This window comes from Molothrus ater, chromosome 13 (assembly GCF_012460135.2).
Source record: "Molothrus ater isolate BHLD 08-10-18 breed brown headed cowbird chromosome 13, BPBGC_Mater_1.1, whole genome shotgun sequence".
NCBI classification, from domain to species: Eukaryota; Metazoa; Chordata; class Aves; order Passeriformes; family Icteridae; genus Molothrus; species Molothrus ater.
In genome coordinates, this window is record NC_050490.2 from 7,195,243 (window position 1) to 7,316,980 (window position 121,738).

The 121,738-nt window shown below is 38.6% G+C and overlaps 3 protein-coding genes and 1 long non-coding RNA gene across 9 annotated transcripts; 2 read left to right on the forward strand and 2 right to left on the reverse strand.

Annotated features, from left to right (window-relative positions):
- The first annotated feature begins 10,304 nt into the window (after window positions 1-10,304).
- Window positions 10,305-50,358, forward strand: ZNF280D (zinc finger protein 280D). 4 transcript variants are annotated; one of them, XR_004980874.2, is made up of 18 exons: window positions 10,305-10,430; window positions 15,135-15,286; window positions 19,071-19,136; window positions 19,242-19,612; window positions 21,274-21,391; window positions 27,339-27,448; window positions 29,056-29,282; window positions 31,312-31,469; window positions 31,944-32,044; window positions 32,139-32,285; window positions 32,843-32,977; window positions 34,139-34,383; window positions 35,502-35,642; window positions 36,852-36,914; window positions 37,455-37,573; window positions 37,751-37,787; window positions 40,058-40,155; window positions 47,850-47,961. XR_004980874.2 is itself a non-coding variant. In XM_054516219.1 (18 exons), exons 2-18 carry the CDS (start codon window positions 15,218-15,220, stop codon window positions 48,484-48,486), a joined length of 2,778 nt encoding a protein of 925 aa, XP_054372194.1. In that variant the 5' UTR covers window positions 10,308-10,430; window positions 15,135-15,217; the 3' UTR covers window positions 48,487-50,358. The 4 variants fall into 4 exon arrangements, 3 of the variants coding, with proteins under 3 accessions (XP_054372194.1, XP_036245255.1, XP_036245258.1); XM_054516219.1 differs by lacking the exon at window positions 40,058-40,155 and adding an exon at window positions 16,993-17,026 and having other exon boundaries at window positions 10,308-10,430; window positions 47,850-50,358; XM_036389362.2 differs by lacking the exon at window positions 40,058-40,155 and having other exon boundaries at window positions 10,308-10,430; window positions 47,850-50,358.
- A 22,796-nt stretch (window positions 50,359-73,154) lies between these two features.
- Window positions 73,155-75,232, reverse strand: LOC118690694 (uncharacterized). Its single transcript, XR_004980886.2, has 2 exons — window positions 74,596-75,232; window positions 73,155-73,829 (listed from the first exon to the last, which is right to left on the reverse strand). It is a non-coding gene; the product is annotated as an uncharacterized LOC118690694 (long non-coding RNA).
- Window positions 74,459-95,443, forward strand: MNS1 (meiosis specific nuclear structural 1). Of its 2 annotated transcripts, XM_036389577.2 has the most exons (10): window positions 74,459-74,526; window positions 74,749-74,872; window positions 75,344-75,446; window positions 76,266-76,495; window positions 77,227-77,443; window positions 77,522-77,629; window positions 78,374-78,631; window positions 79,543-79,668; window positions 81,251-81,323; window positions 95,334-95,443. In XM_036389577.2, the coding sequence occupies exons 2-10, from the start codon at window positions 74,832-74,834 to the stop codon at window positions 95,441-95,443; spliced, it is 1,266 nt and encodes a 421-aa protein (XP_036245470.1). In that variant the 5' UTR covers window positions 74,459-74,526; window positions 74,749-74,831. The 2 variants fall into 2 exon arrangements, with proteins under 2 accessions (XP_036245470.1, XP_036245471.1); XM_036389578.2 differs by lacking the exons at window positions 74,459-74,526; window positions 75,344-75,446 and having other exon boundaries at window positions 74,789-74,872.
- TEX9 (testis expressed 9) lies at window positions 82,440-104,304 on the reverse strand. Of its 2 annotated transcripts, XM_036389579.2 has the most exons (12): window positions 104,234-104,304; window positions 104,061-104,146; window positions 103,182-103,245; window positions 101,956-102,026; window positions 98,074-98,122; window positions 97,017-97,102; window positions 95,397-95,575; window positions 91,575-91,657; window positions 89,087-89,260; window positions 85,162-85,296; window positions 84,558-84,692; window positions 82,440-82,923 (listed from the first exon to the last, which is right to left on the reverse strand). In XM_036389579.2, the coding sequence occupies exons 1-12, from the start codon at window positions 104,276-104,278 to the stop codon at window positions 82,846-82,848; spliced, it is 1,185 nt and encodes a 394-aa protein (XP_036245472.1). In that variant the 5' UTR covers window positions 104,279-104,304; the 3' UTR covers window positions 82,440-82,845. The 2 variants fall into 2 exon arrangements, with proteins under 2 accessions (XP_036245472.1, XP_036245473.1); XM_036389580.2 differs by lacking the exons at window positions 101,956-102,026; window positions 103,182-103,245; window positions 104,061-104,146; window positions 104,234-104,304 and adding an exon at window positions 99,560-99,703.
- Between the last annotated feature and the right edge of the window lie 17,434 nt (window positions 104,305-121,738).

Below are 121,738 nucleotides of genomic sequence, written 5' to 3' on the forward strand. Positions count from 1 at the left end.
AGGATTTTAATTTATGTTATCTGTTATCATTTTCTCGGTGTTGTCTAAAATTCATAAGAAATTGAACCAAAACAATAAATATCTGACCAAAGACACTGCAGAAGCCTTTCTAACTTCAAAACATTTTATTTTAACAAGCTACAGTAGAAATCAGTAAAGTTAAATAATTGTTATGCAAATCAGCACAATATTGTATTTCTGGATGGTGAGGAAGCTATGTTGGGTTAATGGATAAAAGAATATCTGGAGGTTGATGTTTAAAATGAGCCGCTTATCATGTGGGTACATTTTATTCCTCTCCAAAACAGTACCAAATTGGAAGTACCTTAGAAGAATTAGATGGCTATATGATTCCAGGAGAACAGTATCTCTGCCCCTATTACAGATCAATAGGAGGTTAATGTGAATGAATGAATCAATGAATGAATGTGGCTGCTCCTGCAAATCCTTTTCAATTAGCTGTTGAAATAAAAAACTCATCTGAGAAACTGCCCTAAAATAATAACACAAGTTTCCCATGCAAGCACATTGCCACTGAACAAGAGCATTCCTGTAGTTAAAGCCACTAGAGACAGTTTATAATTAATGCCAGATTTTTCACAGGTGCATTTTTTATATATTTTGTCAGGGTATTGGCATTTTGTCTGAAAGGTGCAACTTTGGTCCACACAGAATATACTGATAGAAGCAAGGTGTGATGTTAAATCTGCAAGTGAATTACACTTGGATAACTTCCAGAAAGATTATTTTATTTAAAAATTAACCTTTTGTCAATGTCAGAAAGTCTTCTCTACAATAATAGCTATGAACAGAAGGCTAAGTATCATTGCTTCATATATACCACTTCTTGATATTCTTCTTGGTAACTCATACTTCTCTTTCCTGAAAAGTAAAATGTTACCCTATCTTGAACCACCAAAGTGATGAGCTGTTTTTCACTGACTTGTACATGGCCTTTTAAAACACTGATTCTGGGGACTGGCAGACCTGGTGAGTAATTCTGGCTTACAGTACAGCATATGCACAGTGTTTACAGTGGTTTAGAAAACATGCCAAAATACTGCTTTTTAAAATTCTGTCATATTCACATAGGTATCTTGTTTATTGTAGAAGTTTAATATCTGTACTCCACCTGTCTAAACAAGCAGAGCAGTCGACTGATTCATGGTTAACGCTTCCCAAGGAACCTCTATACTAGAAGTGGGACACTGGAGAAAACAACTAGTCTGACATCTTTTGTTTGTGACAACAAAATTAACCACAAACCACAAATTGTTTAGGGCTTCAGTGTGTTGATAGATATTCAAGGTCTAGAAAAAATATTTTTTACTGCACACAGATTTGTACTAATACAGTAGCATAATTAAGGAAATCACCCTGCAAATGTCTCCTGCAGGCACATAGAAACCATTTGTTAGAAATCTGTGGCATGCAGAATATTATGATCAAGATCCCTTAAAGAATTCTGTGCAGATTCTGTTCACCTGTATTTTTTTCTCAGTATGGATTCTACTGCCATTGCACTGTTGTGATTTAATGCTGCTTTTTCATAAAATGTAAAGTTAATCTATGGCTGTTTTAACACCAGAATGGCATTTCTGCTGTCCTCAGCCAGAAGAATTTTCAGCCAGTGCCTATGCAATACTATCAATTGCAATGTCATATGAAATTCCAGTTTTTCTCTGTGAATCCTTACTCAGAGATCAAACATGCATCTGTCAAACTTTGTTCTCCTATAACTCTACTGTTTAAGATGTAGCTCCACAATATTTTATTGCTACAGGCTCTGATGCCATGCTGGCCTCTATTGCTATTAGCCCATGATGTGAGTCCACAACACACAACTTTACTGTAGCTGGGCTGAAATGTTACATTGGCCAGCCAGACACAGAATTTGAAGACAGAAATTAAAGGATATTTTTACAAATTTTATGCATTTATGCAACCCTGGAAACATGTATAGTAATAAGGCATATTGAGAGGAAATGGAGAACTATGGAGTGTTGAGATAAAGAAAACAGAGCAAAGATACTGAACTTGAAGTGAGGTCATGAATTCTCAGAAAAAGAAAGAGCTGTAATTTCTAGTTTGAAACTTAAAACCATTATTATTTTAAGAATACTTGTAGGACTCAGAAAAGTAATATTCATATATTCAGCAAAATAGTTCTGTTTGTGAAGAACAGCAAAGAAATGTTAGAGGTGACAGAATGACACACAGAGTGTCATTTGGACTTCAGCTGTCATTTGGGAGCCAGCTCAGACTCTGATGGCTCATGTGCCATCCATGCCCTCAGAGTTCAGGAGTTACTGGGATATAACAGTGCTTTCCTTTTCTTTCCTCAGGTCTGTGAGAATCACAACAAATGAAACTTGACTCTTGCATACAAACTGATGGAAGCCACATTTGTAGCATTTCTCAGACCTCTCCTGGAGAGAGCAAGGATCTCTTCATTTTAAGTCTCATCCTGGGTATCTTCTTTAACAAAAATTTGAAGTTCTTAATAACTTTAAAGGAGTATCTACTACTTTATCAAATTTGTCTCAAATCAGCCTATGTGCTCAAAACCTATTAACAGGACATGTGTGCTATGGTTGCACAAATCTCCTTTCCTTACTAAACTAGGCCAAATACCTCTAAGAAGCCAAATGAAAGTTCAATCTTTTAGAAATTACATGAAAAAAAAATTTCTTTTTGACAATCCTACCAAATTTAGTATCATGTTAATCCTACTATTCAAATATGCAGGAATAAATAAGAAATTATATTCTTTACATGCATTTTTGACTCTTTCTCTATGCTTCTACATGATAAGTAATTTTCAATCAAGCTGTTTAGAACACCTGAGATATTCCTCAGCAAATGATTGCCTTCTCTGAGCCCAGTCAATATTGACACCATGAGGCATGCATCACCATGCATTCAGATGCATTTTGCATTTTGATTGAAGAACAAACCACTCCAGGCTGTCAGACACACGTAGCCCAGGCAGGATGCATGCATTCTGCTTTGTACTTTGCCAAGGGAACTCTAAACTGGCAAAATTTTAGTTGAGGACCAAATATTCAAGAATCTGGAGATGATGGAGAGCCTTGATAATATCAACTCTATTTTAGAGTTGCTGCTTACAATTTTGTTTTGTAGGTTTTCTTGAAGAATACAAAAACTTCTAAAAACACTGCATGCCCAAAGAAGGGAGCCTGAAATAAAGATAAACAAGTTGACTGAATACTGAGGCAAAAAGGAAATAGCTGTGTAGATAAAGCTGTTGGACAGCTTTATAAATAGAAGTCAGTGGATCACAAAAAAAACCCAAACAAAACAGCACAACCTCTATTTTACTAAGGTTTTTAAAAATATATAATTCTACTATTTTAAAGTTATCATTCATGTGCTACAAAGGAAGTTTCTAAAACTGAAATATGTTTATATTCTAGAGACTGTTCTTAGTAGAGCCTGGCCAACTACAGCTGCTCAAAGACAGGCAACGATACAGTAGTGAAATGAAATAAAGTCTTTGAAAAGAGGGCAATACTTCTGCTGGTTCCTAAACTGCATAAAGAAGCATTAATGCAAAACCCCAGGACACAACTGGCTAGATTCATAAGCAAGAAATGGTGGAAGTGATGCCACCTTTCATCCTAAAGTCCAGTCACTAATGCATTCATCTGGGAGAAGGCACTAGGCAGAGAAGACCCGTGCCTGTTTGAGGAGACTTTCAGAAGGGATTTTGAAATAAACCTCCTTGTTTTGTTTCATCTAAGTCTACACTGAGTCAGAATGACTCAAGTCTGATATGTAAACCACACACTGGGGAGATGGGACATCCTAGACTTTTAATCTCTGTTCAGATAGACATTTAACATTCTTGAAGTGAAACAACTAAATCAGAGAAGAGTACCCCAAATACCCTGTGAAAATCTGGTTAGATCAGATCTGTGGGAAGTGTTGAGCCTACAAAAAATAAGACGTGTCCCCTTACAGACTGTAACTGATTGGCTACTGGATAAGACAGCAGTTCCTGTTGTTTTCTGTTTTGTTATCCTAATGTTTTCTTTCCTCTCAGTTTGGCAGTCAGTTTGATAAATAAAAATCAGTTATAGGCACAGACTTTCTCAGAATTAATGGACAAGTTTTGCAGATGTGATGATAATGCCAAGAAATTAGCTTCAGTTCTCGTTTTCTTAACAGAAACTCCTAAGCAAACACATTGTTACTTTTAAAGAACATAAAGAAATTTAACAATCTAAAGGTGTGTCACTTTCTTCTTACAGTGATTGATCCAGAGTTGCTGATACCTCAGCAGAAATTTTGAACAGTTTTGTGCTAAAGGAATATTACACGTAACAGATTTTCTGTCTTTATTTCTTATTATAAGTTTGGGGGTTTTGGATGACGAGAAAATTCTGCTTAGAAGCTTAGTAATGTGTTTCCATGTTTATTTGTCAGGTATTTTCAAATTCGTCCCAATGGCAACTCATTGTGATACAATGTGAGTTATTTTTATGATTTCAAAGTAGCAGCATTGTTTATCACTTCTGGTACTATCTGCAATAGTTTAAAAGCTGCATTGGAACATTGTACTTCTACAAGTTTGAACTCACTTTTTTGGAGTTGTCTTTTCTTTTTTCTTTTTTCTTTTTTCTTTTTTCTCTTTGCTCCTTTCTCCTTTCCTTTCCTTTCCTTTCCTTTCCTTTCCTTTCCTTTCCTTTCCTTTCCTTTCCTTTCCTTTCCTTTCCTTTCCTTTCCTTTCCTTTCCTTTCCTTTCCTTTCCTTTCCTTTCCTTTCCCCTTCCCCTTCCCCTTCCCCATTCTTTTTTAAGGAATTATCCTACGTTTTTCTGCTCAAAAGAATGTGGTTTGCTTCTGTAATCCTATACAAGCAATGGTTAATGTTTTGCATGAGTTAATTAATTTTTACAAATCACAACAAAAGGAAGCATCATAGAAGAAATTTTCACTTCCTGTTAACAAGGACACATGCTGTTGAATATCTGTTCACCATATTTTAATGAACTACAATATCTTGGCAAAATAACAGACAACACCCTTTCTTTCTCTGACAAGGCTTGTGAGAGAGGAAAACAATCTGGCTGTAGGATTGCACAATTGCTGTCAATAAAACAACTGCTCCAATAAATATATATTACTCACTTTTTCTTTTTAAAAAGCAGTAAATATGTCTGTAAACTTTACCCAGTAGTGTAATTTTTCAACAAGATGTCCAGGTCGTCTGTTGGGTTGCTGTTATGTCACCTTTCATGCTCTTTAAGACTTCTGTCAATATAAGACAGTCTGGAATCACCTCAGTGGAACAATGTTCTTTACTGCTGAATTACTTAATTGAGTAGAAGTGGATGCAGAGGCTAAACCAAAGAGCCATTTCCTTGGATTTTCTTTACCATGTGGATTACATACAGCAGTAGACATTTTGGATTTAATTTCTTTGAATAGGAAGGATAAAAATCCAATAAACAAGGTGTATACCCTGCGTCTCTGCTCTGAGAACTGGGTGAGCAGCTGCAGTAAGTAGATGTACATAGCATCATTTTCCCAAGATTAATTTCTTAAATAAAAACTAAATTATCTCAAATATTATTTCTTTATGTTAACCTACTGAACTTCTTTTAACCTGAAGCTGCCATGAAAAACTGCTTGGAAAAAAAAAAAAAAAAAGAAACATTTTTCTTTTGCTTCCAAATGAACAAACTGGATTTTTAATACTGATGGCTCTGTAGCCATTTTCACTCTGATACAGCTCATCCAACTCACACATTTCTTGTAACTTCAAGCAGCTTAGACTGTGTTTTCATCTGGTGAGTTAGGGTAATGTTGACAGGAGAAATATATACATGCTGATGAGACACTGGCTCTCCTAGATGATAATTTTTTATTATTATTCTCCATAATGATATGTTGGAAGTATTTAAAAAGGTAAATTATGGTTTGGGTTGAGGTTTCCTTCTTCATTTACAGAAGCCTAGTTCCAAAGACTGGAAGCTGATGCTTTCTTCAGGGTTGCATATTTGAGACTTTTCATATTGTCTTGAAAAGGACACCATAAACATGTTACATGTGCCTAACAAGCAGTACAAAATAATGTTATAAACACATTAGATCACCCCTCAGTGTTTATACTTGTGCCAAATTCCTGAAGGTATGATACTGTTAGAACAAACCACAGCAGACTAAATGCAATCAATTTTACAAGTGTACCTTATGGAATAAATGAGTAAAGCATACATGTGTTGAATAATGTTTGTGTTGCAGATGTTCATTTAGTATCTGTTTGTGCATTCATAGTTCCAGGCTTCCCATCTGAACATATCTATTCTAATGAAGCTTTGGCAGCAGCTTCAGTTGCAATGTCATACGGGTTGGTACTTGCTGTCTGTGTCTAGTGCCTCAAAGAATAACAAACAATATTAAACAAACCCAAACTTCAGTGCTAATGAGCAAGACATCCCCACTCTGCTCCAGGTGTTTTACTGACATACAAAATCAGGACTAGACAATTGCCCTCTGACTCCCAGATCACATTCAAATAGTGACTAGACACAACAGGGAGTTTAGGAGAGTTTAAAATAAAAATAGTAATAAAAAAATCATCATTAGATGTATTTGTCACAGAAATTTAGTAGTGCTTCCCCCAGTTTTTTTAACCTGCAACAAGCAATAGAAGCAGTTTGTATCACTGAAAGATATGGCAATCAATCAATTTCTCTGGCACAGATTGTGCTTTTTAAGGCAAAACCCAGAAACTGATGAGAGATTGCTATCAATACCTTTCTACAGGTGAAGGAATGTCTCTTTAGCAACTGAGTCCCAGGCCAGCAGACTGTAACAACAGATGAAGTAATTCAGACTAGTTAACTTTCAAGCTTAACTGCACTGCTACAGTCAACAGTGCATGAATGCTGCCCAACTGCATGAAATCCAATTGTTTTATCAGCTCCTATTAAGTTTTTCTTTAGAGTATATCATATGATTGCAGCTTTCCCTGTAATTCTTTTGTAATTATGGGGAGTATTTCCTATCCTTGATTAATTTGTGTTTTAGAGTTATGAAAGATTATTAATTCTCACTTGATAAACTCTGGTTTGCTCCTATGCCCTTGTGGGATGCTGTGAGACATTCACACCAATCTGTCCAAGGACTTAGGGCTTTGATGAACAGACAGAATGCAACTGTGCACCATTGGAATGCACAAATTTAATCACAAAAATGTACAGAGGGCATCGTGGTTTTGTTACTTTGCAATTTTTCAATATTTTACCTTGCAATCTTCATATTCTCTTTATGTTTATCTTGCTTTAGATGGAGCATAAATACCTGCAATGATTTCTCAGCAGGTAAATTAGTAGTTGAAAATGTGTGTTTCAAGTAAATGGACTATTTCCCAGTCACTTTGCTTCAAATAAGTTCAACTCTGGTTCCTATCCTTTAGCTATGTTTTCTGCCTAATATTAAGAATATTTTTTCTCTCTTTTTTCATCCTTCTTTGGCAGAAGGGCAAGTTTAGTAATTGTTTAACAACTAAACTGTAATAACCAAAGGATTTAATGACATAATCACTAAACAGCAATTATTTAATTACTAATGAGTTTTTTTTCTTCACTTCTCTAAGATTCCAAACTACTCTGTAAGCATCTCAAGGCTAAAGATACTAGTTAAAATGAATAGAATAGTTTCCAGAATAAACACAGTACTCATGTCTTTAGTGCTTAACCTCACAAGGAGAGGGACACTTCACTCATTCATCTAAAAAAATACATATATTTGAGAGGGAATTTACACAAAATAAACCATGTATTTCACCAGAAATATTTTCATATTTTACTAAACGATCATACTTTGGTGGGGGTTTTTTTGTCCTTTTTTTTGTGGGTTTTTTGTGGCTTTTTTTTTTGTTGTTGTTGTTGGGTTTTTGTTTGTTTTCTGTTTGTTTTAGTTTTGTGTTGTGTTTGGTTTTGTTTTTTTAACTTTTGGTTGGTTGCTTGGTTGGGTTTTTTTTTTTTTTTGTTCTTTTTGGACTTTTTAAATTAAGGGAATAATGGACATAAAACCTGAAAAAAAACCCAAATTCAAACTTGGGAGCATTCTAAGTTATTGGCCAGGGTGAGACAGCACTATAGACAAAAAGGCATGAGAAAACTGCATTACTTTTCATTGCACTATGTCACCTTTCGAATCAGAGATTTTCGTATGCAAATTCTGAGGCGAGGGAAACCGCAGCTCTTGGGGGTGCTGTGCTTCAGGGCAGTTTTCTCCAGCAACTGTGACTGCATTGCCCAGGTAAGGCTGTGTCCAGCGACATCCCACTGAAAGTAATGGCAATGTTTTACTCAATAAAGCTTTAGAAGAGTTGATCATGTATTTGACTGATATTTAACCCAGCGGGGAAATGAGAACACAGGTGCACAACGAACCTTCAGTCTGAACAGCATCGAGTATCTGTGCTGCTCCACTGACTGCAGCAGCACGCTGTGTGCTACATTCTCCGCTGCCTCTATTCGATGTCAACTGCGGGCACAGCTGTCCCTGGCTTTGTTCGGCCCCAGGGCTGTGGCGGGTTCCCGCTGCTGGCTGTCCGCAGGGAAAGGCCTGCCCGCCGCCCCGGGCTGCCCCGCGGCTCAGCGAGCGGGAACTGCGCCCGCGGTGCCGCTGAGGGGAACCGCGCTGGGCCCTGGGGCGCGCCCGGGACCGGGACGCGTTCTTCAAGAGCCCGTTCGGTGCTGGCGGCCCCGAGGGCAGCTGCAGTTGGAGCTGCAGGCTCAGCTCGCAGGAGAGCTCCGGCAGGAAGCCGTGAACTGCCGACCCTTTGCACAATAAAGGGCTCGAGGACCAGCGGCCCGGCCAGGTGAGGGACACACAGACAGGAGCCAACGACCCAGGAGTTTCATACCCTTAGACTGTGAGGGTATAAAAGCCCGGGATCCCTCCTGAGAGGTACCCTACTCGAGCTGCTATTTTATGATTTAGTTACTACACCACGATTAAACTATTTTAAGGCATTGCTAGGTAAAACCTGTGGCCGAGCTGGTAAGGAAATCTGGTCTGTGTCAGTGTGGGAGGTGCAGCTGCAAAAGGGCTTTGGTCCCAGCTCAAGGGGTGTGAATGTGACAGCCAAAGTGGTTCCTAGGTAGCGGAGCACACAATCTTAGAATGGTTTGGGTTGCAAGGGATCTTAAAGCTCATCTAGTTCCAAACCTCTTGCTGTGAGCAGGCACATGTAAAATGAGACCAATTGCTCAGAGCCTCATCCAACCTGGCCTTGAACATGTCCAGAGATGGGACAGACACAATTTCCTTGGGCAACCAGTTCCAGACCTTCACCACCCTCACAGTAAAGAATCTTTTCCTTAATATCCAATCCAAACCTACTCTCTTTCAATTTGAACCCATTCCCCCTGACCCTGTCACTGCATGCTCGGGGTAAATAGTTTGCCTCATTTGCCTCCTGCAAGTTACCTTCACCTACTGAAAGGTTGGAATTAGGTTACTATGAAAATCTTGTCTTTTTGAGGCTGAACAATCCCAAATCTCTAAAGCCTTTCCTCATAGAAGAGGTTTGCGTACCTCTGATCAAGTTGGTGGCCTTCTCTGGACTTGCTCCAACAGGTCCTTTCTGTGCTGGGACCCCAGAAAGAGATGCAGTACTGGAGGTGGAGCCTCACCACAGTGGAGGGGCAGAATCCTCTCCCTCCCATGCTGCCCACACTGCTTTGGATGCGGCCCAGGCCATGTTTGGCTTTCTGGGCTTTAAGTGAGCATTGACAGCTCATCTTAAGCCTTGAGTCCACCAGCATTTCCAAGTCCTTTTTGGCAGGGCTGCTCTCGATCTGTTCAGTCCCCAGCCTCTGTTGATACTGGCTGGTTTCCCTGACAGCATGGCAGTGGCCCTGTGTGCCCTCACCAAAGCAGAGAGCAGGCAGTGCGAGGCTGGGCTGGGGCTGCTGGGCACGAGGCCTGGCCTACCGCAGCAGTGCGGACCGGGTCATGAGGCCCAAAACCAGCAGCAGCTCCTGGTAGCAGGACTGTGAGGCGCGACACATGGCGGCGATGCTATACCAGGCTGTGATTCCCGGCGGTGTTGTGTTATACCAGGCTGTGAGGCCCGGCACATGGCGGCGGTGCCTATCGGGGTGTGAGGCCCAGCACATGGCGCAGGCCCCGCCCCGGCCCGGCCCGGCCCCGCCCCGATCGCGGGCACCGCGATGTGTCCGACCCGCGGTTCCCGTCAGGCAGCGCGCGGGGCTGCGGCCGCCCCCGCCTCCTGCCCGCGTTCCCTCGGCGGCGGCGGCGGCGCTGAGGTGGCGCCGCGCCCCGGTGAGGTGAGCGAGGCGCTTCAGCCGGCGCTGCCCCATCCCCCGCCTGCCCGGGCGGCAGGGAGTGGCTGTCCCGCCGCGGCCCCTACGGACGGGAAGCACGGTAAGGTCAGCCCGTTCCATGCCCCCGGCCCGCCCTGCCGCGCTCCCCGCGCGGCGGGAGCAGCGCTCGGAGGGGACGGACGCGGGGGGATTGTCGCCGGCGAGACCGGCGCCATCTTAGGTCGGAGCGTGGCCTGGCGTCCCCGAGCGGGGCCCCCGCGCTGTGAGGTCCCCCGCGAGCCGCCCGCGGGCCCCGCTGGCACCGTTCGGTTCTGCCCTCGAGGGCGGCCCGGGCAGGGCTCGCTCCGCCCGCAGTCGGCCGCGTGGGGCCCTCCCAAGGGCCCCGGGCGTTAACAGCAAGAGCGGCGCTGGCGGCGCGGCTCAGCTCGGCCTCCTCCCCGCCGGCCGTGGCTCTGCCGTTCGGGCCTCGCCCAAACCGGAGCCCCCGGCTCGAGCCGAGTGCCGGCGGTCACCGGCGCGGAACGCGGGGCGGTCCGGCTGCAGCGGCAGCTGTTCGCCTGCCCTCGGGACTCGGCTGCTGCCACGGCCTGGTACCACCGCGGCTCGGCGGCGTGAGCTGCTGGCGGGCTGGCACCGCCGATATTGCCCTTCCCTAGGCGGAGCTTGTGCCTTCTCATGGCACAGAGGGCAGCGCTGGCTCCTGAGGTTTGTGTTTAAGGGAAGTGGGTTTACGCTTTGGTTTTTTAACTATTTTCAGGTGCACTTTTACCTTGATCATTGTTTCTTTGCTACTAAACAAATGCAGCCCTCAATTAAAATCCAGTTGTTCCCAGTCCTGGTGGAGCTGTGGATTGTACACCCTTCATCAACTAATGCGGTGGAAAATTATGTGCCTGTATGGGACGTTATCTGAGAAATACATCATGTAGTCCATTGTGTGATCTGTGTTGTAAATAAGGTAACTTCTCTGGACGTTTGAAATGCAGGTATTAAAGTGGGGGGGAAATTATAATTTAGCTCTATGAGGAGTGGCTGAGGTCACTTGATCTAGAGAAGAGGAGGCTGAGGGGAGCCCTCATGGCAGTTCCCATGAGGGAAAGAGGAGGCACAGACACTGATCTCTGTGGTGACCAGTGACAGGACCCGAGGGAATGGTTTAAATGTGTAAGGGGAGATTTAGGTTAGATATTGGAAAAAGATTCTTCACCCAGGGAGTGGTTGAGTACTGGAAGAGGCTCCTCAGGGAAGTGGTTATAGCACCAAACCTTCCAGTTCCAGAAGAGTTTTGTCAATGCTCACAGGGACGTGATGGGATTCTTAGGGATGTCATGTGCAGGACTAAGGGTTGGACACTATGATCTTTGGGGAACCCTTCCAACTCAGAATATTCTGCCATTCTATATGAAATGGTGACAAGGCTAGTCTGACAAATTTCTGGTTAGTGTAAATGTCCTCACTCTTTGAGCTCACTACCCATTTCATTTTAATTATTTGACTTTAGGCCAATCCAAGGAAGTTTTGAGTATTGGAAGGCTCACTTGAGCTTAACGGTGGAACAGACAAATTCCCATTTGAAGTGGTAACAGGATTTTCAATAACTCTTAAGTCTTACTGTGGCTCTATCTACTGTAATTTTCTATAGTGCCAATTTCTGTCCATCCTTGTGGTGCTCTTCTACAGATCATTGTGCTGTTTTCACTACAGCTGTTATCCTCTTGATACATTTACTTAAATTAGATAATTTTTTGTTGTTTCTATGTGAGTGCTTTTAAATCCTAGCTTTAAAGAAAAAGAGGTTATAAATACAGTTGGCTTTTAATAAAGTTAGGTATTTTTAAATCTAACTGCCATGATAAAGATGGCTAAAATAGTGCTTTTAAAACAGTTATTTCATCAGAAGCTTATCGCTGTTTAGGGCAATGAGCTCTCATTTTGTAATCTGTCCTGTATCAGGTTTTTAGTTCATCACTTTTCTAGTAACTAAAATAGTGTTCCAGGGCTTGTGTTTTTTTGCAGGTTGTTGGTTATTTGTGCCTGCCTAATGAACTTCCATAGTTATGCTTAGTTTTAGATGGGCAGTTGCTTTTTAAAGCAATATCTTGATATAGTCTATAATGTTATTTTTAAAGTGTTTTAAAGAACTTGTTCACAATTTTGATGCTTTACCTTACAATACTAGTTTCAACACTTTCTTTGTGTCTATGCATACAGCATTGCATTGGAGCTTTGGACCTCTCAGTTCCATGGACTACCTTTAAGGAAATTTGTGTATAAACTTGAATATATGCTTATGCACATTAAAAAATTAGGAAGATAAAGTCTACTGTCAGTAGGTTTACTTTTTTTACACTGGTATCTGAACCACCACTGGGAAATATTTAAGCAGAGTGGGGGAAGGATTCACAGTTGGTTTTGTCTTCGAGAGCACTGCCAGCAGGATTCCTAGAATACATTTTGTGTGTTAATGTAGTTAAAAAAGCTAAAAATTTGGAAGCTATTTGTCCTCTAAACATGGATGTAGATGCTTCCTTTGGCAATGGAGACCACTTGCAGGAGCTGTTCCTGTACATCTCCTCTAATCCAATCAATTACCCCTTACTGCACTTTTGATTGTTCAGGCTACAGATTTTTGACTTCTCAGTTGTGCTGATAAAACTGTTACTAGGCCAGGTTATTTTTAACCTGCTCTGCTTCACACCATAGTTCTGTGTAAAGTTGGGTTGGCACAACTGAGGACACGGTGCAGGAGCAGGGCAGGAACTCATTAGGCCAGCCTTCTTCCCAGGAAAGAAGTCAGTGAAAGCTTGGCTTCAAATTATAACATTGCAATAAAAAAAATTAAAAGATGTGAAATTAATCATGATATTTGCCTTTTAAAAGATGCTCTGTATTTTGAGTCACCTTAAAGAGTATCTTAATGTGCATATCCTGATGCATAAAATGAAATATCCATAAGAGGTATCAGCAGTTGGTGTCACTTTCTAAAAGCCCATGGCTGTGTTATTAAATTTCTTTTAACTGTATTTAAGGAAAAAATTGGCTGTGTTACAGTGTAGATGAGGTTACATGTATCTTGTTAGGATTCTGCTAACATATATCATTGCTTGTGCCTATTTTATGTTTTTAGTAGAAATTGCATTGCATCCTCTGAGCACATTTTATAATTTATTCCTTTTTTCCCCTGAGGTCAAGTAATACTAAATTCTTAAAATACAAACACTGATCATTTATGTTGTCCGTCCTGTAAAAGAAGCCTCTGAAATAGTAATTTATTTTGCCTTAAAGCCTATTCAACTTTGCCTCAGTGTTATTAAAAAAAATGTTCTAAAGAATGCCCTACAGAGAAGAAAAAGTTTTAGAGTTAGGCTTGATTCTCTTTCCGAGACCTGGCGTGTGGCCTGTGTTGTCTCTATCAAGTGGAAATTCACTTCAGAATCTACCTTTTCCCCCATACAGTAATTTAGTTTAGTGTCCTGTTCTCTTTTCTAGCACCATGTCTGACTTCAGCACTCTCAGCTGATGGAGGAAGCAAGCGAGGAGTTCAGCTTTGTGTAGTGGGTCTGGCGCTGGCCAAAGGTGTAAATCCAGCAGACACAGAGCAGTCTGGGGATACAGGCATCATCAAGTCACCCCAGGGCATTTCTCTACTTTATTTCATCTCAGATCTTAACATGTGCTAACACCAGCAGCCCCATTCTCATACAAGTAGAGGATGATTGTCTGCTCCCCTGATAAGCTGTTACAGACTAATTATTTCTGATGTCTTATTAGATTATTGGTACTCCATGTAAAGAAACAGCAAAATTTCTTACTTATTTTGTTGTTCAGAAATACATTCAAGGTTATGTTAAAAGAATAAAAACTTTATTGGCCATCTCTGTTTATTTAAAAAACAAATAAAATCAATTGTGATAAGATAGGCTGATGTAAATTTGGTTAATTCCAAAAAGTACATGTTTTTCATGACTAGTTCTAGACATGACTTTTTTAATACAAGAAAACATCTACAGGCATGAGGGACTGCAGCTAATGAGATCTGTCCAAATTTTTATCATGTTTAATTGCTAATGGAAACAGCATGCAGTGCATTGTAGGTACAGCTTGGGGATTTTGCTGTTGTGGAGTTTTTGGTTTTTTTTTTTTTTGTTTAAAGTGCTTTTTATGGGTGGTTTGCTTGTTCATGTTGATGTTCTTTTGTGGGTATTTGGGAATTTTGTGTAGGTTTTGTTAGGGTTTAAAGAAAATGTGACCTTATGGGAAGCCTTGGCAAAGTCTTAGAAAATTTGGGAGGCTGTGAGTTTGGGCAGGGTTTTGTTTTGTTTGTGCTGGGCTTTTTAAGATGCAAAGAAAATTTGTAATCAGTAATCAAAAAAAAGTTGTAATCAATGTTTCACTAACTCAGTTATGTGCTTTGTAGAAGGCCCTTCATGTTTCTTGTGAATGACTTACCTGGAATTTTTAAAAAGATAAAAAAGATACCTTTCACTGTGGTGTCAGAGGCTTCCTCTGAAAGTCACTGGTGCTTTATACAAGAATAGCTTAAATTCTGTGGAGTATATCTTTGGTCTTTTCTCTTTAATAGCAAAGATGAGCATCCAAGTAATTGTCAGAATGGTGATGTGGCATCAGTCTTTGAAGATCTCCTGTGTCAGATCATGTTCAATCTGTAAAGAACATGGAGGGAGGGAGACCATTCTATGGGAATTATTGACAACTGCAGTATTCCTTATTGAGCAGTGAAGTATTTCATGAAAGTACTGAATGTTTTGGTGTGTGTGGTTTTTTTGTTTTTTTCACTGTCTAGTCTCAAGATGGCAGAATTATTTATGGAATGTGAAGAAGAGGAGCTAGAACCCTGGCAAAAGAGAGTGAGAGAAGTAGAAGAGGATGATGAGGACGATGATGATGAGCCAATCTTTGTTGGGGAAATCTCCAGCTCAAAGCCAGCCACTACATGTAAGACAACACTTTTCCATAATTTAAAACAGAACTTTCAAAGTATAGAAAGTTAAACTTAGTTTGGAAGTATAGAATTCTTAATAGTATGACTTAAAACATTCCACACCTTAAAGCTGTACGACTCTGTCTTACTGAAAATCAGAATTCTTAAGAAATTCTGTCTTAAATTAAACCAGTCCCAGGTTATGCACAGCTCTGGTTACTTCTAACCTTGAATCTCTGAGGTCAAAATAAGGACATTTGAAGGTTTTAGCATTAGTGACAGAGTTTAAAAGCTCCTATATACAGTGCTGAAATAATGCATGCAATTGCTTACATAGTATAGTTAAAATTTAGTTATATATTTGGGAGTGTCTCCCTCATAAAAGAATGTGCATGAATTGAAGTCTTCCTGTTACACTCTTTTTTTTTTTTTCTCCACCTCTCATTTCATATGTTGGTGAACATCATTCTGACAAAACCAAGATGACTTTCTTCAGTGTCTATAATAGAAGCACAATCTGGAAAGTGACTAATATGAAAATACTGAAAGCCTGTCTGTGAAGTACAAGATTTTTATTGATAAATTTACCCATCCTTTGTGAAATGGAGTTTTTTCATCAAGTTCCTTAGTTTTGTCCCAAATGCAGGTAGTGCAGGGAGTAAGGTTAGGTGGTTGTGATGACAGGAGATGTTTCAGAATTCCGTGTTTGTCCTATGCTTGGGGTTTGGCAGGTAAGTAAAGAATAACATTTTTTCTTGTTATTTTAATTAACTTTAGTAATGAAACTTTTTTTTGTGTATCCATCCTGTAGTCAATTTTTAAGAGCTGTGACCTAAGGTCTCCCTAGCAGTCACATACCCAGGACTTGGCCTGGTGAGGTTTACTCCTCACAGTTTCTGCCTTATCTCTACTAATGCTTGTAGCTCAGATTTCCATAGTAGTTTTCTGAAGGTGTAAAATTTGCAGCAAAGGATCTCAAGACAAAATGTTACATGAGGCTGTTTGTCACACTGCTGCGTGGATTTCAGAGCTGTTACCAGCTGTTCAGTCATTTTAGTTCACTATACTTTCATCTTGCATCTATCACTTTTTTGCTCACTAGGATAGCAAGTTTAAGGCTTCTTACACAAGACTAAAAAAGTGAAAAAATTATTTTAAGTATGAGAAGAATACAGAATCTTATAAGTACTCTCCCCAGAAAATATTTTTTTAAGAGTGAATATTTTAAAAATACTCTGGATACTCTGAAAAATTTGAAGACTGTTTTAAAATTATTTGAAGTTTTCTGCAGTTACAAACAAATAGAATGTCTGAAAAATACCCTGTTTTTTGGAAGGTCTAGAGACCTGTGGATTGCTGTTGGTCATTGGCAGTAGGTCATGGCATACAACAACTATTAAGGCACTAGCTTGTGTTGGAACAACAAACATGCCAAGTTTGATTGCAGTTGTTGTAGCCTCCAAGTTTTTTTGTAGTGAAAGGATAGAAATAATTCAGTGATATAATATAGTGAAAACTATAATTTTGATATGATTCTGTGAACTTCAAGAACTTGGGTAAAAGATGGAGACTTAAAATGGTTGCTTCTTATTCTAGTGCTGTCCATACTCGGTCCTGACACAAATAAAATCACTTATGGTATAACTTGTTACTTTATCTTTTTTCCTTCCCTTTCCTCAACTTTTCTCTTTTTAATCTTCTACTTCACTATCAAAAACAGCTATGGAAGAATGACCTCAGTTCTTCTCTGGCTTGTAAGTAGTACTACCTGGCACTAGTCAGGCTTCAGTTTGTTATCGGTGATAGGCAAGATACTGTGAGCTCAGCTTTGCTTATCACTGTTTAATTTGCACCTGATCAGATGAAAAATTGATGACAAATAGAAACTCACATATTAGTCTTAATTTTTCTGAAAGGTGTGGTTTCTACAATGCATTGCATTTTCTTAGCCTTTTCCTGACAGTACAGTTACTAGTTTTCGTACAGACTGTGTGGAAAGCTTGAAGGAAATAGTAAATACTCCAACTTTGACCTGCTGTCAGAGAGCTGTGTAGTATCAAGTGTCCCTTCTGATGTACTGGAGGATTGTTTTGGCCAGGTTGAAAAGTAGTTCACACTTTGTTTCCTTTACCTTTTTCTGCAACTGCTCATTTTTCCTACAGTTACCGCTTGTTGTTCTTGCTTCCTATTTCATAATGATACAAGCCTGTTATTTGTTACTGTTTGAAAATGTTACTCTGCATGTCAGCATGCTTGTGCTTTAGTGCTGTTTTACCTAAACGGGACAAGTACCACTTTGATGGAAGAGGGGAAAGTGCACATCAAGTCTGTGATGAGTCAGTTGAGTCATGTAAATGTAGTTTATCATTTCAATTAACTGGCTTTCTGAAATGTTCTTTTTAAAAACAATAAAATCTACCTTTGTAATTTAGAATGTGTGCACATCAGATGTCTTGACTATGCTTTGTAAGACATAACTTTTATAAAAGTTTTCTTTTGTAGATAGATGATGCTTTAGTTTAATTTCACTCTGGAATTCATGTATGAGGTATAGATTTGTTAACACTTACAAAATGTATGTATTCAGGTAAATACCAAAATGATTTAATCCTGGTTTGTAGTTACTGTTATGTTGAAGTAAAAGTAGTATTACTATTACAGCACCAAATTTTGTCATATCTTAAAAAATGCAAACCTGCTTGAATATGTTGGTTGCAGCTGCTTTTTTATTAGTGTGATCTAAATGCAGGTGACAGGTTGAAAGCTGTGGTGTTCTGAGCTCTACTGCTATTAGATGTATTTATCAACTGGTGAAGTGTATGCTAATGGGCCATTGGTGGTGGAAATAGCCTTAAAGTTATTAAACACAATGTGTAGATACTCTGAGATGTATTGTTTGTGAACCTGATATCATTTGACCCTTGTTTGAGAAGTTACTTCAAGCCTTGTGGGTTAGATATTAGAGAATCAATCTAATTTCGTATGCATATTTTCACAGGTCAGAGCAAGCAACTTGTCAGCAACTCTAATGGAACTGAGAATCTGGGAGTAGAAGAATATTTTGATTTGATGAATATTTTTGTAACTTTCTGAAATTGTCAGAAATCCCAGACTAAGACATAAAAGTCGGGGAATATGGTGGTATTAGTTAGGAAGTAAATGTAATTTAAGGAATTGCATGTGCTCCTGCTTAGCTAGAACTGTGGACACAGACTACCATGTAGGATATGTAAGAAAATCAGTGTTCTTGTAATGCAATTCTAATACGACTCCTTTGGTTGCTAATCTGTTGATTTTCCTTTCACATTGGAAAATGGATATCATGAAGTCTAAAATCCACATTTTAAGTGCTGTATTTTGCTAATGCAGAAGCAAATGATATCATTACTGCTTTAGAGAAAATGCTTCCTTTAATGTAGGGCTGTTCTAGTATTTGGGAAACATTAGGTATATGTGAGAAAGAGATGTAAATGAAGGCATTATAATCAGCAAATTGAAATGTTAATGCCATGTCCTTTTTTTGTTGTTTGTATTCTTCCTGTGTGTTAACCTGTCTTCAAGAGAATAAACATTGAGATTCTTAAGTGAACTAGCTTAACCAAAGAGGAGTGGAAGAACATATCATAATTTGTACAAATGACACTTGGTTTTGCCAGGTTTTTGGTTTAGAAATAATATTTTAATTTATAAGCCAAATTCTAATTGGCATAATTTTTGTATATAAATGCAGCTTTTAAATTTCAAAAGCAATGAAGCTATTAATTTATTTGCAATTAAGATAAATGTAACTTTTGACAGATATATTGAACAGAGTCAACTTCAGCTCACCACGAAGGGGGATACAGAATGGTGCACCCAGTAGAGGTACTTTATTGTCCTAATATGGTAATTACAAAAAAAATCCACAACACTTATGAAACATTTGACTGCAGAATTACATAAAGCTCACTTTGGCATCCTTTGCAACAGGTGCAGTCACTACATTCAAGTCTGAGAGTCAGCATTACGAGCCGTCTGCCTCCAGCCCCAGAGCCGTGCCTGCCCCATCAGTCTTTCAGACTGTGCCCAGACCTGCCACCAGCTCGGTGGCACTTCAGCCATTGGCTGGAGCAGTGAATGTTTCAGGAACTTCACAACCACTGCAGAGACCAGTTGCTGGATGTTTGTCAACACAGCAGGTGCCTGGGTCAAGTTCTGGAATAGCACAGCCTGTTAGCAGACCTGTAACCATTCCAGTGACGACACAGCCGGTATCAAGAAATATTACAGTTCCTGTAGTGGCTCAGCCTGTGTCCAGGCCAGAGACTCCTGCTACAGCACAGCCTGTAATACTCAATCAGGTACATCTTTATTCATTTAAAATGTAAAAGATATGGTACTTTTGAAAAAATTAATCAGTTCTGTTTATTCCAGGTTAGACTGACATGCTTTAGAAAGTAATGTATCCCATCCTTATCTGGGATATCCAGTGCAGATTCTGTGGTCTCCTAAAGCTTCTGCTGTTTGTTGAAGTTTGGCTTTTTTTATTTTTTTTGCTTGCTGGATATGTTTAGTTATATGTTTATACTGGGGAGATGTATCCATGCCATCAAAATACCCAAACTGTGATCTTGTTGAAAATTAAAATATTGGTAGGACATAAAACCAAAGAAACTACAGACTAGTAAGAGATGCAGTGTTTGTGTGTTGCTGTTGTATTGGTCACATTTCAAATGTGAATGATGTGCACAGGGCTCTGCACTCAGAGTCTGCCACAGGTTTATCCCCTGAGCATTAGTCGTGCTTGAGCTGGGGCCTGCAGGCTGAGGTGCTTTGCTGTCCTTTCACTGGCTCTTCTGGAACTGTTGTGACTACAGTGACACCTTCCCTATTGTGACTGCAGCTCCTGTAGCTGTTACTCTTAGGAAGTACAGCACAGAAATTCAGTAACTATTTCCTCAGCTACTCCTGAACATCTATTTTTAATTTGGTTAGAGTGGATTAGGTGACTTACCAGAAGAAAGAGTGGCTCTTTATTAAGGTCCCGAAGGGTCTTCATTTAAGGAGATGTGCAATAAAAGGCAGGATGGGGGAGCAACATCTTCCTTTTTGTTCTAGTATTTAGGAGTCCTAAACAGATTATGATACCTGTTTATGGACTTGTGCTCCTTTAGATTTCTTTCCATTAAGTTTGGTTTACATGGTGGTAGTTTAAGCTGTGGTAACTTGTGCAGGGATGCTTTCAAATAAGTAGCACAATTGTGAATGGGAAGCAGTTTATGAGCTTCGTTTTTTTTTTTTCCCAGCAAAATGTATTTTGGCCTTTGTCTCATGGATTTGCTGATGACAAGGTCTCTGTATTATGTATTGGATGGCTTTTAAAATTTGTTGATTTTTTTATTTTAGGAAGATAGCCCTGCTTTAGTCAATTTTTTGTTTCACAGTACAGCTTGATGAAGTGTAACCATTTGAATTATTGCAGCGTTGAAATTGCCAATACTTTTCCATTTCTACCTTACTGTTGGTTTGAGAAGCTTCTACTTGATACAAGATTGCACTTCTTTTGAGTTCTGTTTTTTTGATCTTTTGAAATGCAGCAAAATGTTATGCAGGAGTAACAAGCAAATGCCCAAGTTTAGGTTGAAGGAAGAAAGTATTTGGTTTTTTTGAAAAACAATCAAGTATAATTTGAAGCATCATCAGACTTTTTGGAACAAAAACCTTTACAGCTAGCAATTCAAACAGATTAGTGATGTTTAATTAAATGGTCTTTCCCAGGTCTTACAATTGTTTTTACTATTCTGAATACACAGCTATAAAACTGACAAGCACTGATGAGAATTGCAACCTTATTAAAATGTCAAAAGAAGCTATTTTGCAGAGATTGTAATGAACTTGATTTTCAGCTGAGTATTTTTTTAAGTCATCATGTGTTTTTAAAATAAACCCTTTGAAGCCTGCAAGTAAAAAAAAAAAAAAATTAAACCTCAATTTTTTTCCCCTCTTGAAAATATCTGATCAGGATTATATTATGGATTCTCCGCCAGATGCACCAGATAGTACATCTGGCATTCTGTTTGGTGTGAGACAGAACTCGGGGGTTCCACAGTACCAGACTGGGCCAGCAGTGAATGTAACAGGTGGGTATAACTGAAGTAGTGGATAAGAGAAACAACCAACCTAATGTCATTTAACTCTAGTGCAGATCTGTGGGTTATAACTTTAAATAAGATTTCTAGAATATAGTATAACTACTTTTTTTCTTCCCCCTGTACATAACCCTGTATAATGTTTAATGAAATAAACTTTGGAGTCTCGTGTTGTCAGACTTTGCTTTTCAGTGCATCAGGCTGACTATAAAATCAACTGATGTCTTCTTATAATGCTCATTTAGATGGGAAAAAGCATTGCCAGATCCACTGTATCTTTATTGATAGGCAAAGGTTTGTTTTCAGTATACTCATCACTCTTTGGCCTGTGGAAATAGGAAAAGACTGTTAGCAAAAGAGGGGCTGTGAACAGCACCTGAAGAACTGAGTCTGGATGGGTTCCCTGTAATGATGATCTTGGTTTTCTGACTGCTATATGCAAGAGTTGGAGTAGATGGGATCAAAAGGATGCTTCCTGAAAAGGAGGGGAAGGGAGAGAGTATGTAATTTGACAACAAAACCCTTTTTTTTCAACTCCACCCACTTGGAGGAACGAGAAGTTGCTGTGCCCCAAAGATCTGTCATGTGGAGTTGACTGGAGTGCATCCATGAATCCATAGCTCCAGATTAAAGGGAGGTATTGGTGCAGGACACTGCTCTAAGAGGCCTGAAGCAATTTGCCTTTCCTGTGCCTATTCTGGCATCACAGTACATTTGGTGTTTTTATTCTAGGTTACTATTTGTGATGTCTTTTTCTATCATTTATAAGATCAGGCCCAGCCAGCATGGATGCACAGAGCAGCATTAAGGTGTTTTCAGTGGTGGTGTGGGTTCAGAAACCTATCAGCAAGGTGGTGCTGCAGCCAGTGTACTTTGCTCCTTTTTTGCCATCATGCATGTGGTACACAGGAATATTGTGTGTATGAGCACAGCCAACTCCTGAGTAATAGCTACTGAAGTGTTCACTAATAGCACAAAGTGACCAAGGTGGCCAAAAAATAATTGTTTGGTTACTGCTTTTCCCTGCTGTCCTGAGTACTCAGAGTCCCTGTGACCTGCTGTGTAGAGTATTTGACCAACTGGCCTAGAATGTGGTTAATTCAAGGAATTCTGGTGTCCACACTCCAGCTGAGAGACGCACTTTCGTGAGAAGAAGTGTCAATCTGATCTATACCAGCAAGATATTAAATAATACTTGGAGATGGTGTGAATAGTTTTCAAAATAGGCCTGGTTTATTTTTTACGTGAACAAACAAAAGAACTAAAATGCAAACCTGTGTATTATTATAGTTCTTCTGAAAGAGAATTTACTAGTCAAAGACTACTCACCTTTATAAATATGTAAGAGTCTTCAAAATTTTTATCACATATGTGTTAGGCTTTTAAAATTGGAATTATGAACAGTATTTTTAACATAAAAATAGTCCTTGTTTGCAAATAGGGTTTTCTGCAGTCAAATAAAATACTTCACTGGAGATCCTTGTAACCTCAGTCAGACCTTGTGTCTTTTCCCTAGCCCCCATTGCAGAGCTACACATAGTTTAATTCCCAGCAGCAGCAGCAGATGCTGCTGTAGGTTGATGGCTGGGTGCTCCAATAGCCTCAGGTGATACAGATGAATGCTAAGGCCATACCAGCTCTATGGAAGCCTTTGCTGAGCAGGACTTGTGTCCATGTAAGCAGCTCATGTACTGAACATGGTGAGTGTAAGTAAATTAAACCCCCTAGGAAGCAGTAGCATCTAATTATTAACCTGATCATTTTGCGAATGAATGAACCTTAGGCAAACAATGCATAGAGCAAGACATTTGAGCTTAATATGTTTATTTATATCAAAGAGAAGGAAAGGTGTACTACAAAGGAGAATGTTAGGATGTTTGGGTATCTGTATATTGAGTGAGTTATGTTTTCCCATGTTTGAGGCGCAGTGTGGCAAATTCTCCAAGATGTTCATCAGCATTCCCTGCTGGGATTCTGCCCATGTGCATTGAATGGGGAGATTCTCCAGACTGTTGGCCAAGTTTAGATAGTTCCCACTGAGTAAACAGAGCTATGGGTGCCAGAGAGCTATTTTGTTTCTTCTCTGATGTGTGAAAAATTGCTTGTGACACAAAGTATCTCTACTTGATGAGCTTCTTGTTACACCCTGAGAAATCATTGGAGCAGCTATGTCATTGTAGGGGGGGATATACCAGAATGTCCTTAGCTTAGATCATTGTGTCCAGAACTGAAGCCTTTGACATATTTTATTATAGTCTTAAGACTGTTGGCAGTCTGTCATTGTGAGAGGTTTACAAGACCTGTGCTGGCACTTCAGACTCCTTGGTTTGTAGCTGTGTCTTTCAGGTCTACTTGAGGACTGATCTCTGCATTGAGTTCATATCATCCAGGGTAATCTTACCGTGACAGAAACATGGATTTCTGACCAGATGGAGCTGAGTGTTTATAGGCATGTTAATCAGCCACTGAACCTCCCAGTTTCAAAGTTGTTGGTGGATTTTTTTGTTGGGTGGTGTTTTGGGGTTTTTTTTTGGTGGGGTTTCTTGGTTGAGTTTTTTGTGGATTTGTTAGGTTTTGTTGTTGGTGGTGGTTTTTGTTTTGGTTTTTTGTTTGTTTGTTTTTTGTTTTGTTATGGGTTTTTCTGTTTTGTTGGTTCTTTGGGTTTTTTTTGTTTGTTCTTTTTTACTGATTTTCTTCAGAAGAAATACTGCAAACTGTAAGCACATGTATGATGTTCTTTCAGTAGAAGAGAGCAGATAGATGTGCTGTGGTTGGTCATTAGAAGTTACAACGCTCATTTCATTTTGCATGCAAACTGACATTTACAGAGGTATATAAGAAACTAAAACAGCATTAACGTAGAACCAGAAAGAAAGGAGAGGTGTTTTCCATCAGAAGCACAGAGCTTGTTCCAGATAGCAGGCATTGCACAAACCAGCTGCTTAGCTTAGCTTCATTACTGTGAACGCACCTTGTCTCACATTAGAGTGGGTCAAGATGTGAAAAGTAGGCCAAATGAATTCAGGTGGCCACAGTGTGATTTACTGGGGTCAGAGGTGGGTCTGTATCTCTTGAATTTACCCTTTCCTGCTTCACTGGCCTGGTCTTCAGTCTGAGTTGGGTATTTTCATAACTTCAGTATGGCATATTAGTTTAGGAAAATATTTAAACAGCTTTCTGTGGACTCTAAATTGCAGTCACCACTAATGTGTTCTAATTACTATGGGGAAAAAAAAATGAGGTTCTTTAAAGTACTCTAAGCCTAAATAAGAGTGGTTTTCTATCTAAACCTCCTATTCTGAAGGTGACAGTGGAACTCCAAAGCAGGCCAAGCTTATTGAGGTCAGTGCTAGAAGCAACTTGAATGTTTCACCTACAGCTAACTGTCCAACAGTTTTTTCTTTACAGCATAAGAACAGTTTGAAGCCAGTTGCACAGGCACAAAATGGATCTTCAAACAGTAGGAAGTTGGAATGATCTAGCTGGCAGTCCTGCATCTGTGTCATGGAAAAAGCTGACACATCTGTAGTGTTTCAGTTGGTCAGTGTTTTAAATGCTCTTAAGGCAGTGTAAGTAAGTAACTGTTCTTATGCTGTGAAAATAAAATAACTATTCTATGCAAGGGTTTATATACCTTTACAAATTAATTTACCTGAGGTTATTACCTATTCAAATTTTAGACCTTTATTGTTTAGAAGGTAGGTTAGATTTCTGTAGAGCAGTAATTAGTCATTCAGAGACAGATGATAAAAATAAATGCCCCTGACCTCATTCTCTTAGTTGATTTTCTATGTCAAAGAAGGGAGTAGGGGGTTGAAACTTCAAAACACAACCAATCAGAAAATCAAAATTGAAAGAATTCTTGACTTAATTCTATGATTGCTGAATTTATGAACTAATTCTGATTAGATGAAGGAAAAAATCCTTTTAGCAATGCCAGGCAAGGCAGTAACAAATTAGATTGTGGAATCCCTATCCTTGGAGATACTCAGAAGTTGACTGAACTCTTATGCTCTCAGCATAAGATTAGACTTGCTTTGACTGGGAAGTTACAGAAAACCACCTCCAAAAGTCCAACCTAAATTATTTTGTGATTCTGTACTTTGTCTAATTATCGCAAAGTATATTTTACAGTTTTCCCCCCTTTTTTTTCCCCAGCAGTGTTTCTGATATAGTTTGAAATAGTAGTGGATGGGGAGAAGGTCTATTTGAAAGAAACAATGTTATTGGAAAGATTTTTCTTTCCCTGGAAGAAGAGAGCTGGTCCAGCTGTTTCAGAATATTAACTATTAGGTGTATTTTTGTCCTGAGCCAAAAGGTGCTTTCTAGTGATTGCAATACGCCAGGATTTATTATTGACTTTTGAGACATTTCCAAGACATCTTGTTTCCTATAATGTTAAAATGATTGTTTGGAATAATTTCAGATTTGAGTTTTTTGCATTTCTTATTTAGAGCTTGTTTGCTCTTTCCAGCTACCAGAAGGACGTGGCTATAACATGAACATTTCAGCAAAAAAATTCCTCCACTCTCTTTCAGGTGAAATAGATATTGTGCTGCAGCATATCATAAAAAAAGATAACTAAAGGATCTTGCTAAATTCGGTAGAAAAAGAAGTAGATCATATTCACTGAGAACCTTATTTTGCTGAGTTTGTCTCTAAGCTTCCCCATGCTGGCATAGCAATTTCTAGTCTGTCACAGCATCCAGCACTGAAGCACTGCAGAACACAAGGTTTTGCTGCAGAACTGGTTTTCTTCATCTCAGTTTGCACTTAGCTGTGATGTGTCCAAATGTTTTACCAACTGTAAGAGTGAAGTCTTGCAGCTCTGTTTGTGGTACATCTTTTACATGGCCATCCACTCGTGAAGGACTTTTGGTTAGCAATGGTTCTTAGCAAAACTGTTATCTTAAGGAAAATTACTGTTTATTTATGGTCTAGGCAGGACTATTGTGATGTAAAAATGTGAAACACTATTGCATGGTCATCTCTTACCTCATACACTTATTCATTCCCTTGTATATATGTTTTTGTTTTTATTACATCTTTTCATAGTCCTGGCAGGGAGCAGTTGACTCTACTGTTGAGATGATGTTTCCTGTGTTTAGCTTCTAAACTGCTTACTTAGTATGGAGTTCTCCAAATCTGTGAATGACTTGAGAATGCAAGAGAATTTCATCTGAAAAAGTAGCTCTTGCTCTGATGTTTTTTGACAGTTTGGAGAAAACTCAAAGCTTAGTTTATTCATTGAAGTTTACTGCAAAGCTTTAATATCTCTTTTGCTCAAAAGGTATTAATTATGTTGACAAGAGAAGCATTATTTCCTTTAATTACAGGGAGTAATTATTAATTTAGAGGATTTATTCTCTAGGTTCTCCAAAGACACCTTTGTTAACAGAAATAATGCATTTGAATAAGCCAAGATTGCAACAAATCTCCAGAGATAAATAGCCTCATCATTGAGGACCAAATGGTGAAATTCCTTTCCAAACCAATAGGGTTTTATCTGAACCCTGTTGTGATGATGATCAGGTTGTGGCACAAAACAGGCTTTACGTGTTCATTTGAAAAGTTTGTGAAATAAAACCATCAAAAATCCATCCTATCCAGGATGGGCTGGGCTGGTAGTGCACAGAAGAAATGCTTTCTCCCTGTCACGCTGCCTTCATCTCCTCATGTGTTTTTTCCTTGTTTGCTGATAAGATTTTGTAAAATCTATTTATCAGTCTATGTCAAACAGAGCAAACTCCAAGTCAGTTTGGGAAAAAGGAAGAATAGTTAAAAGATGCTTGTGAAGTCTTTTTTATGGTTACTACAGCTTCATTGATGGTAATAGTTTACATTTGAAATAGCATATTTTACTAGAATACTGCCACTACTACTAAATTGAGTATTCTGCTTGTGAATTCTGAGTCTTTATATGTTTTAAATTTTACAGGGACAAATGCTGCATCCAGTACCATTAAAAATGGAGGACCTTTTCCACGAGCTTGTCCAAAATGTAATATACATTTCAATCTTATGGATCCTCTAAAAAATCACATGAAGGTAAAATATTTTGGGGCTGATAAGCATTAGAACAAACTTTGTGGGCTTCTCCTTGATTATGGAAGAGTGCCATGGTTTGATAGGAAGCTAGTTTGGCTTCTGACTGCTATCAAGCAGAACCAAATGCTCAAAGTCCTGCAGTCATGGAGAGCAAGACAGGAGCAGGGGAGCTCCAAATCTTGCTACTTTTTGCCTCATGTTTCCAATGTGCTGAAGGGGTCTGTGAGAATAGGCAGCCAGGTGACCCACATCTGTATAAGATTGCAGCTGACACAAAGATGACAATGTAAACTTACTGTTTTATCTTGATGTACCACTTGGTACAGCAAGATAAAAATACTTGATACTTAATAGATAAAAAAGTTTTTAAGCTGTGAGGAGGAATTTCATTTGTAGTTCATACTCAAACACTGCAGTAAGCAGAACTCTCAGAAACTCAGCATCACTTAATTTGATTGTGAAACTACTTACTACTGTTTCTAGAAACATTGTTTCCTGGAAAATATTTATCATTTGGCAAAGATCCTCACAATTCTCAGGCATATGTATTTCATTTCAGGGACAGAGAAATGGCTTTGCAGTCTGTATACAACGTGAATATCCAAAACAAAAAGGAGTATCAGACTACTGTATAAGACGAATTTGTGAGGATCTGAGTTACTGTTCTCACAGATGGTTCTGATTTACAGGGTTACAATACCCTGTAATTGCTGTCTCCTTCGGTTCTGAAACATAATTAAGAAATACAGATAGGAGTGGAAAAAACCCCAAGGGTTTTAACTTTTTCTAATCATTATTTGTACAGAATAGCTTTTGCACTGAGTACATCAACTGAATGAAGGAACCCTTGAAGAAGTGTGTTTACTTAGGATACTGAGTTACAGTTCCACAGCAGGAAATTGCTCCTTACTAGTAGGCTTATGGAAAGTAGTCCTGCATGGTAAGAACCATTATTTAGCAGGAGAAAAATTTGTCCTCTGAAACATTCTAGTTTTGTTGGAAACTTCATAGCATCTTCTTTATGGAGTATGCTGTACTTTTTAAGTGATAAGTTTCATGAAATGGCTCTTGGGCTAAGCGTTTTTTACGTATACTTCAACATAAAGAAGCTTGAACAATGTCTATGATGTGACTCAGAATTCTGAATTTTTTAGCAATGCTGGAAAGAACTTTTGAAGGTTTCAACATACATTCTTCCCTAAGAAATAAAGGACAAAACTTCCCATTAAGTTCTCAATAAACTTATGCTTGTCTGCAAAATACTTTCATGAAAGCTGCTTTTTTCTTTCATTTTATTAAATGTAAATGAAATAGATTTTTTTTTGCAAGAATAAGGCAACAGTAGTATTGTTTTCTTGATTAAATTTATCTTACTTGAACCTATGAGAATCTTCTTCAGTTTTATAGTAAATAGTGTTTTATTACTTAAACACTAGTTAAACACTGTTCAGAATTGAATATTACTAAGTGTGTCAGTGTGTCAGAGAATTAAGCTTTGCATCTCTCATTAGTGCCTTTGGTTTTTAAAATGCTGTTGTCATTGATGCAGTTTGTGAGACTGATACCATGGTTTCTGTGTCTCATCTCTTCTCCCTGTTTGCATCCAGTATTGCTGTCCAGATATGGTAAATAACTTTTTCTCAGAAATGGTCAAAACAGAATGTGTGAGCACAAGCAAGACCATGGAATCTGAGAAAGGAAAGCTGATTATGTTAGTTAATGACTTTTATTATGGGAAGGATGAAGGTGACCTCCAGCAGGTACAACAGGAGCAGAAGACTCATACGACATTTAAATGCATCAGTTGTCTCAAAGTTCTTAAAAATAACATAAGGTATTTGAGCTCATTTCCTTAATTATTTATTAATCACAGTCCATAGTTGTCTCATGTATTAAAATTTTGTGTTTCTGGAGTAGAGTTCCTTTCATACTGAAAACTGATAATATTGGGTGACTAAACAGAAATTGAATTAATTTTTACTTTGCATGTATGACCATAACTTGAAACTTTTTACAGATTAGAGTATGAATTTTAGTGGTGTCTAACATAAACAAGATAGGGTTTTGATAAGAGCAGTTGTAGGACTTTGGGGTTAGAAAGGGCAACACAAAGGATTTTACAGTTTGCCATCTGGATTGATGGCAGTATTGGTAGATGCGAGCATTAATTCCCTTTAGGGACACACAATGACTAATAGTCAGTAGTTCACTTATGTAACATCTGTTATTTTGTTGGAGTAATTTTACTTCCAAATGCTGATAAAACCCCAGTAAGCTGTTTTAGTAGGTAGACAAGTTTGTGTCATCGTTCCTTTGGAAGTTAAGGTCACTGAACTTTTTCACATGCACTCTTCAAGGGAAGCTGAAGTAGCAGAATGTAAAATTGAAAAATGGACTATTGTTTCAAAGGGCACAGTCTGCAAGTTAAAACGAGCAGGTTTATGCTAACATTAGACACATATTATTGAAAAAAACAAGTTTTCTGTAATTAAAACAGTGACATTTGCTATTAATCATTAAATAGGCACTATTTTATACTCAGCATTATATTGTAAGCAATTGGTGCTGTGGTGCCTATGTGTTCCACAGCAAATCATTAAAAATGTACAAGCTTTTTTTTTTAATTTCTGTAGCATTGACTTTAACCATATTAATTTTGACTGTAACCTTGTAGCTTTATTCCGTAGTTCTATAACTTAAGAATTTTTATTCCATTATTATTTTGCACCTTTATTTATAGTGGACAAAATAAATACGTCTTACCATCCTAATTAAAGTATAACTTTTTTGACTTAAGTTCAGAAGAGCAGAAAGTGATTCATCATGGTATTCCCCTGCTTTCTTTAAAAGATTTGTGGTTGGACATACCATTGCAATAATTTCTGTTAAGGCATTGTGCAGTAACAGTGTCAGGTTTCTTTTGTCTGCTTAGAAAACTGGAGAGACTCAGTTGGCTTTTTCTGGTTTTCTTGTTTCTGTTTTTTAAGCAACTGCATGATAGTACGAGCTTGAGTTCAAGGGACTATTCTCCTTGCTTATTTGATTTTTTTCCAATTCCAAGGTCTTCATTCCTTTTGTGAGTGTGACTTATGTTTAATTCCTCTGGCTGTACTGAAATAAATTGCATTCAAAACAGGAATTTTGGAAGTTGAACTGTAGTGGGTTTGCAGGTAACTTGTCCTTGTGCTGCTCCACCAGTAACAGTGATCTGCTGGTCCTGCCATGAATGCCTGGACTTCTCAGCCAGAATAGGTTCAGACAGATGGACAGATTAATGAGGAAAAGCTGGTAACTTAAATAGTACCATACCAGTTTCTCCCACTCTTAATGTTGGCTGCACAGTGGCGTTTTTGATAACTGTCCTTCATAATTCAAGGTCAGGCCTAAATGCTTTAGACAAGGAACGTTCCTGGAACTCCTGCCACATAATGCTGTCATGTCCAAATTGCAGATACATTTTTGCTACTTAATACTTTTCAGCTGAGCTCAAGTTACATGTGTTTCAGAATGGGGCTTTGAGATTGCTGGTGTGAGTAAAGTGTGAACAGTTGATGTGCTCTTGTTGTCTTTACTTATTTCCCTATATTTCAAGGCAAGAATTTTGTCTCAGCAAACATGAGAAATGTAATAGATGTAGTCTTAGAACATGTTTTAGATTTAACGTGTGTTCCTTAAAGTCAAGATTTCTAGTCAACTTTAGGTTTGTTGCCTGTTTTTTTGAGGAAACACTTACTACTTAATTTTTTTATTTATTCAGAAGCTCTACAGAGTAAAATTTCTAAAGAATCCTGTACATCTTGCATATGATATGTAGAAGGAATATTCAAATGTAGTTTTTTGCACCTGTTCACTATAATTTAAAGGTTTATGAACCACATGAAACATCACTTGGAGCTTGAGAAGCAGAGCAATGAAAGCTGGGAAAGCCACACCACGTGCCAGCACTGTTACCGACAGTTCCCCACGCCGTTCCAGCTGCAGTGCCACATCGAGAGTACACACACGCCTTACGAGTCATCCAGTGAGTTGAATTTTCTTCTAAGACCAAATTTTTAGAAATTTCCCAATTTTTATTTTCTGGATTGTAATTTCAGAATAAATCTATTGTACTTGGATAACAATAATCTTGAGATTTAATATGAAAAAAAACCAGAAACCGAGCACTTCTTTTTTTTTTGAGAGCTATATATATATATATATCAAAAACTATTTTAAAGAGCCTTTGAGTTTTTTTCCTTACATTTTTTGTTTATTTATTTATTTTTAATTGAAAGCTTTACTTTAAGACCTGATGTTTAAGGCCCTTGCCTTCCTGGCTTTCTGAAACTGTACAGGGAATTTCTTCTAAAGAGTAGAATAATCATTAGATTTCTTCACCTTTAATGATATATACATTTAATGTATGTGTGTATATATTTATATATATGTATTATAATTTATGTACATATGACCCCTATAAGATCTTTACTTTTTTCTTGTTTTTCACTTTTTCTAGCGATTTGTAAAATCTGTGAGTTATCATTTGACACAGAGCAAGTTCTTTTGCAACATATGAAGGACAATCATAAGCCAGGTGAAATGCCGTATGTTTGCCAGGTATCTCAGAGTGACTTTTGTATTTAGATTACACCACTCCCCTGTCTTCACTGTCAGTAAACTCGTAACTAAAAAGTCAAACTTCTTATTTTAGGTGTGCAGCTACAGATCCTCAGCTTTTTCAGATGTAGAAACACATTTTAGAACAGTTCATGAAAACACAAAACATTTGCTATGCCCATTTTGCCTCAAAGTTATTAAAATTGGAGCACCATATATGCATCATTACATGAGGCATCAGGTAAGCAGATCTTTTCCATCCTTAATGCTAGAAAAATGCTGAATACATTTAGGGTAATCTCCCTCTGAAAAAACAAATGAGACTGATTAGTATGCTTGTTACTAGGTAAGAGTAGTTAATAAGAGTACATTAGAAGAATTTCAGGAATCTTTAAGGGAATTGTTTTGGTTTTGTGTGATAGCAGCTTCCTGCTTAAAGTACTCTCTGAATATCCTTGGAACAATCTTCTTGCTATTTGGTTTCTTCATTACATTTTAGTGATTTGATTCTGCTTTTCTTGAGGTTACTAGCAAACCTGCCACTAGTTCAAATAAAGAAAAAGATAATGAAGTGTCCTATAACTGGGAATCTGATTCATCCTTGTCTTAGTAACTGCACTGCCTTGTATTTACAAGTATCTAATTCCTACAGGGTGTCTTATCTTTGTGGTGTAGTATTAGGAGTTTGTTTGTTTAGTTGATGTTTTAGGAACTGCATAAGCATTGCTTGAGACAGCCAAGGCTAGAGTTTTGTCATGCCATCCATGCTTACTATAGATTGTCATTTGTCTTTAAAAGAAAAAGGGAATATACCGTTGCACTAAATGCAGACTGCAATTTTTAACATGCAAAGAAAAAATGGATCACAAGACTCAGCATCACCGAACATTTAGGAAACCCAAGCAATTAGAAGGCTTGCCTCCTGGAACAAAGGTGAGTGTTCATGCAGGAAAACTTGAGGGGGCAAAGGAAAAAAAAAGGTCTTGGTAGAGGAAAGAGTAGAATAGAAAGAAATGCTTTTCTCCTTTCTTCTGCATAGAATATGTATGCTTAAAACTGGGTTCACCAGGTCTTCTTTAGCTTCAGCATTTGAAGGTATGTGAGGAAAACTTGGGTCCCCTCAGAACACTTATGCTGTCTTTAGGTCAGTCCCATTTCTCAAGAAGGAACTACTTAGACTAGGATTTTCATGTAGATTTTGGGACTTTTTCCAACAGTTTTTTAGTAGAGTATCAGAATATATGTCCTTTCAGTTGCAAGGAAGAAGTTAACATTTTGATCAGATCTTCACAGTTCATTTGCTGTAGAATCAGGAAGGGAAAATTACTTCAGCTGCTGTTGATTGTCTTCCTTGGCAGAAGGAACGTAAAGCACCAATTCTTTACTCTGTGATGATACCTCAATTTTTTAAAGATTTCAGGGTCTTCATGACCTAACAAAAGCTTGGATTATGTTAAAATTCATGGTAGTAGACCTTGACAGGATGAAATGATAATACTGAAAAACCTGGAACCAGATTTAGAAGACAAGGTGCTTCTAAACTAGGAGTATGGGTAAGTATAATTAGGAGTCTTATTCTGAGTCAAAACCACATTTGAGAGCATGACAAAGGAGTTCAAGAATGGCAGGTAAGAGGTCAGAAACCAGAATTACTCCTTGGAGTTCTAGGATGAGAAACAAACATATCTGAAGGGAGTGGACTGGCTCATCATGAGGACTTTTTGTTAAATCCAGGCACTGGTGGAATGGTTTGACATTCTTCTTAGTAGGGCTGATTGGCCTGACACTTCTGCTACATTTTTTTCATTTAAGAAAGGAGGATCTAGCCAATTGCAGCTCTGGAAAGAAAACTTGTTTTATCATGACTAACTATTTCAACCAAAATCAACCTTTTAAGTGTCTAGTTGGCTGTTAGAGGTTAACTCTAGTCCAACAGTATTTTCAGTGTTTTGTAGTTTTCAAAGTAATCTTTCATCAGGAGAGTTTCTTATGCTATGATTTGTGCTGTAAAGTGGCTTAAACTTTGAGACAAATAGAAGTAGGAACTTGGAGAGCTGCTATCTAAACAATTATTTTAAAATTTCATCCTTGTAGGTGACTATTCGAGCGTCTTTGGGGTCTCATCAGTCAGGATCATCAGCTACATCTTCTGTTAGTACAAGCAGTTCCACATTTCAGTTATCACCTAAAGCTAAAAATACAACCACTAAAAATCATAACAAATCTAATACAAGTAAATCAAGAGGAAAATCAAAACAATCTACATCGAGGAAACAAAATGCGTGGACGAACAGCAGAAGAAAAAAAGAACCTACAAATATAGCATTTCATAATCTAAGGTAAAATGCTGGCATTAAAATTGTCTTTAAGTACACTTCGAACATAAATAACTGATGGTTTAATGGTCTTTCATTTAGTGCTGTAATACAGGAGGTGTGGGCACCTCAGGTTTGCTGAGAAAGCAGATGCATAAACTTTCTACATACTGGTACCTTGGTTGTAATTCTGAATCTTCAGTCACTGATTTTGGTGGTGACAGACTACTTCATGATGGAAGAACAAGTGTTCTGGAAACTTCTCTGTCACATTTAGAAATTTTCTCTGCATGGAGCCTTTCTTTTTATTTTCTTTTTTTTTTTCTCTCTTTTTTCTTCTTTTTCTTTTCTTTCTTCTCTTTTTCTTCTTTCCTTTTATTTTATTTATTTGAACCCATTAGTTAAAAGATAAAATCCTGTCTATCCTAGGAGATACAGCATTTTGGGGAGCTAATTTAAAAAATCAAGGAAGTAAAAGCAAGTCCTTATCTTGACAATTTATTGGGGTTTGCTGTCCTTATGTGCAATTTTCATGGGTGTTTTATGACCTGTTCATTACACTGGAGTGTAGTTTCATTGGTTATGATGAGTTAGCTTTTTTTATTGTCAGAGATGGAAGATGCCACCCCTCCACTTTCTAACTTTCTCAGTGTGTAGCTCTGGGAGAGATCCAAAAACAGTCAGCAAAACTGGGGGAAGAGCAGGATTATATTCTTGCTTTGTAGATGTTTCAAACCTTGTGGGTAATATTGGGGTGATAGAAAAGCCGAAGGCTTTCTCTATGCATTGTGATGGATGCAAATCATTGTTGAAAATATTTCTCAAGTACTTGGAGGCAACAGCAGCAGCTGAACTTGGAGGTTCTCATCCACTGCATTATCTCTTGTTTCCAGGAGTGGCCAATAGTGGATGTGTACATTAACTTTCACTTTTTTATTAGAATCATAATTAAATCATAGTTCAAGTAAAAACAAAGTTTTCTTCCTTTGTGCTCATGTAACTTTTAAGTATTTAAGTGATGCATTTTTAAGTTCCCCATTTTTCCCTAGTATAGGCAAGCTTGCTACTTACTTAAAACAAAAGTTTGAAATAGTTAACTCTTCTGAAAGTGTTGCTATTAACTGATAACTATTTCATGTCAGGTATCATGTGGGAACTCACAAATGCATTGAGTGTTTCTCAGAAATAAGAGATTTTGCAAGCCACTTTCCTGCTTACGTCCACTGTAGTTTATGCAGATACAACACCAGCTGTAGCAAAGCCTATGTCAATCACATGATGAGGTAAGAACTCTTCCACGTTTTTACTGGCTTAGTAAATACTTCCTAAGTTCATGTAAGGGGTGAAGTGTTTGTTAGGTGAATTTTGAACTGGGTCCTCAGACTGGCAGGGAAATGCGTGAGCTTTTTAGCAAAGGCTTAAACTCCACATTCTTGTTTTGCTTTAAAAATCCAATGGTGCAGGCAGTATTATACCTTTGCTTCAGAATTTCTGTGGTACCTTCCATAATCAGTTCAGCCTGACTTGGCAAATAATGACTAATTATGGGATGTTTTCTGGGTTTCAGATTGAATGGCTCATTTGATTTTACAAGTGCTGAATGCATACAGGCCACAGCTATCGCTAGTGAAGTCTGTGCTCAGATTTGAAGGATGTCTCAAATAGCAAACTCAAGTGGATACTTTTCCTTAGCCTACTTCTGGTCATCCATAGAAATAACATCTCATTTCGTCAGCAGTGGTGGGGCAGTGTAGGGTATTAGTGATGACAGCTGTAAAAAAGCCTGTTAAGAAAACAAATGCAGGGTTTTAGAGCCATAGAATTATACTATACAATAATTAGATACAGATCACGTAGCAGTGACAGTAAAACAAAATTTTAAAATCCTGTGCCCAGAAGAAGCCCACTGTATTGTGGAAAATAGTGAATGTGATTTCTTTTTTTTTTTTTTAATTCATGTACATAGGAAATGCCTTCACATTTGTAAACTGTAGGATTCTTGAATCTGTGATCTAAGTTTTTAGATACACTTGATATTGACCTATTCATACCAATTTCAATGCTCACAAAAGTCCTAGGCTGAAATAGTTTGCATGCTTTTATGTGTGTAATCTATTGTTATCTGAAAATTTCATGTCTCATTGAAAGCCGTCTCTTGATGAAGCACAAGTTGAGCCAAGTTTTAGCTCTTTTGTGGTGCATTCTATAGTTATGGTTCTTCAAAAACTGAACTGTTGATGGTGCTAGTAAAGTTTAGCTTTTCACCTCCCAAGCTCATTTACAGGGGAGCCAATGTTTTAAACTAGAGCTGAGATTCCCAGGTTTGTAAACTTTAAACATTTAATGTTTCAGAATAATGCAGTTCAGGACGTTAGGCTTCTATTTTTGTGTTTTGTCCTAAGCAAATTGCAGTGCCATGACTATTGAAGGGGTTATGCAGAGTAATATATTCATTAAAACCAGTCTGAGTGGTAATGTTTTCATATATTCAGCTTTCACAGTGCTCGCCCAAGTAAAAGGTTTTGGATCTTTAAGAAGCATTCAGAACAGCTACGGTAATTCAGCTTTTTTCACTTACAGATCAGTATGGTTTTACTTTCTGATGTTGAACTGCTAACTTAGGTTCAGATTGTAACCTCTTGAATTTCCACAATTTAGAGCAGAGAAATGAAACCATTAGGTTTTCCAGTAGCAGTGATCTGGTCAGTGACAAATACTTATTTGTCCACATTTATGAACTTAATTCTGAGCAGTTTTAATTTTTTAATTATTATTTTTTGATTATTCATAAGATGCAAACTGGGGAGGGGGTCACGGAAAGAATAAAACAATGATCCAATCAGAGAAACTCATAGTCTACAGATAAATTTCTGTCTAAAGTCATGTTCTTTGTACTATATCCAGCATGGAGATGCTCTGCTCATTGATGGGAATTTCCTGATACTAGTTGCAGTAGAAAAAGTAAGATTATGTTTTTGTGAATCATCTCATCTAAAGCTGATTTTTTTTTTAGTCTGTCCAGTTGCTGTGAGTTAAGAAAAATGTTTCTAAGACCATTTTGTAATTGCGCTTCCTTTTTGATTTTTATTTCCTAGAGGTGTGACTGTAGTGTGTCTCAACTGTGATTTCCTGGCTGATGTTTCTGGTTTGGATAACATGGCCACACATCTGAGTGAGAACCAGACTCATACATGTCAAGTTATTGTAGAGGAAGGTGAGTACAGGTGGTACTTCTTTATACAGTATATAAACACTTCCATGTGGATGTCTCTTGTGTTACCACAATCCTATTTTGAATTGCATTATTTCTGTGCGTGCATTTAACAGTGAGTACTTCTGTATTTCCACATTTTAAAATATTCTTAATTCAATCCTTTGTTTTTGTTTTCAGTTTCCACAGATAATGCAACTGCTGCACAAGTGTCTCAGTAAGTTTTATTTTACTGCTTAATGGTTTTTTTTCCTCTATTAATTTAGTGATAGATGGCCAAAATTTACACTTTAAACTTGGGTTTCTTTTGAATTCCATTGAATTTGAAATGTGTGAATGAACACATGCCTTTACTGTACCTAGTGCTTTTTCATCTTACCATGTCCACAACTACAAGAATGAAGAGATAAAGCAAGTACCTATTGCAGCTAAAATAAAATCAGTTTGAAGAAAGATAAATAATTGTTGCAATGTTGGAACTTCTCAATTCTAACCTGTCTATATACAATGAGATTGTTACTTCTACTTAACACTAGCTTTATAAAATTAGTGGTTTGTGTTCTTTATGTAATATGAACACAAAAAGGAATCTCCTTTACTGAAGTAGGACAAATTCAGTCTTAATATTTTAAAAATATTTAGAAATTATTAAAAAAAATATGTTCTTCATATGACCAAGGCATACTGCTTTGTATTAGCTTTTTTATTCTCACTTTCAAAGAGGAATTAGTATGTATTAATCAGGGTTTTTTAAGAATTTGAAGAAGAACCTGCAGTATTGTGGAGATGGTATTTCAGATTGTGTTAGTTTGGGGTTTTTTTAAACCTTAGAAGAATCAGACATGCCAAGCTCTCCCTGATCATCCTGGAACAGCTTCTGAGGCTTTATAGGGTAGTTTATGCCTTAATTCAAGGTTTAGAGGTGTGTCAGTTAAATCAAACATTTGTGTTTTCTTCATATCATTTTCAGAATACAGAATAAAAAAAGTCAGTTAAATTGCAAAGAAATATTTTAAAAGAACAAAATGGTTTAACCCTGATAACCCATCTAGCCTTTAGCAGGATTCTAACAGGAGGTTAGATGGTCTCATGCATGGTGAGAACTCTTCCAAAAGAGTGATAAATTCCTCGTCCTCTAAGCATAAATCAGCTTTCAGTGAGTTTTCAAGATGCCCCAAAGAGATAATTTAATATTTATTAAGTATTTTCTTTCTTAGTTTCCATACAGTGGCTAGTAAGAGGAGATCCTCTAGTAGTTTAGCTTTGAGTGAAACTCAAACAATGACAAAATCAAGTGTTGAGCTATGATACTTGTGGAAATGTTAGCTTTTGTATTTGGAGCTGGCATTAGGTGTTGGGAATAGATGCCTGCTGAAGTGTATGGAAGGAAAGGCTATAGATATACTGATACACTAATACAGCTATGGCAGGCTGTCTCCAGTACTGCAAAAGGACCTTTTTGTCTTGAATACGTTGCAGAGACGTATGGAAATATGTAAGAATGTTGGCTGTATGGTTATATGTATCTATTGCTCAGAAGCAGATGGATGAGCACTGAAAAGGTTTGAAGTGAAGTCAAGAGTTTATGCAGGTTTGTTTCTGCAAGGTGTTAGAGTAGAACAGATGCAGATAGCCATTATTTTTGAGAGTTCTGATGCCAACATAAAATTAGTTGCTGGTACCACAAGAAGTGATAGAAAATCAGTGATGGTGCTTTTCGAAACTGTCAGGCTCATAGGCTTCATTAATTTCAATGAATCTTGTCCTGTTCCATATGCTAGCTCTCTGATACTTAGGACAAGAATGTATCATTGCTATACTGAAGAGTGTACCTCTGTAGCAGATATTTTAATTCATAATTTGCTGTACAGAGTACAAAAAAAAGTTCATCTTTTTGTGGACTGGTTCATAGTGGTACTTTTTGGCTGCTTTGGAAGAAGAGGAACTTGCAGACAATATTCATAACTTCTGCTGTATAGTTTCTCAGTGATCTCTGAATCTTTCTTCCAATTCTTTGACCTGTAATTTCAATGACTTGTTTATGGGACTCTTCAGAATCACTTCATCATTGGAAACAATGACTCAATTAACGATCTTGAACACTTCTGGATCTTCTCTTGCATCTCTCAGATGGTGTCTTTGGGTGTCTTTTATTATATATTGGATTGTCTGTATGTGTTTTAAAACTCATCTTTATTGCTAATGATCAGACATGTTCCATGAACTCTGTGTACTGTTACAGAGCCTGTCTTTGGACCAGAATCCTGCCATTAGTAATACAGATAACCTAGCTGGGGCTGTTCCAGCAGAATTTGTTTTTCAAATTTTTACTCTACATAAGTCTCTTTGTTTATTTGGTGATCCACCTTGTGCTGAGGAAGTAAGATTTAATAACTATGCAAGTACTCTTCTAATTGCTCAACTCTCTGCTTTGCACAACCATTAACATATTTTTAAATGAACTGACAGCAGACATTTTTGTTGCAGGGCAGTTGAAAGTGAGCAGGTATCCTATACTGCCTTGGCTCACTGATACATCATTGTGGACCAGAAAATTGAACCCAGTCCAGCTTGGGATTATTTTGGTATGTAAGCAAACAAGGATCTGACCAGACCTTTTCCTTTTTCTTCATGCATTGAAGCTGTGGTATTCTCTTCTTGCATCTTTTAGACAGCGGGTCTGGTCTTTTCTCCAAATACTGTAGTCAAAGGCCCTTTTTGATAATGTTCTCTACTTTACAGCATTGATTGGCAGCTTTTTGGGGGCTGTGCTCTATTGAAGAGAGGCTTACCCGGAGTGTCACTTACATGGTGCACTGTTCCTTTGCTGCTCATGTGCAGCATTTCTTCCCTGCTCCAGTCTATCAATATCATCCCAAGCTAGAGTAGTGAGTAAATGCTGATGCATATGGGCTGACATCAAAGCCCATTTTGTTCTGAACTTGATCCCACCTTCTGAAACTAAAAGGCTTTGTTGTTTTTTGGGTGTTCACTAAAGCATACAAGTCCTGATCAATTTAATATTCATGTAAGTTACATTTTTTTCTGCCAGTGACTTTGTGATATATAGTGGCAAAATATGCTTTCCATGTCTTCTGTTGCATGTAACTACATAAACTGAGTCTTGGCCAAAGGAATTTATTAGCTGCTTTGCTCTCTGGTAGCTAAGCTTCTTTTTGTTCCAAAATACTGTGAGAGGAGGAAAGCATGTAATGGAGGTACATACATTTATTGAGCCTTGATTCTGAGGGTGGAGCAGCTACAGTTCCAGTTGATTTCACACCTTGTTCTTTTGGGATCATCTCTCATCCTCAAGGATGCTCTGCTCAAGCTGCTGGGAATTTGCTGCTTTTGATTTTACTGCTTCTGATTTCATCTTCGGTTCTAGATTATCTATGGCAAGTTTATCCATCAGGATATTCGATGAGCTTTGCTTTTGCAATGGTGAACTTGTAATATTCCTCCAAACTCAGCCTCCTGTTTACAGTGGATATGTTTTGAATCTCTCATTTCCTAGCCTGAGAACAGCATAATAGATAAAGCTGACCTCACTTAAGGATCAGTCACTGATACAGCTTCCTAGTTGTAAGAGTTTGGTGTTGGTGAATGCAAGCTGTTCTTGATTTGCAGCACTTCCTTTTCCTGGATAATCAAATTCTTTAAAATTAATTCATTTTGACCAGTTTTTTTGTCCTCTTGACTTTTAGTACTCAATCACAGGTCTGGTGATAGTGAGCTCCTGCAGCTGTTTAGTATTGCTAATAATGGCAAGGATCCTGTCATCCATGGTCTCTTCCACATATTTTGTGACTGAGCATTTGCACACTTATTCAGTACTCTAAAGTCTTGCTCTTTTTGCAACTTTTTTCCTTCTGACAGAAGCTGTGTTCCATCTTGAATGCTGCTGTTCAGCTTCAAGCATCACTTACCAACTACGTGTTTTTCTTGCAGGACTTAATTCTGTTTTGACACAGCAGCATTCAGAAAAGCATAGTGGGTTTGTGTTTTCATTGTGAGCATGCTGTTCATTTCAGAGGAAATTGAATTCCTATTTCACTTTCATTCAGGTTTCTGACAACAAGAAGAATGGAATGTGATTGCAGGGTTTTGTGGCTTTCAGAAACATTCTCTAAGAATTTCCCAGAGGTGACACTAGATAGACACTTGGATTTGAAGTTATGTGAATTCTACATCTTTTAAATGCTTATTTGGAATACTGTCCTTCGGTTCTTTTGCAGATTTACTACAGAAATTTAAGTTTCAAACTTGCATTTTAAACACTTCTTAGGGTACTTACAGATATGAGAGATTTGTGGAAATGGTTCATGTAGAATCAATTGGCCTTGTGACATCCTGTTTCCATTTGTGTGAGGATCTTGGAAAAGTTACTCATGTTGAAAACTCATAAAAGCAGTTCTAAATCATTAAAATAAACCTGCCTTAGTATCAAATCTCTCTTATGATCCCAGCAATTAACATGAATAATGCAACATATTGGACCATATCTGCAAGGGGCAGAGCATGAATATGCATGATATAACCAATTTTTAGCTTATGGTCAAAGAATTAAGATTTCATTTGTATGTAGTTTAACCTATCTTTTTTTATTTTTAGGACATTGAGTGTCACTGCTTGACTAGCCAATTATATTTTATCTTTGTTTGAAAAGTCATACAAAGTAAATGTTTGTTTCTGTTATTCTGTTAAATGTAGCTGTGGCATTGAAAGTTACATCTGTCAAAAGAGGGAGTTTTTGCAAGAAGGTGGGATTAATTTAAAAAAAAGGCCAACACCTAAAAATCCCAAACCCAACGACCTTTCCATTCTTTTGGGTGTAAATAAATTTAATTTTTTTAATGCTGTGTATGATTCAGCTGAGTGTGGAAGATGCCTTGAGCCACTTACAGTTGATTTCTAGTAATTCTTGAAGTTAGAGTCATCCCAGAAAAAGTTACTTTTGTTTAGGTGTGGACAAAAAAGAAATGTTTGACAGAAGATTTCAGCTGAGTTCATTCTGCTTACCCAGTGAGCCTTTGATTGTAAGAAAACATGAGAGATTGCTGGGAAGAGGGTGGCTCATGATTTGAGCTTTGTGTATGTGTGCAAAAATATACAATTCATTGTGTGAGAGCAGGACAAGCAATGAGACTGAATTTCAGAAATGAGGATACTCCTATTTGTGCCTAACTGCATTTTAGAGTCTAGCTTTTGTTACTGACTCCAGATCTCCTCCATTAGTCCTAGGTGTCTCTTCATCTGTCAAATAAAGTCTCAGATCAAACTGAATGTAGACTTCAAGGTGTCTAAATTAATGTTCTTACCTGACTTTCACTCTGAGTCCCTTTGGTTTTACGGCTGATCCATTCTGTTTGCTCTCTCAAGGTTAAATTTTGTGCTCCTTTTTTATCGGCAATTTTTTTAAGGAATGACAATTAAAGGGCGTTTTTTTCATTGTTCTTGACTAGAAGTTCATGTAGAGTGAAGAATTTTTGAAGAGTTCTAGGAAGGTTTCAGATTTGCTCAAAACTTTTGGACCAGCAGGCTGTACTTCCTGGAGGTGGTCACAATCTTTGGTTTATTTTCATAATGTTCTTTCCAGAAGCACTGTGACTTCACAGATGTGAGAAAGTATTGCCTTTGTTGAAGGTTGAGATCTATGGAATTTAAGATTTCTTGTGTCATAAAGTGCTGGGAACATCACAAGGTGGTAATTTTCTCTGGTTTAGTGTCTATTGATGCAACTTCTGCCAATCACAAATTAGAAGGAACTGCTTTCTAAACCTATACCTAAACAAAATTAAGGTTGAGAGTATACATCATGAATCCAAAGTAAACCAAAATAACAAAGATGGGGTTACAAGAAAATGTTACAAACTCTGCTCATTTCCAAACCAACATAAATGAGCCAGTTCCAATCTCCTCTATAAGATATAAAATGTGAACACAAAATCCTCTCAAATTTGATAATGTAAAATAACATTTATAATGGATTTAAAATAATCGATAGATATTGGATCCAATTCACACACATTTTAAGTTAGTGGCAAAACTTTAATTTGTTGAGACAAGAAGAACAGTATGTTTTGTCCTTGGATATGCAATATCTGATCTATTCATGTGTAAGTTAGTGAGTCTAACAGGAGTGACTGTTTTATGACAAATGGCTATTTCCTACATATTTGTTTTAAGTTCTTGCATATAAATCATTAAAGCAGTAAAGCTAAATATTTGGCATTGCATCATCTTATACTGGTGTGGCTTCCCTTGATTAAATACTTCAGAGTATTTAAAGCCCTGACCCAAAACATTTGTTCTCATTTGATTTATCCTGATTATTTCTCTGGTAATCAGAAGAGTATTTTTACAGTGCTATTGAAACCAATCCTTTTTTGTAGATAATTTTGCCATCTATTGTTGCAGATTAGGATGTAATAAATACCAGTATGTGATTGTTTATGCTACAGGTTCAGATGCTGGTTAGCTGCTAGAACGTTAATGTTAGAAAGTATCCATGGTGTGCAGATACTATGTGCTTAAATTTTTTAAAAGGTCTGGGGTTAGGCTGCTTTTTTGGATTTAGGAAAGTACATGTGGTTGATCAATCTAATATTAGTATACAGTTTTCATAAAATTTTAGTGGTAAAGCTGTTTTTTATGTCAAATACTTTGCACCCTGTAGACAACCCTTAAGACTCGCTGAGGTTGTGAATAATTTAATTTATGATTAATAACATTATCTAAATATAATAGAGGCAGCACCACACTTCAGCAGATTAAATTTGCCTTTAATGCAACATCAACAAAGAAGATTTAGGCATAAGCAGTTTTGAGGGGTTTGTTTGCTTTTTCTTTTTTTCTGTAAGAAACCTTTGAAAGGTTAGATTTTGTTAGAACTGATGACTTAACAAGTTTGTAGGAGATACTTCTTGCTATCTCTGCGATAACATTTTCTTACAGAAACACAGAAAATCAATTTTGGTGATGTTGTGATAAGCTGTTTAATTAATGTGGTTTTCAAAGTCAATAAACCTAAATAATTTATAGCTCATCTAATGTATGGACTGTGCCTGTAAAGGTATTTTGCAGGAAGCATCCCCTCATGTAGTAGTTGGAGGTCAGCTGCAATGTTTTGCAGTTCTCCTAAAGTTAACTACAGCTCTGTTCTGGATGTTTGAGTTATGGTAGACAAATAAGAGAAAACTGAGCTTATATTGGAGAATGTTTTTGTCAGGTAGCTTTATGCACTTAATTTAGCATTTCAGATCTTAAAATACTTCAATCATAGTTTATAAGACCTTTCTGGTATGGAGATCATTCCTCAGGTAGAATTAGAATAAAAGTAATGCTCAGTATCTTCAGACTGTTGGTTCCTGGTTTTCCTGAGGAAGATAACTGAAAGAGCTCACATGAAACAAGTTTATCTTATAATTCCTGTACATCCAATAAAACACTTCAAAATTCTGAAGTGAAGTATGCTTAAGCTCAGCATAAGTATTAACTTTAAAAAATAAGTTTCAGATTACCAAATTGCTTTCTAACTGTAAGTATCTTCATCCTTATCTCTATTTCAACCATACAGTATTTTAAAACATTGAATCTTAATTCATGATCCACACCAAAATCTCCATTAGAGAGAAAGAAGCTAAGCTGAGGGTAATGTCCTGTCTTTCCTACACACAGTCTAAGAGTATCTCTGACCTTTGTATCTAGTGTGAAGATCCAAGACAATTCTTTTTTAACCATACATCAATTAGTGGTCTTGGTGTTCAGAGGTTCTGCATAGTCTAAGAATCCAGCTTTCTGTGTCTTACTGCAGAAGGCTGGGCTGTGTCAGAGGCACACCTTAGTGGGGCTGCCACAGCAGGGATGTGCAGTTTGTAGTTCATAGTCAGTTTGTAATTTATACTCAGTCCCTGTGGCTGACTCTTGAATGCCAACCTCCAGTAAAGGAATGCTTTCCTTTCCTTATGTATCTTCATATTCAGGGAACCTGGAAATTGGTCACTGTGAGATCTGGTTTAATATTGAATCTGAACTGTAATTTCTGGGGACCTCTCAGAATCTAAGTGATCTCACAGTACATATTCTTATTGGGCTTTTTTAGAAATATCATCTTTGGATTCTGATTTTACAGATTTTTTTTTCAGAAGTTGTCTTTTTGTTGTCCTTCAGAAAGGGCACTCTTGTTACAGAAATCCCAGATGGTAAGAGAGTGAGAGAAGTCCTCAAACCTAGGAAAACTTTGTCTTGTAGCACTGCTTGCCAGCCTTAAAAAGTACAAAGGGTTTGGTGAGTTTCTTTAACAGAAGCAATGATTTTGTAGAAATGACAAGACCTTTGATTTGCATTCAGAAGTGTTAAGAACGATTCTCTTACACAAACACACCTTTTCCATAGATTCCATTATCACTTCAGGTGTGTTTTCTCCTTGTTTTTCTTTTTTATCCCATATTGGTTTTCAGCATTATAGAAGATGGCCGTCAAATTTGCTTTTTTTCTTCACAGAATTGTGTTCCATAATACTGGGTTTTATTCAAAAAGTAAAACAAAAAATGCTACATCCTCTGTCTAAACCCCAGGTAAAAGCATTACAAAACCCAAACCCCACACTGTAGCCCTTACATTTGGAAAAGATGGAGAACACAGAACAGCAGAAGCTGCTTTGATTTTAACTGACACTTTTGTACTGAAACTTAGTCTTGAGTTTTCCTTCCAATATTACTTTTTTTACCCTTTTCTTTCTAGATGTTTGAGAGAGAAGAACTTGGATAAATTCTGAATTTGAGAAATTCATCTACTCTTTAGCTACTCCACTAAATGAGAAAAAACCCCAAACCCTAACATTTCTGTTTGACAAAAGTAGCAAATACAGGATGTAATTTGGTAAAGAGTTTGGCCTATCTCTTGAGTTCATTCCTTACAACAAATGGAAAGTCAGTGTAACAGGATGAGAAGATTCCTATGAGTACCCCAGTGACCACCAAAATTTCACCATTGAAGGGTGTCCCAACAGTCTCTTATTCCTGCTCCAATTATTCCTCTGACCTAGAGTAGAAGGAGGAAATGGAATATTCTTGGATTAGTTTATTTAAATAAAAGTAAAACTTGAAAAACAGATTTCTGAATGGTTGTAGCTCCTTTTGCAGAACAGCCATTTTTTGTAGAACTCAATGTCACTTATTATTGAATCACTGGAATTGTTTTAAATTAGTTAAAATTAAAATTCCAAGAATAATTAGAACATATGTAGGTTTTCAGCTTGAAAATATATGAAAAAACATAGTAGCAAGGAATTGGTTATTCTTTTTAAGAGTTCTGAACTGTGTGTTGCTTACAGAATTTGAGTGGCTTGAGCCAAAAAATGTTTAAAACCACTTAAAGAAGTAAAATGAAAATGTCTTGATTAATGAGCCAAGTGGTGATATTGTGTTTCTCACAGCTTTTCTCTGCATGTTACTCTTCTGATTGTTACTTTCAATTTAAATTTTAAAAGATCCTTTGGGAGAATTAGCTTAGTTTCACTTTGTATACAGAACTTATATCTGAAATCAGACAAATTCCTGTTCTTCCAGCTTTTCCTTTCCTCTCCCCACCACTTTCTTTTGTTTGTCACCATCATCATATTAGGTAATTCAATCTGCTTATCATTCTGAAAAACTTCGGATTGATTAAAAATGACGCCAGTTTTACCAGATTTAATCTTTACAGAAAAAATTGAACTTCTCTGTGTTTCCTCTTTATAAACACACAGTTCTACTCTGAAAGGTGACTGAAAATGCTGCTTCACAGATTTACTTTTTCAGTGAATGCAGATTGTGATTGCTCAAATAAATTTTGGATTTATTAATTTAGATTTCCAGCTGTTAGCTTTATTCTCATGAGTATTGCAGAGTCAGCTGATGGTATAAAGGTATTAAGCAATTTTATCTGCATCTGTGTCAAAAAGGCTGTGCAGGTAGAGGAGCTACTACAGGTGTTATTTTGGGAAATTCCATGTGTCACACAAAGGCAGCCTTCCTTTCTGCAACTGAAATGCAAGAACTAGAGTATTAATTGACTGCTAAATACAAAGCTGAGTTTGTAAATAGATGAGAAAAATGCAGCTGTTAGTTAAATTCTGCCTTTCTTGCTATGAATCCTCATGACAAATCCCAAAGAGGAAATCTTTAATACCCCTCCAAGTGTCACTTTGCAGAGTATAGCCAAGCATAGCGTTTTTTCATTTATAACCTAAAATTATAAAAATCATATCTAAAAATAACTTCTTTGGTTTTTTCAGCAAACAAGAGCATGACTCTTCAGATGAAACAAAAGAATGCAGTAGAAATCAAACTAAAAAAGTTGCATCCGTTGAAAAGAGGGAAGACTCGTCACTGTCAAATACAGAAAATGTCCGTCGTTTGCAGCTCCCTGGCAACTGCTCAAAGAATTCTTTGCATGAAAAAAGAGCATACTGTGATTCAGCTAATAGCAAACAGTTAGTAGATGAGAAACAAAAATGTATTCATGATGAAAGTGAGATGAAAATGTGCCAAAGTTCAGCTGACGCTGTCCTGAATGAGCAGACGAAAGCGAGTAGCTGGGATGGAACTGCACTTTCAGCCAAGAACGTCAGGGACTTAAAGCTGACCCTGGGGGAAGATGTCAGCTTTGAGCAGTTCCTGAGAAAGAGGGATGAGCCTGAATCTGTGAGTTCAGACATCAGTGAACAAGGCAGTATTCATTTGGAGCCTTTAACTCCATCAGAAGTACTAGAGCATGAGGCTACTGAAATTCTCCAAAAAGGTAATGTCGCACCTTCGTCAAAGAAGGCGGCGGGACAGCTGGCTGAACAAACAGATGAGACTTCTAGAGAAAGCAATCCCAGCAGAATGGAAACTACTGCAAACAAGACAGATGAGAATGAAGCAAGCTGAAATTGTGTTAATTTTATTGTTTGTTTTAAACTGTGGTAAGAACACCATGGACCATTCCTGATGAGTGTGCTCACGGATGCTAAAGACTAAAAATTTTAAAAGGGAGGAGAAGAGAAAGGGACACCAAAGGGAAGTTTGCATATGGAGGTAGCATGTATGTGTATGTATGACTGAACTCATTAAGCTTCAAAAAGGTAACATGTTAAAATATATCTTCCTGTCTCTTGGATGTGATATATTATTAGATTGATACTTGAAAAGAGGTATAAATTCTAATTTTTTTATAGTTATCTAGCCCAGGATAAGGTGATTTGTTCGCCCAGAAAGTATTTTTCTAAATTCTTTAGTGTGAATATCATTGAACAGGGGATTGAGTAGGAATTTACTTCTGATGCTGATATGGAGCACACTTATAATGGAGGTTATTGGTCTGCTGATAGTTTACTTAAATATAAACCTTGGAACTTGGTGTCACATTCCTGTCTGTAAAAGCACGTCAACAGAAGTATATGAATTTGTGCACCTCTGTACAGGTGTAATCCTGCCAGGCTGTAAACTTACCTTAATAAACTTTCAGTGAAAGTGAAATTATTACAATAAAAAAATATATTTGTGGAGTTTTCACTGTGCAGGCTGTGCAGAACTACCAAACATAGCTGTATGAAGTAGGACACAATGCTGAAAGTACTGTAGCTCTTAGGCTTTTACCATTGGTTTAATTCCTCTTAGCCATAGACCCGTAGGAATGGTCTGTAAGTCACACCAAAGTATGGTTTGATGTAAAAATGGTTTTAAGCCAAAATAAGGAAAGCTCCAAACTGGAAACACCACCTGGCATGCATTTTGCCATTTTGCAGCTGCTACTGGCTAACTTAAAAATAGGACACAAGGGCATATAAAGTAGTATTGTACAGTTCAATTTCAGGACTTTTTGTAGTCTAAGTTATGTACAGAAAGATGGCTGCTGGTTTTAGTTTGGTTTTTTGGTTTTGGGTTTTTTTTTTTGTCTTCTAGTTAGCTAGATTTAGGAATGCATATGGTAACAGTAGCTTGCTCCTTTGATTTCACTGCTCCATTTGAAACATTCAGAATGTGCTTTTGACTTACAGTTTTGTTTTTCATGAATGTTAAATGTTTTGAACAGCTGTTAAAGTACTGCTGTAAATTATTACTTTTTGAGTAAATATTTGCAACAAAAAAATTGTCTTTGTGTATAATTTTATGCTCAACTTGAAACTTTGGGCATAGCCTTCTCCTATTTTTTAAAAAGATTTAGTGACAGTTCCCAAAAAATAAGTAACGCCATTATTGTGAATTTTAGACCTATGTTTCACCGAGGATTTTTCTTGGATTTTGGTTGGTTTGTTTGTTCATTTTATTTTAGAATTAAATGAGCAAGTGCCTATGCATAAACATTTTTTTGTACCTGTCTATTGTGATATGATGTGCTAACCTTTCCAGACTATACAGATTTTTTTCTGGCCCATCAGCCTGCAACTGAAGTTTCCTCTGTCCTCTTAAGTTCACTGAGCTCAGCTGCTAAGTGAGACTAACAGTATTAAAACCTAGAGACCATCCAGCTTACTATTGGAACCTCTAAATAAAACAGATCTCAACAGCCTCAAAAGTTCCTTCAAGCTCCAAAGAGATGTAGAATTTAAATTTTGGACTGCATCTTCATTGTCATCCATGCACGTGTAGAAGATTTTTAAAACTGAAAAGTGGAACAGTTTATGCGCTCACAGCTCTTTGAGATCTGCCTCTTGGAGAACTTCAAATACCACAATACGTGAAAAAGCTGAGAAGAATAAGTTCCATTATTCCTTTGTTCTTTAAAAATTTAGTGAAACCATTAAATAGTGCTTTGGTTAACCAGTCTGATGTCTTCATGCTTTTACACATGCAAAGTTACTCAATGTGATGCTTTATTTTATGCAGTTTAAAACAGGTCATCAAGTACAAAACTGGATGACTGTTACCAAGGGACTTCTGAATGCATCTGTGTTGGAACCCAGGGAAATCTGTAGTGTTTTTAATCTGGTTGGTGATCTTCCATGCAAATTATATATTTTGAATAATGCTCTGATATGTGGTGTTAGAAAAGATAAAAGTTCAACTGGAACCAGTTGCGATACTTGACATTTCCACATATGTGTCTTTTATTATGCATTTAAACTTTTAAAACATAACCATTTTAATAAGAATTTGGAAGGATTTGGCCACATAGGTGGTAGATAAAAGGTGGTAAATAGAACTCAAAACCCTGCATATTTGGCAGAATTATATCCATGTCATCTCAGCTGCTTATTATGTAAAATGTCATTTGTTTCAAACCATGTTGACAATGCTTATGCAAAAAGTAATGTTAGGTAAAAACCACTCAGGTATCTTCTGGTCCTTCTGAAAGAAGAGGTGAAAGAACTTGATTGTTCTAGCAAGAGCATCAGATAGTTTTTCATATGCAGGGAAGGAATGTAATGAAAACACTGGCATGGTATTTTTGTGAAGAAGGAAAACTAAAACTCGTTACTATTTTTCCTGTATGGAGTAATAGATTTGCTCATAAACGTCGTAGGAAACTGCACAAGTACAAAGATAAATTTCTGTAATGTTATTTGGGAGGTTTGCCAAAGAAGAGATAAGTTGAATTGGTACTTTTGGCAGAAGCTGCTGTGGAGGATCAAGTTTCATTAATGCATTTTCTCTTAATTGAACATAAGTGCACATGATTCAATTTGTTGTTTCTGAGTCATTTAAAAGTTGTTTTTTCCATCCAGCCATCAGTAGTTCTTAGAGTGTGTCACCTCTCTTTTTGTCCTGGAGAAGACATTTCACCTCCAGTTTTCATTGCCTTACCTAAAAACAGTCAATTCTTGGTGTCCATAGTAGAATCACCCTTTCCCCTCCTCTCAAGGGCTTTATCATATTTGCTTGAATGATCACTGCAGCTTGTTTATATAGTGCTTATTTTTAAGGAAGTTGTGTGTGCTGTCTATATTACTGACATTTAATAGAAAACTGCAGTCATTATGATGATCAGTGAACATTCAGTCATTTGGATGTTCCTCTAGTGCAACCAGTGTCTGTTTGCCTTGTGCAGCTTGGGAGAGAAGCTTTGGTTCACCTGTGGTTCAGATTTTCTAAATGGAATGGCTGAGTAAATGCAAAACCAAAAAAAATCCAATTGTACCACACACTGAATTCTAAATATTGTGTGATGTAATTTAAAAAGGAAAGTTTTTACAACAAAACTTTGTCTACTTTTCTTTTCCTTGGGCAGTGAGAGAGAAGAACCTTGGGTGATAAGTGTTAAATCTCATTTCTGTCATGCTACTTCTAGAAGGAATCAGAAACTAAATGTCAGGGTAAAGAATCTTGAGTAATGCTTGTATTCTGCAGCACCTTAAATAATAGATCTTAAAGCTTTTCTGCAGGCATTAATGATTGTTGTTTATATGCTGCCATGCAGACAAGTAGTTTTTTTTGTACTGTCAGATGCACAAATATTCCACTAAAGACTGTGACCATTGGCTGTCACAACAGAATTTTGTTACAGACCACTTAGATTTTTTTTTTTTGTGGTGGGCAGATTTATACGTCATTGTTCTGTTTTTGTTTTCATTACTGTTGGTTTTTGCAGCTTGTGAACTTACATTGTCTAGCTGTATCCTGTATATTTTGATGTATGCTTCATATGCCCTTAATAAAAGAAAAAGGTAAGTATGTTTTTGATTATATTGAGTGATTTTTGCTTTGAAGAGAGTATTTATTCCAGTTCTGATGTAATTCAAAAGGAAGTTCTCAGTCCTTCAATGAAGGGATGGCATGTTATCTCCTTTGAACATTTTTCTTATGCAAGATTTTGACTCTAATCTTCCCAATTCTGTGGTAAAAGGAAAAGTATATTGACTGGTATTTCATATTTGTTTACAGACACTCTTCAGAGTTCCTTTGAGTTTTGGATCGCTATTATAGCTCTAAGACAGCTAATTAAAATTTTGTACTCAGTCATTTCATTGACCCAAATTAACCTTGTAAAGTTGGTATTGCCTTTTTGCACCAGATTAAAGAAAACAAAAAAGTTGAAAATGATTATCTGTGAAATACTTTGAGGGAGGTGAATGTAGTTGTGCCTTCAAGGTGCTGTAAAGCTAATGAGTTTGTTGACATAAAAATGTGATGGGTTTGTTGAGGGGCTCTTCCCTGTTGAAACCATTATATCAGAGAAGCTGAGTTTTTTCTGACAACCAGATGTTTTCTGATGTTATATCTGTATCTACATTTATGTTTGGACAAATTTATCTTCATATGAAGGAAATTGACTCCTCAAATTACACGTGTGGGCTGTAATCAGGCCAAAATAAGATCTAGTCCATGATCAAAACCAGTAGCTTTTAAGTAAGCAATTCTCCATTTTTAAGCAGCATTGCTAGGTTGCTTATGCTATTAATCTAATATAAATAAACTGCATTTCATACTTTAGTTCACTAATGTCTCGATGTTAGCCATTTAAGTCAAAAGAGCTGTTTTCTCCAAAAATTTTTTGTGAATAAACTGGTTTCTTTAAGAAGGAAGTTGTCTCATCCTAACAGTGTGGTAGCCTTGAAAATGTAACCTTCATATGTTTTGCTCATAAATAGTGTAGTTAAGAATTAGTCCTTTTGGTTAAAGGAAAATCACCTGCAGGTCTGTTCCTTACAGCCTCTTACGTGTTTTTCATATGGATCTGTCATGATATTCTAGCAACAAATTAAAGCCCTTGTTTTCCTCTCTTTTAATGCTGTAGAATTGGAACATGAATGCTTAATAGTTTTTAAATTGTATGTATTTAAATTACCTGTGTGTTTGCTGCCTGAAATGCGGATTCAATTTTGTGTACCAGTTTCTTGGGTTTTCACATGAAATTTGTTTCTCCACCTAATCTTGGAAAAACTTCACTACTTCTTGGGGCTAGCAAGTTGAAGGCACATAGTATCATTTCCCAGGTTATTTAATGAAATCCAGTGTATTTGTTAGATATCATTTAAGTGGGACAGACTAGAGGCTGTCAAAATGAATCCCAGTACTGTGAGTAATTAGGAACAATTCAGCCTTAAAGGAAAACTTCAGAAACACAGAACTTGATAGATAAATGGTGGCAGTGTGGGAAGTCTGGTGAAGCCTTAGCTACATTGGACTGTTCCTTCATTCCTTTGTGTACACACACAAAGAGTTATGTGCAGCTATAATGACAACATAACTTGATTTTTATTTTCCCTGATGTACCTGAACAGAGTAATAAAACACAAAGAGGATCTTGTTTTTATCATGTTAAAAATGAGAGTTCAGCAGCGCTCCTTAGGCTGTTTTGAGCATAAAGTTGTCTAAACAGTTTGTTCTAAAATTGCCATTATACTTGAATTTGAGCATTTTACTAATCCAAGCACACTTCTTGACTAGGTGAGCTACTCAGCTATCTTGGAAGCTTTTAACATATTGTTGCCTCCTAATTGCTATTCATATTTTGACAGTAATAATAAATCTGTTGTTCTCTCACATAATTTGTGATTTATATTAATGTATTATTTATTTAATGTGTTTACACAGACCTTACAAATGTGTTAGTTCTTTCCATCAAAAAAATGTATTGTTTGAGAGAGCTTACAATCTACTTGCACTGTTATGAGAGTTTCTTGGTCACATCTCTTTTATATGTATGTTAACCTGCAAAACTTAGAGAGAACAAGGAGAGGGAGCTATGAAGAAAATGTTTAGAAGGTCAGTCTTTTGCTTATCCTTAATTAGAGTGGGTAAAATAAATATATCCACTCTGAACTGACTCCCTGCCATAATAGCTGTATTTTCTTCTTTATAGGTGATGCTAAAGGTGATAGGAATTCTGAACAGAATCTCCAGAGAAAACACAAAGCAGCAAACAAAGAGTGTTATTGGATTACCAAGATGCCTCATTGCAATAAAAGATCAATAAGAAGCAGCAGAAAATGGGAACTTTACTGTGAGTGGAATATAGAACATGTACAAGCAAAATGCTTCTACTTTGGTTCTTGTATTTAATAAGAGTTTGGTTAATGAGAATAGACATCTCTATCAAGAAACATGAGATTCTGTGCAGCATCAGACAAAACTGTTACCAGCAGTTCACAGCCCAAAGATTTGACCTGGCTGTAAACTGATATTCTTGAGTTTAATGTACACCAATTGAGTTAAAGATCAATAATTTATGAAGTTCATTTGGTCCAAACATAGTTCCTGTCCATCAAATGAAATATATATTGCAATGTATCCTTCTGTGGGGAGGTGAAAAGCACTTTCTGCACCTCACCTCTATTATCCACTAGGTCTCTTATGTTTCATTTCCCTGCTGAACATGCAGAGCAGGAAATGTTAATGCTTGCTGGAAATCCAGAGAAAACCCAACAAATTCTTGTGTATGAAAGTAAAAAAATTGACTTCCCACAGTACCAGCAGGCAAAATGCTGTGATTGTAGAGGTCATGTCACAGAGCCATTGATCAGGCTCTTGCACATAGTGTCCAGTGGAGCTCTAGAGGACGTTACTGAACCTGAAAACAGCTAAAAAAAAAAGCAGATTCATCTGTTTAGGTTTCACTAGAGTGCCCTTTAAAATTCCAGTGGGTTCTGCATCAGATGCTTGTATTTTTGTTATTCCCATTGTCAGCAAGTTCCGTGTTGCAAATTATGCATGACTAGAAAAGTCAAAAGGTAAAAATTGATCAGAAGAAAGTTCACAGAAGAATTCTTTTGTTCCACACACAGTTGTGTGACTGAACTGGACTGCCTGGGACCATGCATGTGGAAAGGCTCTCCATGCAGGTGCTGAGGTGGAGCAAAGGCAGAAGCAGCCCTTTGCTGCCTGGGAAGGGCTCTGCCTGCAGCTGCTGGGGAGGTGAGGCAGACAAGCCATGGCTCTGTGTGTACAGGGATGGCTACAGGAGCTGCCTGTGGAACCACAGCTAAGTGGTATTTTCACCTTTCAGGGACTGTGTGTGGTGGGTAAAGGAATTGCAGGGTTAACCAGTGACAGTTGTGAAATGGAGACATGCTTAACTAGACATGAGAGATCAGAACTGCAGTCCCTACAGGCAATCCAGACAATGACTTCTATTACTACAGAAGCAAGAGTCTTGTTTAGGGTTTTTTTGTTGCTTTTGTTTTGTGCTTGTTGTTTTTTTTTAACAATAAAATATAATTTTCAAATTATGAGTGAAAATTTGGGTGAAACTGGGAGCTTCAACAAACTCAGTAATGAGCTAAGACAGCTTGGTTTGCAGTAGCTGTAGTGGTGATGGAGTCTGTAACCATTACAAGAGGATATTAGTGAAACTAAAAATAGGAGTAATTGGACCATGTTCAGATGTTAAAAAGCTCTTTGCAAAAGGGCAAAGAAAACAAATGTAAAATATTCTGGCCTCCTAAAATGGAATTTGAGAGTCTTCTTGTCAATGAAACATAATAAGTTTATTAAATACGTTATAGAATGTACGAGAAAGTTGATTTTATCTGCTACAGTTTTTCTCCTTAATTTGAGCTGTATGTATGCTACTGCAGCTTCAGAACATCTGGGTACAGTGATTTTTTTTCTTTTCTGCACCTGCAAGTGTAAGTACACACATAAACAAAAAAGAAATTAAATCTTTCACAAAGCCAAAGAGAAAGAAAAAACCCAACCAGGCATGAAGCTCAGGGGAGCAGTATGACAAGTGCTGAGCTGTAAACAAGCTTGAGAGGGATTTCATTCTTATGACAAGCGCCAGTGGTAGCATCTCACATGGACTCAGCATATGCACACATTTCAGAGGAGGAATCACAGAGGACTTAATGCAAATATAAAAAAGCTCAGAGCACATCAGCCTATGCTGTTCTAAGAATAGCCTCAAAAATCAGGATGAGCAAGGGTTGTAATTATCTTGATTTTTCGGAGTTTTGCCACTTGTAGGAGGTTTTGTGGTTTATGCTCACACTATAATTAGACTTTATAACAAGCAAACTACAAACCCTTTAGGATAGGGATTGGTTCATGTATTTGTAGGGCAAGTACAGCAAGACCTCATTGGGTGGTATTTTCAGGGTGGTAGTACAATACAGCCACTGAGTAATAGCTGCTGTTCTAAGTTTTAAAAAAGCTTATTTTAGGTCATAAGATTTTTGTTGTTTGTTAAGGAAAGAGAAATAAGATGTAATTTGGTATCCAAATTAAATTTTAAAAGCCTTTAATGCCTTTAATTACAGTCAGGTCCTTTCTCTTTCAAATATGCTTGTAACTGCTTCATTTCTCTAGCAACATTCTGAAGAGTACGCACTGCAAACCATCCCCAGCACTCTGTACTTAAGCAGATTTCTCCATGGCAGTTGATGAGTTAGTGCTGCAAGATGTAGTCTGTTTTCACTTCACCTTCAGACAGCTCTGGGATGAGTAGTACATGCTCCCTGTGCTCCAGCCACTGGATAGGTTTAGCTCATTTAAGAAATTAGGCTAGTGCTCTATTCACCTTAGATCTTCAATTTCATGTTTTCTTTTCTGCTTTCCTCAGTCTGCAAAAAGTTAATTTAATGGTTAGATTTACTAGCAAAGGGTTAATAATTCCTGGGGATCTGCAGGCGTAGCCAAATGTGTTGTATTGTAGTTAGCTAAAAAACTGGGTTTAACCATGGTTTAGATTTCCTTGCAGAAGGTGGACTCTAGGAAGAAAGTCTCTCTTGGACCCAATTTTCCTTGCTCATTTAGGTGGTAGACAATTGGGAAAGCATGTTACTTTACAAAGTTTTGTTATGTTTTAAATATGCTGAATTTTCTATACCGGTTTACAACACTGATCTTTTTGGACTCAAACGTGAGATTTTATATGTGTGTGCAAATTACCTTTCAGTTGTATGATGGTTCTTAACCTGTTTCTGGATATGTGTTGTAGACATCCCTTTTATTACAAGTGATTGAAAATGGCCCTTCATTTGTAATAGTTGTGGTTATTACCTCCAAAATAACAATTAACAGGCTTGACTTTGCCAGTGGAGCACAGAAAGCTAAAGCTTTCTGTCACCTTTGGCACAGAAAGCTAAAGCTGCTCTTTCCTTCTATCACAAAGACATTAACATCAACTGTTTTAAATATTTTTTATTATTCTTTGTATTTCCATAATTTTTCTTTTAAGGACAAGTGAGCATAGGAGGGGCTCATTTTGTTCTACAGTGAGTATTCTAAGGGGTTGCAAAACTGTTAATAAGGATTGTCTTCTTGGAACCTGTAATTATTTATTTTACTAAATGAAAATTACCTGGATAGATAGTACTTTTAGTTCTCTGGTTGCCTATATTGGTCTGAGCATTCAGAAGGTTGAAAATGCTACATTTACTAGATTTCTTTTTGTAAAGGACAGGCATTCATTCTGGATGATGAAGATGAGTTTTACCAGAATACAAAATGATCTTAAACCACTGAGTTTAAACCTTGCTCCATTAATTTCAGCCCTCTGTGGATGCACAGGCCAAACATCAGTAACCTGCAAGATTTGTTAAAGGCTTTACTCTTCTAATTCTCACTGGGGTATTTTAATGTTGACAGCTGTTAAAATTCTCAAACTGGAGCTTCACATCAGTATTCTCTTCCTCACAGACACCTGTAATGGGATTTATCTGTTTTCTTTGTTATTCCCTTTGCTCATTTAAATGTAATGTGCATTTCTCATCAGACCACTGGATTAGTTCTATATATATTACTAAAATACACAGATACATGAACACACATACGTTTGTCCCAAAAGAACAGAGCATGATATTTTCCATGTGATTAAGAAGATGGACAAAGATAAATACAGCACTATAATCCTTGTACATTTCTTTAAAACAAAAGACATTTTTTTCTTATGTGGCCAGGAAGGTGCAGCTTCTTGAAGCTCCTCCTGAGATTTTCATCTTCCCAATCCCCTCATCACTGAGCTGTGTTCTAGGAGTGGAGAAATTAATTCTATTTATACTTCTGGTGCTTTTCTACCAGTCACAGGCTCCTTCCCTGACCCTCCAGTTCCTCTCTTTTGATTCATATTAGTTGGAATTTCGGCTTTGGTAATTGTATTTTCCTGGAGGTTTAGGCAGATGTTGGGCTAGTATTGGATTGCTTTGAGAATCACTGATTCCAGGGCCTCAGTCCTGGACCTCCAGTCCCAGGCTCGACGCTGTCTCTTTAGCTGTAGTAGTTTTGAAGGCCGTATTTTAATCACAGAGAAAGATGAATAAATCTTTTCACATTTTTTATAATTTAGCTTTCAATTAATCATTTATAACAATGTTGATAAAGACAGGGATGGACTTCTGTAGTTTAGTAACTGATCTATGGTCTTGTGAGGAATAAAAAAAAAAACAGTAGTGCAAGGAAAAGATGTAAAATACTTTATCTGAACAAAATCACTTCTAGTCTGCTCTGGCTTTTTGTTTTAGCTACTTAGGGAGCTGGTAATTAACACTGCTATTTTAACTGTGCAACTTTGGCCTTTCAATCCTAACCCCCTTATTGTCATTTTGCACTTCACAGCTGCATGCAGAAGCCCAACCCAGTATACATGGTATACTTTTTGTTAACTAGGTAAGAAAAAAGTACACCATATAATTATTTTTTTAACAAAAAATCCTGTAAGAAGTTGACAGTGGGAGATTGGAGAAAGGAAGGATTTTAATTGATCCAAGTCTGAAATACGGAGAATAAGCAACTTTCTAAAATTAGCCCACAATAAACATCAGATTAAGCAGAGAATATAGAGTATCTCTTGTAGAAACAAAGGATTTCCTAATTTCCATTCAGTGTTTTCATTTACAAGGCTGCTCCTGAGTAAGTGACCAAGGTGTAATACTCAAAATATAGGGAGAAGCATCAGTTGTATATAACAGATGATTTACTTTAAACAGTACAGACAACATCGGAGTTACCCCAAAAAAGAAAATCCCTGCAATATACTTTGCCTGAGTAACAAAGGTAGGTTTTGAATCTTGTTATTATTTTTGATGGTGTAAAAGTCATATTTGCATATTTGAATAACCAGATTTTGACATCTCATCTAAAGCCTTTTCCTGACATAACCTAAAAGCAGAGAGTGCACAGTTTCTAATAATAAAAATATTTTCTCTTTTTTAACATAGGCACATACTAGTAAAAAGATGCTACCTGTGCATCAAGCATAAAGAATAATGTCGTCTTGTTCTAATGTGTCAAAATATTCTTTAATGAGGAAAGGTATATAAAATGTACAAAGCAGGATAAACCAGCTACTAATACCTTCATTACTGTCTGTCAACAAATGACAGTCCTATCAGCAAATGAATGAGCTAGCAGGGATAAATGGACAGGTTATAGAAATAGCTTTCACAGTGATCTCTAAACACAGAAAATGCAGTTGAAAGCTTTCAAATTTTAATGCAGTCATTTTGGCAATGTGAACATATGAATGTGTCAGGTGTCAAATGTTTTACTCTTTATATTCCATAATTAAGCTTTGTGGTATTTTTTTAATTTTAAATACCCCTTGTGAAATATCAGTGAGTTCTACCCTTTAAAACTTTGTGGCCACTAGCATTATTATGAACTGCAGAATTCAACCTACTAATTATACTTCTAACAAGTTGATGGGGTTTTGGCCTTCCAGAATTAATGGACCTCTTTGTCTTGCTTGAGGTATATTAGGGCTTAAAACCCTGAACAAAATCCTGATCTGACCTTTGTTTCCAGGAGGTAATGCTGGGACACAATATTTTTGAGGCTCATTCCAATAATAAAATTACAGTATAATGATGGCTCTGCAAACATATGGCAAATAGAAAACACTTCTAAAACAACATTAAACCTCTGGAATGACTAAATCCAGTAAATTGTTAAACACCAAAGTGTTTGTTTGTTGTACTTTGTTTAGTTATTTAACACCTGCCTCCTTCCTGCTTTAAGGTATAATCAGCATTAGAAATACTATTGCTAATCAGGTTGTCAAATCTTAAAGCACATCTACAGTTCTTGCTTCTTTAAAACTCTACTGCTGCTGTTTCTTTAAAGCTGCACCTGATGTTTACCTGAGAAGCAGTGAAAGGAGACTGTATTTCTCATAAATTAATTTATGAATATTTATGCACCAGATGGTTTTTCAAATGCTGGCCAAAACTGACGGTGTTTAAACCAGAGCGATTGAGAAAGATTGAATAAACTCATGGAAATATCCATGATGGGCATATTTGTGTAGTACATTTGTGACTTCTAACAGCCAAATTATATATGCATTTGGAAGTACATTCTTGAGCTTCATATTCTTGCTTGTGCATTTGATAGTGTAGTTAGCCTGTGCTTTTAAGAGCATTCTTACTGCTGTGTACAACACAAGATGAGCAAAGGCTGAAGGTATAATGATGCCATTAATATGAATATCTGTCCATAGCGTCCCTCAGAAGTCAGACCATGACTATGCATACTTTGAAAGACAAAATCTTTGAGATGTGGGCAGAGGGAGTAGGGAAAAGTGATGATGTACTGTAAAAGGTGCATTCCCCTTAGTTGTGTCTATTTGATGCAGTTTAAATTAGCTGCAGTACATTTATTTTCCAAGCACTTTGTCAATTCCCAAGTAGCATTTGCTAACAGACTGAATTTTGGTGCCATCATCTGTTGGCCATGTACAATTGCAGCATGGGCAGATGGGGATCCTGAAATGCTTCTTGTACTGCTTGTTTCACATCTTATGTATTGTGCTTTAAAAAAACAAGCACATACAGAAGTCTATACAGTGGAGCAGCCATTGTCTGTTGGGCTGGATGTCATAGGTGAATATTGGCACAGACAAAACAGGCTTTTTACAGCGAAATAAACTAGACAGTGTGAACTCTAGAACTACATCTATAAAGCTGATTTTACATAGCCACTTTTTGTCCAAAACTATAGGTGGTCCTGATACTTGGCAGCAACAGTATGTATTGAAGTTATTTTTGTGTTTGGAAACTTCTGCTTTGTTTCAGTAAAAAGTTTGAGTTGCATGAGCAAAACTGTTTGAAAGTAGTTAATAGTGACTTAATTCTGTTCTAGAAAGCAAAGCTCAAATTCCAGGTTTCTGGGGGTAAAGTATCTTGCCAGTAATGTGTGTTCTTTTCAAGACTAGCTTGTGCAGAAATATGATTGGTTTCTGTGCTTTACCCAAGTGGTGTCTTTCCATCCAGCAGATCATCCAGAGACAAGATTTAACATGATTCTTACTTGCTGGTAGTAGATATATACACTCTAATAGGGCTTTTCTAGATAATTTGAGGCTTATCACTAGGTGAAAATCTTCTCTCCATTTGTAGCTTCAGCCTCCATTTATGAATTTCTATCCAAGTCCAACAAAAGAAATAAGTTTTAAGATGCTGGAGAGATGTCTGGCATAACAGTTACAGTTGTCACAATGAAAAATGAGCCTTGGCTACACCTCAGGGCTACGTGCCTGATGTTTGTGGATGCAAGTCATTGTCCAAAGATGTCTGTGTCTGAGTTGATCTTTTTCCATTAGGAGGCAGTGCAGAGAGCTGCTGGCATGATCTCACCCTGAGGTAGATGTTTCTAACTGGCAGGCACACCTGCCTTCTATCCATTGTCAGTAACAAGATTTTGGGAGATGCTATAGTCTGAGTTTTGCTAAGATGGATCCCATACAATACAGCCATACTGTCACTGCATTTCTGTCACAGAGAAACAAACTCCATCATGAATATGAATCTTTACAAAAGATTGTCAACTGAAAATGAATTACTTGGAAAATCCCTGAGCGACTTACTGGAAACTGGCCCAGCTCTGAGCAGAGGGTCAGACCAGACAACTGCCAGAGTCCAGCCCTTTAAATTTCTGGATTTAAAGCAGGTACCCTGTCTCAAGGGTGAGAACCAAGGGGAAAGCTTCCTCTTGTAATGTGTGTGGGATTGCTGTGTTTGATCCTTAGCAACCAAACAGATACATAACATTTATAACTCAGTGACAGATCTGTGCTGCACAGTAAGCTGCCCAGGTGGACTCAAAACTTGTCACTGATTTTTGCACTCTCTTAATCTTCCTGTTTATTCTGTGCTTCATTAAAGTCAATCTCTGCTGGACAGACTGTCACTCAGGCTAGGCTGGTCCTGCTGTCTGCACTCTCTGGGGATCACCCTTCATCCTGATAAATGGTCTATTAGAGAGCACATGTCAGAGAGAAACCCTTCATGAAGCTAAATAGATTAGAGGCTCTTCCTCTGCAGGGTCTCAGTGGAACGGGGTAGGCGTGATCATTAAAGCGGATTTCAAATGGGAAGATGCTCTTCCTTGGGAGAGAAATTACTCTGAGTTTACAAAGGTATGGATTAGTTCTAGGAAATATATACGGTGAAAACCCCCAATGTTAGTATTTGCCACCAGAACCAATGCAGTGTGATGGTCTGGAAGTTGCTGAACTTTCTCATGGTGCCCCTTGGGAATTGAATAGATCCTGCCTTTCTTTGTGCTTTTCTAATACCTTTCTATACCTACTGCAACTGCCAGTGTGAAGGAGCTGTACCAATTCAATATTCTTGCAGTGCAACAGGTACATTAGGACTGGTAAAATGACCAGTAAAGGGGCAGGATTTTTGATTCTTACAGACATCCTATCCCCCAGCTGTGGCATTGGGAGTCATTGCTGCTCTGTCCTTGACCCTCTAAACACATCATGGTAACAGCAAGGCCAAAAAATCCCTTGCAAAAGCAAAACCTGCCTTTGAAATCATATTTACAAGCGTGACTTAGTACATGGCATCACACACCCAAATGCCTCTGGTCCATCTTCTGGTGCTGCCCTTACCTGGTGCAGGTTTCCTCAGGTGGGACATGGGGAGGGGAGAAAGAGGTTGCTCCTGTTTGTTTCTCTGTGGAGTTTGGGTGGTGGTAGGGATGGGAAGATGAGCTCAGTTGTTGCTCTGAGGCTTGCAGATATTTAGCAGAGGTTGCCTCTGTTTTGATGACCCTCAGAGGCAGCTTTACGCTCTCAAAACTGGTTTTATGCAGTTAGTTTTTAAATAATTTTTTCTCCTTGACTTTCATCTTCCCTTTCTCTGCATTACTGGGTGAGGGTGAAGGGAAAATGGATTCCAAGCTTTTCCACATGGCTCTGTGTCCCAAGCAGCCTTTTCCAAGTCTCCATGCCTCTGGTCTTGAGCTTGTTCACTGCTCTGTGGGTGTTTGGTGTTGCAGGGATGCCTGTGGGAAAGGAAAATCCTGTGTAAAGAGTAGGCAGGCGAGATCAGGGTGCTTCTTTTTTGTTGCTTGAAGGAACATGCAGAAGCTTTGATTTTTCACTCTTGTTGGAGCCAGTCCAACAGAAACATCTCTGTTCTCTTGGCACCAAAGAGAGTGGCAGGTCCTCATTGGTGGCATTTGCACCAAAAACGGGGAGGGAATGCTGCCAGAAAACTCTCTTGTGAGAAGAGTGGCTATCACCTAGGGAGAGGACAGAAAAAGATTATGCTGAGGAAGTTAATTTTAAATGAATTAAAGAAAGATAAGTTCAGATTTTCCTGCAGAGCATCTTCCAGAAAAAGAAATCAAATAAAATAACAAAGAAGTTATAAACAGCAAATTCACCATTAGTTTCAATGAAGGATTAAGCAAATATATAGACTTTTTAATAATAGCAATAAAAACCTACAAGTATCATAACAATATGCATGTTGTAAACTCATGTAATCACTTGCAGTTATTGTTCCTAAACTGCATCTTGCTTTTTGCAACAGTAATATATTCTCTGTCTGCCTGGGAAGATTTGGTAGACAATGACTGCAATGATGGCACAAAAGTTGAAAGAGGTAATGTGGGGGAGTTCTGGAAGACTCTTTTCAGCTCTCTCTTTTGTTGTAGTTTATTTAAATGCAAATCTTTCAGGGGAAAAAAAAAGTCCAAAATCTGATAAATATTCAATAGCCTTGGTGCATTCATGAATGTGAGGCTGAGGTTATGGAAATGGTGAGTCATACAGAAACTTGTCCAGGGAAACAAGGCACTTCTGTGAAAGGAAGAGCAGGGTACAGCAAACTCTTCAATTTAGCCAAGGCCTAGAGTGTGTACTTTAGTGTCTTCTATTTGTGAATATTAAAGATATACTATGTAGGAGAACAGTCACTTTGGTCATGTTCAGGCAGAGCTAGGCAGCACTGCATTCAGCCAGCTGTAATCCAGGAGGGACACGTGCCTGTGGTGTTACTGTGAGAAAAGCAGGTGACTCTGAAGCCTGAGACCGGGTCATAGCACACAACTGGAGTCAGAATTGAGGGTGTAGAGGGTGGTGTCCAGGAATGTGGTTCTGCTGTGCTGTTTCAGGTTCTGGTTTGTGCCAGTAGAAAAGCTCTCCGCAGGGCAGGATCCTCTCCCAGGGCTGGACACAGTCTGATGCAAGCAGGTGCCAAAGCTCATTTTCCTTTCTGTTCCTTGGGGAATCACTGTTTGTACACTGTGACTTTGGCTCCCTGGGCAACATGCCCCAAAATGTGGCCTGGGGAGACCCTGCTTTTCCTCTGTCAGTCCTGATCAGGGCTATGAGAGACAGCTCCTCCACCTGAACAACATTATGGAATGCTATAAATATGTTAATTCTCTAATTTATTAAGGTTAAAACTTACTTGACCTATTTAAAAAATGTTGCTGTTTCCAGGGTATCAACAATTAAAAAGGTACCTGAAAGAGACCTTCAGAATAGCTTGGGTGTATGTCATGAATGTCATGTTATTTCATGGCTTTACATTTAAGCATCTTAATTACCACATCTCCTTACACTTAGAAGATTGCCAACTAGAACAGGTTCAAAACTTTGTGTAAATGAAATCTGCAGAGCATAAAAAGAATTAACAGTAAACATCTTTTGTTTGTAGGTAGAGATGACACAAAAATGTGTGGTTTGGTATTTGTTGTATACTGGTATTGTTATTCTTGTCTATTTGTTATGTTTCTGCCATAGTTCATTTTGAGTTCATTACAGAGCCTTGCCTTACAGTATGACATGACTAAGCTTATGTTTAGCATTATTATTATTATATAATTTGCTTGTAAGCTCTGCCTATTTTATTGCTGAAATATACATTTTTAGCAATATTATTTAGAAAATGAATGTCAGTAAATGTCTAGTTTCTTCAGGTTTTACTCAGATCAATTTAAACTGTTCAAATCTTAGATAAAATAAAATACAGCTTAGTAGAGCCTATAAAATGTAATCTTAATATTCATTTATCACTGACAAGGATTGGCCAGAAAATTACTGTTTAGGGAGGGTTTCCATACGTTTTGGGATGAAAATAATCTCTTTTTTTCATGGCTTCTGGAGGAACAAGGGACAAATTCTCAATCTGATGCAGATGAGGGCATGGAGGTGGATCTTCTATATCCAAAACTACTGGCTGTTTAGTATTATCTATTAGTTAAGATATATCTCACTTTATAGTCTACACTTTCACATCCCCCTTTGAAGGCACATTCTGATTATTATTGGTTGGTTGTTTTCTTGCTTTCAGTTGAGGACAAACTGCTCCAGGGACTCAGGCTTCTGTCCTCAAGCTCCAGGTGTCCAGAGAAGGATTTGCACAGGGGGACTCCCTTCTGCACCTTAGGTCTGGCCTGGCTGGACACCTTTCCCATCCTAGGCTGCGTGCAGAGCAACAGGATGCTCTGCCATGACTTGCTGAACCAGGCAAGGTGGGTATTTGCTGCCTGGAAGGCAAAGACAGTAAGTTTTTCAAATACTGAATAGCAAAATATTGAAATTCAGGAGAAGACCCCCCTCAAGAAATTAAATAAAAATGTAAAGTCCTTCAGGAAACTATCATGCATTGCATAAGAAGGAGATAAGAATGAGTTGTTCCTTTCAAGTTAGTTTTAAAAAGAGGGAAATATTTACAAAGTGAATCTTGCAGTCTAGATAAAAGCAATTTTGTTTTATGCAGCTGCCAGTGAAGAGTCCTGCTGCAGTGGTAACTGAAAAGTCAATAAACATAAATTATTTACATGAATTATTTAGAAGGAAAAAAATTTAGAAGATAGGATAAAAATGAATGAGTATTAAACCAGAATTAATCCGCTGTAAAAGCACTAAGGAATGTGTATATGTTCCTGGCAAATTGATAGTGACATCCATTTGGAATCTCAGTTTACATACATGAGGAAGGTGTAAGTGAATGTTTCATCATCTAATTGTAAATACATTTTAACTAAAATGCATGAGCTAAGTGTTAAGGATCAAGTAACTTAAATTAGAATATCTACAGTATATAAAAACAGACATGTCTGGCCAGATGGTGTGAGAATAAGAAGTGACTGGATTTCAAATAAATAACAAGCAACAAGAAATCATGTGCCATGGGATTCACCTGACTATCACACATTAAAACAACCTGTAAAGAAGAGATGAGGCAGTTTAATAGAAAAGTTTCTATGTTGGAGGGGCAATGAAAATCTCATTTAACAGAGATACTGTGTTAGTCATACTTTTTGCTTCTTCTATCTGCAGAATTCAGGTCTGAACAGAGCTCCTGGATCCTGGAGAAACCTGATGAGAGATGTCATTCCAAACCCACTGACAGAGAAGGAAGAGGAGTAATAGTACTCACATGTAAATCAAGTGAGGCAAATGGAAAATGCTTCACAACAAGAGGAAAAATTGAGGAATTAGGAGTGCTCAAAAGAGTGCTTTGTAGTAGAGACACCTGTGGGATGGGAAGAAAATACCAAACAGGTAATGGAGATCAGAGAGGCTAGAAATACCTCCTCTGAAAATACTACAATGAGGTTCTTGAACTACAGTTGTATCTCTCTAGTAAACATCTGAATAAATATCGAGTCAGTAAATGGTTATTTATAAGCTAAAGCAAAAAGTCCATGGGTATTGCTTTTAAACATACATACTATCTAAAGGACAAGCCTCTGTAAAATGTTTTCCAAATGAACTTGGTTAAAATTTCAAAAGTATGGGTGGTTGGGAATGAGAATTTCCAGCATATCTGACAGTAGAGGAAAAGTAGAAACTGCTCATCTTAACACATCTTTTAAAATTCTGTAGGTCACCTAGTTTTAGGTTGTGTGCCCTTATAAAAGCACAAAGCATGTTCCTGGACTAATTACAGTAAAAGCACAGTTGTTCAACAGTGCTGTTTATCTGTTAGTTCAGCATAGTGATCACTGATTCTTGCATGAGTGACAGAAAGGTGAAGTTAGAGATCTTCTGAAGGAGGACTTTGTTAGCCATAGGGGACAAAAGGAGGGGAAAAAAGGACTGACAAAGGTTGTATACAAAGAAATTTTAATGAAGATTTGCCATAAGGCAAGATAATAGTTCTTGAGTGTTATGAACTGCACAAACTGCATGAACACATTATATTTTAAACACTTAATCTGTTTTACAAACTATGTACATTCTTCTGCTAAATAAGATGAATTGGAATTCAAGAAGCAGCACATCCTGACAAATCTTCTCCTGAAGGCATCCATTAATATAAATCAACAGTAGCAATTTTGTTTGATCATTTATTTGCAAGAATCATTAAGGTTTATTAGCATAATTATTCCCTGTGGGACTTCATGTCACATAAATGAAAAATGGCATTATCAATATTTAAAAGATAAGTATGTAATGTTCAGAGTACTTAAACAGTACTCTGCAGGTGGTGTCCAGCTGTAGCAAATTAGATTAGGTTTGATTTCTAAATTCTAGAGATATAACTAGAGACAAAACTAGGCTCCTTATTGTGCAAGGCATTAGCAGGCAGCCACACTGTAGTTATTCATTACTGTACGTGTGTGCAACACTGTTTCTGATCTCAAGAAAGCAACCTGTCTTAAGATACCAAGGGGGAAGCAAGTGTTGCTCACTGGTGGAAATCCTATAATCTTGTCTTTCTTATTTTTAACAGTTCTATATGATGACTTCCAATTTTCTCAATGAAACAAGACAACTTTCTCCCTCATCTCAGTGGAGACAGGAGAAAGGCCCTGCTTTCCTGCAGGAGCTCTGAAACCAAACTCAGCTGGTGCCTCTGTACCAACTGTGATCATCTCAGTACTACCAATGAGCTTGGCTTACAGGAGCACTTTTTGAATGAGACATGAGGATTGATGCACAGCAAAGCCTGTGGGTAATGCTGTGGTGGGAACATTTCACAGACACAAATCTGTGGGCTTTGTGTGGCCCACAGCAATGCAGAGCCAATTCACCGCTTTACTGAGGGATTTTTGTTGGAGCACAAAATTGCTGTTTTAGCAGCAGCAAAATCAGTAACCACTGTGTTCTCTTCTCCTCTCTAAAAGCTCTTGAATAAAACATCAGTGATTTTACTCAACATGCCCCAGGACTCCTCCAGACACATCCCTGTGTGGGGCAGGGAAGCAGAGCCTGCACCAGCCTGGGGCTCATCACGACGCTCTGCCAAGGCTGCTGGGCAGGAGGAAATGCCAGCATAAGAGATGGATGCAGGCAGCAGAATGACTTTCACCTTGCTCTCAGCCTTTCTGGGACTGATGTTTGTTTTCTGTTATTGCCCTTCAGTTGCCCTTTCTGTTGGTTGGCTTGAGGTTATGGCTGCAGATTAATTTGTTTAATACTCTGTTGTTGGCAGCAGACATCTTTTTTCTTAGTATTCTGCTCTTTGATAAGCTCCCCTTTGGAGCTCCTCAGCTTTTTAATTATTCACAAAAGCTGAACTGAACTCTTTGGAATTAATTGTGTTTGGTAGCATGGTGCAGGAATGAAGGGGGTTCTGCTTACTTCTAAGTACATTTCCTGATGCTTTCAAGTCTGCACTCAAGTTAGAACACCTGGACTTGGTGCCAACACCTGGCCTTGGTGCTGCCCAGGAGTGGGCAGTCCCTAGGAAGCATAGGCCATCTCACCCTTTTTTCAGTGTATACTTTTTTATGGGTGCTGCTATGGGAAGAGTAGTAAAGCTTAGCACTTAACAGCGTATTTTCAATATGTCATTCAGCCTTGAAAATTGCAAATCTTCCTTCCAGAGGTACATGTTCTGGTGGCATTGCATGCAAAATACTGAAAAGGAAGCCATGGTCAGTGGTTAATTCCAGCCAAAACCAGCTGGGGAGATGACACTGGGTGGAGGCCATGACTGGTTTTAGTTTTCCCTCTGCCCTTCAGTTGGGCACTTTGGCAGATGAGCTTGCAGGCTGGTTACTCAAATGCCTCCTCTACACCCTCACAGAAAAGACAAGGATGGGCTAGAATAGAAAAAAATCTAATCTTTCCTTTCAAATGAAAAGCTACAAATGAAGCTGGTTATCTTGAAGGGCACTTTTTGACAAATACTTGTATAAGAGGTCCCATGTTAAAATCTCAGTAAATAGATACTTTAAAAAAACCCTTTTTTAAACAGGACTTTCATACTCATAAACCTTTAGATTCTCTTCTTAAGATCATTTCCATTCAGTTTCCTAAATAAGGACTCAGTCCTTTTGCTTGAACTTAGGATACCTGGTCTCTTTCATTGGTTATGATAGGTAAGTGGATAAAGGTCTTGCTGCAAAAAACACAAGTGTCATTATAGCAGTGTTTTACAACATTCTTTGCAGAAGAACTGTATTTTCTGTCCCCAGACCAGGTATTTAAAAAAAAAAAATTCTTAGAGGTGAAGCAGAAAGCCTGGTGTTCTCAGCAGAAAGCACTTGTGTGCTCCCCTCAAAAAACTGAGTCCTACAAGTAAATATTTATTAAACCCACATTTGTCTCATCAAAAACACATATATTTTTGTTGAACACATTTGAAGCACTGAGTATTTTTGTTCCTTGTAATATTTTAGTTTAGAGTCCATAATGTCATGAGTAAAAGATTGCTTCTGCCTACTGCTGCTATGGGGCATGTTTTCCCTACTACTGCAGGATAATTAAAGAAAAAAAAGTGCTAAGGCTTTGTTGACAGTGATAGCCCCTTAGCTGCTAAATCTGCTGTCCCATCCATCACTAATCTCAAGCAAAGCAAGCATTAGTTTCTCTGTGACTTATCTAGGTCCTTAGTAGATCAATAACACAGCTCAGATGTTTCAGTCTCTTCCCTGTTAATTCACATTTATCTTTTCATCCAAAGAAGGTAAATTACCTCACAGAGAAGCTGTGTTATCCCCAATAGTGGTTTATAATGTTGCAAAGTCAGCATGACCCACATATCTTATCTCAGCTGGAATGCATTTGTCACTGTCTCATGTTATGATCATCTGGTAAAATGCCCTAGAAAAGAGGTAAACCTGCAAAATGGCTTCACCATTTTCATTTAATGACCTTTCCTGCTATGTGTTCCTGTATCACCTTCAACTGAAACTGCTACATAAAGGGAACTTTTCCCTTTAATGCTCCAGTTCATAGTTTTTACCATTAGCATTTCTCAGCAGTCTTCACTTTGCTGTCAGGAGTTCATCAGTGGGTGCTGGTACTGAATTTAAAAACTGACTCATTTATTAAGATGCTGTGTTAACCCTGAGAAAGGACTGCTGAGTTTAACTCTACATTTGTACAGTTGGCTGCTGATTACCTAAAAGCTTTTCAGGCTCTAGGAGGGTTTAATGCTCTTAGGAAAAAGAAATGAGAATCAGGTCACTGACCTGTAGCTGTAACCAGGCTGCTGCAAGAAGAAATGCTCTATGGGTTTGATAGCAGTTATGCAGCTGGGACCCATTCCTTTCCATACTACAGGAGGTAGATATTTCATTACCTGTTACTCTAAAAACTCCATAATGGAAAGAAAACTTAAATATAAACACACTGGATTTCTAAGAACATAGCTGGTTGCTAAAACAGTGCATTTTTATTCTCCTTCTTTAGAAGAGCAGAGCAACTCTCTGCAAGTGTGAAATCCTTAGGTCTTTAACTGAGAAATTAATCAGTGCCATCAAGGAGCTCTGCTTTTTGACAGGAGGAGAAGGTAGGTATGTTTTCAGCACAGTGCTCAAATCCTTCCCAAAAAAGAAGGTGAGAGGGAGGCCCCTCCAGAGAGCAGCGACCTGCGTGAGTGCACAGCTGGGAGGAGCAGCAGCAAAACCAGGTGCTTCCCTCCCAGGTGGAGGACGACCTTGAGAGGACCAAGAGGAGAGCAATGAGATGACCTCGAGGAGGAGGACAGGATGTGCCAAGGGGGCCTGGCACAGAAATGCTTGGCCAGGTGTAGGGAGGTGCAGTCAGAGCCCGGGGCCAGAGAGCAGCCGTGGTTACAAACTGAAAAGGGGAGCTCCTGGCTGGATGTAAAGAGAGAGAGAGAGGGAACAAAACAATTAGGATGCCCAAGCTTTAGGACAGCAGCCTGCAGTGCTGGGCGTGCTCTCAAGAGATGAAACCAGCAGTTGTGTCTAAGTTGAGGGAAACAATTGTTCTCCATCTCTTACATATTCCATTTAATGAAGAACAAGGTAAGGGTATATTGGGTGTTTCTGTGGAGTTTCTGGGTTATTTTCCCCTCCTTGTTCTCTATGTGGAGAGACTATGTGCTGGAAGGTTACTTACCTTCCTTTGGAAATCTGCAGGCACAGTTTACTGAGCTGTCCCTGTGCTTAATTTATGTGGGGGAAAAATCAGGACATTAAAGGTAAAAGATTCTGAGCACAAACTGCTATAAGGTAATGAGGACAAAAGAATTCTCTGGTTGCATTTTTCTTCCTCTTTGTATTTTAAGCGCACTTCAGCAAATGTGAAATGTATGGGATATAAAAGAACAGAAAAGGCTCCAAGGACTGGAAACCTCAAAATATTTTTCCATTGGTAATCTTTCAGGGTATTATTCCTGTGTTCTGTCTCTTCTGTGAAAGATACACTGTTACCAAATACTTTACATGCAAATACAAGCCACTTCTTAATTTTAAAAATAATTTGGTGAACTGACCCATTGGTTGCTGGTATATATTTTGCTCAAGCATTTTTACTCCCACTTTTCTGTCTGGGTGCCTTGCTGTCCTGGAGACTGACTCAAGGGATGCTTGTGCTCTCCTTTTAGAGGGTTGCTGTTCCAAAAGGAGGATGTCATGTGAACAAAGATGACATTTTACATCTCAAGGTTATTTGCTCCTATTTCCTGAAGTGATGGGTAGGGACTTTGTTCTTTCCTTTGGTAAGAAAGAAAATTCTGTTTATTTCCAGTGAGGCACATTGCTGTTCACTGAGGAGAAGGGACAGCAAAAATATCTTTTGCATCTTTATTCCCCCAGTCCTGCCACCTCCAAACCTTGAGTATTTAAAGTCACTGCTGTGCCAGAGTAGTTAAAAGATTCCTTCTTTCTAAGTCAATGCTTTGGAATCACTGGGGGACTGGGGGATTGACATTTACTTGTTTCCTTGCCTAATCTTGAAAAGAGAAGTGCAATGGTGACACCACTTGCAAAGACGAATTAGGGAACGTTTATGATCATTTTTGTCTCATTTCTCTCTGCTTGTCTCTTTTAAAGACATAGTCTCCTGTAGTTTATTCCTTCCTTCCCCAGGTGTTGTGGGAAAATACTTTTCTCCTTAAAAAGAAGAGAATAACCAAAGCTTCAGAAAGAATTCCACCAATTTGTGAAAGTTTGGAAAAGATTTAAAATAATAAGTGTTCTCATCCCAAGAAGATATAGACACATCTATAGACAGATGTTTCTACTAATGCATCAGTAGAAACAATTACACTTGTTACCTAATTCTCAGACATGTTCTTCTCTTAAGCTTTATTAATTTTAATTAATTTTACAAAGTAGGTGACACTAATTGATTTGAAATACTGTTTTAAATAAGCTTAAATGTCTTTAGTTTTATTCAACTGTGTGGCAAAGAACATTAAGGTGAGGAGAGTTTGGGGAATTGGGTGCCACAAGATTGATTTCCTTCTTCGAGCAGAGTAAATCTGGGAAAACTGTAGGGAGCAGTTGTGCTCTGTGTAAGGTCTCTCTGGAATATGGAGGGCTGCGTTTTCCTAAATAAAGGAGACTCTGTACCAAGTAACCTTATCAGAATCATCTGTTTTGGTGATCATGCTTCATGTTCTGGCTGTTGTGTTCTGCCCTGTACCTCTATCTCCCATACCTGGTGGAGAACCCTCGTCATAGCTGTGAAGGAGATAAATTCCTTATTAAACGCTGCCACCTGGGGTTTGTGTTTAGAGGTGAGCCGGGTGCATTAATTTAAAGTCACGATTCAAGAAATGCGTTTCAAGACCATCTTTCAAAGTCCCCCTCGCAGTGACGTCACGCTCCCGTGGCCCCGCCTCCTAAGCGACGACGCGTCAGGGTCGGGTCGCCATCTTGGCCAATCAGCGAGGGCGATTCCCCGGAAGTGAAACCGCGTCCTGGAGCCCGGCGGCGCCGCGCGTTGCCACGGCAACGGCCTGCAGGATGGTAAAGGGGGGGCAGTGAGGGGAGAGAGCTTGGGGGGACATGGGGAGTGGGACCGTGAGGGGAGTGACACTGGGGGCGCATGAGGAGTGGGACCGTGAGGGGAGTGACACTGGGGGGGCATGAGGAGTGGGACCGTGAGGGGAGTGACACTGGGGGGGCATGAGGAGTGGGACCGTGAGGGGAGTGACACTGGGGGGGCATGAGGAGTGGGACCGTGAGGGGAGTGACACTGGGGCGCATGAGGAGTGGGACCCACCGTGAGGGGAGTGACACTGGGGGGGCATGAGGAGTGGGACCGTGAGGGGGGCGAGGTTGGGGCGGCAGGGGGAGTGGGACCGTGAGGGGGGCGAGCTTGGGGCGGCAGGGGGAGTGGGACCGTGACGGGAGCGAGCTGAGGAGGGGAGGAGACTGGGACTGTGAGGGGAGCGATATTGGGGCGGGGGGACTGGGACTGTGAGGGGAGCGATATTGGGCGCGGCGTGGAGAGCAAGACCGTGACGGGAGGGACCGAGGAGGAGCGGGACCGTGAGGGGGGCGGCATGGGGTCCGGGTCCCCGCGGCTGTCCTGCGCCACCGCCTCTCCCTTGTCGCCCGCAGGCGTCCGAGGAGCGGGAGTGGGGCAGGCGGGCGGCCCGGCTGCGGGCCGAGCTGGAGCGGGAGCAGCGGCTGGATGAGGCGCTGCGGGCGGTAAGAGCTGCGGGGGCGGCCGCCCTCAGGGAGGGGGAACGCCGAGGAGAAGAGTACGCCTGGCTTTACCTTCGCCTGTCAAAAGCTTTCCCCAGTAACTTGAGCTTTCCTCAAGTCATTTACTGACTTGGAAAGTCTTGCTTGACTGCACAGTCTCCTTGCCTTCTCCCAAATATGCGTGTGCGAGAGTTGGTACTGAAATTGTTTGTTGTCATCAGGCAGAAGAGAACAGAAAGCAGAGAGCGCTGCAGCTGGAGCGAGAGCAGAAGCTGGCGGCTGAGCTGGCGAGGCGGGACCTCGAGAAAATGAGAGATGAGAAGATCAGGCAACAAGTCAGAGCAAACAGGTAATTCAGAAATTTCCCAAACTGGCTGCTCCTGTTATCAGATTTGGGAAAGCTGTAGCAGGAGTGGAGATGACTCAGACCTTGAAGAAAAGTTACTTTGAGATCAAAGTATAATAATAAGTTATTTTAAAAAAAATTGTCAATAAAAAACATCGATCCACAAAATTTTCATTTTGAATATGTGTATATGTACACTTGGGTATATCTGTGAGCATACATGTGTATGTGCATGTACCTGTGCTTATATAGTTAGAAGTGAAGTATGCAGAACTGTTGATAGCACGTGTAGAAATATAGGTAACTCTTGTTTTTAAATGGATTTTTTTCTTTTTCTGCCCTTTAACTAGAGCAATATCTTTCATCAGGGTTGCCCCAATGAAAAGTACTGTGTTTAAATAGTGATGGAAATGTAATTTCTTCCCCTAGATACCTACCCCCTTGTAATAGGATAATTTTTTTTTTCCCCTCCAGTCTTGAACTTCGAGAGTTAGAAAGAAAGCTGAAATCTGCTTATATGAATAAAGAACGAGCTGCACAGATTGCTGAAAAAAAAGCTATATACAATGAGAACATGGTAATTAGCGTATCTCAGCACCTGAGTCACGTAACTCTTTGTATGGATTGTGTAGAAGATTTTTCCTTTGACCTTTTTTATCTAAAATATTGTTCAAGCATTCAGTGTTATTGAAAATATATTTTGTGTTATGAAGGATTAAAGCAATTACTAGCTATAAGAAAAAGGTTTACTTTGTCATTGCAATTGAAGGAGTAGCGATTGAATTAGGTGTATGACTGGTTATATTTGTTATTTTACTGGTTTTGTAGTATTTACCCAAGTCAAAACTATGATACCCTTTGTACAGTAAGTGTTTACAGTGGTGAATCCTTACCTCAGAGTCTGGTTGTTGAAAACAATGTTACTCTTTCCAAACAGTGATCTGGGTAACTTCAGAAGACTTGCAAATTTGTATTTATCTATACAAAGATATTGGTGATCAGGCAGTGATCCTGATGTGTTACTGCTTTATACAGGGCTCAGTGCAGGCAGTAGCTGTATAGCCATGTGCTCATTGAGGGTGTTCTCTGTAGCCCAGCCTCATTCCAGTCATTGTGCTGATGTGAGTGAGTCCCACCTGTGCTTCAATGCTCAATACTTTGTTCTTTAAATATTTTTGGTGCTCCTTCAGTTGGTCAGATCTTGAGGGTGCCCTTCAAGGGTTCTACTGACTGGATTTAGCTATTAAGCATGTTAAGGCTCTATATTTATAGATTGAGGTGGAAGACTTTCATTTCTGGTAATGGTGCATAATTCCTTTCCATACTGTGTATTTTTTCATTACAAGCTGTAGTAGTGAGAGTGAAAAGGAATCTTGCATTGCCTTTTTCCCCACAGAAATGGGAGGATGAAGTAGCCCAAGAGATGAAGGAAGAGTACGACAGGTATCTGAAAGAAGAAATGTCTGCAGAACTGAAGCGAAACCAGGAGAAGAAAACCTACCATCAAGAACTGGACAAACAGGTTAAGGAACAGGAGAAAAAGAAGCAAGAGGCTTATGAAGAGTTTCTAAGAGAGAAACACATGATTGATGAAATTGTAAAAAAGATCTATGAAGAAGACCAAATGTTAGTTACTTTGAATTTTTATTATTTATTAATTTAAAACAAAGCAACTCATATAATTCTGCACAGAAAGCTAATTTGTATGCACCTATTCCATATATATACTAAGGCCCATTTTAGTTTCCCTTGGTCACACTCTAATAACAAGAGACTGAGCTGCATGGATTTTTCTGTTGAAACCTCAGAATGTCCCCATCACTCTCATGTCCTTGTTCCCCAAATATGAAATCCAGCTTATTTGCAGGAGGACTTCCATTGGGCCCATCATATTGGACACAACAGCAAATTACTCATTTCTGCCTCTGCTTGTGTCCCTGCCTTGCCACCAGATGCTTTGTTTGCATGTCTTAGGAACAGGGAAGGAGGTTTCTGAGGGCAGAGTATTGTGTGTGGGGTGGGGAGAGTTCAGTGTAAATAAAAAGTTTAGGGGTTGTGGTGCTATTGGGCTTTGTTTTCTTTCTCTTTGATGGGGCATACATAAAATGCAGCACCAGTGTGTACTTTTATGTACAGTCTGCCTTACAAAAAGGTGTTAGACATCAGATTCCATTCTTGGGGCAGTTTATTACTAAGTATTTTCAATTTAGCTATCTAGTTTCTAGCTGAATGGTTAAGGAGAGTCACTTAAATCTTAGTCTCAGGAATATCTTGTTAATGGTGAGTGTCTGGTTAAACTACTTACTTACTTATTATGTTAAATAATTATTTGAACAGTTTTTTTCCATCTTCTACAGGGAAAAACAACGGAAGTTAGATAAAATAAGAGAAACTCAGACATATATTGAAGAGTTTATAAAAGAACAAGCTATCTGGAGGAAAAGGAAACAGGAAGAGATGGAAGAAGAAAATAGGAAAATTATGGAGTTTGCCAACATGCAACGACAAAGAGAAGATGGTTGGATGGCTAAAATTCGAGACAGTGAAGAGAAAAAACAGAGAGTTCAAAACATGGTATCAAAAATTGAAATTGTAGAAAAAATTGTTGTATGTTTTTGTCTTTCATTTAGAAACCTCTCCTTCTTGTAATAGCTTGCCAAGACCATGGAAAGAGAAGAACAGAGGCGTAAAGAACAGGAACAAATCCTCCAAGATCTGTATCTGGAAGAACAAGAAGCGATGGAAAGGAAGAAGGAGATGGTAAGTGCTGCCAGGTATATGAAGGATTTTTTTTTCTACACGTTGGATTTCTAAGTCTGCAGTGTTGTTTGTGACTTTGGGGTTTCCAGTTATGTTCTAGCACAAAGTATTTATTTTCAACTCTATTTTCTAAATGTTCTGTCAGACAGGCAGCTTATAGATTAGCTTAGGTTTTGGAGAGAAAATTTTGTACTTTGAGTTTCCTTTTCTGTTCCTAATGTATTTAATTTAAACCAGGAAGGCAAGGGAAGGTTTTGAATACCCTTGTGGCCCCATTTATACATTTATTTATCTTGTGAAGGAGAACACCAGTAACTTTCAAGTTTAGGTTTAAGATAAGCAGTTTAATTTACTGAGGTTTTTTCTACATGTCTGTTTCCTATGGGCCTGGACATACTCTGTCTTACCTTGCTGTGGGTGACAGACAAAATGTAACAGTGTTGAGATACCAAACACTGCTATTTTTAGAGTGTTGTTCAGAATGACTGTCTTGTTGATTCCCTTCATCATAGTGGGAAAAAAAAACCCCTTTGGTTTTGGACTTAAACTTTGAGAATGTTGTGACATTTGCCAAGCTGATTAATACTGGAGAGCATTGTCAGATATGGAATGTTTGCTCCAGTTAGTTATGCTAGGAGCTACAGTAAATTTATTCCAAGATAAATGGAGTAGATTGGCTGCTGCTGCTGAGAATTTTTCAAAGTATTTTCAGTAATACTGCATTTTACTAAATTTCCTTTCTAGGCAGAAATTGAAAAGAGAATAAGACAGCGCCTAGACTTAAGGCAAGCATATGAAAAGCAATTTGCTCTAAAGGCAGCAAAACAAGAAGCTATGAGAGAAGAGGACAAAGCTCTGCGGCAGCGGATGTTGGCCAAGCTGGCCGAGGACGATCGCATAGAGCAGCTGAACGCGCAGAAACGGAGAATGAAACAGCTCGAACACAAAATGGCCGTGGAAAAAATCCTTGAGGACCGGCGCAAACAGTGGATTGCAGAAAAAGTAAGAGTTTCACATGCACCTTTGGTTGGAGCAGTGTTTAAGATGGGAGTACTTACACTGTCCCAAGGGACAATGCTGGTGTTGGTAGGGAAAGGTGATGGGAATTGCAGAGAATAGCAGGGAGAACAAGGACTTTGTTTTGGTTTCTAACAAGAAAAAAATATTTTTAGAGCTAACTTTTTTGGTAGCTCAAGAGGTTGGGGTCAGCAACATTCCTGCCCTCCTGTGTAGCTGTGTACTGCAAACACCTCTTTGGGAGCCATGAGATCAGCAACACAACTGCTGTCCAGTTTCACATCCCTGGTCAGCTGCACTGCTAATGATGCGTGAGGAGGAACAGGCCTAGTCTTGCTCTTTTAAAAGTCTCTTTTATTGAGATCTGAGGAAGAAAAGGTGTAAACTGAAAGCAAGGCATGGAATCCCATACTGCTGTTTTCAGACCTGTCTATAGGGTATAAATCACCTGTGTAATGTGAATTGCAATTTCCAGTCATCAGTGTGAGAATTCATACCTATTGCTCCTTTCCCTGGATTAGAGCAGTAGGGCTGGAACAAACTAACACATCTGAGAGCCAAAAAGCCACCAGAACTGAACATTGCCTGCCTTCAAAAGGGCTTCTGACACCAAACACTTGGATAGCAGACTCACCCCATGACTTGCCATTCAGTTTTGTCTTTCGTCTGAGATTGTTTTCCAGTTGCCAGACAGATATTATTTAAACAATGCTTTGTAGGGTTTTCCATACACTTTTCCATCCTTTTCAAGAGCATTTCCTGTGACCAGGAACTAGGAAATGGAAGTTCAAAATTTACTCCACTAAAATTTTTTTCTCTTTATGCTGTTGTGGAGAGTGGTGGAAACGAATGCTCACAGAGCTGAAACAGAACTTAGGAAAACTTGTTTATTGTAGGAGCGTGAACTTGAAGAAAGAGAGTTAGAGAAGAGAAGGCAAGAAAGGATCCGTGCAATTATTGAAGAGGAGAGACAGAAACTCTTGAAGGAGCATGCATGGAAATTGCTGGGTTATCTTCCTCGAGTAAGTAAATTGTATTTTAAATATTTTTAATGTCTGTCCTGTAAATTGGTTTTCTCCTGGATAGTTCAAGGTGAAGTTGCAGAACTGTGGCAGTTCCTGGAGTCAGTGGATGTCCTTGCTGTGTCAGCTCACCTGCTCTCACCTCTTCCTTTTGTGTTTGAGCTGGGGCCTGTTTACAGCACTGCTCTTTGTGCTGAGGGGCTGTGGGCTCTCTGGCACAATTGATGCCTTGTACAGAACTCTCTGAAAGCTTCCACAGCACTTTGCCTGTCCAGTGTTTGAAATATGGAACATGAGTTCTACAGCAGGGCTTCTCTAGCTAGAAAGGAGTCCGCCACATCTTAAAACCTGTTTCCACCAAATTTCTCAGTTGGGGTTTTGGCAGCAATTTCTTGCAGCTCTCTGGCTTCTCTGCCAAATACTCCATAACTACAGACTCTGCAGCAGTGCAATGAACTGCAGCATTTACAGAAGCATTACAGAAGCATTACAGAGCTTACTCTGTTCATCCCGGTGTTTTTAAAAGTTAAAAAGATGGAAGCAGTTATTGCAATAGGAATAAACTACAATTTATTTTGTATTGTGCTTCATAATTGGAAAGATCTCCTAATAGTACACAAATGAACTGAGAACTGCCTTAGGGATGTAAAATTGCATTTACAGAAGAGAGGGAACTATCCAGCTGGTTAAAGAAATTCTGCAATACTGGAAAACCTTAAGTAGAGCAGAGTTTAACTTTTCAAATATGAATATGATAATCAGGTGCAGGAATTTGTAACACTTGAAGTGAGTTGTTCTCTAATGTAGATTTAATTAAAGGATAACTCATATTTACAAAATTTTGATAAACTTTTCTGGTTTGAATTTTATGTTGTAGGAAGCCTTGGCAATTTCAGTGTCCAGGGCTCCCATGTGTGCTATGTATGATGTTTTACTTTTCTGTTCTCTGCTTCAACACTGTCTCTTGAGTTGGGTGTTCCTACATCACATTACTTCACTCAAAATGGTTAAACAGCAAAGTGCTACCAAATAGGAAACTTTTCAATATAAATGCAGTTTGTAACTTTGTTCCTCTTTTTTAAATGCTGCAAGGTATGTTCTGTGGGTCATACATATTTTTAGCAGTAAAATTAATTTAGAATTAGAAACTTAGATTTCTTCGTGAAGCTTCTCTTCTCAAAAACATAGTTTTTGATTAAGTTTTCCAGCATTACTTGGCTTCCCAAGTTATTTCTTTGTATGAGTTAATTCCAACACAGGTAAAAGGGGGAGACAGAGCCCCAGCCCAGCCAGGGCCTCTTTTACTGCAGTTGATTGATTTTACTAAGCCTGCCCCTGTGCTGTACTGATTCTAATCACTCCTCTGAGCAAGAGAATGCAGCTAAATGTTGTCTTTTGGCAGGAAAAAAAAAGGGGGCAGAGATTGTAACTCACCTGTTTGGATTTTGTGACCGTTTTCAGGCTTGCCTTAAAGGTACCATAGTATTATGGATACCATACTTTCTCCATAGAAAATTTCAGAGATCCATAGTAATGTCTCTGCTCGGTTTTACCTTCTGATGTTTCTTTCCTGTTAATGCAGGGAATACTCAAAGATGAAAACGATATTAACATGCTTGGAGAAGATTTCAGGTTGGCTTACCAGCAGAGAAGAGGTAATGAACTTTCAGAAGAGAGCTGAACCTTCTCTCAGCTCAGCTCCTGCTTTGCCACTAGGTGTCATCGGATTCCCAGTGAAAACTTCCATTTGCTTTTAACAGTGAGGAATTCCTTTTTAATAGCATTGACAGCCTTCATTTTAAAACCAAAGTTCTAAACAGGTGAACAGTTAGTTTTTTAGAAGTGCATTTGCATTTTTTGGAAGTCCATTTTATAGAAGTCCACTTGAATTTTTCATCAATAAACTGTTCTGGAGTTCTCAATTATTTTTAGTTAGTCATGTAGTAATGTTAGAAATGTTTTCTGCAGCAAGCAGCAGAAACCTAACCTAGCATGTGTATTCCAGTCTGGACTGAAGGATTCTCCTAATGCACTGGTTCTGGGAAGATGTGGCTGCACTGGCACTACACTACAACAGTCCTCATTCAAATGCAGTGTGTCTCATCTCCACGAGGTAGATCTGAGGTACTTCACTGGTAGGCTCTAAGCAGATATGTTGTGTCATTCTGAGATCAGAACTACTGTTTATACCTTTCTTTCACTGCATAAACTGACTGGTTTTGTCCCATGTTCTTACTCACTTACTCTGAGGGATGAATCCATTCAAACAGCTGAGGTGTGGCAGAGGTTCATGCAAGCAGCACAGGCTTGTATTGGTCCTGTTCATTAATATACACACAATAGGCTCAGCTCTTCTACCCTTTCTAGTTATTGATTACAATGATGAATAATGAAATTTTTATGGGTGTGATGCTTGTAGAGCACCTGGGAATACGGAGTCATTGCTCCTGCCTGTATCCCAAAGCAGCAGCTGATGGCCAGGGAAAGGTTGAACACTTCCACCTGGATTGGAGGAACAGTTTTCCATACAGCTCCATGGGACTGTGGAGTCTGTCTGGGTGATGAAGGGCAAGTCTCACATATGGTTATGCCAGCCAGGGGCGCTCAGATGTAATTGCTAAAACAAGTTATGGGCATTTCTATAAAAGAGCTGTTGGTGCTTAAATTAGATGCCAGACCAGCTAGCTTTGAGGGAGATCTGTTACAGAGAACAGACAAGGCCAATTTTCCAACCACGTGTTTTAAAAAGGACATGACATTTTCTTCTCAAGTGGAGCACTGGTTAGTTTATTTCTGTTGCAACAAGGAATTTTCTGAGACTAAATCCTGACTTCCTTGGACTGAATATGACCATAGGTAAGGTACAGTTTTAAATGCTAGAACAGAGCAAACTAATAACAAAGTTCACTTCTTGGAATATTCCTTGCATGGTCTGTGCTTCTCTGCTCCTTACAGAATGGGCACTTTGGCCTGACAATGAAGTAGAAATTTGTGTTTCATATGACATTACAACACAAGCTGTCAGGCTGACAAAAGTTTAACTATTTAAACATAAGAAAAATCAACAAAATCAATTTAGTGGGATGTACAGTTATTAACTATTAACAAGGACTCATATACAGTCTCAAAATAATGTACCATCTGACTCATCTTTCAAACAGAAGTTATTTAATGGGATCAATAATTTCCCCACTCAAGAGCTTTCATGAATTCCTCTTCAGTAAAAGAAAGCATCTTGGCAGCTTCAATGTGCATCTAAAAACAAAAAAAAACGAGAAGGTAAAGTAGTGTGAATGAGCAATACAAAATCCTGGCTAACTGGGATATTTTATGAGTTTTAATAAAGCAATAATTAATAATTAATTCATTAATAAAGAAATTCCTGAAAATCTGACAACTCTTGTGACTTCTGAAGAACACATATAAGAAAACTTGGTCCATGTTCTTTTAAGCTAATCAATATACAATTTAACATTAAAGCTAGTACAAAGCAAATCTCATCCTACTCCTGATATTTAATGTCTTTGGGGAATATTTTCCCTCTATCATTCTTCAGGCTCTGTCTGCTCTGTGCATCTGAAGCTGCCACACAAATATTACACAAATAGCCTAAATCAGGTTTTTCTAATTCATTCAACAAAAGGCCTGTTTGAATCAGACTTGAATCCTTCCACTGATTGTGAGTACTGAGCACATGTGAGCTTCAGCTGCCCTTCCCCAGTGCCTTCTGCCAGAAGCTGCAAGGGGCAGGGTTAGCCCCAGTCTCTTCAGAAAGGACGACTCACAGCATCCTTCTTCTGTGAGTAACACTTTTTGTAAGAAAAGATAAGTGGCTTTCTCGCCTATCTGCAGTTCTGATACAGCATTAGTAATTGCTTAAAATGTATTTAATGCAGTTTGTGACATCTGTCTGAGACCATGGGTTTGGTTCCCAGTCAAACAGAAATGCTGCTCTGTGACACCCATTTCAGTGAATTCATGTCCCAGAGGACAACAAGCTACCTCATCTGAAAGAACAGATTTTGAGTGAATGCTGTGTAGTTTTCATTCTCAAAATAAAACTTCAGAGCTAGAAGGGCCAACCAAAGGCTAAGTTAGCACTATTACTGTTAGGTAAATCCCCAGGATCTCCTCTGCATCTTGTTACTGCCAGAAAAATTCTCTTGCACTGGAAATACATAAGCAGCCCCACTTCCTTTTATTGCACTTACCTGTCCTCCTTTGCCCTGTGTTGGGGAGCTATTCCACATTCAAGAGTATAGTTTCATATTGCAATTCTCAGTTCTTAGCATCAGGGTGCAAAATACACACACTTAAGTTGCCACTTCATCCAGAACTATTCTTCCTCTTGGGGCTCAACAGCTTCAAAAGTGTTTACTAAATGTCTGGTGATCACTGAGTACCCCAAGGGTAAATAAAATGTTCTACTTTCTTATCTCTAAGGCTGGCCCTTCTTAAAGGAGGTTCTGCTCAACAAGCCACCATACATTGCTTGCTTTAGCTGTCTTACAGCTTTGCTTTGAGGGTGCAAGAAGTGCACTGACTCCATCCCCAAATGAATCCAGGAGATTCTGCAGAGTAAGCAATTGGAGCTGACCCACTCTGTGCTGTTAACGTCCTGTCCAGCCCATAGCTCTACATGTCTCATGCAGCCTCAGCATGAGAACTGATGGGAATGACTGCACACATTCCAAGTATTTTAAATGAAAAGTGTGATTGAACTAGTAAGTGGAAAATAATTTGATTTTGGGAAATATCTCTTAGTATACTTTCTTCTCATTTTAATTTCCTTCCATGTAAACTTACAGTTTTCAGGATTACTTTACTGGACAGTAGATGCATTTAGCTAGAGGTTGTTAATTGAAATACACCCATAGTCTGCTCCTTACCTTTTGTCTCTTCAAAATATCAATTAATTTTAACTGCTTTTTAAAACCTGTAATTAGCTCTCCTTTTTGTTTCTGCAGTTTCTTGTTTTCTGCTTTTAACTCTTCGATTATTTTGAGTTCTTGATTAGCTACATCCTACCAAGGGAAGAAAAGGAGAAATTATGGAAATGGTGCTTTAACTAATGAAACCTGAATTACATAAGAAAATGACAAACAGTAGCCACACATGACACTTCTGAAAAGAAATGGAATTAATCAAAATACTCCCACATTAAAGCTTAAAAAAGAAAAGAAAATCTTGGCAATAAGAGCCATGGTTTGCCTTTGTATGTGAACTTCTCCCTCTTTCTAAACATGTCTCATTTTCACAGAAATGAGGAAAATCAGAAAGGCTTTAACTTCATTCTGTACATTTCTTCCTCCTGCAGAGGTTGCAATAGTATCCTCTAAGATAACTTACTGAGGCCTTTTGTGACTTGCTCCAAGTTAATTTTGGGGCTGCCTGTAAGAGATACAAAGCTTCCAAAGCCCATCAAGCTTTTTGTCTCATTCTAGCATCACTGAGTGATTACAGACTGGAAATTGCTTTCCTAAGCCATAGTACCTTGTTGCTTTGCTTCAGTTTATTCAGCTCCACTTTGTACTTCTCCACTTCTTCCAAGGCCCTGTTTAAGCGAACCTCTGTTGCACTCTGAGTGGCTGCAGCCTGCTTTTGGGCACGCTTTAGACTCTCCAATTCCTATTGAAGAAGCAAAGGACAAACCAAGAAAATAATGAATAATGGTGTTCCAATGAATCCTGTATCAACAACACACAAAAAAGGCTCATCCTTGAAAGCTGAAGAGTCAGTGAACTTCTTTGGCCTGTAACAGAATCTGTCTCAAAGACAATTCTACCATTAAAACAATCCATTTTCCTTTGAAATCTTGAAAAAGGATCTTTCTCATCTTTATTTTTTTTAAGCTTCTCTTGGGGTAAATTGTGAAGCTGATCATATAAGATTGAAAGACCTGGTATGACCAGTCAGAAAAAGAGAAAAAATATCACTGTGTCCACTCCGTGACAGATTTTGGAATGGTGGCTGGTGTTCCCACCTGCTTCTTCCCACCTGCTCCTTTCAACTCTTTGCCCCAGAGATTACCACATGCAATTACCACCAAGAAGTGAAAGCAGCCTGCTGCAGATGGCTGAGGGTAGTAACTATTTCATCTGGCAGAAAAGAGTTCATCAAGTGTTATGGCACCAATCAAAGCAGTTGTCTCTTGACTCTGCTGACAGTATTTCATAGTGCTGTAAGTGAGGAAATGAGAGAAAGAAACCAACCTGAGGAGCAGAAGAATGAGACTAAAGATCAGGCAATATAGATAACATACAGAGTAAAAGAAATAAACAACTCTAGCAGAAAGAGCACATCTTGTCTTTTATGAAAAAGAAATAGGGTCTTTCTTTAAAATATCAAATTTTTAGTAATGGCACAGGAAGTTTCTTTTAACCAAATCAAGGTAGAGAGGGGACTTATGGATAATGAGGGGGCCCTCAGATTGCCTCATTTCTCAGCAACTGTTCTATTTTCTCAATTCTACACCTGTTCTGTGGTGGTTACTCAAGACTTCCACATCAATTATCCAAGAAATACATACTACCTGACCTCTTTGTCTTGTATCAAGATGATGGAGTTGTGAATGAAGTCTGTGACATCTTTTGTGCTATATATTTTATTCTGCATTAATATGAAAAGCTTTGGAATAGTCTTTCAAGCATTTAATGACCAAAAAAATCGTCCACATGCAATGCAAATTACTTATCAGCTAATCAGATCATTTAATGAAAGAATTCTAAGAATTCTTTTAGGGATTTTTGACATTTGCTGTCACACATAATACCTTATCAAGGACTTTTTTGCAAGTCATCTAGTGAGGGTATATTGTTAAATATATTAGACTCCCGAGTTTTTAATCTTAAAAATGCCTGAAATAAATGTTTTATTTTGTAACTAGGCAAGGTTTCTGCCATTTCTTCAATACTTTAAGTCAAAGCTGGATTAGTTTTCTCATGTAATATTTCTCTAAGAGTGGGGAGGATAAACTACTGTATTTTAAAATTGCATCCCATTTCAGTTTCTGGATTTTCCCCACTGTTCTGCCATGGCTGAGGCACTTGAGTATCAGCAGGGGCTGTGATGGCCCACGAGTAACCCTCAGCAGGCCTTCTGTCCTCCCAGCAGCAGTGCAGGCAGCACTGCTATCTTTAGGAAGTTCTGAAACACCTCCCCAAAAAACAGTTTTGAGGGAAGGTGTACTTAACATCAAGCCTTTCTCAAGGCAAGTGATAACCTCCTGCACAAAAGCTTAAAAAAAGAGTACGACTTTGGTGTTTCCCAGACCACTATGTAACATTAGAGCTTGGCTGAATAAGTGAGAGAGAACACAAAGAAAGGAATGTTCTTGTAGACCAGGGGTGAAAAAGAGATGAGAGAGGTGATAGCATTTATGTGATCAACTAGATAGAAAAAAATTGGAATGCTGGAAAGAAAAAGATGGAAATTTCTGGGAGTATCAGAATTCAGTTACTGCCTTAGGTGGGTGCTGCAGCAGTAATGTTTACAGAAACTGAACACCAAAAGAAGAAAATGTAAAAATAATGAAACAGTTACCATGTTTCAGGTAAATTGTGAAAAGCAGGTGAGAATCTTTGCCTAGGCACATACAAAAAGTACCTGGGGGATTAATGAATTTAAAAAACTTGATAATCTAAGGAGTTTGGGGAAGCATGTATCACACCTTAGGTCTACCATCATCTACATTGCAACAACAGAAAAAGCAAAAAAAGCCCCAAAATCAGAGGTTACATTTGTGCTCTCAGCTATACAGAAAACTTTCTCCAGACTGAAAGAGTCATGAGAGTTCAGCAGCACAGTAGCACCATTTCAAGCCTGTGTTCACAGGAAATTGCTTTTAAACATGTCTGGAATTGATCTACACTACATTAATTAAATAGGGCTGAATAATACTTCATATCTAAAAAATAGAGCAGTTTTTAGTCTTCTAAATCCACTGGAGATTTCAGCAGTTACTGCAAAATTATTTTTACATGCATGGTTTTTGCAGTTAGATAATTTATTATAGCAGAGAAACTATGTAAAGTAACTTCTGAATTTGCAGAGAATCTTTCATTACACATACTTGCTTCTTTTGCTGTCTTAGTATTTTAAAGGATTACCACTATTTTTCATGACCAGGGCTAACTGGCAACCTTGATGAATTTTAGAAAACACCATCTATGAGGAACATTTCTAGCAACTGAGGATGGTAAATCCAAAGCAAAGACTAGTGAGGGAAGTGATCATATTCTGGCTACAGTACCTGTGCAGGGGAAGTGAATAAACCTTTCATCCCATTTCCTAAATACTCTCTAACTGTGACTGTGTGCAAGGAAGTGATGGAAATTCCCACTCCAGAAAGCTGTAAGTACAGGTTAAACAAACTTATGTCCCAGATGGTTTGAATATAATTTATCCTGTCTTGCTTTAAGAGAAGGAACTAAATTGCTGAAAATCTCTAGGCCCTATTGACTGTGAGCTGATGAGCAGCATAAACACTAGTACTGAATATTTTTCTTCACAATCAGTTTAAGGGAATTTAAAACCTCCAAGTATCTGCACAGAAAGCCACAAAGACCATGTTAGTTTTAAAATGCCAGAACTATGAAACATTAAGATACAAGCATGCCCACATGAATCCATACTATGATTAATGAAAGTATGAGCCTTTGATGGGCTGAGCTGTGTTCTGTTTTCCCCAATTTTTTAAGTGAAACATTCTCCTGGTTGTATTACAAGTACTACCCAACACTTTATGTATTCCATGGTTTTGAAGTCAACCTCTCTAGCTCTGAGTAATTAAAGAAAAACACATGCTGCCCTAAGATGAAGTTGCAAACAAAGCAAGCTGTGTCTGCAGCCATCTCCTGTGCTGGGCACGGCACCGCTGGGGGACAGCAGCCACGCTCACTTGGCCTCAGCCACACTGCAGGGCCTGCTTCTCCATTTCCAACAACAAGCACATCCCTGCCCTCACCTGCACAAGATACTATTATAAGCTGCAGGTGCTTGGGAAAAAAAAAAAAAGTTCACTAGGTTCTACAGCTTGCAATAAAATTTACAGAAGCAATTAAAAAAAATTATAATTAAAGCCCAAAAAATGGAATTTCCTTGTACTTTTCAGGATTTGTTTTTAAATTTGACAGCAGCTTCTGAAAAGGTAGTTTTGTTTCTTGTGTGTCTTTTACATAGGAATTTAATTCCAAAACACAGAAATATATGGCTGTAAAAGCAGAAGAAAAAGTTAGCAAAATATATTATTTCTTCCTTAAAAAAATTAGGCCATTTAAAAATACAACTTATAAATTAACAGACATTGAAACATTAATGAGATCTTTGGACATGGCTCTATCACTCCATCAGGGAACAGAGGGTAATTTGATGTGGGTTTTTACTTTTTTGAGATAAATAAGACTAATATCTGCAATACCTTTTCTAGTGCAGTGACCTCTTGTTGTAACCTTTCAGTTTTTTTGTTTGCTTCTTGTGACAACATTTTGTACTTCTCAATCTGAGACTGCTGAAGGCTGGTTGTTCGTTGCAGTCTTGAGTTTTCTTCTTCAGTATCTTTAAGCCGAGTTCCTAAATTCTGATTTTCATCATCCTGTATGGCAGTAATTAGCAAAAAAACCCAAACAATGGTTGCAAGGAAGCAGGAGGGTAATGCAGTAATAATGTCTTGTAAATAAAAGGTGGTAAGAATATATGTGCTGTAGAGTTAGAAATAGCAACAAGTAAGACAAAGAAAACAAAACACCATTTTACCAAGATAATACTTTAAAAACCAGTAACACTTTTCTCATTTAATATTCTGCAGTCTTTTACTTGAAACTGTCTTGTAGCAGTATGTAAAACATTTCTCATAGCTCAAAGGTTTTGAAAATAATCAAAATGTTATAGAATTATATGAATAACAGTGGTACATAGATATCTTGTGACATTTTTGGTGAGAATAGCTAAATGCACATATTAGGAAAAATTATGGGAAAAAGAAGAGAATATAATTACTGATAAACCACTCCATTATATTTCAGGAGATTATCTGGTTTTGGCTTAAAAGCAAGCTAATGATCCAGGATACATCAAGTATTCAAATTTAAGATTCTCTTAACATGAAGTGAGTCCCGTCTTAGATTCATGACCTACTGGCAATTACATCCCACATTAAGCATTATAATTCAAGGCATTTTTCTTTTATAACCTTTCAAACATTGTAAGTGAATACTAATCTAGATTGTTTCAGAGACACATTATGCCCTGCTTTTCTTTAAGCAAAAGAAACCAAGGCACGTACAGAAAGGGAATTTCTGTGAAAAAAGTCTCTCTCTGCTGTTCTCTCAGTCCCTTGGAATACCAGCTTCCCACCTGAGAAATCTGAATGTTTTATCCTAAGCTTCTCATGACTTCATGCACCTCAGAGACTCCCACCTCTTGAAATTGAAACAGATTTACGGCTTCCTTATAACAAGTGGACTGTGAATTGGAACCAAACCCAGAATCTATCTCAAGGCTTTGCCAAAATGAAATTTTTGCGACCTTCTGAATGTAATAGTTATTTTCACACCAGAGAAACTAGAACCCAAAATGACAAATTTACATACAAAGTGCTAAGGGAGCAGGACTAGAAAAAGTACAAGGTTGTCTTCTGTCATCTGCTACAGTAACTGAATTCTGTCATGATTTTGGCATGGAATGATGAAGTTCAATAGCTACTGACAAAATTTAATTTGATTTGAAAATTACTTTAAAATCTAATGTACCAACTTTCTGATCACAGCATAGAAGTATTGAAATGCAGAAGCACCTGTGTTGATAAAAATAAAGTACAGATATAAAATATCAAAATCTAATTACTTCTAAAGATTTTGTTCATGTACTTATCTCAAAAAACCCATTTACTGTCATCCTGCTCCTTAACACTAAATTAAAAGCTTGTAAGAAAACACATAGGTGTTTTGCCATATGTTCTTAATATCATCATCACTTTTGGGCCTGGGGAATAGGTGGAAAAAAGCATTCTGAAGTTAAGAGACCACAAATAAAAATAGTGCAGTTATGTAAAATAGAAAGTTAGTTCAAAAACCTTGCTTGATTACAAATACATGAATCAGAAGTGATCTCTCCGGCAGACAGATATGAACTACTTAAGTTTTTACTGTTCAAGAGCTGTTTGAGCATCACTTTAAAATATCCTGCCAGACAGTGCAGATTATAAAACTCACTTGTACATTCTAACAGTGAAGTATCAGTGTAGCCTCACAATGCCTTAAGTTCAGGCTGACCTGGCCAGGTACGTAATTCCAAATACTGTCCTCTGCATCGATTGTACTCTTGAGAACAGAGAAAGCCTAATTTCTGTTTTGATTACAATATTCCACTTAAAATGGAAGCTCTTTCCACACTTTGATCCACTGATGACACTGAAAGCACCTGACTGTATTTCTCAAGATTTTCTATATCTCAAGCCGCTCTATTTCTCATTTTACCCTAAACATCCATCTCATCCCAGCAGCCAGCTCTGGGCACACTCCCCTTCTCTCTGTACTCCACCATCTGCATTTCACCACCAGTTTCTCCTCCTTTTTCTCAGGCTCTGCTCTCCTTCCCAGCAGGAAGGAGATGGTTTGAGACTTTGCAGAACCACAGTGGCCCTACAGCTGGGGCATGTCTTCATTCCCAGTGGCTCTCTCCTGCCCCAAATTATTTTCCATTAAGTGCATTTTGAAAGCTTTTAGCCCAAGATCACACTTATACAGAAATTACCACCCCTGATTCTAAATTTATACAGTATTTAAAAAAAACAGAACGTTCACTCTTAATTCTGTTTCACACTTGAAACAGAAAAGTTGGGAGAATTCTGTTTTGTGATTGTTTGTTAAAGAGGAACCTATTTCTAGATTAAAAAATTAATCCCTTACCTTTTTCCTGCATTCAAACACTATATTTGCCAGGTCTTCCTGCATCACACGTAACTTTGCCTTAAGAAATCTGATTTGAGCTTCTGTGAACATAAAAAGTTACATTTAATATACACAAGTCCTCATTTTTCAATGCAGACAAGAACCAAAACTCATGCAAGAACTCGCTTTCATCTTATTGCATTTAAAACCACGACATTGTTTATAATTATTGAAGAGAAATAGGCAAATAAAAACTCAGATTTCTAAAAAAGTGTTTGCAGGTCTCTCATTCTTAAGCAAAGCTTTGTATAGATTTTTTCCTTTTAACGACTGAACTTGATATCTTGAAATTGTAAAAAACTCATAATGCTCAACATTGAAACTTATTGAAAACTGGCATCATACCATGCTGTACATGGCAGCACTTCTTGAGTTTGAAGTCAACAAAACTATATTGTAGGGCATTGCAATCCAGCTGGAGGTACAACTTCTCTAGTTACAGCCAATGTAATTTTAAGCTGTGCACAACAAGGAATTTGATGTAGGCTGCAAACCCCTCCCAATAGGTAAATATCCCTCCCACACAGTACTCTATGCTTTTTAAAAGTACACTGCTAACATTCTTCAACTGAAAGTTTAAATTAAATCCATGCAATTATATTTTTTTCCAAATGAAATTCTGTCTTGCTCTTGGACAGCTAAGGAATGGACTGGCATGACAAAACAAGCTGTGTGGGAACAGTCTGTTCTCATCCCTCCTATTCCCCAGATCATTCACAAGAACTTCCTCTGGACTTCCACAAGCATCAAGCATGGAAACAGTCTGAGGATCAAGCTGACTAACACAGGAATAACCATTATTCCCAGCAGTTACAAAAGGAAAAGAATAAAGTGAAGGAGAAGGACCTAGAGCTAAGAATGGAGAAATGGATGGGTACACGTGTTCATTTGCTGTAACAGGAATTTGTTTAATTTCACCCATCTTCCCTCATCAATTGCAGCTTAAGCTTTAACTCTGAAGAGGTCAATAACAAGTACAGTTTAGGAAAACACCATGAAAAAATAAGATACAGGCTAACTTTTATTTCTCCTTTTTGCTAGCTTCTGGTAACTAGTGGCTGTCAAGATGGAGACCATAATGAAAACTTCATGTTTAATCCCCTTGCAGGTACTTCTATACTACTAAGTTATTTGATTTTCTTCATTATCATATTGTAGTTTGGCATTTACCACATCCTGTGGCAATGAGCTGGCTAATTTAATTATGTTTTATGTGAAAGAGAAACACTTTGTGTAGCTTACTTTAAATCCAATTTAACGTGGCATCTACCAGTGTTTGCATTAGAGAAAGACAGCTTTCCCTTTACCATTACTGTTTCCATTACAGAACTTTCATATTGCCTTTAATTGTTTTGTTTTCAAACTGAAGATTCAAATTCAAGCTCTTCTACACTTCTCATTGCACTGTACACTCTGAACATGTGTTTTAGCTAGTTCTGTGTCCTAGATTTGAGATGGGGTGGACAGAACTGTGTCATTCTCAAGATGGGGTAGCATTAATTATATAATAGTGTGATGGTAACAGTACAATATTCTGTTTTCTGCTATCTTCTGAAGGATTTCTAAAAATTCATTGCCTTTTCCACTGTGAAGAGGCAGTAAGTTTATGCTTTTGGAGATTATTTAGTTATCACTAATTAAGGTAAGTCCAGCTCAATAGTAGGTGTGACTGGAGTTGTGTAGTAGGTGGGATTGGAAAGCTGTGTTTTCTGTCAGTGTTACTCTGCACTCTTTAATACAGAATATAAACTCGTGCTCCACCACCTCACTCAGTACTGTGAGATTCTTTTGCAATACTTCATCAGTCTTAACTACCCTAAAATAATTGTTTTATAGACAAATTTCTTTACCAACTATCAATGCAAGATCCATGGCAGATTCCTCTAGGGCTATACCACTGCCTGTAAAAACTGTTCTTTTTACCATTTTGTTTCCTCTTTTACTCAGCTATTAGTCTGCAGACAGCTTTTGTCTTATTCAGCTGTGTGTCATTAAGAGCACTTAGCAATAAAACCTGTGAAAATTCAAGTGCACAACTAGAACGGGATCATGGGGAGGTGCCCATGATCCAAATAATCTGAATTCTGACAAGGGTAATTAATTCTTTACAAGGGTAAAGATAATTAAACAATTAGCTTCCTAACTGGTCAAGTTTAATCACCTGATGAGGCTGATAAGGGGGGAATATCACTTCATAGGATGGTCTTAGGTTATAAAGTAACCAATGATTTAGGGACTGGTAAACAAGAAAAGGACGTTGGAGAGACTCCGATACCCTACAAGAAAGAACAGATTTCTTGAATTCTTGAGATAAGATGAAGTGCAACATTATATTCAAATATTTTATTCCTATGTGTAAGGGTATATTAGATAAAAATAGAGCTTTATGTTCAGCCTCCTCTATATCTGTGTGCTTCTATCATTGCTGGTTACTGCAGAGTTGAATTATAACCCCCCCAAAACAGTCCCAGACTAAAATAATATCTAAAGCTACTGTGTTGGCAGCACTGTGGTAACCTGTGATCCTGAAATAAAGACAGGGAACCCAGTTCCAGGAAAAGTGCTGCAAGAGGCTCAAGGAAAGGACAAATCCATTATGGAGATTCCCACTGAGCCCTCTCTGTAACAGGGCCTGCTTAATACCTGTGCTGCTTCCTTGTGAACACCCTCACTGCCCTGAGAGTCTGACACTGCTGGGATGCCCTGCAATAGCTTATTTACCACGTTAAGGAGGCATTCAGAGTGTTCCAAACAGTCAATATCAAATTCAAAATGCAAAAATCAATCCTGAGGATTTTTATTTCATCATTAAAGTTACAGAAACAATCCTCAATACTCCAATACATGCCCTTGGTCTCTGATTGCAAGGTACCAGTAATAACTCTTCTTGAGTTGCCTTGAATTGATTTGGTAGAAGTTTCCAATGCAAGCTAAAGCAATTTCTTTTTGGTTCAGGAAGAAAACTATAAAAAAGTTATCTGAGGATCTGTTATGGGAGACTTGGTAACAGAAGATGTGCATAGAATTACATGAGGTTAGAAACCAAGCTATTTCTGTGTTGGCATGCTTGTTGACATCAAGCTGTTAGATTAAAAGGAGAGGCCTCAGGCACTTCCAGCTACTGGGGTGAATCTCTGACTTCATGCTCACTTCAGCATTGTAAGGAACTACACAAACTCACTTTTATCACACCAGAGCCAAAAAGACAGATGTGTGTCATGCCTTTAGCCTTGCTGGCAAATGCTGCAATCCCTTGCCTGTTCTGTTTCTAGGACAGATATAAACACACCATTTACAGTGGGAAAATATCTGGAGGATTCTAATTCAAGCACTGTAGCTGAAACATTACCTTGTTTCAGCCACTTGCTGAGATCCACAGCACTGCTCTGAGGAAAGGCTTTTGCCTCCCAAGGCAGAGTCTGTGCAAAGACTGAAGCTCACCATTTTGAAAATACAAGCTTAGCATCCTGTACTTCTGTTTTCCCAGTGAAATGAATCAATTGTTATGCACTTATTCAATATATGTAACCATCCAAATACTTTATCCTACAGAGGTGGAAAGGAAGATAAAAATTCACTTTTCCACATAATCAGTCATGTGTGAACTGATCTTCCTCTAGGCCTATGTAGAGAGGAAAAACATTCTTTTCCTTTAGGTAAATGATTATAGAATTTTCCCCTGTAATTTTTACAGAAACTCCTTTTTTCTTTCCCCAGGAAAACCCATTTCTAACAGTCATGACGCAAAAATAAATGTACAAACCATGGAAGGAAACTTACCTGCTCCCATTTCATTTCCAGCCCTTGGAAAAATATCATCATCTTGACAGTCTGGTAAGACTCCTTTCTTTAGTCTTTCTTCAACTTTGCTAATTGTTTTTGTTAAAGAAAAACCTATGCAATCTTCCAGTATTGCAACACCATCAGCACTTTGTACTTCCACATTTCTTATTTTTGAACTAAAAAAAATGAAAACCCTAGATTTTAAATTTATAATACATCATATTTTTGTAAAATATTTTTAGTATTTGCTATTTTTAAGAGTGTACAGTTATTTACCTGCATTTAACACAATTTCATTACCTGCATTTATATGAAAGATGCATTGATGGCAATTTCTCATTTGTTTTCTGTAAGATACCTTTACCATATTCCACATAAGTAATTACAAGATTTTACATACTATAATGTAGAAGGCAGAGAAACCACCACCATTTTCAACTGAGAAGATTCTGGCCCTGTCTTCTTATCCAACAAATCCATAACTAAATCAGAGCAAATCAAAGAGGGAATGTTCTATTGGCTGTGGCCACTGTCCTGGGGTGATCCTCTATCCTCTGTTGTCATTTCTGCTCTTTCCACTCCCTGCCACGCTATCTTGTAGAACTCTGTTGCCCATGGCTGTTCTCCTACCTTATGACAATTTCTGCATCATTATGCCCAGCCTAGGAAACTTCACTGATCCTAGAAGCTGCATATCAACATTTTCATGAAACCAAAATGCAGGGTAACACATCACCTACACAGCTTTCTCCTATAGAAAGGTGATCTCAGTTCTCACAGGATCTGTAGCTCCTAAGTTCTTATTCCAACATGTCCTCATTCCAGCCTCCAAACTCCTCGAGCTCCTTTCTCCCACAACTTTTGGGTTGCTCCACAGGCTCTGTATCAGCACAATTCCACTTCCAAATCTCATGAGGAGGTGCCAGCATAACAACCTCCCCTGAAATGCCAAAGAGAGGTCTGAAGGGTCTCCCCAGGGATTTCCATCTCCTGCAAGACAGCCTCAGCCTGTCAGTTCCACGTCCTGCCACCTTGCAGACAATTTTCATCTATTTTGGTATTATGCCATAATTCATGGCTGTCTTAATTTGCTCCCAGGCTCTTCTGGATTTTTTGACTCTTCTCCCTTTGTTCAGATCTCCATTTCTTGGTTTTACAACCTTGAATTTGCTACCTCCAGAGCTGAAGCTTCTCAGCTGGGAGCCCCTGGAGGCTGTGTTGTATTACTGAGCCTCTTGTACTGTGAGCCCAACATTCACTACAAGGCCTCACATTCCCCAGCACCATCTGATCACAAATTAGGCTGCAGCACCCAAGTGTGCTGGCCCAGGTTGCCTCAGGTGCTCCATTCTTGCTCATTGGGCCTCCTTTCACTGAAGGAGTTTACACAATTCAGCTGTCACCCTTGAGAAGTGCTAAAGCAGAAAGCAACTGTTTCATTGCTGCAACATTAATCACATATATTCACTGATCATTTTTGGTGCAAGTAATCAGAGATAGCCACCTGGTGGAGCTGATTGAGGAAGTTTGATACATTTATTTGTACAAATATAAAAGCATACATCCATAAAATAACTTGATAGAGAAAAATAGCAACGAAAAGATTTCATGATATACCTTGAAGTTGTTCTTTTTCCCTTATTTGCAGAGTATGGTCTGTTCTGAGCTGTGGGCGTAGAAGGAAATTTCTTCTTGTTTTCTACCTAAAAGTTTTTTCAAAAATTAGTGGGGTATTATTATTATTGAACTACTTTTTTCTAGTTTTTTATGTTTGTTTTTTTTTTTCTTCTTCATATATCTATACTAAAGGAAGTTTTCAAAGAATGCTTTTCAAACTTTCCAAATGACTTCTCAATTTTATTTGCACTCATCCTTAGCTTGCAACTTTTCTGTCTCTACACCCTAACTGTAACACACCCAATAGACATTGGCTCGTGGGAGCTTTTCCACACATACTTATAATAAATCTATGCACCATCAAGGCTCTGAGCTTTTATCAAGGTATCCATTACTGGACTGTCATCCTACTTTCAAAAATATGGTATTTTATGCATTATTTTAATCTTATAAATCCCTATAGAAGCAAGATTTAACAATATTTCTGTTACTTTCACACAAGTATTCTAAAAAAATTAGAGGGTTTTCTACTGTATTCTGATAAATAACTGCAGATGGTATTTTGGAAGCTTCAGCTCACCTCATAAAAGTTTCAATATAGTTGTAGTTAGAGACTATTGAGATTGTTCTTAATCTCATTTTTCTATTATAGTTTCTAAATTCAGTTACTCTGACTACTTGTTTATTATCTAGACAGTTATTATTAGAAGACACAAGTACTGCCTGTAGTATTGTACAGGTGAGGGAGGGAAGAGAGCAAGAAACTAATTATTTTCTTATGTTTTTCACTTGGAATTCTTAATGTGATGTTCAAAACACTGAACATTTCTCTCAATGCTTAAGAGAAAACAGAATACAAAAATTAAACATTGGGTAAGTCCACCTGACCACCAGTGGCACTGAGGAGCTCTGGTAACACTGTCCCTGTAGCAACTGCTCTGGGCATCACTTCCCTTTGGCTTGGCACCCATGTAATCCCCAGTGTAGCCTCAAACCATGAGCCATTACATTTTTGAAATTATGCTAGAAAAGAATTTAACCAGGATCGTTTTGGTACCTTTGCAAGTGAGTGTGTAAGAGATGAAACTTCGGGACAGAGAGGATCTCTGCAATTAAAAAAAAAAAAAAGGTAAAAATTCACTGATCTACAATAATGTAAACACTTTGCAGTTAAAATACAGCCCCCGGTCAGAATCAGGAGAATAACATTTTATAGGTCTAGAATAAACAATACAGCTAAGGTGGGAACATATACTGAGTTCAAGCATAAATTCAGTCTCATCCATGGTCTGTCCAGTCCACCTCATTTGCAACCCAAATCACCTGGTGAGTCTATGGTATCTCATACAACAGTACTCATGTACCAGAATCCTGATCTTGTCTCTTGGAATACAGGCTGCTGGCTTGTTAGATAATGATTCCCTGTAGCAGGGAGTACTCAGCCAAGAAGCAGAGTTACAGCTTCCCCAGGACAATCCAGAACCAAGACTGCCAGCAGCTCACTGGGTAACACCTATGTGAAATAAAACCCCTGAACTCATACAAACAAAGTGAGATATAACCAGTGTCCTCTACATCCTCCACCTGTCCTAGCAGCATCAGACTGACTGTTCTTAGGTCAATTGACAGGGACTGGCAGAGGAATATGAAGTGGAGCAATTCATAAATGAAGCCTCATAGAATTTTCTCTGAAATAAGTATTATAAATATGGTATCTATTTTACAGACAGGGAATAAAACCAAGAATAATTTTAAAAAAAGCAGCTTTCTTATCTGCTTATTTGGCTTAAAACTGTGCTTCTTAGTAACTGAATTTCAGGTTAAATTATTATTTTTCACGATTACTGAAATTAAGCAGAAAGTTTTAGCATGCTCTGTACTATTCAGGTCAAATTCCTTGTCAGACAGATACACAGATATGTAGATACAATTCTGCTTTCAAAATGAGTTATGAGTGAATGTATATTATTGCAACAAAAGGCTATTTTTTAACTACTCTTTATAAATTTTTTACTTCAATTAAAATGCTGGCTTATAAAAGATTTTGAATAAAATTTAAATTTCTGGCTCATCAAGTCACTTAATTTTTTTTGTCAGGCTGATTTGAGCAAATGTTTAGATCTTGCCTTTAAAAATTTCATAGACGTTCATCAACAAGAATTATCTGCCAAAGCTCCGTATTTTATTAATCCAAAAAAACCTCAACAACAACAACAAAAAAAAACCAACACAAAAAACAACCTGGAGAAATCATCTGTGTGTGGCTGGCAACAGACTTCAAGAATAGGATGATTAGTTTTTGTCTATTTACCCCAGTTTCCTCAAGCCTTCTCCCTATTGGTTAGCTCTAGGAGCATGCAGAAGGTGAGGATTTGCTGCCACAGAAATAGCAGTTCTATGTTATTCTGAAAAATATGAAAACGCAACACGCTCTATACTCAAGAAAACAATTCTATTCTTTCCCTCAATAGAATCATTTCTTCCTACTGTATCTGTTCTTAAGGTTGCCTTAAAAAAAAACAAAACAAAACAAAAAACCCAACCTCATTGTATCTCTCAAATTCTCCTGATGGTTCTTCCCTGCTGTCCGCCCCATTTTGCCAGCCCCCTGTGCAGCCGCACGCTCGGTGAGAGGCGGCGCACACGGGCAGCCCCGGGCCGGGCACCGGGCACAGGCGCGGCCGCTGCAGCCCCGGGCCGGGCACCGGGCACAGGCGCGGGCACTGCAGCCCCGGGCCGGGCACCGGGCACAGGCGCGGGCACTGCAGCCCCGGGCCGGGCACCGGGCACAGGCGCGGCCGCTGCAGCCCCGGGCCGGGCACCGGGCACAGGCGCGGCCGCTGCAGCCCCGGGCCGGGCACCGGGCACAGGCGCGGCCGCTGCAGCCCCGCCGGGCACCGGCGCTGCCCATGCGCGGCTCTGCCCAGCGCCGCCAGCCGGGCCCCGGCTGCAGACAGAGCGTGTAAACAACAGCTCATTGCAGCTCGCTCTCACCCGAGCTGCTTTGTTGCTAAGGAATTCAGATTTCCCTGCAGACAATATGCTGCAAGTACTCCAGAACAAATTCATTTAAAATATACGTTGACTCGGAGAGTGACTTAAATATTTGTTGTCTTTTTTCTACTTTGCTTACTCATTTGTTTTTTCCTTTCAATTTGTTATTTTTTCCCCTCAATACCGCCTCCTTCTTTGCTTCAGTTCCTCCCTTCTTTCCAGTTGTTTTCATGTTCATTCTCCTTAAAGGAATCAATAGAAATTTCAACGAGATAGTTCAAAAATATCTCAAGCACTTCCTTGAGATTTTAGGCCTATCTGCTTGCACAATTTCGAAAGAAAAGAATTTTTAATTAAATATTAAATACTTTGAACTAATCTAATTGAATGGCCTCAATGTTCACTCATGGATAATCAGTGTGCCTAATTCCTAGCACACACTTCTAATTTTTTTTCACTACAGCATAGGATTTCCGGTCTTCTCTCATGTAAATGTTTACCAGAACACTATGTTTACCAGACTATGGTTGTTTTAAGGTGTTTTAATTTATGTTGGTAATTGGTAGGTCAGCTGATACTCTTGACATGCTAATTGCCCTTTTTGTTTCTTTTTTTAAAAAATTCTTCCAACACTTCAATTTATTCTAATGTGTACCATCAAAGCTAATAATTCTCTTTGTGGGGCTGAATCTTCCAATCACGTTACTTAATAATGCAGCCCTAAAACTCAACTCCAGTTTGAAGTTCTTAAAAATTCTCTGTCTAATATTCAAAATCCATCTAACAGAACATAAAACTAAAGTGAGATCCAGAATTTGTTTTAAAAGCATGATTATACTGAATGATAACACATTAAGTTTCTTACCCCTACTTCCTCAGCTATGGCTTTAAAGTAGGTCAGGAATCAGTTTAATTGCAGTAGCAAATTTTTGCTGGTAGTTAAGCTTCTATCATAGAAGCTGCCTTGCTGTCACACCTTTCTGTGTACTGAAAACCCCTTTTACTTTCAGAAAAACTCCAGGTCTTTGCTTCTATTCTACACAAAAGTAACTATTTGATCATTTTTATCAGACCTTTATATACCCTATTATATATATATTATATATATATATATATATATATTTTATATATATATATATATATATATATATATATATATATATATATAATGAAAATATTTCTAACTGCAGCTTAACATTTGAAGCATTTTGTTGTCTGTTCCTGTATCTTTCTTATCCAGATTAGTGGCATCATAAATTTAAGAACCTACAGATCAGATCCTTGATAAACTGTGTATTAGTCTATTCTAAATTCACCCATTTCCCACACTACAAAAAACCAAATCCTTGAACAACTAAGGCAATAATAATGCCCCTGAATGACTAAGGGAATTCAGCCCTGTCCCCACTTAGGGGCTGTGGGATTTGGACACTTGGGCTGTGATCATCACGGCCAAAGGCACGCAGGCCCCAGCACTGTAATGGTATCCACATTCCAGAGGGTGGCAGCTCAATGTTTGCCTGACTAGGGCTTCGTGTTTGTTTTCATCAGGCATTTCCTGTCCCAGGAACATTTAGGCCAAGTCAAATGTGAACCAGTGTCTATTCCTTCACTTTGTCAGCTCAACTGTTAAAAACCATCCACTGCCAAGTGCCTACTGCTTGGTATTGTAGAGAAACCTGTGACCTTACTTTGCTCTTTTACAAAGGTCAGCACTTAATATCTTAGATAGAACATTCCAGCAAAATTAAGCCTTCCTTGAAATAACAAGGAATAATACTTGCTTAGGATCTTTTTTTTTTTTAATAATAGGAAAAAAATTTTTACTCCACCAATGCAGTATGCAGCAAAGATAGATAAAACAGGAGCATGGTTAGGACACAAGGCATGCAAGATCAGTGTGAGGTTCCGCAGCAATTATACACAGCAGTTGTAAAGCACATACCTCTGCCTGTCATCTTCAGGTGACTTACTCTGTGCTGAAACTGGCTGAGATAGTATCTTCTGTTGGCCTTTCTTCATTAAAAAAAAAAGAAAAAAAAGTAGTCGATTTTGGGAGACTATAATCCATTAAAGATGAATTACCTATTTGTGAATCACAAATCACAGTAACTACAGTGTACTATGGAAAAGAATGGAAACTATAGTCAGTCTACTGTGGAAAAGAACTTTTGAAACACAGGAAAAGATGTCTAAAAATGAAAATGCCATTGCTGTTTTGTTGTTAAATGTATATCTGTGCAATCTGGCAGTGCCATGTGGTATATTAAGTACCCTAAGAATATTTCATGTTCTGCTATATTTAGAGAAGAAAAGAACAGTGGTTTTGTTGTTGCTGTTTTCTAAAGGAAAGAGACTAGATGCTATTTTGGCTGTTTCATCTGCTCCTGTTCAAATGCCAAGCATTTAGCCTCAGCTTGTCACTGCTCAAGAGAAGAATATGTTTTCACAGCCCATAAAATTTAAGTTTCAACAGTAGGAAAAGTGCATACAAGTACAGCTTTCCAGAATACTTAGTAAATTGCTTTTTAAGCCTTGTTTATTTGAATGAGTGTATTTATAATGAATGTTTCTAACATGCAGAACATCTTCTCCAAACTGTTTTGGGTATAAACCATACCTGCCCCGTTCCTTTTTTATTCATTTGTCCAACTTTCATATAAAGTGTTGACTCTATCTGGTTAAACAATAATACTAATAATGAACAGCAACTTTTTCTGTTTTGAGAAAGCTTCCTTCTTACTAAGTTCATGTTTTCTATTTGTGTTGCTTATTCTTTGTATCTCTTTCAGCTTGAACAATGTAGATCATATTTCACTAGGAGGTTACTGTAACATTATCTGGTTTTCAAATACTAATTTTTAGTATTTAAGGCATAAAACCACCTACAGATACTTTTCTTAAACAACTAAACAAGTTTTTAATGTGGTTTTAGGTATGTATCTGCACAAATGCTGTAGGCAAGTGTGTGAATACCTACCTAATGAAATTATACAGAAACTATTTTTTAATGTATTTTTAATACAAGTTTACAACTTTGAAAAGAAATAAATTAAAGCTTACCTTGCATTTGAAAGCATGCTTTTAGTAGTCAAGGTCTAAATTTCTTTTGAAGCTCAATCCTGTGTGCATGTGAATCCAGACTAAATTACATAACAGTCTGCTACTCACCATTAGTTCTTCAGCCTGACGCACCAGTATTTCTGTTTTGGCTTCTAATTCTGCATTCAGTCGCCTAAAAGAGTAAGAATTTTTTATCACTGAGTTTTTGAAAAATTTAAAAGGAATAAATGTCAGCATGACAGTATTTTTGCCTCAACTAAGTGAAATTTTAATGATTCCTACAAAGGAATGCTGAAATACACTTCAAGGTATTAAAAAAGTTATGTTTCAACAATTTTCTGTGTTTCAGCCAAATGAATGGCATAAAACACATATACCCATTAAACAGCACAGTTTAGACTATAAGTGTGAGAGGTGAAGGATTTCTTTGGTTTTGGACCTGCCATTTCTTAGTACACATTGTCTTTATTTCCTAAGTTTTCCATGTTTAACACAGTCCTTCCTTTCAGTACACCCAGCAGCAGGGGTTGGGGAAGGACTCATGTAGGACTGCACTGTTTATCACGTATTTTGAGATATGTTGCTGTATGGATGTGCAGGTTAGGGTACTGAGGTGTTCCTGTGTGCTCTCATGCAGCCCCTGGTGCTGTGACTGCCGGAGTGTGAGATGTGGCTCTCTGTTCACCGGGGCTGGGCACTAACAGGTAACAGGGACAGGCCGTCCATTTAAAACCTTTACAGCTTTTAAGCTGTTTTTAACAGGCTTAAGCTTTTATACAGTCATAATTTAGAACTAAAGTCAGTGTTCAAAGTGCAGAAGGACCTCATGTGCGGGCCTAGAGCCTGCCTGAGGCGGCGGTGTCCCGGGGCGTGGGCGCTGTCCCGCGGCCCTGGGCAGTGCCATCCGCCCTCTGCGGGGACGGGGCCGCGCACCCGGCCTAAAGGGGACGGGCTGTGCGCTGGTCCCATGGGGCAGGGCCTCCTTACTTGTACTGCTCCTCCTTGGCCAGCCATGCTCCGCTCAGTGCGCCGGGCCCCGCCAGCGCCTGCGGGCTGCCGGCCGCTCTCTGCACCTGCGGGGAGGATGCCATAGTGAGCGGGGCGGGCTCGGCACGGCCCCGCTGCCCCGAGTCCGAGCCCAGCCCGAGCCGCCGCCTTACCCCGGGCAGGTCCCCGCCCCGCCGGGCCGCGCCGACCGCCGACATTTTGTCCGCGCCGAGGCCGCTGTGGCGTCGCCTTCGCCCGGGCAACCGGCGGCCGCCCGCCCTCGCTCCCACCCTCCCTCCGTCCCTCTCTCCTCCCCTCCGCCCGTGTCAGGGCCCCAGCGACAGCAGCCGGGACAGGCCCGTGCGCAGGGACCAGCTGGCACCCGGCATGGCACTGGGCTGCCACGGGTTCAGGTGAGGGGCAGGTGAAAGGGTCTGAGGGGCCATTACCATTGCTAGTGTAATAAATATTTATTACAGCCCTTCTGACCTTGCTACACGTTGTCCTGCCAGTGTCCCCTCGTTTCAGTGCATTAAGCTCCTGTTTGCGGCATGACGGTAACTGTGCCCCGCTCTGTACAGCTCTTTGGTGCTGCTGTCCCTCTGCGTTTCCTATACACATATTTCTGTGATTGTCGCCTGGTTTAAGCCTTGTCCTCTGCCACTTGTTTGAATCCTTCCATTATTTTTGTCCCTCACCCCCACACAGTTTGATTTTGCTGCATTTCTCCTTCCAGTCACCCATGAGCCTGTTGCCACTCTCATCTGTCACAAAATCTGAGAGACACAGAACGGGTCATGTTGGAAGGAATCACAGTACGGTCATCTGGTCCACCCGCCCAGCTCAGTCAGGGTCATCCCTGAGCACATGGCACAGGATTGCATCCAGATGGTTCTGGAATATCTCCAGGGAGGGAGACTCCACACCCTCTCTGGGCAGCCTGTACCAGTGCTCACAGCCTTTTCCAGTGCTCACAGCCTGTTCCAGTGCTCTCTCACTGTACAGTAAAGAAGTTCTTCCTCAGTTCAGCAGGAACTTTCTGTGCCTCAGTTTCTGCCCGTTGCCTCTAGTCCCATTGCTCAGCATCACCAAGTAGGTTGTGGATTACTTGCCTATTCCCCTGCTCATTCACTCCCATCTCCTTTCCTGACTTTCTAGCAGACTGTGCCCCTGCATGTGACAGCAGCCCTGTCCTGCACCAGGTATCTATAGAGCAAGAATAATGTGGGTCTATACTGGGTTATGTGGGCTGTATATGATTTTATTTAAGAGATTTGCACAAGGGAAATCAGAAGACTTCGCTGGCTGGAAGTAGAAGGTCTGTGCTGAAGGATTTCTGCAGAAGTATTACTTGCAAAGCAGAAGAAATACTTGAGATTTTGAGCATTGAGACAGGCAATGTGATGAGATAAATGAGGTGAAATGAAAGACAGGACAAATGTGATTAGTGAAAGGCAAAAAAATAGAAATATCAATATAGAAAATGAAAGTGTTTAGCGCTAATGTTGATTCAAAAGTATTGGCACACAGAGGGAAAAGAGTGAGCCTATGAAAAATGTTATGGGGACTTTGAAAAAAAAAATCCATCCAGAAGTCAATCCATTTCCATAATTTTTATGTTTTCACTAGTAAGAATAGCAAGGGGTTAATGGTGGCATTAAAACAAACAAACAAAAGCAAAAACACTAAACCAGAATGTAACTCCATCTTTTGTGCTTTTGGTTTGGAAAACTAAAAGGGTGAGGTCAATAGTAGAGGTCTAACCTCCATGGGAAAAAGACAGATTTTGTTAGGAAATAAATTACAGATTCTATGAGACATTAACACATCATAACTAAGGTCATGTTTTAGAAATATCTCTACTGACATCCTGGGGGATTTGAAGAGAAACAGGGGAACTAGAGAAGGAAACAAAGGTTGGCAGGATGAAAGCTAAGAGGAGAAATATGCTCTTTCCAAACAGCAGCTTTTTTCCCCCAAAAATATTTAGTTCTTTTTGCAGAACTAAAATATCATCTTATTAATACTTTTACTTGTTTTAAAGTTCTTGTACAAAATAGCTATAAGAGCATAACACTTAAAATGCCAAAAGTATTAGCTTGAAGATCTCTGCTAGTTAGATACTGAGGCAACAAAATCACTGGTTGAGATTAGAGAGATTAGAGCAACTGGTTTTCTAGCCAGCTTTTAGCTAAGACTTAATAAACAAAAGAGGGGTAATTTATTATATCATAAATTATTAAATGTTAACAAACACAGCAACACAAGGTTATTTTTGTTTAAAACCCCCTGGGATTAATAACATATATACATACTAGGATTGCAAATTTGCACAATATTTCTAAGATCCACAGCATGATTTATTTAATATGATTTATTTTTTGAAATATTATATCAATTGGATTTAGACTTCAGTTACCTATATTTGAAGTAATATGAAAAGATCAGTATATTTGGAAAAGTATTTCTTAGTGAACTTTGAAGTATTTCTCCAGAGATGTCAAAAACAGAATTAGAAAAAATAAGAGATTTTCTTACATACTTGATCCCTTACTCCATTAAGGTTTTATCACTTTAAAGTTGACCTGATTTGACCTTAACAGTTGTGGTTAATTCTCTAATACATAGTTGGTAACTGGGTAGAGAATAGGCTTATATTGGAGACCCCAACCAATAGCGAGATACGTAAGGAGATAGGAAAATTTATCTCAGTATTTATCTGGGGGGAAAAAAAGGCATTTGAAAGCATAACATTGGTATATGGTATAAGATTTAGCCAGCAATATTTGTTAGCAAATTCCCATTTTCCATTTAATCCTTTTTTAAGGGTTGACTCGAACATAGTGTCTGTAAAATAAAAATGTTTTTGTCATTTTGAGGTGGAGGGTAGAGCAGGTTAGAGACAGGTTTTTACCAGAGTGATATTTGTTATCATAATGATCTGTACTTGGCACCTCTTTCTAGGGACCTCTGTATTTAGAACAGTACATCATCATTCTATTTTTTTCGAGTGTTTCAACTTTTGTTTTCTGAGGATTATAAGATCACAAAATTAAATTACTCCAACAGAAATGTTGAATTCAAATTGAAGTTGTTCACTGTGTTGCCTTTGGTTTCCTTCTAGCAAAGGAGGAGATAGGTGAGAGAACAGAAGAGCTCCATCAGTACAGCTGTTAGGAGTGCTTTGGGACAGAAGGGTGTGTGTAGCTGCTGGGATGTTAGAACAGTTTACTGCAGAAGACTGCTGAGGATCAATAGACAGTGTTTACTTTTGATTAAACCAAAGCACATGCATTATTTAGTTGTTACCCATGGCCCTCTTCCTGCTACAGGCACAAATTTTGTGATCTCTCTTTCCTCCTTCAATAAAAATATAAAAGCATGAGATTTTTATATGAGCCTAATATCGTCATGCTTTTAGACACAATTTTTGTTCATAATATCTTCTTATTTGCCTAAATATTCATTATACAGAATTTTCCTCTCTCTTCATAAAAGCTGTGATGTTTAGTAGAGACCTAGAAAATTATCAACAGGAAAGGACAGGATTTCACTGTATATCACATTACTTGTCAGAAACAGGAACAGTAATGGTTTGGCACAGTGTTTTCTTCCATAAAAATTATTGCAAATGTATCAGGCCAAAGAGATAACAGCTGATACGCTGGCTCAAGCTTTTTGGTTTTGTGGGATTTTTTTATTGTAAGCCCCATTGTAAACAAATAAATAGCACATATAGATGCCACAAGTACTTACAATTTTTAGACCAAGAGTCATGTTAAGGGCTGTATATTGTCTTTGGTATGTGGTAGAGCTAAATTTGATTAACCTGCTGTCACTACAGGCCTCTCTCATTTATACATCCGCTGATTCCACCTCTAGAAGAAAAGGTCTTTCATAGGACTTGCAGCTGTCTGCTGGACCTCCATCCTAGGAAAGAGGGATGCTTCACTAAGGCAGTATGACTCAAAATGTTCATGCTTCCATGTCAGCAACTTTGTTTGCCCAGGACCATTTTTAGCGCTTCTATTGCCCTGCTGCAGGTCCAGCAGCCCCAGAGGGGCTGTTTACCGCAGCACATTTCCTCTCTGAGGCTTGGCCATGGCGCTGCCCTCAGAGCAGCCCTGTTACAGGCACAGAGCTCTGCAGCCTTGCAGGGCTGTGTGCTGCCAAGGGGCTGCTCCAGTGCATCGCTGCCAAGGGGCTGCTCCAGTGCATCTCTGCCAAGGGGCTGCTCCATTGCATGGCTGCCAAGGGGCTGCTCCATTGCATCTCTGCCAAGGGGCTGCTCCAGTGCATCACTGCCATGGGGCTGCTCCATTGCATGGCTGCCAAGGGGCTGCTCCATTGCATCTCTGCCAAGGGGCTGCTCCATTGCATGGCTGCCAAGGGGCTGCTCCATTGCATGGCTGCCAAGGGGCTGCTCCACTGCATTGCTGCCATGGGGCTGCTCCATTGCATGGCTGCCAAGGGGCTGCTCCATTGCATCTCTGCCAAGGGGCTGCTCCAGTGCATCGCTGCCATGGGGCTGCTCCATTGCATCTCTGCCAAGGGGCTGCTCCATTGCATGGCTGCCAAGGGGCTGCTCCAGTGCATCTCTGCCAAGGGGCTGCTCCATTGCATGGCTGCCAAGGGGCTGCTCCACTGCATTGCTGCCATGGGGCTGCTCCATTGCATGGCTGCCAAGGGGCTGCTCCAGTGCATCTCTGCCAGGTCTCTGCTCAGTGTGAGCTGCTCTTACAGCATCCTCCTCCATCCTCCTCCTCCCAGCAGGGCATGCACGTTTGTGCACGGGAGCCTCCCGCTGCACAAACCCCGAGCAGGCTCAGCCAGCCACAAGGAAAAGAACCAGAGACAGGCTGAGTGCAGCACTCACTCATGAAGGCAAATAATGTCAAGCTAGCAGGCAGTTGTTTGTTTACTTATTTATTCTGAATGTGCCAGAGAGGATGTCAAACTTAAATCCAAGGCATATCACTGTAACCTAAGCAACTGTAACCATTACAGCCATTTCACACTTCAATAGTTTCCCTACCTTAAATTTCTCCTTCATTTTTCTAGTTCCAATTTCCTGGAGGGGAGAGAGGGAAGAGCAAAATTTTGGAATGAATTTTAAGTGGAATTTAATACTTAGCAGATTTCTGGAAACCAGTATGGGTTGGTATTTTTGGTTTTGTTTTGGTTGGGTTTTTGACGGGGGGTTGTTTGTTTGTTTGTTTGTTTTTTGTTAGCTTTTCATCTTGTTTTTTACTTTAAAAGATAAAAATTGCTATTTCATATTTCTGTTGTGCGGAGTGTATTATAGCTAATCTTGAATTCACCTAAAAATCAGACTAAAATATATTATTATTGTGCAATCATAGGAAAAAAAAGCAAAACCAAACTTGTTTACATCATTTTCAGACATTAGTGGAATGGTAGGATCTAGACAATATGTAGCTATTAAATCAATAATCCTGACATTGAGGGAATTCCCCAGACAGCTGTTGGATATTTCCCCCTAATCAGTAACAATAATCCAATGGTGTTTGAAATGGCATGAATGTGTATTGGAATGTATTTTTGTGCTGATATTTTCTCATGCATTTCTAAGGGCTCCCTAAAATATGAAGAGAACCAAGCATTATCCATAGCCATGGATGTCCTGTGAAAAAGCTGCTGTTTGAATATATGAAGTGTGTGCAAGTCCTTTAGCCCTTTCTGAGAGACATCCTAAGCTGGTTTAGCACCACTGTACCCTGGTATCTTTTGTTTCCTGGCAGGATAACCCTGATGGATGTCAGTGGCGTGTGCCGAGCTTTGTGTGGCAGAAGTCAGGGAGGTGTGTGAGAACCTGGTACACAGATTTTGAGGGACAACAGAGCTGGGGCATGGGCAGGCTGACCTATTGAGTCTCTTCCATCTCCAGTGCCTCCAGTTTTGTTTTCATATAGATTTCAGTGCCATGGAGATTTTTTTCCTGTTTCTAGTAGTTGTGTAGACATTTACAGTACCTAGTTTCTAGGCTGGTCTATGTTTTTTTTTTTATATAGCTATAACCAGCATACTTGTGCTATCCAGATTCCTGTTTACAAATAGAAACATTTCTCTTTGTTCTTCTCTGCTTCACTGCACTATTGGGGCTTACTTATTTCAGTGTCATCCTTCCTAACCTAATCCAAACAATAACCTTGGCTCAACAATTTAAACATATTGAATCCCCAACCAGAGTAGTTTTCCCTAGTAATACTCTGATTACAGCAGCTTTTATGTCTGAACAGGAAAGGACCTTAAACACTAAATCTCATCAGCACTGTAAAAAATAAGTGGTGAGCATCAGTCACATTTTCTTGAAATACCACAAGTCTTTCTTGAGGCCTAATCCTTTAATCTCTGGATTTTGGGCACTTCTGTTCTGATTACTAGGGATCAAAAGGTTTGGCAAATACTCTTTAGACCACTCTTCAAAGTGGCCACTGTAATATTACCAGGTTGTTATGACAATTGTATGATTTTTTTGTTGTAGTAGTAGCTGGTATTTTTGGAAAAAACAAAGAAGTTAGTTTATCAATACAATGGTCTGCCACACTGAAATTTTTTTAAAAGCATGTGGTCCTCCAGTGTAGAGATTCAGAGGATTTGAGAACATGGCAATGTCAAAGTAAAGGAGAAATATCTTTCACTGATGATGAAAGTTCCTCCTACTGTGTAAGAGGCAACCTTTCTAATGGAGGGTACACTCAGAGGGCTGCTGCAGTGCACAAAGGCTTTTCCAGCCTGTTACCAAAGCTACAGAGTGACCTTTCATTTCACTAGAAATGGAAATCTTATGCCATTTCCTGCCTGAAGTACTGTCATGTGGGAAGTTACATAGAAAAAAGGAATGGACCAAAATCTACTTCTTAGACTCTCCCACCAGATAGTTTTGTTAGATGTTCATTGGTCTGCTCTGGAAGTATAGAGTTTTTCCCTAAATGAGATAATTTCCTTGGCCTGTTTTAAACAAAGGCTACATAAATTGAAACAAATCAGTGACTCCTCCTCCACAAATTTCATTTTACCTCTTCCAAACTAGCAATAAAATTAAACTGAATATTTCCAACTATATTTGATCACTGGGATTCCAAAAGGCTGTTACTTTATGTGTTAGGTCTCTGTCCAAGGAAAACAACCCCACCTGACTTAAAGACAGCTACCAAGGTGCTTTTGAGAAATCCCTCATTTTCAACAGAGAGGCTTTCAATTAATGGGGCTGATTTGGAAAAAGAAACTACCTTGTCCCTAGGTGGAGGGCCCTGCATTTATAACAGGAGCAAGTTCAAATCTCTCCATGCTATTCCTGTTCATTCCAGCCTTCATTGCCGGGCTGCCTTTATTGTTCCTGTCCCTGCCATTGTCTGTAAGAAATCCAACTGGGTATTTGGAGCCAAAACCCCAGAGCCTGAAAGAGCCAAATACTCTTGTGCTCATCATGAATATTTTGTCTGCATAGGTGTGTCATCACTTGTATCCAGTTCCTCTTTACTTGGAAGATTATGTTCTGCTACACAGCATAAAATTCATTTGGAAAAACCATTTTATACTGTTGCTTTCATGGGATTTGCCACTTTGTATATTGGAGTGCATATATCAAAGGTGAATGCAGGTGAAGGCTTTCAAAGTTACTTTGCTATGTTGTCAACACTACAACAGATCTGGCCTTTACTATCAAATTGCATATTTTTATTAATTTTTCATTCAGTGAAATATTCTGAAATATTCAGTGACTATAGTGGGCTATGGCCAAACAAATTAATATTGCGTATCAAGTATAAACAAGTTCTAACATTTTCAATGTGCTAAAGTTAGCGTTCAATGTTGGCCTTAAACTAGAATAACACATGTTTTTGTATATAATGTGTTGCTTGATAAAAAAAAATGCTCATTGAGTCTGTAGTGCCAGTTCAGCCCTTGGCTTCCCTGATAATGCCTGCTCTCTGTGAAGAACTTGTGCCAGTGTAAGAAAAGGAATTAAAAGTCAAGCTCTGTGGCCCTGTGCTCTGTGCCCCAATATGAGGCACACATAGCTTGTTTGTGTATTAAACTGCACTGAAAAGTTCTTTTGGCTTAGGGAGGTAGGAGCTTTTTCATGAGCTGGAGGAAAAGATGTGTGGCTCCCTGTCAGCTGGGGGAGAACGCTGGTTTGTTATCTTTTGCCTGTTTTCATAAACAAATGCCGACAGCAATTGTTGTTTTTGCAGAGCCAGCAGAAATTCATAAGGGGTTTCTTTTTGTTGTACTGCCACACTAAAAAGAGATGTTATTTTAACAACAGAATGTTTGATAGCTTTTAAAAATACAAGGCCTCGTTTTTAGGCATGCAGTGCCCCATAATTTCTATTGAAGTCTGCAGATGCCCCAGAGTACTCTAAGGAGTCCCTCAGACTCAAGATCCAAGTACAGCATTAGGGAACATCTCTGATGTGAGCACAGTCACCAGGAAAAGCACAGAGGCTTTGTTTTCTATACATGAACACAAATTGCACAGAGTCTTTTGGAAGATGCACATATTTAATGTGTTCATAAACTTGTGAAGTTACCATCTCAGCAGTCAGACTTAGTAAAGGTGCAAGTTGTCTTGCACTAGAGGATTTCTCTAATGGAATTGCTTTGTGAGATGGAATACAGAGGTAAGATTGCAGCATAACCACTGTGGGATGTTCAGGCACAGGGAAACAGCTGTCCTATGAAGAAACTAGCTATGACAAAAATGACCCCAGACTGAACACTGAGCTCAATTCCCAGGCTAGGCCCTTCTGACTTTAAAGATTTCTGTTGTGTGCTCAAAATGGGTTTTTTCCCATATTGCAGCCAAGGTTTTCACAGGATTTGTGCCTCATGAGGTAATAGTTAATGGAGAAAGTCTTCTGTTAAAAAAACAACAAACCAACAAAAAACCAAACCAACCATCTGGGCTACAGTAGAACAAATTTTGTAATGAATATGTAAGAGATTTGAGAAGCATACCTAGTTCAGCAAGTAATAGGAGGCACTCTGTTTTATTTACTATGGCTGTGCTGTACTTTTTGAAATTAAAAAACATTTCTCCTTTTGCTTTAAATCTGTTCCTAATGTTTCAGTTTGTAAAATCATTCTTTGAGTTAGTAACATGGTATGAAACCATACTGTCTCTTTCCATGTTCTTTTAGGCTTTATTTTTATACATGAGTTTAGTTCCATTTTTAAAAGTGTTCACGTTAACTGTTTTCTGCTTGCACTCCTTCACTTGCCCTATCTATTTCTCAAGTTTTTCTATTCTGTATATAATTCTTCTGGCAGAGACTAAGATGCAGAGACCCACTTTGGGACTGGTGCTGGGTGATCTGGAGTCTTTGCAATGCATATTGCAGTCATTGACACAGGGTAGACCTGAGCTCATGAACTCAGCTTTGTACTCATGCTGTGATATTTGTGTCTAGGTGACTTTAAGCTTTTACTCTTAAAACATCTCATTGTTGCCACCGCTGGTTCAGCTTCATGAGAGCTTTAGTCCACAGACAGTTCATGTAACAACCAAACTTTTGTGTTGTGGGTCAGCTGGTGTTCAGACATTCATCACTAAAGCAGACAAAATAGTGGCAGAAATAGTGAGAAACTGCTCCTTTGGTAGAGGGAGACAAACTGAAGAATGGAACGGGTGTTTCATTATCTCAAACACCAGAGAGTGCTGACACTGTGATGTGTTGGCACATGCGCACAGTCTGACAATAACAGCTATCATGCCCAAATTTCCATGGCATTTATTCATAATAATCCCTCTTTCTCAGTAAAAAAGCCAGGTTTTGGTGACTTTTCAGAATTTGTTTTCTGCCAAAAACTATGTATCTTAAAATATGGATTCAGCTGAACTCCCTGGCTAAAACCGATCTGTTTGTTTGTTTGTACTTTGACCAAAGGATTACATTGATGGTTTCCCAGGATCCAAAATTGTATTTAATCTGTTTACAGAGCTACATATATTATTTGAATGAGAAGGAGGGAAATGAAAGTGCCCACATCTACATCAGCTGGTAGCTGTTCACAGGAAGCAGCAATTACTGTCTAGCCTTGTTCCCCGGGAAAGCCCTCCTGACTGCTTCCTGTACCATGGAGCTGCACCGTGCACGGCCACACAAAATAGCAAAAAAAGCACCAGAGAGCAAGAAAAACTACTTTGTGGGGGTAGATTAATAAGAATGACAATAATTCCCACATGAACAGGACTGAAGCTAATTTCAGTTGCAGTTGTCAAACCGAGCTAAGCTGGCAAGGGAAGGAATGTGTGTTTGTAATCAGTAGCTGTGCACTTGCAGTGGAGCAGGGACTTGGGCATGGCACACTTGGACAGTCTCAGCTCTTCCAAATTTGCTCAGCCTGTACAGTATCCTGCATTTTCCCTCTTTGCTTTGTTTGGTCCCAGCTCACAGATGTGTGAATCATCCAAGGGGAAAGTTTGAGAGATGCTGTGTGTCAGGTCAGTCCAGGTTCATTCACTGTTTATCCTTAGAAAGCCAGAAACACTGGTGTGTAAACAAGGGGGGAGGGGAAAGGAAGGTTTAATAAGACAATCAAGGTTAATCTTTTCTTTCAATATTGCATGTAATTTGGTTTTCTGATTATGCACTAAACAACAGTTGTATTTTCTTTAATTCAGTTATACAAACACAGCAGCCAATTAATATTCCTGCACACTCTGTGTTGTGAAGGGTGCACAGAGAAAACCTTTGTTATTTTTTTAGTGCTAAATCTGTCCATGTTAAACCATATTCCTCTACACAGCAACAGCAAAGTAAATGACAGCATCAATTCAATCCACAATGCTTGATAAATTGAGAGGGGTTGTTTACCTAGTGTATGAAAAAGTCCCTTGGGGATGGGTTTTATTGCAATCTGCATAGTCATCCATATTCCTATACTGTCTGTGCTCATGTTTGTGAGTTAAACATATACAGTAATTTAGCATTCAGATAATCCCACGGCTATAATCCAGACAGATTTAGCTCAAATTTCTCTGGGATTTCTATTATCTAGATTTAGCAATGTGGTGTTGACTGGATATTTTAAATTGCTGCAAATGCTTTTTTTTTTTCTGCAATAAACAACATATTTCGATGTTCTTGTAATTGAAGCTGTAGATTCTTTCTGGCATTAACCACATATAAAAATGTATCTTTGTGAGGACAGTGATTGCACAGCTGGAGCATACTTTTAATGGATTCCAGCTATTTGACGACATACCACATAAGATCATACAATGTTTATATGAAAACCGGGATAACATATGTGAAAATACTAATAACAATCATCTGAGGAATGTTCATCTCCACACATCATCTCATTTTTTAAAAATGAACTCAACTGCTTCAATTTTAATCATGTTTTATGACAATATATTCAACAATATAATAATACAGAGCCTGGCTCTCTTACAGCACTTTTCCTAAGTAGACCAGAGCTTTTATTGTTTTCAGTTTCCTCAGATGGAACTTCTAGTCTTTCTCACTCAGCAGTTTTGAGGAAAAGAGGGAATCTGGGGGGAAGAAAGAGCATCATTATCCCATGAAATGAGGGGATATTAAGCCCAAGTGCACTGGGTACCTTTCACAGCAGACCACCCTTTGTCATATGTTGCTCTGATTAAGTGCAAATGTATTCAAGGGAGCAGAGCAGACACTGTAAAGAGGGTCCAAATGTTCTTGTACCAAAAATGCCAGCCCTCCCACACGTGCCAGCATTGGTGGGACTGCAGGAGTAAGAATGCTTGTGTGGGAGACTTTTAGGAGGGAAGTGTACTGTGGGAAAAATTGTAAAGCTGCTGCTTCTACCAGAGTAGCTGGAGTGAGTGTGTCTAAATTGAGGCAAACAGGGAGCAGGGCAATGCATGCTCTGTGCTCTGCCTTGTAATTGTGTTGCAAATGCACCAAGGACATTATTCACCCCCGGGCCAGATCTTCTGGGAAGAGGCTTGTGCACACTTGGCAATAATTTGATGCTAAGATTGTGTCATCCAGAAGTGTCCCAGAAATTCAAAATAAGCAAGCCACTTAGAAATATTTGGAAAACAAACTATTTGAAACCATTTATGGGATTTAGCAGCTGTGTGTCATATTTTTATTCCCTAAACTGGAGGATTCAGACACCAGTTCAGTAAGTGAGTTCAGGTATGCTGCCCCTTAAAGCATCCCCATCATGCCTTCCCTGACTGCACATTACTGCCTGCCTCAGTAACTGTAAAAATCTTGAGAGGTATCTTCAATGTGAAAAAAGAAAGAGGATGTTCATTAATTCAGTTGTGATAAAATTGTTCCATATATAAAATTTATTTACTTAGTCCCCAAGCAGCAGGTTCACAAGAATGCTGGGAAAAAAAAAAAAAACATGAAAAAGCATGATGAGAAAGACTTTTATAGCTATCAACCATAATTCTGGGTAAAAACCTTCTGAAAAAAAATATGCTGTGTCTGTGTGGCAATACTTTTGGTTTCATGCTTGCTCTGAATTACTCTTTGCAGCTCTGCAGCAGCTGGGTTTCAGCAGCAGCAGCAGTGCTCACGTTCTTGCCATGAAAAGGAGACTGAGCATTCACTCTCCTCGCTTCAGTGCCCTGCTAAAGCAGTGGGCCTGCTCCTGTCACACTAAAAGCTGCTCTGAGAAGTTCTGTTTATGCCCAGATAACTATCAATGTCTGTGTTTGATCCCTAATAAGTCAGAACTATGAAGCTGCAATGCCAGTGAGATGGAAAAGCCATCTGATAGCTCTTAAACTGCTCTTCTTCCAGACAGTGCCTCTGGCACCAGCTGTTGGAGCTGGGAGTTTTCAAGGCCCAATTCTTTTCCTTCTCAGAAGAATTTCTTTAGGCCCCTAAAGAGTGATGTCAAAACCCCAGATGAGCAGAAGAGTTTTAAATGGACCTGACATAACTATGTATTTGCTGCATCTTATTTGAAAAGAAGTATAAATCAATTTCAAGTTTTACAGTCACTGTCTGAGGAAGTTGCCAGTGCACCCACAGGCCTTCTCAGTGCTGCACAGAGCAGCTCGACTCACCAGGCTCACCAGTTGGGTTCTGGCCACCTGCTTTATTTTCCTTTGCATTTTTTTTTCATCCTTTTATAGCCTGACCTCTCATTCAGCAATTATTTTGAATCATGCTGAGGACACTTTTCCTCTCCCTCTTTGGATTTCCTCCAAATTTGAGATGCAAATGCATCTCAAAATGCCATCTTCCAAAGTTATTACATCCAGAGCCTGGTGATGTGTACTGGGCTTAGCTGAAGTATCAGACCAGCAAAGACAGACCAAGAAATGAAAGAGCACCATGTAAATATTGACAGATTGTTTTTATGAGTAAGCTATGATTATCCTTCATTAATTTGTCTATGCTTTCAGAAAGACAGGAAATTGCTCAAAAGCAGAATAGTATTTTTTGCAACAGACAACTGTGTGCTCAGATTGTTAAAATTTCTATTCAAGAAATCCCTCAAAATAAAAGAAAAGTAAGAAAAAACCCCACTCTCTTACAGAGAGGCAGGTCTGCATGTTTAAAAGTAATGCCAGTGTGTTCTATATCTGTGTCTGTAATTTGAGATTAAATACACTGTGGATAAGGTTAAAAACATAATCTTTTCTAACCACCTACCAGGCATTTATGCAGTATATTGTTTCCTTTCTGACAGTTAAATTACTGGTAATAAAGCTCTGTAACTGTGCCATGACAGTGTTTGTCCTCTAACATGGCTGTGCGACTGCTTCACCTGCTCCAAGCTGCACCAAGCACAGTGAGGGCAGAATCTGGGCCTGTAACATTTCTGTTTGATTACATTTCTGTAATCAAACTGTGTTCCAGTAGCAGAGCTGATACCTTTCTACCCCCTCCCTAACCTTGGTGCTGGAGGAATAAAGCAACTCAAACGAGTCAATTGCTGCAATTCTGAAAACAGATTTTCTGTGCACAAACTTGCCATCTGCACAATCATCCTTTTCCTCTTCAAGCAGCAAACAGCCAGAAGGTACTGAGCCCCCTCTCTGTGCTGCAGAGGGAAGAATCCCAGACATGGCTTTGGTAGCTGAGACCTGCTGGTTTTTTTAACCCATTGAAGTATTTTCTAAAGATGCTCTTCTTTCCATGTGCTTGGCTGGTGTTATGGTGACCATGAGTGAATATATCAAGTTACTGGTATGGGAGTAGCCCTGCCAGGAAGCCAGAGGGCACGGTCAGTGCTAACTGTTTTTAGATGCCTGAACAGGCACAGCTCTAAGTTGGGTGCCTGCTAAGTTAATAAAAGGACTAAACATTATTTCTCCTACCTCCTGTGTGTGGACAGAACACAGCCTGTGTCTGAGACAAGCCTTACTCCTGGGCTAATTGGCCCTTACAACATTGTGTAAATAGCAACATTCTAAAACTACAGTTACAATTTTTGAGTTTGGGTTCTGCTACAATTTGAGGAGAGGACTTTTGAAAAACTGAAAGGGAAGAAACTAAGAAAAGAAGCAAACAGAGAAATGCCCCAACATGAAAATTTTTTATGAACAAAATGTGATTAATTCATTCTCAAAGTTAAAGCAAATGAGCAGAGAGAAGCTGCCCCTACTTCCTTTCTTCTTAATGCTGAAAGAGATCTGTTCCTTGCTTCATGAAGGAAAGAAAATTATTTGAGTCAGGAAAATCAAATTAGGAAGGTGACCTGCCTATTTATTTATTTTACTTTTTGCATGGTGGTAGAAAAGATCCAGCTGCAAAGTGTACTGGTTTGTAAACTGGGCCACTCCACTAGAAATTGTTCAGATGAAAAATGCTGAAAAATCCTGAGCACCATCCCAAATAGTAAAGTCCAGCATTTTATTAATTATAAGCCCCATTCTTTCCTCCTATTCCCAGATCATATAAGTCATAAAGTGGCAGCTTTTAGGTAAATTTCCATAATTTCACACATAATATTTATTTTAAAGGTATTTAAATACATGACTCATCTCTTAGGTTCACTTAAAAACAGTGCTCATGAAGTGCTAACTTGTATTAAAATTTATACCTTTTTTCTTTTTTCTTTTGAATTGTTAGAGCAATGTTAGAAACCTGATAGTGTGGTAACAGCTGTTTCTTGGCTCTATGTTGTATTGATTTGTAAGAGTAGTGATACAGAACTGTTCAGCTAATTAAGACATTGATAAAGTACCTTGATAAAGGATGCCATTCTTCTCTTATCTGAACTGATTTGATACTGGCTTTCTTGCTGAGCACAGTTAGGAGCAGGGGTACTGAGAGCATCAGCAGCACTGCTGCCTCATTGAGTGCCGTGCTCACTGACACAGGAGCTGCTCCCCAGCCCTTTCCTCCCACCCCATTCACAGGCTGGTGTCTGCCCTGGGCCCAGCTTCTCTCACCAGCTCTCTGCTTCATCCCCATCTCACTGGTACCTCTCTCAGTAGCCTAATTTTGGCTCTGAGCTACATCTAGTGCTTAGATAGGATAAGATTTCAGCCAGATGGATGATGAACAACATTTTCTTTTCAACGTTCTTGGCTCCGACCCCACAGAAGGTTGCTTCAGCCCAACAGAAAAAAGTCCTGTCCTTCAGACAGCTGAGCCAGTTTCCTTACTTTAGCATGCAGGGTAATTGTTGTGCATGTTCCACAGAAGGCATTCCACTCACAGCTTCTGTTTTGCACCTGGAATCTGAATGTGCTGCTGACATCAGGAACACCACAGTGCTTTATAAAGGCAGATGAAGGCATTAAGAATCTGGACCTTTGTACAGTATCCTAAATAAACCATCTTTCATTTCTTCTATTTCACCCTGATAGAGAATATAATGTCTGTGCTCCACTGAGCTCTATGCTGGTGAGTAAAACTCAGTGTGAAGCTTATAAATTCATGCAAATAGATAATATGACTTTTTCCCACCTTGATTCAGATTATAAATCAATGAGATTTAGTCCACCACTCCTTATGAGTAATTCTGCAATCACATGCTCATGCTGAGGAAAACTTTTCAGTGAGATTTTTTTCAATATAAGTCTTTGCCAGCTATTGAAAGTGTGATCATTGCAGAGCCACTAACATTTTCCTGCTCCATATCAAATGCATCACAAATCTGCCCAGCATCTTCGTCAATCATTTAGAGTGTAGCAGACAAAAATAATATTCTTAGAATTATTATTGGAAGAATTTATGGTCTCTTATGAAGTGAAAGTGATTTTGATATATGAACAGCATTGGGGGGAACTGCCAGTTTGAAAACTCACACCAGACCTGTGTGTATAATATTCTTGTCTTGCAGGAAGTAGTGGGAGTAATATGTGAAAAAGAGTTCTTCACAAGTCAGAATCCTTAGGAGCTCTCTAGATGACTCTTCCTGCATTTTGTGATATTCTGCTAAAAGAAAGTTCCTCCTTCCCCTTCTTGAGTCTTTTTATGTCACAAACTGTGCACACAAAGGCATGTGTGTAACAGCTCACACTGGTTGCTCATCACAGGATGTAGAGTAGGATCAGGTACAAAACAAAGGTTCCACGCATGATGGTGGTTACAACTACAAATCTCAGTGCAAAATAATGATAATTATTAAAAGAAAGATATTCTTAAAACTGTCTCTTTTGTTAAAGGCTGATTTATCTTTCCACACTTTAATGAGATGAATACCAGACAGGGCTTTGCATTGCCTTTACTCACAGCTTAACTGGAATCACAAACACTTTTCATAATGAAGTATACAGCCTGCAAAAAATTTGTATTCCAAGTGTGTGCACAGGCCCTGTTGTTCCAGACAGTGCTTCTTTCCCAAAGTGTGCACTGACAAGCTCTTCAGTGTGTTTATCACTGTACAACACTGTAAGCCAACTGATGTTTATTATTGGCTGTGCAATAGGTCAATGCAGAGTTTCACCACAACAAGTACATTCTGGTGCAGGCTGTGCATGAAGGGCACTATCCCTTCTGGATCAGCTTAATGGGGAGAAGAACCTGCATCTCAGTAGGGATGTGCTGAGCACCCACCTCAGCCTCAGGGCAGAGCAGTTAAAGTGGCAAGTCCTGTCCTTGTAGTCTCCCAACACAACCATTCTTGATTTGTACCTGGCCTTTTTCCAGGCCTCTGTGGTGGAGGAAATCCTCCTCATGTCCTGCCTCACTCCATATAGCTGCACTAAGGCCAACTGCAATTCCTGGTATGTGTATTATGTAGACTAATTACATCTATGTAACATAATAAATACATGTGTATTATACCTGTTATGTTCTTAGAGCAAAGATGCAGCCATAAAAATACGCACCAGACTGCTCTGTACAAAGAAGACAGATGGTATTTATTCCATATTAATTAATATTGCATGCAGAATTTCCTCCCTCTTTAAATATCTTGAACATCCGTTTTCAAATTTTAAATGTACACATACAGATTCTTTTTGTTTTGACAGCTGACTGTTGTATTTTTTCTCCATTCAACATAGGTGGCCTTGGTTTGTTCTTACAAGTGCTATCTTGTGTATCTTCAATCTAACTGTCATTATTCTAGTTCTCCTTTCTACTTAAATCAAGTTAATGAACTGATTTAATTAATTTAAAGATGGAAAGCAAACAACGGTGCAAACCTTCCTGAAATTTGGAGAATTAATAAATTAGGTTTGACAGGTTTGTGTCTGCAGGTTTTGTCTTCATTGGCCATGACCTTATTTAATAGTT

Bases quoted from the DNA above. Each gene is read 5' to 3' on its own strand.
- ZNF280D (XM_036389362.2), top strand. From the start codon at position 15,142: ATGGCAGAATTATTTATGGAATGTGAAGAAGAGGAGCTAGAACCCTGG. The intron at 32,045-32,138 runs GTATCTCAGAGT...TTCTTATTTTAG, and splicing joins AAATGCCGTATGTTTGCCAG to GTGTGCAGCTACAGATCCTC. The intron at 32,286-32,842 runs GTAAGCAGATCT...TGTCTTTAAAAG, and splicing joins ATCATTACATGAGGCATCAG to AAAAAGGGAATATACCGTTG.
- MNS1 (XM_036389577.2), top strand. From the start codon at position 74,832: ATGAGAGATGAGAAGATCAGGCAACAAGTCAGAGCAAACAG. The intron at 76,496-77,226 runs GTTAGTTACTTT...CATCTTCTACAG, and splicing joins ATCTATGAAGAAGACCAAAT to GGAAAAACAACGGAAGTTAG. The intron at 81,324-95,333 runs GTAATGAACTTT...TTCTTTCCCCAG, and splicing joins GGCTTACCAGCAGAGAAGAG to GAAAACCCATTTCTAACAGT.
- TEX9 (XM_036389579.2), bottom strand. From the start codon at position 104,278: ATGTCGGCGGTCGGCGCGGCCCGGCGGGGCGGGGACCTGCCCGGG. The intron at 103,246-104,060 runs GTAAGGAGGCCC...TTACTCTTTTAG, and splicing joins GCCAAGGAGGAGCAGTACAA to GCGACTGAATGCAGAATTAG. The intron at 85,297-89,086 runs GTATTGCAGATA...CTTCTTCAATAG, and splicing joins AGGTCACTGCACTAGAAAAG to GAATTGGAGAGTCTAAAGCG.